Source organism: Oenanthe melanoleuca, chromosome 20, assembly GCF_029582105.1.
Source record: "Oenanthe melanoleuca isolate GR-GAL-2019-014 chromosome 20, OMel1.0, whole genome shotgun sequence".
NCBI lineage: Eukaryota > Metazoa > Chordata > Aves > Passeriformes > Muscicapidae > Oenanthe > Oenanthe melanoleuca.
The window spans coordinates 10,770,766-10,910,046 of NC_079353.1; the positions used below are offsets into that span (position 1 = coordinate 10,770,766).

Here is a 139,281-nt window from a genome sequence, read left to right on the forward strand (position 1 = left end):
TTGTTTGTGGTGGCAGACACCCTTTGGCAGAGCAGGTCTGTGCTGGTTGTCCTTCCCCAGGACAGGGAGCAGTGCTGACCTGCCCTGCCAAAGTCCTTCCCCAGCACTGGACCTGCAGCTCCACTGAGCCCAAGGGGTTGGAGCCTTTCCCTCCACACTGAGCTCTGGCCAGGGGCTGAGCCAAGGAAGGAATTGTATTCCTTTTCTCCTCAGTCCTTGGGAGGGAAGTGGAAGTGCTGATGTTTTCATCTCTGTGACATCTTGGCCGTCTGCACTTTGGTAGCTGGTGAAGTTGCAGGGGTAATGACCTAGGGGATAAAGCAGGAAAAGAGGAATGAACCCAGCAGAAAAAGAGGGTGTGGGTGTACCTCTGTGGGTGTAATTTTGTTTGTTTTTCAGAGTTTGGAATAGACACAGGTGCACACAAGTTCTCCTGCCCTCTCCTTGCTCATCCCAAACCTCCTAGAGGCTGTAGTAGAAACCTGCTTCAGAGATTCCCTATCCTGTGCAGGGTGAGGATGAAAGGTTGGTTTTTCCTTGCTTTCAGCTTTTGCCAGCATGTCCCTTCATGCTGGAAGGGTGAGGTGAGCCCTCAGTACTGAACATATTTCTTGTTTTTCCCTCTGTGGATGGAAGCTCCAAGCTGAGCACAGGCTGCTCGTGCCTTGTATTGAAACATAATCTTTTAAACTTTATCCAGAGTTTTAAAACTCCCAAGGAGTGTGGTTATCCATAACCCACAGGTGTTACCTCCCATCTCACCTTTCTGTATGTGCAGGAGCAAAGAACCATCCTTACCTGGCACCATGGCTCTGGTTAAACCTTCTCTGGACACAGGAACAGCCACAAAGTGCAATAATTGCCTTTTACTTATAACAAACCAGCAGAGCTGTCTCAGGGTTTCAAGAGAGACAATTAAAGATTTTACATTGTTTTCTTCAAAAGAAGAAATAGACCCCGGGGTTCCTTAATAGTCCTCCTGATTCTGCACCACCTTCTCAGAGCCTGCTGTTGTGGGTTGCATTTATTATGAGCCACTTATTATCCCTAATTATTGAGCAGGGGGTAGGGCTCTGGTAACAGGCGGAGTTGTGACTTGATGAACACTCAGCTGTCTCTATTTAAGATAAAATTACTGTAATTAGCAAATCGATCAACCCTACTTTCTCTTTGCCTGGCTGGGACAGAACAAATGGGCTAAATGAGACCTATTTAGCACAAAAGTAGAGAAAGGGGTTTTCAGACCTCAGGATACACAGGCTCAGAGCTTTTTTTGTCACACACTGCTTTTAATGGTAATGTCACATAATTGTCTCTTGTTAGGCAATTTTGCCTCCCAAAAGAAAGCACCCACGCTGCACTTTCTTCAGCTCAGCCCAGCCAGGCAGAGGCAGAGGGTGAGCAGCCAGGTGGGTTGCTTGGTTAAGACCTCCCTCTCAATCAGGGCTGGATTTCCTGGGTGCTGTGCTTGTGACTCTCACCAGGCTGTTTGCAGAATTTATGTCTTTGAGAATAAGGTTGATTCCTTAGGTTGGCTTTAGTCGAGCAGATATCACCTTCTCCAACTCCCCAGATGCTGCTCTTCACATTGCCCTGGTGTATCTGTGTGGTATTTGAGAGTATCTGTGCTTTTAGCTCCAGGAATCCTCCCAGCTCACTGGCTTGGGAAACACTTGCCCCCAGCTCTTCTTCCAGAGCCATTTGCTGTCTAAGAAGCATTTGGTGACAGGAATTTGTCCCTCTTGAAGCTTTTGTGGTGTGTCTGTGCACTCTGGTAAGCTGACACTGCATGTGCTGTCACCCATCCTTCCTGCCTGGCCACCCCAGGGTTGTGTCACATCCACCCACGTATTGAGGGTGATCCCAGTAAGGAGATGAGATGCTGGAGAGCCAAGGAAATGCTCTGTGTTCTGCCCTCCTGGGAAATGGGCTGGTAAAGGGTACATCTGCTACATGTGGAGAAGGGTCTGGAGCTCAATATGGGGAGCAGCTGAGGGATCTGGGGGTGTTCTGCCTGGAGAAAAGGTGGTTCAGGGGGGACCTTATCCCTCTTTACAGCTACTGGATAGGATATAGCCAGGTGGGGGCTGGGCTATTCTCCCATGTAACAAGTGACAAAATAAGAGGAAATGGCCTCAAGTTGTGTCGGAGGAAGTTTAAATTAGAGAACAGGAAAAATTTCTTCACTGAAAGAGTGGAACTGGCTGCCTAGGGAAGTGGTGGAATCACCATCCCTGGCAGTGCTCATGAGATGTGCAGTACAGAATGGTCTGTGCCAGCCTCAGGTCTTACAGGAGGGTGAAGCTGGTGCTCCTGCCAGCTGTGGTTGTTCTTGTTCTGCCAGCTCACCCAGGTTTGCCTACACATTCTGTGTGAGACCATCACAGCCACATCTATTTCAACAGATTGCTAAAAAAAAAAATCTGTAAGTGCTTCAAGGAACTGAACTGCTTAAGCCAGAGAGTTGTCTTCATTCTTCATTCATTCCCTTTTTGTACAGTTCATGCTCCCTGTCCCCACAGCTGCAGGCAGCAGTGAGCTGTGAGAGGGGTATTGGGGCAGGTGGATAAAGGGGAACCAGAGAGTGTCTGGCTGTAGTACTGAGGGATGCTCAGCATTTCACAGGTCCTGGTCATCACTGCCTGGCTCTGTGGCACTGTGCTCTCTGTTTTGGGGGCTGCTCTGCTCTTCCCCAGCGCCGTCCCTGGCTCTCCATCCCTGGGAGCAGCCCTGGCTGCAGGGGACAGCGAGTGGCTGCTGTCACTGTCACACAGGAGCAGGAAAACCCTCGCTGAGCCGTCAGAGGCAGAGCCAGGAGATCTGAAAGCTTCATTAGCTGGGCTTTGTTCCGAGGTGCAGCCAGGCAGGGAATGATGCTGGCAGCGTTATCAGCCGTGGGCAGCAGGCGGTTGCGTAGCAACCCCGACTGGGGACCCTGCTCCGCCGGAAAAGAAATCCTCATCTTCTCCAATTTACAGGCATTTCAAACAGGAATTCGCTGCTGATGGAGGATTCACTGAGGTTTAACGTCTCTTACATGCAGCTGGTGTCCTTGGTGTTAGCATCATGTCGGTGCACACTCACAAGGGGAATGAACCCAAGACAATCCAGGCTGTGTTTGGGTTTCCATGTGCTGCTCTCCATCCCTTTGTCCTGCTGGGGCTTGAAATGGGGTGAGGGCTGGAAATTTCAGTGCTTCTTTCAGGCCTGATGTAAAGCATCTCCAGGGAGCCCTTCTTGGTACCACATTGGTTGCTACAGGTGAGGAGGGTGACCGTGGTCCCTGTCCAGAGTAAAGTGCAGGAAGGACAGGGTTCTGCTGCTGCATCCCCTTGCCAGGCTGGACAATTGGTCAGACTTCAGAGAAACTACAAACCTGCAATACCTGCTGTTAAGGAGCACTGGATGTAAGGGAAGGAAAGAGATTCATCAATCTGCTTTTGTCTGGACCCTGAGATGTTGAGATTGAGGTGAGCAGAGGCTGCCCAGGCCTGTTTTGAGGTGCAGCATGACTATATGGTGCAAATAAGAAACAAATCCCAGCTCTGAGTGGGATTGCCAAGTGTGCAGGTCGGGCAGTGCATCCTGTGTTCTCCCTGTCCTGCTGCAGCTCTGGCTGTTTCACACAGAAGAGGCTCAAAGAGCTTTTTTAAACTTCAGCTCGGTGTGAGTTGTGCAGTAGGAGCAGTGAGGTCGAGTCAGTCTGCCCTGAAATACAAACTGAGATGCCCAGACATCACAGGAGTGTCCCTAATGGCTTTGTCTAGGATTTGGTAGAGGGGTTCACATGCTCCATTGCCATCTATCTGAATGGTTCCAAAACCTGTGTGGATCTGCACCCACCCTTGTACACTTCTCTCTGGTGCCTAGAGCAAACAGGGCATGTCTGAGTGCTCCCAGCTGGAAAGATTCATAGGAATTAACAACTAGAGGATATTCATTGTGCTTTTGTGGCTCCACACAGTAACATGGAAATGCCAGTTTTATTCTTTGTTCACCTGTTACTGTCTGTATTGCCAGGGTGGGCAGGTAACAGCAGGAGGGTGCTGGTGCTGGCTGTGGGATCCATGGAGCAGAAGAGGTTAAATGAAAATCCTCTGTGTGGCCTCACCTGCTGAGAATGTGGAGGCATTTTCTGTCACTGATCAGCTTGTGACAGCAAGTCCAAAGAATATTATTCATACATGGAAAAAACTCCTTTTTCTGCTCTGTCCTCTGACTTCAGCCTTTCAATATTGAACAATAATACATCTTCCCTTCTTATTAACAATTCAGTTTGAAGACTGATTCAGATTAACTTGGGCTCTCATTGCATTAAGCACTTTAAGGGAAAAAAGCCATAAGGGCTCAGGATGTTTATGAAAAGCAATTTCCTCAATGCCAGGCAGTTTAATAACTCCACAGCCATGGCATTCAGGCTCTCATTTATTTTAAATTGTGTTTCCAAACTGTGACGGGTCAATAATAAATAAGGCAGGGTGGCAGATTTTGTGTGGATGGGAGCTAAAAGGAAAAAGGCACATTCAGACAGGAGCACAGAGAATAGTGTGGCTCTTGGGTCTGACAAATTAAAGGCTCATTTGAAAAACAAATTCTTCTTATAATCAATATTTCCCCAAGAAACGATTGCGAGCAAGTGAAATTTTGGAGCTATATATGGCAAAAGGGAGAAAGTTCTGATCCTTTCTCATCCAAACTGTTTCCTTGTAACAGTAAAATTATTCTTCTACACATTGGTTGGGATTTTCACTTCAATCAAGTCCCTGGTGGAAGGAGACACGTAGCCCCAGGCAGGCTTTTGCACCTGAGACCTCCAATCTACTCAAACAATAAATACAAACATCACACAGTGTTTCAAAGGACTTGTTAAAATATTGGAAATCTGTACCTTGGAGGAAACAAAGTGAGTTAATAGTATTTGCTGAAAACACCTTTTACAAACCACGTGGGACACTGAGCAGGTCAAGTGGAATGTGTAGCAACATTCTCCTATCTCCTGCTTCCCTCTGTGGATATTCAGGCAGAGATTTTGGTGGGTTTAGGTTTTATTATCTCCCTTTGAAGCATGGAACAGGCAGAAGAACTGAGGATGAATTGCTCTGTGTTGTGTCCTGCTCTGCTTTGGGCTCTCCAGTTCAGGAAGGGCTTTTCTTCTGCACATCCCATGGGCAGCAGATTCAAAATGTAAATAAACTTCAAAAAGTTGGACTGCTCAGATTGTTGTTAGCATACAGGGTTGTAAAATTGATTTCTGTTGGTGACATTCCCTTTCAGATCACTCTTGGTACAAAGATACCCCCTCTCTATGTGAAGCATGGAGTGCTGTGGATTTTTCCTGGATTATCAAAATAGTGAGCTTGATTACAGTGATACTAACTCCACAGATATATCTGTGGGATAACTCCTGTGAGTAATTGAGCAGGGAGGTTATCTCTGCCATTCCCACCCAGCAGGAAGATGGGTTGTGGCTGGCCAGGGAGTTGAGCTGCTCCTGCTTTTATTTTGGTTAAACAGAATGTTTATAAATCAGGTGCTCAGTTTAAGTGTTTATTTAAAAGTCCTAACTTTTTCCCTAATGTTCCTAAGTGCTCACTTATTAGAAGCTCACACTGTGAGCCCCAGGAAGTCATGAGATGTTTTCTGTATCTGGGTACTTTAAATAAATCTCACAAGTGCAGCCTGCAGGGCCTGGGTAGTTGAACTGTTTGTGAACAGGCTTTTCACACTAGACTTCCCCTTCTCCAGCTTGGCAGGAAAAGCTGCACCAAAATCTTGGGTATTTTGCCTGTTGATGGACAGGTTGAGTGTCTTAAGTGGCAATGTAGGATGTAACCAGCAGTGTGTATTCTATCATCATTTGTTAAAATCAGGTGGGGCAATAATCTTTATCTTCCCACAGCCCATCCTCCCTCCAGGAAGATATCATCTGCTGCTGGCCCATTGAGTCCCAGGGCATGACTGATAAAATTCCATCATCCCACTGGGAGATGCTCCAGCCAGGGGAGCAGCCAAGCCTTTCCTACCCAGATAAAAACTGACATTTTGGACACCAAGACAACCTTCTTTCCACTGGATTCCAGAGGAAAGCCAGACCTTTCCACATCATCCCTGGAGCTTCAGAGGAAACTGCACCTTCTCCAGGAGCACTGCTCCAGCTGAACCACATCTGCCCCTGCAGGAGGATGCAGCCACCATTGAATGGGACTGTGCCAACACCCTGACTGACTGACGGGTGTCAGCTTGGATTCTGACTCTGGCAGTGGTTTTTTTGTTTGTTTTTTTTTTTTGTATTACTGCATTTTAATTTTAATTTTCCTAGTAAAGAGCTGTTATTCTTATTCCCATATCTTTGCCTGAGAGCCCCTTAATTTCAAATTTATAATAATTTGGAGGAAGGGGGTTTACATTCTCCATTCCAAGGGAGGCTCCTGCCTTCCTTAGCAGACACCTGTCCTTTCAAACCAAGACACTGTGGAATTTAATATCTAAAATAGAGGCTTCAGTGGTGGTCAGTATGACACTGGGGCTGCAGGTGACACTGTCCCCAGAGGTTGTGTGAATAATGGTGTGAGCTGGGGTGGGTTGAGCCTGGCTGGGTGCCAGATGTTCCCTCAAGTTGCTCCATCACTCTTCTCCTCCTGGACAGGGAGAGAAGATATAACAAAAGGCTCATGGGGTGAGAGCAGGGCAGGGAGATATCTCTCACCTTTACCACTTCAGGAAAAACAGACTTGAATCAGGGAAATTAGTTCAATTTGTTACCAATAAAATCAGAGTGGAGTAATGGAAAACACAAACAAATGCTAAAAATGCCTTCCTTCCACCTCCTCTTTCTCCTGGGCTCAGCTTCACTCCTGCAATATTTCCCTTCTGCCCATGGTGGTCAGATCATCACACTGACTCTGCTGCTCCTTCCTTCTCAGGGAAGGACTCCTCACAATCCTCCCCTGCTCCACCATGGGTCCCTCCCGTGGCAGACAGTTCTCCCAGAACTTCTCCAGGTTTGGGCTTTCCCACAGGCTGCAGTTGTCCATGAACTGCTCCAGGGTGGGTCTGGCACAGGGTGCAGCCCTTGAGGAACAGGCTGCTCCAGCCTGAACCCCCTCAGCATCACAGGTGCTGCCCCAGCATGGGCTCCCCTCTCCATGGGGCTACAGGAGCATGGAGCTCTCCCTTCTGTGAGGCTGGGTCTGAGACCACGACCTGGATCCTCACAGAAACAAACCCCAGCTCCTGAACGTCTAAGGAAGGTCAGGAATAAAGATATCTCCATCCCTGCCTTCTTCCTCCCTGCTGTCCTGAAGCCCTTGATCTCTCTCACAGAATCAGGACTCTGGGCAAGCATCCCTTCTATGGCAGTGCTGCAGCTGGCAGGGTAATGAGACAGAAATGTGATGGATCCTGAGTTCCCTTCCCTCCTGTGCTGCTGCTCAGTGCCCACACACTGCCTTGTCTGTGCCTGAGCACGTGTGAGCACCTGCAGCAGGATGCAGAGTCACACACAGGGACGCACTTCCCTTCTCTGCTGCTTCATTTTTTAAAGCTTTCATAAGAAATGTGCTTACACTGGCAAGGATTAAGTGGGAAGAATGTGTTATGGCTCATCCTCCTGCAGCCCTGTCCTCAAGGACGTCTCAGCTCTCAAAGCCATTTCTGAGTCATCTCCTGATGGTTTGGCCGCAGGGCTCTGACCAGGGGCTGCCAGGGTTCATCTCAGAGTGAGGAGGGATGCTTGCTACTACATCAGGTCACCAGAGCCTGCACTGCTGCCTGCTGCTTGGCTGCTTTTGCATTCCCTTCATTTAAAGCCATTCTGCAGCATCTAGGGATTCATTTTGCTTACATGTGCTATTTAACATTTGTTAGATTTGTAAAGAGCAAGAATTACCATCTTAATTCATAGCAGTATTTCCAGGCAAAGCCTTTGATTGTGGGTGCTTTTTTTTTTTGCTTTTTTTTTTTTTTTGCTCATGTTTTGGCTCACAGAGGATTTGCTTCCTATCAGGGTTTGGAGGGAGATGATTTCTTTGTTTGGTTTCCCTTCCCAAATATCCTGTCAGCTGCATACTGAAGGAAAACTTCTGCCTGAAAAATAAAGTTAGACCTTATTTTAGGTTTCCCTTTCCTAGTCTCTGGTCAGGTAGCTGGAATTGTATGTAAAAATGATGGAGACAGGAGATAATCTGCCAGTCTTGACAATCTTCAGCTCTGGTGGTGGCGTCCCAGCTGTTTCCAATCTTCACCTTGCTGGGAGAACCCATTTCCATGATGATAATCATTTGTCAGCTTCTAATCTCCCAGTGCAGATGTGACAAAATAGTTTCATAATCCTCTTGCGTGCACCAGGCTGCTCACTTCTATTTTGGGAGAGCAGGGCTGACTAATGTATAGCTCTGGCTGATGGTGTGTGACACTGCTGTGCCAAAGGCTGTCACAGTGCAGCAAATGCCTCCACAAAGGGGGTCAATGCAGGGATTTTTTTATATTATCAGTTGGAAACTCGAAGCAAAAACATCAAACAAACCCATGGAGAGAACCCAGGATTGTGACTCACAGGAGAAGTCTCTGCAGTCACTGGGTGCAGCAGGGAGTGACATCCCTCTGCTGTCCTTCTGCAGCCTGGCCCATTGCAGCAGGGTCATGGGAAACAGCCAAAACCAGGGAATGGTGACTCAGCCCTGCTTCCAGGGGGCAGAGCAGGCAACAGCTCTGTTCCCCCTGTCACAAGGGATACCAGTGACTCCCCAAATCCCCAGGGACATTCCTGAGTCATTTGTGGGATGAGAAAGTGGAGGGATAATGGGGAACAATTTGAGCATTGTGTCAGCTGAAGTGTGCTTTGCCTGTGGGAAGGGGGTAAAGCACTAAAATCTAACTTAGCAGCATTGGGTGTGAGGGAACACTGGATTACATGGATGAGGATTCCATCATAACTTGCACACATGGCCTTTTGACTGTGTGCTCATCTGATTTCTCGTTAAAGCTGAGAGAAAGGATGGTCAGACACTTGTCCTGAGTAAGAGTCTAGACATTCAATTGCTTCTAAATAACCAAGTGTGTTTAATTTAAAAAAAGACCTAAAATTTCAATAAGTCTCAATGTGCAGACAGTTTAATATGAAGATGAAACGTGGTTGAAACATAATCAATATCTTGATCAAGCAAGGAATTTCATTTTGGGAAATGGAAGTGACCTGTTTGGGGGGAAAATGGCAAAAGTCCTCATTGTCTTGAGAGTATATTTGATTAAACCCAAAAGTTGGTAGAAAGAAAATGCAACTTCCTATTGTGCCTCATGAACCCACTAACAAGCTTGTGAAATGTGTGCATGGAAGGTCCTGACAATGCTGTTTTCCTAATGGTAAAATGTACTTTACTTAAAAGCAAGTAAATATGGGAACTAGTCCAAAGCAGAGTCCAGGCATAAATCCCACCATTTATCATCTGTGTTCTTCTGGAAACAAGAAGTGACTGGCATACATGCTTAATTCAAACTAAATAGCCTATAAAACAAGTTCCCTAAGGCCAATAATAATAATAATATCAGGAGAAATGAATATAAGGATGATTGAATACAGGCCATGCTGAGGAGTGAATATGGGATATAGATACATATCATGCTCTGCTGTTTATGGTATTCTGGGAACTCCAATCCATCATCTGACCAGAGAATATAATGCAGTTAGAATCAAAAAAGATGCCTCTGTCTGAAGCAATGCATGGATGTTATAAACCAGTAAATGCAAATAATTAATCAAAAGCAGCGAGAGGGCCAAAGTAGAATATCATCAAGCAATAATTCAAATCACAGCTGTGATTATGAGAAATAACATTAAGTCTGCTATTTAATTAATATTAAGCTCCTGACACCCTCTAGGATGGGGCACAGAAGCCTTCTCAGGCTATTATGATAATAGCCAGAGAAAATATTATGTTCCATAGAAATTTCAGAAAGGGTATTGACATGGAAGGCTCTGAGATCTGTGTGTATAAACCATGTTCTCTGCACCCAAACTGCCCAGGTTTCCTGGGATCAAGCATCCCTTGAGAGAGACCCAGTTCATGTTCAGCATGTCCATCACATTTTGGGGTCTCTTTTGGTGTTAATCCATAATTGCTGTGTAGAATGATCCTTTTTGCCTCCCAGGAAAAGAGAGAGATCCCCTGTGAGACCTCCTGAGCAAGGCTGGCTGCAGCTTGGTGCCTTGTGAGGTTACCAACCTCCAGTGCTCTGGGCACCAACCTCTTCAGGTTATCTTAAATAAGCAAAGCAGCTAATAGTTGCTAAAAAGGTTATTTATTACAAAGCACATCTTATTACAAAGCACAACAGTCTCAAAAGGCAAGCAGAACAGCAATGGCAAAAGCAGAAAAGCAAAACTCCTGGCAAAAGCCAATGGCTAAAAGGCAATGGCAAAAAGCACCAAGTCTCCCCTGTACAAACTCTATAGAGGATTTTTCCAACAAGCTAAGGCACAAACTCAGACCACCACTCCTTAACCTATTAGAATTCTAGTTTCTTAGCAAACTAGGTTACATATTGATTATGCATACAATTTACCTTTTTCTATCTGAAAAATGTAAGCAGTATTTTTACTATTGCTCTATTATGTCTAATTACCATCTACAACCATGGTCCTGGAGCCTCTACTGAAAGCATCAGTATGTTTTTTAACCTTCACTAGAACTTGCACTTCCACTCTGGCATTTGAATCTTTCACTTACTAAAAGCACTTACTGACTCACTTATCCTCACTTATCCTAAAATTTAAAACTTACACTTATGTGTCAGTGGCTTAATATACTTCAATGCATTCACAGGCTTTAATTCAATGCCTGCACTCTGATTTCTCTCTGAAGAACTCAGAGACCCCTGACTCACTGACTCCAGCAGTGCCTGAGTGTGGGATGAGGGTGCCCAACCCAAGCACTGGGGTTCAGGAGAGATCCCAGAAAGGTTTGGGATGGAAGGGACCCTAACAGCCCATCTCTGTCCAGCCCCTGCCATGGCCAGGGACACTTTCCCCTGGAGCAGGTCCAAGCCCTGATGATGATCTGACACCTTCAGCAGCCCCAGGAACATGCAGGGAGGTGTCTTGCCCTTGCCCCCAGAGCCTGGGTGTTAGACACAAGCTGATCTATAGCACAGATTTTTCCAAGTGCAGATAGAAATATCTTTGTAGTAAGATTGCAGATTTGCTTCATTAATGGAGCGACTGACTCCTGTGCCTGGGAATCAAGCAGCTTCCTTCACCTTCCCCTCCTTTGTGAGAGAATGTGTGTGTGTGTGTGGTAAATGACCTTTGGAATGAAAATATTAACAGAAAAGGAAAACATGATTGTAATTTATGAAATGTTAGCCCAGCTTCCTCTGGGAGGGGAACAGACCTTTCAAGCTGATACATTGCTGGGTGCCTGCATTGACACAGGTGCATTTAAAGAGTCAATTAGGGGGAAGCTGTGTATTTACACAGCCTGGATTCATTTCATATTTTGGCAACTTTCTTTTTAAACAGTTGAGACTACCGATGCTGCTGGAAGATGTTGCTTGTTGAGAAAGGGCTGGAGGAGTTTCCAGAGCAAGGAGATGATCCCAGACCTCTGGTAACAAAGCATTTGGGTGGTCACTGCACCCTGAGAGCACCAGACTGAGCAGCCCCTGCCTGGGATGGAGCAACTCTTGCTGGTGGGATTTGGGGTCTTGAATGTAGGCAAATGGCTGCAAAAAATCGTGAAACTTCCAGGGATGTTTTCTGCAGGAGAAAATGGAATTGGGTGCTCTCTTGGCAGTTGCTTTGTGCAATTCAATTTTCTGGGTAAAATCCCTGGGTAAAATCATTACTGGCCAGGGGCTTCCACATAGGGCTATTAAAGCCTTAAAAGACTTTCTTTGAGGCAGATCAATGCAAAATGAAATGGGGGGAAATTGCTTATTGCTGAGGCAAATACAGTACTGTGAATAACAAGGAAGAAAATGCAGCTGAAGGCTCAAATTGAATGTCTATTATGCCTGTGATTAAAGATAATGTGCTAGAAAAGGGGACTAGGGGAGGGTTTCTGTGCTAGGTTGGATGGCTAAAAACATGGTGATTGTGGCTGCTGGGCTCTCATTGGCCTGGGTTTGATATCTAAATTATAGGGCCATTACCCAGAAATGAGTTTGATGCTCTGTCTGAAAGGCAGAGCCCCTCCACAGCCCAGCTGGCTGGGAGCACTCATCCTGCTTGAGGCTTGGAAATTCTGTTTTTCTATTTTCCTTGGCAACTAAGGGTCTGTAGTTCTTTGCATAACAGTTTTGGGGTTTTTAAAGAGGTTTAAGAAATTAAAGATTAATAGGTCCCTCCAGTTGCCTATATTCACATATAAACCTCCAGAGAGCTCATGAGGGACTGTTTTGTTTTCAAGCTGGATATTTTACTTGTTTATGTCAATGAAGTTGATGTCCTTTATGGATGACAGTGATATATGGAATGACAACACAAGATCTATGATGTTTTCCAGTAAAAACGTGCATGTTTGTAAGTTGTTGATGTTCTAAGTGATGGTTGAAGATTTGTATTTGGCAAACTTAATTATATTTGAAATTAATTTGGCTTGAACTTGGGAGCTACTGCTTTCTGTTTAAAACAAAACTGTTCTCTAGGATGAGAAAAAGATTTCAGTGACATGTTTGTACTGAGTAAGCTCAAGGCACTTTTCACAAACTTCAGAACCATTCAGCATCACAAGTTGTTTTCTCCAGGAAATCTTTCCTGCTCTGCATCCTCAGCCCCCACAAGCCTTCATTGGGAATTGCTGCTATCAGCTGCCTGCAGTGTTGTGCTCCTGGCTTATCTGCTCCTGGCACAGAAAGGACACTGACAGCAGCTAATCAACCTCGAGCACACAGATCTCCCTAAAACATCAGCAGCATCTGCACTGCTCCCTTTTCTCAATTCCCTTCTCATCTTATTGGAGGGGGAGCATCCTTTGCTGTCTGCAATCTCCTAAGCTTAAATATTGGTGCATAATTAATTATCCTTATTGAGTTGCTGCATCTGCGTTTAGTTGAACCTTAATTTTGAAGAACAGAGCAATTTGAATTTGGATTTTTATGTTACCCACCTAGTTTTTAACACAAAAGGTCTCCCTCTGGCACCAGTAACACCAGTTTGTACTGGGGTGCTGGGTGGTGTAGCCCTGCTCCCAACACCTCTGCTTTTGGGGACCTGCTGCAGTTCTTGTTTCCTTGGAGCTCCAGCCTGGTTGGTGGCTGGTTGGTGTCACCTCTGGGTCACTCTGTTAGTGCCAAGTGGTTTTTGGTGACCCACAGAACCCAGTCAGCACCACTGCAGGTGCCAAGGGGCTCGTGTGACAAACTGCAGCTTCCCAGCATGGGACAGGAGGGAAATGCTCTGGTGAGATCTACATCCTCTGCAGGAGGACAGGCAAAACTGGGATTTGGTCTGACACCCACACAGGTGTGTTGAACTGGAGTTGACCAGTTCTCTGACCTTGGTGTTTGATTATTTCATGAAAGAGCCCCACACAAACAAAACTCAGTTTTTCTTTCACTATTCCTGTCACCACTTCTATTTCTCCTGCTGCTCTGGCTGCCTGTACCTGAGACATTAATATCCCAGTGCACTAAAACATGGCAGGAATAGCAATGTTTCTGCAGGAGTGTGGAGACAGGAGAGAACTCAAGGTCCTGGGGGCTGGAGGCATCTAGGGAGGGTTTGGCCGACAAACTTACACATGTGTTTGGTGTTTCTGTGATTTTACTGAAAAATCACAGAATGTGTGCAAGGTAAACCTCCAGCTCTAGCTTCTGTGCAATATTTACTGTCCTTAAAGCAGGAAAAGGGATCTGAAGAGGAAGGTGCAGCTGGTGGTTCCAGGTGTAAAGGCTGCAGTCACTGATCCAGCACTGGTCCAGCGTGGCTTGGCTGATGTTCAGCTCTGTGGTGAGGACAAGGCAGTGACTCCTGCTTTGTTCTGTGGGTCTTGTCTGACTGGTTCATGGGCATTCCCCAACAGCTCTTTGTGGCTATTGGAAAAGCCAGTGAGTGTTTGTGGAGAGGTTCAGCCTGGCTGTGTCAGACCTTCCTGTGTCTGGTTATTTAATGTGAGAAAACAAGGTCAAAGATAAAATAACTCCCCCTCCCCCTTTCACAGTCCTCCTACTGTAATTTTTTAAGAGCCAGCCATGTGTGAGATCAGGCAAAGGTTAAATTGTCAGGCTCTCTTAGCCAAGGAGAGGTTTGACTCCTAGCCTGAGGCAGGGTTATCTAACCTGAGCTGTTACATTGCTTGTTAGATTCTGCTTTTCCATAGCCAAAACACATCAACAGCAGAGCCCCACTATCCCTGCTGGCTGTGAGGGGAGCTGGGTTTAGTCAGGCTGTCTAAACCTGGTCTAACACACCCTGCTAACCTGTTATCCACAGCTCATCCAGCTGCAGGCTGCTAAACTGGCTGGCATTGCACTTTTGTTGGCTTATGGCAGGAAGAAGTGTTTTGTCTGTCTGTATCCAGTGTCTGGTGAGTGAGGACTGGGGATTATTAGATGCATTTTCAGATTTATGCTGCTACAGATGAACAAGGCTTGTGTTTCATGTGCTTGTACACAGGGCACAGAGTTGACTCATGACATGGCTGGGAGTGCTGGCTGATTGCCTCTGCTTCGTCAGGGAATGGAGGAAATTTAACTTAAAGTAGTTCACCCTCATTGAAATTTATACAAATACAAGCTGGAGGTGTATTGTGCTTGGGACTGCTGAGGGGGAAACTGTAACTTGACAACCTCAGATTTTGCTGGCTCTGACAAGCCTTTATGTGTTTTTTCTTATACAGAAAATGAAGTTGCAGCACAGCAAACTGCATTGCAGCTGCAGTGGGGGCCTGTCCTGCCAGACCATCTGGCAGAGCCAACAATGGCTGAGCCTACAGGCTCAGGGTCCTGTGACACACAGAGGGAAGCCATGCATGAGCAAAAGCACTGCTCATTTCATCAGCAGGAACAGTGCTTAAATACAAGGAGGGTTTACAGTGACAGTCATTTCTGTGACATCTACTTGGTTAATTCTTCCTGGTGAGGAAGGCAGAGCTTGCCTCTACCACAGGCTGGATTGCTCTTGACCCAGCAGAGATGTTGCCAAGCTCCATTTTCAGGTGCCTCATCTCATGATGAATATAGTGGTTTCTTTAGCCCATCCTTCCAGATTTCCTGAATACAGAATAGAACCAAGCAGGAAAAATTTCAAGAAGTTCAGCAATGTTGCATCAGTCTCAAGTATTCAACAGACACTGGGTGGTTTTCTTTCTGCCTAGCTCTCCTAGGCATCCCTCTCTAACTAATACACTCATAAAAATCAATATTTTAGTAATCAGGTCCCAACTGATGTTACAGAATAGCTCCAAACTTCTTTAAAAGGCCAGCAGACCCATTTTTATGAGTGTTTTGAGTGGAAATGTGTTCTGAGTGTTGCAGTGGAAATGTGGACAGTGGTACAGCCACAGCAGGTCAGGGTGAAAGCCCATCCCTGTTCTGACTGAGAAACTGATAGGGACCTTCCAGGTGATTTGCTGCATTCTGGGCACCAAATTAAAATATCTGCTAGCCCAAAAGAGTCAGAATTTAAGGCATTAAAGCTGTCAGTGTCTAAAGTGGATTTTGGAAGAAAGTGTAGCTGGTTTATAACAGCTTTTAGGTTGGATGGCACTTTGAGAAAACTGTTCCAGTGAAAGTTGTCCCTGCCCATGTCAGGAGGGTTGGAGCTAGATGGTTTTTAAAGATCCTTCCCAACCCCAACCAGGCTGTGAGTCTCTGACCTTTCTTTCCCTGACATGGGCTGTTTATTTCTCCAGTGTCTCTGTGACACATGCATGCCCCTGCAGACAAAAAGCAATCTTTGCTTTCACGTGGGGACTGGGATAAACAAAGGCATCATCAGCAGCCCCCAGAGAGGCTGGGCTGTAATTGAGGTTATTAGCTTTGCTATTTTTCAGAGCACAGAGCAGGCTGGCAAGAAGCCAAGCCTTCCCTGAGCCAGCAGCATCTCTGCTGCTCCTGCAACCACTGTGTTCAACACCTCCCGATTCCCCCCTAGCCCCTGCTGCCTCTGCTCTCTCTTCCCCAGACTGCCAATCCCCTGCTCACCAGAGAGCTTTTTATATGCCAACGTGTCTGGCTAAAAATAAAATGAAATTTTAGTGACTGCAAAATGCCCCCTTTGCACCCAATTGCTCCCTGGAGGAAAGGGGGGGGCTGGGACGTTGGGGAATGCCCAAGAGTTGGTGCAGGGGTTGAAGCCTCTCACCTGCTTTACTGAGGTAGGGAGGAGTAAAGAAATAGAACAGATTCTTTAATTAACCATTTAAAAATTAATTTTATTACCTTATGGTGTTGTGGGTGAAGAAATTTGCTGGGAATCATTTGTTTGACTGGGAAGTGGCACACACAGGCTCATGGTTCTGTCCATATGTCTGTGATGTGAGTGATAGCTGAACAGAGAATGTGTCTGGGGCTCTGAGCAGCACCTCCCAACCTGCCCAAGCTTGGGCACTCTGTGAGAGCCAGACTGGCAGAAACTCCTGAGCACCCAGTCAGACCCTCGTGGTGGAGTCCCACTGGCATCCCTGGACCTTGTGACTGGTTTTGAGAGAGAGCCCAGAGCTGCAGCAGCCAGCAGGGTCTGCTCAATCTGGGCTGAATCTGTCACTTCCCTCCAGTTTATCCCATGGGAAAAGACAGCATTACAACACTTGGTGTTTGTGTTCGCTTATCCACATTCCTGAACACTGCATGGCTCCCTCCACCTCCCTGAGACCACTGTGATCCAACACCTCCATGTACTTTGTAACCTGTTTAAGGAATTATATGGAGACATTGGATTAATCTGCAAATCAGTAGTAAGGAAACATGTCTTACCAGGATGGGGCTGGGAGGGAAAACAACCACGAGTGCTGCAATCCTCACAGGGTTTCCTGCAGGAAGAAGCATTCCCTATGGCAGAGCATTACGATGACCTCCCTCATGTGAAATCCTCCTCTGGGGATTTGCAAACCCCAACACTTTCTGCTCAGAGCTGATAAAAGCCTTTCCCTGCCTGTACATCCTTGCTTGGAAGGGCAGAGGAAGCCTCAAATCTGGAGCATCAGAGCTGCTGCAGTCCCACAGCCAGGATGGGGCAGCCCAGGAGCTGGGTCAGTCACACAGCACCTCACTGTGCTGCCTGCTGGGAAATTCAGAGGGAATTCCAGGGCTCTCCAGCCTCCCTGGCTGCTCCTCTGCCAGGTACAGGCTGGCAAGGTCCCAGGGTGCAGCTCAGCACAAGCAGCAGCCCTGTGGGGGACAACAATCACATCACCCTGCTGGGATTCCCCTGAAAAAAAAACCCCATCATCACTTCAGCCTGTGTTTGCTCAATCAGGAAAGATAAAGGCACTCATCATTTTTATGTGCTCTGTGACTTTATAGATGAAGGTGACATTTCTGACAAGGAAAACAAGGTATTGGCATCTAAAAATTAGTGATGGGTGCTTTACAAATGTCTGGATGCCCAAAAATAGCTGCAGAAGACAGTGCTGCTAGTACATTTTAAGCACAAGAATGAGCAATGAAAGCGTTCCCAGAACTGCTCGAGGGAATAGCAGACTTTTCATTTAAGGCTGTATTATTTAATTGGATAATCTGATTAAATATATAGGTTATGTGAGGACCTGATGCTATCCCCTTTAGGAGCTGCTGCATATAGACAGAAATAAAATAACAACCAATTGAATGTGAGGGAGAGCTACAATAAATGCTACAATAAATGCTACAATAAATGCTACAATAAATGCTATTTTTGATGCAATTGCTCTGGAGGAATTGGTGGCAGATGCATCATGCTGCTATTTGGTTAAAAGGGCTGTTTTCTCCCAGATGAGTCAGTTTGTGAACTGTAGTGAATTGGGCTTTGCCAAAATAATTGATTAAGTCACAGCCATTGATCTGGGGTATTTTGCTGGAATTTCCATGTTTTATTTATCCCGTGCTTCATTTGCATATGTATGTATATAAATGTCAAATGTATGGGCTGTGCTGCATGAATGGGTCTCAGTGAGAGATGCTGGAGCTGCTCTTAGATCCCAGTGGTTTTGGGTTTGGTAGCAGTCACACCAGTCCTGTGAGTTGAGGAAGCTGAATATGTTTAATTCAGTATATTTAATTCAGCTTTTCCTGTGTCTGAGCAGGGGATTTGCCATTGCCTGTGGCTGGCTGTTTATTAGCATAACTTAATGGCTGGCTATAAATAGAAATGAAGGGAGGTGCAGACAGAGATTTGCCTTACTAACCTGTCTCTTGGGCCCTTGCCTGTGATCTTCCTTTTCTCCAGTTTTTTCCCCCCTTTTCCACAGTGATAAATAGTTAAAACGCAATTACAATGTTAATTTGTTGTGTTAATGTGCTGCAGCAGGAAGCCAAAGGGAGCTGCTCTGGCAAACTGGAGAGCCAGTCAGCTCCCATTAACCATCCAGGCTGCTGGGGGAGTGCTCTGCCACTGAAAAACCAGGAAACACAATCAGCATCTTATCAAGGCTGACACCAAAAGTGATGCAATCAGGTTCAAGTGTCCCAGAAGGACCAGGACACTGAATAAAGATAAAGCCACTCAGCCTTTCCTTGCTTCACTGGGGTCACTGGCAAGGGAAGGATGTCATTAACCAAGCAATAAATCTCATTCCTGAGGCTTCCAGTTTGGGTTTTCTCCCCTGCAGCTCCTCTGTTATGCAAGGAATGGGATGGCACCCAAACTCCTTTGTCCCTGAATAGAGGGGATGGCACCCAGGACCCTTTGTCCCTGTAAGGAATGGGATGGCACCCAGGACACCTTTGTCCCTACATGGAATGGGATGGCACCCAGGGCCCTTTGTCCCTGTAGGGAATGGGATGGCACCCAGGACACCTTTGTCCCTACATGGAGGGGATGGCACCCAGGGCCCTTTGTCCCTGTAAGGAATGGGATGGCACCTAGGGCCTCTTTGTCCCTACATGGAGGGGATGGCACCCAGGGCCCTTTGTCCCTGTAGGGAATGGGATGGCACCCAGGGCCCTTTGTCCCTGTAAGGAATGGGATGGCACCCAGGACGCCTGTCCCTGTAAGGAATGGGATGGCACCCAGGGCCCTTTGTCCCTGAATAGAAGGGGATGGCACCCAGGGCCCTTTGTCCCTACATGGAGGGGATGGCACCCAGGGCCCTTTGTCCCTACATGGAATGGGATGGCACCCAGGGCCCTTTGTCCCTAAATGGAGGGGGTGGCACCCAGGGCCCTCTGTCCCTGTAAGGAATGGGATGGCACCCAGGACCTCTTTGTCCCTGTAGGGAATGGGATGGCACCCAGGACCTCTTTGTCCCTAAATGGAGGGGGTGGCACCCAGGGCCCTTTGTCCCTACATGGAATGGGATGGCACCCAGGGCCCTTTGTCCCTGAATAGAGGGGATGGCACCCAGGACCTCTTTGCTCCTACATGGAGGGGGTGGCACCCAGGGCCCTTTGTCCCTACATGGAATGGGATGGCACCCAGGGCCCTTTGTCCCTAAATGGAGGGGGTGGCACCCAGGGCCCTTTGTCCCTGTAAAGAAGGGGGTGGCACCCAGGGCCCTCTGTCCCTGCACAGAGGGTTTTCCCCAGGCATGTCTCTCTGTCCAGAGGGAATCCTGGTGGGGGCAGTTCAGGGGTTCATGGGCTCCAGCACAGCTGTTGTCCTTCCCTCAAGTCCATCCCTCTTTTCTGCCTCTGCTGCTGTGTTTTCAAGGGCTTCAGCCCCCCTCTCACAGTGCTTTTATGGCTCTCCTCTGCCCCACCAGCAGCTGGAAGCTGCCCAGACCTCCAAACTGTACCCCAGCATGCCTTAACACTTTGTTTTTTGAGAGACAGCAGGTTTTTTCATCTCCTCCCCATTTATCTGACATTCCAGGTTCTCTCCCAGTGAGGATGGAAGAGACACAAGTGTTGTATTTTCTGTTCTTGTAACTGGAAGGATTTCTCCTGCCATGGGCAGACAGCCCTCAGGTGAAACCCCAAATTGTGAATTAAGATCTGAAATGTTATTTTTGTCTTGAGAGGGATCTGGCTGCTGCTGTTCTTATAGGGCCTAACCCACTCTGTGGGTGTTTTAGTGCTCTCAGCACATGGAAATGATGTATGCACCAGGGTGCTGGTAGGAGTGCTCAGATTGCTCCCTTTGGTTAATAAATCTATTCAATTCCACCTCTTCTTCTTTATGAATGCTTACAAAGTAAAATCTGCTTCAGCAGCACTCTTAGAATTTATTGGGAGACCAAACACAGCCTTAATCAAATACCTTTTTGGTCAGGTCTTACATAAATAAGTAAACCAGTCTCTGAAGCAGATGATTTGCTGGTAATAGAAAAATATCTTTTCATTGTAGTAGCTGGCTTTTCAAGGAATTAAAACTCATTAGCCTCTCCCATTTAGGAAAAAAAAGGCTTTTAAACATCAATTTAGAATCCATTTACAGTCTTTCTCAAGGCTCTGTGTTACCACTTGGATCCAGGGTTATGTCTCCTTAATAAAATACAAGAAAGTGTGGAAAAGCAGTTGGGGAACTGGAATTTCTGAAATATTTATTTTATAAAAAAAATTAAAATATACGCTGAGATGCTAAATTACCATTAAAAAAAACCTCAAAACAAAAAAACACCCCCAAAAACCAACCAAACAACAACAAAAAAGCAGAACAAACAAAAAAAAAAATCCCCAAAATAAACAAAATATCAACCCCACAAACTCTTGTAAACAGGAGAGAATTAGAAACTCACTGCCAAAATGTGCAAATGATGTAAAGTTCAAAGAGGCCAAGTGCCATTCTCCTGTTTATCATAGCCCTGGCCTGGCACAGTGCTCAGTGCTTGCAAAGAGGGTTAATGAAAGATATTGGCACTAAAATTAATGTTATCAAGTTAAAAAAAAATTACTTTTCAAAAACTGCTCACTACAGGAAAGGCAGATCTACATTAGCATTTCACAGCCTGATACTCTGAGACCTGATTTTTGAGTGGTCCAACTCCTCCAGTCTGCAATTAAAGCCAAGTGGTTTGGATTTTGAAGGTACCAGAGGTGGGAGGGTATTGAAGTCCTTTGGAAAACCAGGAGATGCTGTGTGTTTGCACAGCCAAGCACTCTGCTGCAAAGGTGAGATGGGACTGATGCTGCTGTGTCCTACTGAATCATTGGGCAGATGGATTTATTAGTGCTTGAAAAATCTGGTTGCTCTATTGGCCATGAAGAATGGCCTGTGGGGAAACGTGAACTCATCATTGAGAGCAGTGTCTACCTCTGTGCAATGAATGAAGCTTGTGGCCACAGAGTGAGCAGCAGAAATAGATGATGCTGCTGCTCTTCACTCCCTCCTGGAGCAGAGCCCTTTCCATGTGTGGTGTGAAGCAGGACTCATGTGCTGGCTGGGAACCTTGCCATGGGAGAACACAGGGCAAGGGGAAACTTCCCAGGACAGAGAGATAGAATGAAGTGAAAATCTAGACTGGATATTTAAATGCGGCAGGAAATATTTTAAAATAACAGTAAGGACCATCTGCCAATGCAGCATTTGCTCCTCCTAAAGTAGCCTGGAGAGAAGGGCACTGTAAATAAAGTCAGTATATTCCTGATTTATTCTTGATACAGCTCCATGTGTCTGCACTTTTCCCCCTATTATTGCACCTCATTGTGATGCCTCTACATTCATGAGCTTCTGCTGCTGCTGTAGGTTCTTTACAGTGTCCAAAGTCACCTCTCACACCAGAGCTGAAGACCAGGAGCTTACAACAACCCATCCCCTCAGTGAGCCTGACACAGTGTCGGTGTTTTCCCACAATCTGAGGAGTTCACAGCCTGAGCCACAGCCTGTTCCAGTGCTCTCCCTCCTCAGTGTAAAGTTCTTTCTCACGTTCAGGTGAAATTTCTTGTATTTTGACTATTTCTCCTCATCCTGTCACTGGGCACCATTAAAAAGTCTGGCATCCCTTGGAGAAGTTTATATGGATTGATGGGATCTCCTCTCCTTCTTCTCTTCTCCAGACTAAGCAGCCCCAGCTCCTGCAGTCTCTGCTCACAAGGGAGATGCTCCAGGCCCCAAATTAATTTTGTGACTGCACTGGGCCTCTCTAGTAGCTCTTTCCTGTTCTAAGGAGCCCACACCTGGACACAGCACTCCAGGTGTATCTTTTCATATTTCTCTTTGCTGTAAAATCCTGTTTAATGGCAGTAAATCAGCACTGACAATTATTTTTAAAGGGTATTTCTCATTTTATATAGATTTAAATACTTTGCCATATTTGCCAAGGGAGACAGATTGTTGAAGGCCAGAAAAACCCTCTCCCTCTCTTGGCACTCTGCAGGGCCACACAACCCAAGTGAATTTTAATATTATTGTCTCCAATTTAAATAAAAAATTAAGCCAATTTTAGGAAAATAAATAAGCAGTCAGGATTTTCCAATAAGCCTAACTCATGCCTGCCCTTTAAAATGTTATAAATAGAAAAACATCATCAGCAAACTCCTTCACTGTGCAAGAGCCTAATTTCTTCCTCTCTGCTGGGATCTGGTGTGTTTTTCAGAGTCTGTCATTAATTGTGCTGTATTGTGAGCATTTTCTGCTTCACTAGTTAGTCAGATAGGCAGCAAATGGAGTCAGCTCTAGGTCAGAGAACACAAAAAGCCAACTCCTGCTGCCTCCCAATCAGGTAGGGATATTGAATCGGGCTCCACATAATTGAAAACATTAGCAGGCTGGACAATAAGCCAATTCTTAAACACATGAGCATGAGACACGACAAAGAGACAAGGTCTGAAATTCCCAATGAGCCTGATCCATCTGCCCATGGAAGCAATAGAATTTCCTCCACCTCTGGCAATAGGATCAGAGTAGAGTGCCTGGAAAGAAATACTAAGAGCCCAGTGATCTAAAGGCAGAGATCAAAATATTTAACTTCCCCAAAAGCTGTGAACAAAAGTAGGCTTAGCACTGCCAGTTTTTGAACAGGCATGCTGAGACATAGAAAAAGATGTGGGGTATTTCACCATGTTTTCAAAAGTGGATGAATAAAACCTTTTCTGTCTATGAATAGATAGGCACATCTTACTTGTCCAGAGCATCTCCTTCCTTAATTTCTTGTCTAGAAGTTTCTTTTAGGCTCTTTCCAACCCAGAGGGGAGTTCTGAAAGGCAGAAAATACCCCTCTGTTCTGTAGTGTGCATTTTCCCAGACATCAGCTTTTGTTTACATGAGATCTGGACCTCCAGCTCTCTGAATATTGTGTTGTTTTCACCTTGGCTAAAAGCACTGAAACTGAGGGATATCACCTGGTCCTGCAGACATGGTACACACAATGTTTTCTGACTGGGGCTTCAGCCTGTAAAGAGCCACACTTGGGAATCTGAATGGGTGATGGACATTTCTTAGCCAGCCTCCCTTTTTGCAGAGGAGATACCACAGGCTGCCCCCTCTTCCCCTGGACACTCTATAGGTAAATGCTGAACAGGGACTCTGCAGCAGGGAATTGCAGAGCCCAGCCCACATCTCTGCTGGGTACAGGCACAATTACAGAGCTGGGTGTCCCTGCATGGGCACAGCAGGTCTCCTGTGCCAGGGACCATTTGACAGGTAATACCCCTGGGTTAGCACACAAATATTCCCATGCAGGAGGTGTAGAGGACAAACTTTCCACATGGCTGTAGTTAGGACCTCCCTTTTCTTAGCTTGCTTTTTTGGGTTTCATTGTTTGAGTCAGTGGCAATGGAGATCACCCTGGCCATGGGAATGGGCAGGAGGAGAGGTTACAGCACCTAAAAATGCTCTGCTGTTTGTTTACAGCATAATGCAACCAGAGGAGGAAAGCAGAGGCTGCAGCTCACAGGGGATGTGCAGGGAAATGGTGCCCTTGGGGATGGGCTGCTCTCTATGGAGTCTTTCAAGTTCCCACTGAGGCTCACCTCTGCTGCTAAATGTGGGGAAGGGAGAGACAGAGAGGTGAGTGTTTACCACATCTTATGAAAACAATTTTTTTTTCTGGGGCAATCATCATATTGCTTCCCATCAAATATCAATTTGCATGTTATGCTGTAGTATCAGGCCTCCAGGCCTGGTCCCCACTGTGGATGTGTGACAGCAGCAGCCCACACATGCATTTTAATCAGAGCTCATTGCATGTGCTGTCTTCCATGTGTCTTCTTGTATAAGAAATGCAGAGTCACAGTCGTGGCTATGCAAAAATATATAAGGAAAGGATCTGTACAAGCACATGTGATTGAGCTTCCCTTATCAGGTGAGCAGCACTGGCAGCCACATCCTCTGGGGCCTGTGAGATGCGAGATGACGTGCACTGAGCAGAGGAGATAAGCAAGGAATAATCCCCTGTTGCCTCACACTGTTTCAGGCCTCCTATCTACACAATCACAGCGTTTGGCACTCTGTCCAACAATACCCACCCAGCATATCAGCAGCACAACAAAGTGTTCCAAACTCAGAGCTCTGAATCGGCCCCTCTCCACCTCTATGAAAGGTGTGAGTCAGTGCTGGCTGCTCCTCTGCATTGGCCCCCAAAGAGCAAAGGGATTTCCTGAGCAAAGGGGCAACTGGAACGGAGGATGGAGGGAGGGAGGGATGGAGGGATGGATGGATGGATGGATGGATGATGGATGGATGGATGGATGGATGATGGATGGATGGATGGATGATGGATGGATGGATGGATGGATGGATGGATGGATGGATGGATGATGGATGGATGGATGGATGGATGGATGGATGATGGATGGATGGATTGATGGATGATGGATGGATGCAGGGAGGGATGGATGAATGCAGGGATGGATGGATGGATGGATGGATGATGGATGGATGGATGGATGGATGATGGATGGATGGATGGATGGATGGATGGATGATGGATGGATGGATGGATGGATGCAGGGAGGGATGGATGCAGGGGATGAATGCAGGGATGGATGCAGGGATGGATGCAGGGATGGATGCAGGGATGGATGGATGATGGTGGATGATGGATGGATGGATGGATGGATGGATGGATGGATGGATGGATGGATGGATGGATGGATGCAGGGATGGATGCAGGGATGGATGCAGGGATGGATGGGTGTTGATGGGTGGCTGTACCTCCAGTATCTGCCTAGGAAACTGCCCTAGAGAGAATCTGAGAGCATAAAACCTGAACCAAACCGCACTCAGCTGTAACTCCATGGGGAAAAAAAAATATCTCCTGTGGCCATTGTAATCTGTATACTATAGCTGAATCCATGTCAGGACCAAGTCTGCCAGGGCTCAGTGAGTGCTTGGATACTGCTCTCAGACACAGGCTGGGATTCTTGGGGGTGCCCTGTGCAGGGACAGATTCAATCCAAGCCCCTTCCAGCTCAGGAAATTCTTGATTCTGCATACAAGGCATATGTGTACATTTCTCCACCTCCAAGTTTGAAGACAATAATTTTATTACATTTCAGGAAATAAGCTTGCTTTCTTCCTAAGGCAGTACTCTGCTGAGGGGGCTGTGCCCACTCAGAAATTCTTCTTTACAACCTGAGGCATTGTTTTTTTGCTGATGCACATCCCACACCAGGGGTGTGGTGCAGCAGCTCTTCAGCCTCACCGTGGGCACAGGGAGGTGCCCCAGCTGTTCAAAGCACAGCTCACAGCGTGCCTGAGCAGGCACAGGGAAAGCACAGGGGCTGTAAACGCCAAGTTGCCAAAATCTGTGTGAGGTGTTAAAGGTTCAGACAGTAAAACACATTTTAGCTCTTTATTTTCTTCTGATTCACTCTGGGAAGCACCTCGGAGGTGTGTCCCAGCTCCTGAGAGCAGAGGGCTGGGGAGGAGGAGGGGAAGGCATGGCTCTTATGCAGGTAAGGGCTGGAATGCATCAGTGACAGCAGCAGAAATCCCTGGGATGCAGCGATGGAGAGGAAAAGGGGATGGGAACCTCTGGAATCAGCTCCTTGGGATGCTGCTGTGCCCCTGCTCCTACAGCCCCAGGGGTGGTGAGGATCACAGAAAACCAGCTGTTTGCATCAGCACAGAAACACAGGTCACCTCACGAGTGTCAGAGCACACACCTCGCAGGGATGGAGGAGGCAGCTCACAACGCTCAAAGAGCAGTGAAAGAAAATGACTTTCAGGCTTTGCAACAGTTCCAGAAAGGTGAAAATGAATCTGTGGCTCTGCCCAGCGCTGTGCTATAAATGACACCTCTAACAATGTGCTTTTCCTCCTGGTGTGCTGCAGCTGAGGCCCCTGCACAGCTCCCTGTGTGTGATGTCTGTGCTCAGGTCCATGTGGGACAGCAAAGAGACACAGCTCTGCTGGATTGCTGGCAGGAAGCCTTGTGATTTTACAGGGGCTGAAAATTTGATGCTGGCCCTGGCCAGAAGTGAGCAGAGGATCCCTGCCTTGTTTGCAGTGACAGGTTTCACTTGGTGGGTGAGCAATAACCCTCCTCCCACCTCAGCACATTCCAGAGGAGCCCCTGTGTGCTCCTCATGCAGTGCCTGGAGTCTGACCAAGACCAAACCCTCAGTGCCCAGGTGGGTCTGTCCTGGGACATGAGTGAGTGGAAAAGGCTGAACTTCCACTCTGAGTGGAGGACAAGCAGAAAAATCCTTTTTGTTTTCACAGATGTGTTTAGTGTGGCCCCAGTCAGGGCATTCCTGCAGAGCCCCCATCCCTGAAAGTGTCCAAGGGCAGGTTGGACAGGGCTTGGAGCAACCTGGAATAGTGGAAAGTGTCCCTGCCCATAGCAGGGAGTTAGAATGAAATGGTTTTCAGGCTCCTTCACACCCAAACCATTCTGTGATTCTATGGAAGCAATAATTTCTGTAATATCACTAAGACTTGAATCCTGGCAAGGTTCTGTGTTTGTGAGCTGGCAAAATGGCATTGGTACTACCTGAAAAATCAAAGGAAACAATCCCAGTGTGACAAGAAACCTGGGAAAAAACAGAGAGAGAGATACAGAGTTTGATCATAAAATAAAACTTTAATTTCTATAAAGCCCTAAATGAGACACAGGAAGAGCAAATATTTGTTCTGCTGCTGACCTTCTCAGGCAAATAGCACATCAGGCCCTGTGGGGCTGGAGGCTGTGCTGCTGGGAGTGAGAAATCACCAAAAGCCAGGGTGAGCTGTAGAGAACCAGCTGATTACTCAGGAGAGTCAAATTCCAGTGCAGTGAGAAGCCTTTACCTGGATGAATGTGCCCTAATATCAGATATATTTTTGCCATTACTTTTTGCTGCTGAAGAAAGAGGAATTAATTTCCAGTGTATGTCAGGAGTAGAAATTCAAAAATATTTTCAGCATAGGTATCATTTTCTGCATGTAATAATTGGTCCTGCTATCTCAGCTAGAGAATAGATTTTAGCATTTTGAAGTGAAAAATTATCTTCTAAAAATTTTTGGTAGAATTTTCTATTCCATCACACTAAGAAGCTGATTTTGGTGATGTCTGGAGAAAAGGAGACTCAGAGGTGACCTGATCACTGTCCACAACTCCTGAAAGGTGGCTGTGCTCGGATGGGGTTGGTCTCTTTCTCCAGGCACCACTGACAGAGCCAAAGGACACAGACTCAAGCTGTGCCAAGGGAAATTTAGGTTGGATATTAGGAAAAAGGTTTTCATGGAAAGAGTGATGAAGTACTGGAATGGTCTGCCCAGGGAGGTGGTGGAGTCACCATCCCTGGATGTGTTTAAACAGACTGGATGTGGCACTGGGTGCCATGGTCTAGTTGAGGTGTTAGGGCATGGGTTGGACTTGATGATCTTAAAGGTCTTTTCCAACCCAGTCATTCTGTGAATTCTGTGAATTCTGTGTCCATGCCTTCAAGGGCACAGCAGGGAAAGGTGTTCACCTGAGCTGGGCACATGACACAGTCACAAAATGACAGAGTGGTTTGACTTGGGGAAGGACCTTGGAGACCATCTAATTTCACCCCTTTGCCATGGGCAAGGACACCTTCCACTGGACCAGGTCACTCCAGCCCCATCCTGGACACTGCCAGGGACAGGATATCCAGCCAGCCACTTGTCAGCTCCAAAAAGCGATTTTTTTGCTCCTACCTGCAGTCTGTGCCAGCAAAGCAGTGGTGGCTCTGCTCTCTCCCTGGAGGTTAGGGCAGGTTTAAGACAGAAAGGAAAAGACTGCCCAGGAGATGAGCTACAAAATGAACCCCTGGCTGATGGGCTAACAGGGAGTGGGGTGGGTGTGCTACTCCTGGCTTCAGGTCTCTTCCTCACAGCCCGAGAACACCCCTTCCCTGAGCCAGAGCCTTTGCTGGGGCAGCTGATCACCTCATAATGATGCCGTTTGTGACTAATCTTCCAGGATTTAAAATGAACTGGAGCTGCTGCGGCTTCCACCTTTGCCGCATAGCAACGAGAGCAGAAAGTCAATTAATTACCTTCCCGCTGGAATCCAGAGCCCTTCCCTCCCGGCTCAGCCGAGTGTGTAATGGAAAAGGGATGGAGGCAGGCTGCGGCTGGCCGGCTGGGAATGGCATGACAAAGTGAAAGATGAGCTCTGGGAGAAAGAGGAGAGGGAGGGTGCTGGGGGAAACCCTCATCCCACAGGTTCATTTTAAAAGAGTAAGATGCTACTGATTACTCAATTATTGGCTTGTTTCTCTGCTTTCAGCCCTGATGACAGCTCTGCAGACACCCTGTCTTGTTGCAGGGTACCACCTGAGCTCCTGGAGATGTGGGACCATCTGCTCTGACCCCTCCCTGCTTCAGAACTGGGCTTTCAAGAAGTTTATTTGGGTAATAGTCCCCTTTTGGCTGCTGTTTCTTTGGGTAGTGGTCCCTTTTGGGCTGTTGTAGCATCTCACATTGCCATGAGAGTTTCCAGCCAGCAGCTGTTTGGTTGCTGTGAGAGCTGGTTCTGGATGTGGCTGATTCACATTCTGGTGGCTTTCTGTGATGAAGGCTAATGGGAGAATCATTCCAAAGATTGAATTTCCTTGGAAAGATTTGACTGATGGGTACACACAAACTGAGAAGTCACGGGTGGTGATGTGAACAGATACTGGGTTTGACTCAGCAGGAGGACACGCTGCTTTTAGCAGCTTCTCTGGAGACAGGGGCTTGTAAGGACACCCTCAGTCCTCCCAGACAGGACTCTGTGACCAGTGCTCTGTTCTGAGGGAAGCTGGAAAAGTGAAGGAAGATAAGGACTATTTTAATGTCCCTTTATCCGATCTGACAGCTTCAGAGCCCTCAGTAATTATCTGTTAATGAGAGCAAATAATGTTACCTCTGGCCCCTGTAATTCAGCTGTGTCACTCAGGTCACCTGGCAGAGGCTGGGACATCAGGACTGACACTTCTGGGGCAGGAAAGAAGGGACAGTGGGAGGGAGGAGCATGAGGTGGGGTGTGCAGGAGCCTCCAGCACGGCTGAGGTGTGGATTGAGCCATGGGGTGAGGAGGGGTCCCTGGGCAGGGCTCTGCTGCAGTGACAGCCAGCCAGGTGATAGAGGGAATGTCAGGGAGAAATCTGACATCAGGTGCCAGAAAGGAATCCTGGTTTGTAGAAAGTCCAGAGAAAGAAATCCTGGTTTATAGAAAGAGCTGGTTTATAGAGAGACCAAGGAATGTGAGACTCTCTAGTTTAATTTTCTCTCTGGGTACTTCTGCCCTATTATCAGTTGTGAGCTGAACCAGGCTCCAGTGATTTATCTACAGTGACAGAGTGACTGAAATGGAACAAGGAAGTTTAATCTCTGCTTTCCTGCACAAGTTGGAAATTTGGAATCCCAGGCTGCCCTTTGTCCATAAGGGGTTTGTGTTGTTCATAGAAGCTTTTGGCAGAACCAAGTGTCCAGCTTTAACAGCCAAAGACCTTTGATGTGGCAGGAAGGATGTCAGCTCCTCCTGGAAAAGCTGGGAGGCTGCTGTGCCCAGTTTGGTGACTTCAATGACATTTGCAAGCCTTAGGATACAAATCTTGAGGATCTTCTACCTGCAACCACCAAATGTTTATTTAATAGCTAGTCCTGAGGTGAGGGGTTTCACTATGGGCATCACAGTCCTGCTGTGGGACAGCACAGCCCTCTCCTTTCCCAGCCTTGCAGTCTCCTCTCACTCAGCTTTCTAACATGAAGAAATAGTAACTTTAAGTCTCATTATTAATTTACCTCATCTGCAGTTTACATGTGCAGGAGGAGGTAATCACAGAGCTGCCTTTCCTGCTGTTCTCTTCCTGAGGTTTTATACTCTCCAAATTTCTTTTTGTCATAAGTCAAATTAACTAAATTGCTTAAGAAGTACTTCTATTAAAAGCAAATAATGTTGTGATGCCAAAAGTTTATTATGAGAACTGTGTTTTTAATAGTAATACTTTGGGATTGCAGGCTGCTAAGTTCAGAGTTTCAAAGTTTAAAGACTGATTATGTCCCTTGTGAAATAAATATTCTGGTATGCATTTACAGAGGCCTACAACATGGTACAAATGGATGAAAAGGTATAAATGTGGTTAAAATACTAGTTATTTTATTGGCTGAAGATCTTTGATCCCCACACCAAGCTGTGGAGGTGCCTGAAGTCTTGGTGGTCCTGAATGGGTTTGGGAAGCTCCTGAGCCACAAAGAGTGAGCCCAGCTGGTGCATTCATGGACTCTTTCATGGGATGCACTGATGCACTTCATCAACAGCTTGTCCCCTTTCCTAGGAGCTGTCCCAGGAGGAAAATGATGTGGGAGAACAGCAAACCAGCACAGCAAGGCTCCCCAGTGTTTGAGTTTCCTTCCTGGAAAAGCAGCAGCAGGAGAGGGTAAAGCCCCTGGCCCATAAACTACTTACTTGCAAACTACTTACTCATTTTCCTTCCTCTCTTAATTCAAAGGCTTAAGCTAAATTCATGGAAATCTGTCCCTGCAACACCCATGAAGCAGAGACCCTCGGGCTCCTGGCAGCTGCAGAGCAGACCCTGGTGAGAACCACCCTGCCTGCACCTTGCCTAGTGCTGGGCCCATTTCTGCCTCTTTCTGCAGAGCACCCCACCAGGAAATGACCAAAATCCCCACTGGAGGCTTTCTGCAGTGGTAACAGGTGAAATTTCTATTTTGCTGAAATATTTGCTGTGTGTCAGTGTGAGCTGCATCACCAAAAATACATCCTCTGCTGCAGCTGTGATTTCCAGCTGTTTCCCCCTTATTGTCTCCTGGCAAGGGATAATTCTGTCCTGCCCTAGTACCTGTTCTCTTTCTGTATTTTATCCTAGCTGAAAGAAGAAAGACCCCATTACAACCATTACAAAGGTCTGGTCTTCTGCCTGTGGGTTGATGCTGAGACCTCCAGGGCTGGCTGGATTCCCCTGGTGCCTCTGGACAAAAAAACTCACTGCTTTGCTAATCTGAAGTGCTGATAAGAAAGATTTCAGGCCAGAGTATTTGAGGAACTCTATAGACATGATACATTTAGGCTGTAATTACTGAGTGCTGTCCCTGTGACACACTGGCTGCTGTTTGAGGTATGGAGGGTTATTATGGACACCCCTGCAACAGCAGATCAGGACACTGATGAGCTGGTCTCTCTGAGCCATGTAAGATATGAGCAGGTTCTCTATTTCTTGTGTTGGGCACAGGGAACTGCATTTCCTTGCACCCTGTTAGTGCAGGACCATGAGAGCTGGTTCTGCTCCATGCCAAGTCCCCTCTGGCTGCAGGGAGCACTCACACCCTCCCTGTGCTACAGTGAGTTTTCCCAGCATTGAGCACTGCACTGCTCACACAGGCATTGTGGGATTAAAGGGAATGATGTGTGTGGGGCCTTCCTGCAAAAAGAGTTTTTTTCTCTTTCTTTTTTTTTTTTTTTTTTTTTTTTTTTTTTTTTTTTTTTTTTGGTATCCGCACACACAGGCTGCACATCCAAATCCTGCTGCTAGAAACAGCACCCTCCATTTTTGAGGCTCCACAAATTCTTGTGGGAATCAGGTTCAGAGACCCAGCTGGAATTTTGCCAGGAGCTCCAGTCCCTGGCTTAGGTGAACCTGGTTTCTGTCACTCCAAAACACTGAGAGAGGTCCTGTCAAAGGAAATACACAAACCTGTGCTTGCTTGTCTTGTTAGCTTTGGCTGAGCTGTTGGGAATATCTCAAAGCAGGATTTGGGGTTTCCCAAATTGCTCCTCCTGGCTTTTGGACAGAGTGGGAAGATGTTTGCAGGAGATGTGAGTGACTGTGTGTTGCTGACCTGCTTTTATCAGAAATGGACACAAAAAGGAGAAGGCAAATGGGCAGATGGGGGATGGAGCAGGCTGAGATTGAGCCCTCCTGACAAGAAACACCCCAAGGCAAGCTGGCTGCTGGCTGGCCTCTGCCTGAGAGCCTTCCCACAGCACACACTGATTAAACACAATTAAGAAAAAACAGCATTGAAAGAATAAGAAAAAATATAGATTATATAAAAATTCTCCAGTACTGGGGCATCATCTGACCACAAGGAGAAATTTCCTGTACAGACCAGTCACTGTCTGTTACAGCCTCTACAGCTGCAGCAGAAGAGCTTGTTATTTGGAAGTTGATATTTGAAAGCTTGGCACCTATGAAGTGTGCACCTTCCTTTCCCAGTCCATTGTCATTTCCTGTGAAATACAAGAGCATGTACATATATGAATATTTAATTTGACAGTGATGAAGCTTTGTATATTAAGTCAATGAAAATGCTTTTAGGCTCATGGGAACAATAGTACAGAGTAGTGAGTTGGGAATTTGGTATCCAATGGCTATTGCTTAATTTTGATGTGAAGCATAAAGACAAACAATGAGTTAAATTTAATTCCAGCCTACTGAAAGTGTTTTGGGGAATGTGCTATGCTCAAATCGCAAATTAATTTTTACTTTATAGGTGATAATGGTTTATCAAGCCTCTTCCCTCTGGGAAATGGAAATCATAGCAATTCATCTACAAATTTTACCTCAAATTACAGATCAGAAGTTATTTATTTTGCAAATAGTGAGGTAAAGTCAAGAAACCTTTTTTTTTTTTTACATATGGCAAATTTTTCATATCATAATACACATTAATCTAAAATCTTGGCATTCCCAAACCTTAATATGTGTGATTTTTTTAATGAGTCTGTAATTTAGGCAGCCATTTTGTGTTCAGTATAAAAAACTAAATAAAGAGGGGACATCCAGTGTGAGCTTTCTCCTGAGGACTCTGCCTTGGGATTTCACTCTATATGACCATATATATATATATATATATAACCATATACATATGGTTATTTTACTGCAGAGTATCTGTCAGTGTGGCTGCTGCTGTCTTTGTCTTGAGCACCAGACTCTGGATTCAGCCACAACACCAGAGCACAAGCCCAGCAGTACTTGTGTGATTCTACATCGAGTTTTCACTTTGTTCCTTTTGCTGCTGGTGAGCTCTAAACACCCTCAAGAGGGAAGCCCCAAGGCTTGGGGCACTCCAGCAGCCTGTGCTGCAGCCCACAGACCCCCCCTCCCCTCCAAATCCCACTCACCGTGCACCACGTCCTGACACCAATGCCTTTTCCTTCCCTACCCTCCCGAAATTCCCAGAGCTATTAACTGGGTCACAGGAGCTGGTCCCACTCCAGCAGTTTATCTAATTGCCTTTTTATAGTATATCGTGCAACTCTTCATTATCCTGTCAGAGCTGCCTGGCTGGTGCTGGAGGGGGATGAGGAGGCAGAGCTGGGATGAAGGGCACTGCTGGTGCTTGTGCATTGCTGCTGCAGGGCTGCCATCAGCCTGGCCACAAACCCAGGAGCTGCTTTTAGCAGGAAGATGGAACAAGTCCCATGTCCTGGGATCACCTCCCTAGGTGCACATGTACCTGTCCAGAGGGGTGGCTGCTGCTCCAAGGATGCCTGGGCTGACCTGTGTGGGTTCTGCTCTTCAGGCAGAGTGACTGTGGAATTTTCTTGGCTGTTTGGGCAGAAGGTGCCCCTCCACCTTCCTGTCTCTGCAGCTGGCAGCAGTGCTGGAGGTGCCCTGCAGCAGGTTAGAGGGGTGTGGGGAAATGTCCTGGCACAGGGGGTTGCACACCTGCATTTGGACACCCACTCTTTTCCTGAGTGTTACAGGGGAGCATGAAGGTGAACATTGAGGATTTGCACACCCCCTCTTTCATATGGTCACTGTTTGCAGTCTAGTGTGTTTGTAGCAGCTCACAGCCCCCCAATGCCCATGAGAATCAAATCCTTTGTGACTGAGCAGTGAACTAGGAGTGATGCCCACCCTGCTCCCAAATATCTGCAACTGGCACCACTCTGTGCTGCCCAGCAGCCCGGAGGGGGCTGGTGGTGAGGGATTCAGAAAGACAACACACCCAGGCCTTCCTGGCTTGCTTTAAATGATTTTTTGAGCACAAATAGCTCTTTTCCCTCAGTTTAATAACCTCGCAAGCCTGGTGTGCAGAGATAAGGCAGAATTGCTGCTCCGGCTCGGATGTGCCTGGGGAGGATGGCGGGGTCTGGATGAGCTGCTCCCCGCAGGAGCAGGGCTGCACACCCCTAGGGCTGCTCGGGGGGGTACAGGAGACCCCAGCCCGCCCCGGGGAGCGCTGTAGATAGCGCAGATAGTGCCGGAGCCTCCCGGCTCCAGCGCTGGCACAGGAGCGGCTGCGGCTCGTTCGCGGGCTCGCTCTCGTCTTTTCGCTTCGGCTGAAACGATTTGCAGCTCAAACGCCCCCCTGAGAGCCGCTAACCTTTGGATAAGGTTTGGCACAATTATCCTGCTTGGGTTAATTTGGAGTTAGGGAGAGCCCAGGAGTGACTCGGCTGCCTCCATCCATCCGTCCGTCCGTCCGTCCGTCCGCCCCTCCAGCTCTCCCCGGCGCGCTGCCGGCAGCGATGGGGAGGGAAGCAGAGGTAAATGCTCCAACCCTCCTCTCCATTCTTCGCGTATTCCTCTCTTCCTCCCCCTCTTTCTGTGTCCCGTAGCCCTTCCTCGCCGTCCCCGCTCCTATTCGATTTCAGCCGCCGGTAGTAGTTCAGGAGGAGAAAAGAGAAAGTAATTTTATTTTTTCCAGCCGCTGCTGCAGAAAATCTTTTTCTCCCTCTGCTGGAATCGGGGCAGGAGCGAGCTGGCGTCCCGGCAGAGGCAGGGGGACCCCGGGTGGGTGTTCCCAGCCGGGCAGGGGGTGCCGGGGGCGGTTCCGAGGTGCAGCGGGGAGAGGGGAGGCGGCTGCGGGCTCAGCTCCCGGCGTTAAAACCGGGGGGCACAGGGGCAGCCCCGCTCCTGCGTCCCTCTGAACCCCAGACCCTGACCTCCTCAGCATCCCCAGCATCCCCCACAGTTTCTCATCACCTCGGGGTCCGACGAGGCTCAGCAGTCCCCGGCGCTCTGCGGGCTCTCAGCTTGAGGGGTCCCCCGGGCAAGGAGGGGGCAAAGCCCCCGCACCCCATGCAGCAGGGAAAAAGAAAAAAATACCTCCGACCCCAGGGCATCCCCTGCCGGAGGAGCGCCCGAGCCGCCGAGGGGACGGAGGGTCCCACGGCCCTCCCGAGGCAGCCCTGCCCCGGGGCATTCCCGCCGCAGCGGCCCCGAGATCCTGGAATTATTTTCAAGCTCCCTGTGGCCTTTTTTTTTTTTTTTTTTTTTTTATAGTTTTTTAATTTTTTTTTTTTTTTTTTTTAATTTCCTCTTTTCCTGTCCTTGGCGGAATTTTTTCGCTTTATTGGTTGTTTTGGGGTGGATTTTGCTTGGTTTCCGTTTTTTGGTTTTGTCTTGGGTTTGTTTGTTTTTGTTTTTGTTTTTGTTTTTGTTTTTGTTTTTGTTTTTGTTTTTTTGTTTTTGTTTTTGTTTTTTTTTGTGGGTTTTTTTTTGTGAGTTTTTTTTGTGGGTTTTTTTTGTTTGCCTTCGTTTTTGTTTTGCTTGGTTGGTTGGTTTTCTGTCGGTTTGAGGTTTTTTGTTCCGTTTTTGTTCGTCGTTTGTGGGTTTTTAAAACATTATTATTTATTTTGGTGAGGGATTTTTTTTCTCTCTAAGAGATGTCTCGCGAGCCTGACACATCCGTGACATTCTGGATGCTCAACGAAGAGCCAAAATCCCATTTCCTCCACCCTTGGCTCGGGTTGGAAGAGACCTTAAAGATCAGCTGGGTGCTTCCAGTGGAGCCCCCTGCACTCCCTGGCATCGAGGGAAAAATTAGAGAAGACTAATGGGCCGGGGATGCAGCTGGGACCATTTTTGGTCTCCCAGCCGTTCTGGGTGCAGGGGCAGGGATGCGTCAGGACTATTTAAGGAAATAATCACGCACCAGACAGAGATTTGGATGCATTTTCGTTCCTTCTCCCCTGATGCCCCCTGCAGCTTCAAAAAACAGAGCTCCTTCTTTCATAACGAACGCGTCTCAGGATGAATAAAAAAATAACGTTAATAAAAAGAAAAATAAATCGTTGGATTAATCCCTCACGGTGTCCGCCGTAGCGCTGGTTTTCCCGGGCTGTGAAGAGGCGAAACGGCGGCTGCGGCAGCCGGGGGCAGCGGTGGCGGCCCGAGATTTTCAATTTCGCCCCTTAAATCCCAGCCCGTCAAGACACTGCTAAACCCGGGGCGAAGCCGTGCCCCGCTCGGCTTTCTCGACCTATCTGTGCACTCACATGTAATAATTCCCACGCAAAGCCAAGGATGCGCCACGCTCAGTCGCCCTCCTCCTCCGCTGCCATCAAAAAACCCATTTTTGGGGGGCCGGATGTAGAAGCATCCCCAGAGCAGCGGCCGAGAGACCCCTTAGGGGTACAGCCCTCACCGGGGATATTTTAGATTGTTTTTGTTTTTGTTTTTTTCAGCCTCTCTTTGCACGCAATTTGTTTTTGGATTGTAGCTGGGGGGAAAAAAAAAAAAAAAAGGTATTTGAAAGGGTTATTTAAGAGGCTCTTCTCCTAGGAATTGGGGTTTTTTCCCCATCTCTGCTCTGTACCACATCCCACCTGTACCCGAGGTCTGGGCGCTTCCTCCCTGCTCCCTCAACAAGGATGCTAGGAAATAATTTAGTGGTCGCTTTTCCTCCCATTTGTAGTAAAATAATGTTCTTTTTTTGCCTTCCAAAACAGCGAAGGAAACAGAAATTCCTCCCTCCCCCAACTTTCAAAGAACATATATATATATGTATGTGTATATATATATATATATATAAATATGCACACACATATACATATATGTGTGTGTGTATATATGTGTGTATGTATATATATATATACATATATATTCTATGTATATATAGGTATGTATATATGCGCGTGTATATATATATATATATATATATAATTTTTTAAACAACGATTCAAAGGCTCTCCCGCCGCAGAGGGGACGTGCTTTCCCACACACCGCCCCCGAATGCCATCGCTCCCCCTGTCACTCTCCACTTGTCTGTGCCAGAGCACAGGACCGGGATTTCCCGTTGCCGTTGTCGGCTCTGCTGGCCGCTCACCTCGGAAATATTTAAAATAAATCAAAAAATCGTAAGGCTTATAACACACAAACGAACATAAGCGCGTGGGAACAAACCGAAAATGTCGGTATTTTGTTTAAGGAAAGGAGAACCTCAGTTTTGGCTGGTGGGGACCGAGAGCTGTGCCCGGAGCATCCCCCGGTGCCGGTGCCCCCCGCGGCCGGGCGGTGCCGGTGCGGTGCCGGTGCGGTGCCACCCGGCTGCGGGCCCCAAACGACATCTGCGCCCCTTGTCCCGCCGGCTTGGGAGCCCACTGATGCCAGGAATCGTTACAGAGAGCTGAGCCCTCGCTGCCGTGCGCGGGTGGCCTCGCACACCTGTGTTGCCCGGGCAGGGGCAGCTGCCCAGGCCGCCCCCGCTTCCAAAGGAGCCGGGAGATTTGGGGGTCAGAGAAAAGAAAAAGAAGGGAGTCCGAGGAGGAAAATCCAGTTAAGAACCTGTCGAAGGCCGCCTGTCCGCCTCTTCGGCGGGACTCTTTTGTTTCTCCGTGGGGAAGGGGCTGGGGCCGGGGGCCCGCGGGCGGGCGCGGGGCAGGTGCGGGGCAGAGCGGGCAGCGCCAGGGATGCGGACCGGGCGGGGGGTGGTCCCGGGCTGCGGCGCTGCTGGCGGGACCCGGCGGGCGTGGGTGGGGCGGGGGGGGAGTGCGGGGGGCTGGGCTTGGCCGGGGAGGCTGGTACCTCCCCCAGAAATGCAGCAATTCTCTCCCCTCTCCTCTTCTCTCGGCGAGGTGGGCGCACTGCGATGGAGACGCGGCGCGCTCTGCCAGGGGCTCGCTCTGCCCGTCTGGTGACACCCGCCGGCTGCTGACAGCCCCATCCCGCCCGACTCGCCCCCGATCCCGCCGCGGGGCTCGGCGGAGCGGCGCGGAGCAGCGCGGAGCGGGCGGGGGGCGTGCGGGCCCGCTCCCCCCGCAGCGGTGTCATGCCCCTGGGCATCCCGGCCGGGAGCCGCCCGCACTGCGCCGGGACGAGGAGCTAGCGGCTCGCAGCAGCTCCCCGCAGCCGCCCCTCGCCGGGCGACCGAGCCCCGTCCAGCGCCCCGCCGCCCGCCCGCCCCGTCGGGTCTCCGCATCCCGAGGCTCCGCGAGCAGCGGAGTCACCAGAGCCGCCGCCATGGCCACCCTCCTCCGCAGCAAGCTGTCCAACGTGGCCACCACCGTGTCGCACAAATCCCAGGCGAAGATGAGCGGCATGTTCGCCAGGATGGGCTTCCAGGCGGCCACCGACGAGGAGGCGGTGGGCTTCGCCCACTGCGACGACCTGGACATGGAGCATCGGCAAGGGCTGCAGATGGACATCCTCAAGTCCGAGGGCAGCGAGGAGGGCGGGGAGCCGCCCCTGGAGGGGGACATCCACTACCAGCGGGACGGCACAGGGCCCCTGCCGCCTTCCGCCTCCAAGGAGGCCTGCTCCGAGCTCTCCGGGCAGGGCAAGCCCAAGATCACGGCATGGGAGGCGGGATGGAACGTCACCAACGCCATCCAGGTACGGCCGCCACCGCCGCGGGCACCGGGCAGCTGTCCCCCATCCCGCTCCTGTTACGTGCTCTGTATCTCGGCCAGCAGCCGTGGGCTGATTGCAAACCAGCTTCGGGGGAAAGGGGGAAAAGGAAATAGAAGGGAGGAAAAAAAAAAAAAAAAAAAAAAAAAAAAAAAAAAAAAAAGGTGAAAGAGGAGAATAATAGGGTGGAATAAAGGAAAGAAAAGGAAAAACAAATTTTAAAAAAGGAAACTAAAACCCCCTAACCCGGCTTTCTGCATTGCCCTTCTCCCACCCCAAACAGGGCAGAGTGCCAGGGAGGGGCCCAGGCCCCAGCCCTGTCATGCTGCAGCTCCTGAGCCCATCGGGCTGCCCCAGCAGGGGTGACAGGCGAGGAGGGACAGGGGGTGACTGTGCTGGTTTTGGGGCCGCACTGCAGCGGGCCCAGTCTGTCCCCTTTGGACACCCCCAGCTGTGCAGGTCTTGGTGCACTGAGAGGGGCTGGGGACAGGCAGGTAGAGATGGGGCAGAGCCAAAGCCCGGCTCGCCTGCTGTGGGTGCTCGGGGGCGCGATGACGCGGGCGTGACAGCGCGGGTGTGACCGTGGGGGTGGCGCGTCACAGGGACAGGGGTGCGTCACCGCGGCTGCGTGGGCGGCTGTGTGACTGCCTGCATGGCCCTGATGGTGCGTGGGCACACAGGGAGCACGCACGTGACGGCTGCTGTGCGCTGGGCCCCTCGGAGACCCGGCAACACGGTTTCCATTTTGTCTCTTTCTAGGGGATGTTTGTTCTGGGCCTGCCCTATGCCATCCTTCATGGTGGATACCTAGGACTCTTTTTAATAATTTTCGCTGCGGTGGTTTGCTGCTACACTGGGAAAATCCTTATTGCCTGTCTTTACGAAGAGAATGAGGATGGGGAGATAGTCAGGGTGAGAGACTCCTACGTGGACATCGCCAACGCGTGCTGCGCGCCCCGCTTCCCCACCCTGGGGGGCAGAATTGTCAACGTGGCCCAGATCATTGAACTGGTCATGACCTGCATCCTCTACGTGGTGGTCAGTGGGAACCTGATGTACAACAGCTTCCCCAACCTGCCCGTCTCCCAGAAGTCGTGGTCCATCATTGCCACGGCAGTGCTCCTGCCTTGCGCGTTCTTGAAGAACCTGAAGGCAGTGTCCAAGTTCAGCCTGCTCTGCACCTTAGCCCACTTTGTCATCAACATCCTGGTGATTGCCTACTGCCTCTCCAGGGCGCGCGACTGGGCCTGGGACAAAGTCAAGTTTTACATTGATGTCAAGAAGTTTCCCATCTCCATTGGCATCATCGTCTTCAGCTACACCTCCCAGATCTTTCTGCCTTCCTTGGAGGGGAACATGCAGAACCCCAAGGAGTTTCACTGCATGATGAACTGGACTCACATAGCAGCTTGCATCCTTAAGGGACTCTTTGCCTTGGTCGCCTACCTGACCTGGGCTGATGAGACCAAGGAGGTCATTACAGACAACTTGCCATCCACCATTAGGGCAGTAGTCAACATTTTCTTGGTGGCCAAAGCCTTGCTCTCGTACCCCTTGCCGTTCTTTGCAGCTGTAGAAGTCCTGGAGAGGTCCCTTTTCCAAGATGGAAACAGGGCTTTCTTCCCCAACTGCTATGGGGGTGATGGGCGGCTCAAATCCTGGGGACTCACCCTCAGATGTGCCCTGGTAGTTTTCACCTTGCTCATGGCTATTTATGTCCCCCATTTTGCCCTCTTGATGGGTCTTACTGGGAGCCTCACAGGCGCAGGGCTCTGTTTCCTGCTCCCCAGTCTCTTCCACCTCAAACTCTTGTGGAGGAAGCTCTTGTGGCATCACGTCTTCTTTGATGTTGCCATTTTCGTTATAGGTGGTATCTGCAGTGTCTCTGGGTTCATCCACTCTTTAGAAGGCCTCATAGAGGCTTTCAGAACCAATGCTGAAGACTAAGGAGGGGCCAGAGTCGGGTGCAGGAAGAGAATCACATCGAACACCCGCATAGCCAAATAATTCTGCATCCCTTAATGGAAAGAGTCATTATTTTCGTTACGTGCATCCAACAAATTCTATGTCATAGAATCTGCAAACTAAGAAAAATAAGAGATCAAAGTGCTCGCCCTGATGTCTCTTAAAATAAGCTCAGATTTAAATCTATTTTTTTGTTATTTAGATTTTTTGGAAGGAAATTATCCAGTGCCCCACCCCTATCTCCTCACTCGTTGCCTGAAGCTTGTCCCCTCACAAATGGCCTGTTGGGAAACAGTGGCAGTTTTCACCACTCCTCACAGATATGCAATTCAGTGTTTCAGAAGCTGAAACACAGGCCCTGATCCCATGGGATTGGGTCGCTGCGCTCACTGACGGAAGCAAACCCGCCGTGGGTGCTGGGAGCAGGGACCTTGGTTTTAACCCTTGGAGAGATGGATGTAGATGAGACCCAGATTGTACGAGCAGCCCAGCAAGCCCAAGCAGCGTCTGACGACTGGTGATGCCGCTTAGCTGCAATGTTTACACCGTAGTCTCTTAGATGTCAGGACTGCTTGATTCTTCCATCCCAACCCACACCGAGGAGCGGCGCTTCCCATTGAGCACAAACGTGTTGCCTCTGGCTGAAATCACAGCCCTGGAGTCCACTTCCCGGTGACTTATGTTTCGTTTCGTTTTAACAATTGTTATTTCTAAATTATGAAAAGCTAAAAAAAAAAAAAAATATAATAATAATAATATATGGTTGGATTTGATGTCGTTCAGGATTACAGGAACAAAACTACGACACAATTCATTCTGTGCAATCTACCAGATCCGTGGAGCTGTTTCCAATGTACGTGTGGTGTCATTGTGGTAAATAAGATGAAAAATGTATATCAGAAAAAAAAAATCTATCTTTAACATATAATGTGGTACATAAATATATGGAACAATAAAGAGAAAACATAGATGATGAGGCTGGCCTGGTTCATGGGGGGCTTGGAGGAGCAGGGCAGGGGAAGAGGGAGAGTCATTCTCCCCCGAGTCGGGGCTACAAGAAAGGCAGCACCGGGTATCCAAAGAAGGCGGCATTCAGCTGTTTGCAAGCGGTAGGACACTGCTTTTTGTTTTTTGGGACAAGGTCGTCCTACAGCTGGGGGTGGTGGGGCTGCTTGCACCCCCTGCTCGCAGTTTTGTTTCCCCCCCGTAGACTGAAGTTTGCAGACGCACCCTGAGGTTTTTGTTTTTGTGAAAGAGGGGGGAAAAATCCTCTTACAAACAAAGAAATAAATAAACGAAATAAAGAGAGAAATAAACGAAATGAAGGGCTGGGTGTACCCCCGGCTTTATCCTAGCTCACCAAACCCTGCCCACGGGTGTGGAGCGTCGGGCTGATCCCCTCTGCGAGCAAAGCCGCCACCGCGGGGGAGGTCAGCCCTATACTCCAATCCTGTGCCCGAACACACCTCGATTTACACCATTTTAAAAGCCACGACAACTAATTGCCCATCCGCTGCCACTATACAGCGAAGATGAGGATGGGGGGTCCCACCGGCAGCGCTCCCGCAGCACAAAGGTCCCCATGGGGCTCCAATTATTGCCTCAAAACATGCCGAGCCCCGATCGGGCTGGGACGTCCCCCCATCTGCCCCGGCCGGCCCGGCCCGGTGTCAGCGGGCAGCTCCGCAATGCGGTACCGGGGGCGGGAGGGGAGTGCTGGCACAGGCTGGGAAAGGGGCTGCGGGCGAGTGCGGGGGATGTCCCTGCCTGGGGAAAAAAGCACTTCGGGCGATTTTCTGGGCAGCCTCCGAAAGAAAAGAACCTGGGAGCCGTGGGGTCTATGCCGTGTGGGGACAGGCTGCCGGGGTGCGCATCGTGGCGGGGCGCCTGCCCCCGGATTGGGCACAATTCCCTCCATCCATCCCGGCTCCCTTGCCTGGGGATGTCCAGCAGCGTCCTACCCCATCCTCAAGCTCATCCCCATCATCCTCGTGCTCTCCCCTACCTCCATCCTCACCACTTTCATCCTCATCACCCCTGCTCCCACCCCGATGCAGGTGACCCGTGATTGCCTCCCTGCCGCAGGCACCGACAGCCCGATCCGCCCCGTGCGCTCCCCGCCCGCAGCCGGCCCGGGGCTGCCACGGCGGCCTAGCGCCCTCGCCCGACGGCGCTCCCGGCCCGGAGCCACCGTATCCATCCATCCATCCATCCATCCATCCATCCATCCATCCATCCATCCATCCATCCATCCATCCATCCATCCATCCATCCATCCATCCATCCATCCATTGACAGCTGGAAGATGGGATGTGTTTCGCCATGAGGGGAGCCAGCCAGCACAGGGGGCTTCTCTTCAGGTGTGCTCGCTGCTCTTGCTTCTGCTCCGAACTCTGTTCCAGCTCTGCTTTCTCCCCAGGGCGATGATAAGGGGCCAGCGTGGGAGGAGAGCCAGCCCGATTCCTGCCCTGAGCAGGGCTGAGATAACCCCTCGGATCCTGGGAATTAGTGGAGAGCTGAGGCTGCCTGGTTAATACACTGCTCTGCACAGCTTTGGTTTGCATCGGCTTAGCACATGGTACTTTCAGGGTGTTTCTGTCTCCCTTTTCCCCTCGAGAGAAGCAAAGGGATCCATGCCTTGCCGTGGAATGCCGCAGCAGCACGGCAGCTGCCTCTCCTCTCCTCTCCTCTCCTCTCCTCTCCTCTCCTCTCCTCTCCTCTCCTCTCCTCTCCTCTCCTCTCCTCTCCTCTCCTCTCCTCTCCTCTCCTCTCCTCTCCTCTCCTCTCCTCTCCTCTCCTCTCCTCTCCTCTCCTCTCCTCTCCTCTCCTCTCCTCTCCTCTCCTCTCCTGCTTGAATCTGAACACAGGATGCTCACAGACTAACATGTCCTGGTCTTTGCACTTTATAGGGGCCAAAAGTTCTCTGATTCAGGGTACACGATGATGGAAACCGTTTTATGGAGCTTTAATTTTGCAGAGATTTTAAACCTAATTCAGCACTTTTCCCCAGCTTCTTGCGAGCAGAAGTGGCCCCTGCTGTAAGAAGATTTGTGCCTTTTTTTTTGTGGCAGTGAGGGAAAGGTCAGGGATCCTCACTCCTATGCCTCAGGGTGAAGAATAGGGTAGTTTAACCGGAGAGAGCCCTCATCCCCTGCAAGGGCACCTCAAAGCCCCGCGCTCCCAAGCTGCGGCTGGCAGGGCAGCAGCCCGGGCTGCAGGAGCTGCGCTCGGGGCTGGCTCAGCAGCGGAGCGGCTCCCGGGGGTGACAGGGACCTCCGCGCCTGCCTGGCTGCAGTTTCCAGCTGTGGCGGAGCCAGCGATTTCCCAGCGATTTCCCAGCGATTCCCCAGCGATTCCCCAGCGATTTCCCAGCGATTCCCCAGCGATTCCCCACGGGCTGTGTGTCGCTGTCAGCTCTGCTCGGGCTCCCCTCCGCGCTCGGCTCGCTTCAGGCTGACGGGCGGGCGGCTTGCGAAACGAGCCGCTCTGCCAGGAGAGCGATAAGCACGGGCTTTGTCCTCTGAACTTGTCCGTGGCTGTCGGTGCAACACTCGTGCCCCGGGCCAGGAGCACGGGCAGCCCTGCAGCCGGTCGCAGCAGACATTTTGATGCTGTGCTGGGGAAAGCCTCCGAGCACCCGGTGCTGGGGGACGTGCAGTGCTGACAGCAAGGGATGCAGCGGAGTGAGGAAAATAACCCCCAAAATAGCAGCAGATTTAACTTGAACAAAGCAGGAATCTGAAAAGCCGGAGTCTGATCCGTGCTCCAAATGGCTTTTGTCTGTTCTTCGTGGCTTCTGCTCATGTGCTGCAACAATCCTCTAAACCTTCTCACTCTGAAAACCAAACAAAGGCCCCTCTGCACTACCAGGGAACAGATTTATTTCCCTCTGTGTTTTTACAGTTCCTCAGACACAATAGGGACCTCTGTTTGGGCTCATTTCCTGCAACATGAGGGTAATACCAAATCTCTGTTGCCCTCGTGAATGCACACAGTTGTGCCACCCAATGGGACCGGGGGTGGGAGCTGGAGTGAGGTGAGGGCTGAGCCCACTCCTCCCTGTGTGCAGAGGGCAGGGATGGCTCTGCCTCCTCCTCACACATGGAGCCACAGACCTTGCCTGGATATCTTGGCCTCACGAAGTTTGGATACTCCATATCACACATTCCAGGCTATTTCAGAAAATGCTTCTTTTGACGGCGGCACCAATGTTCTTCATCAACTTTTTGTACATCTTTAGAGTTTGTGTTTCAGGTGAGGAGCTGGGGGCTCCACCAGTGGCTCCATCAAGACACTAATCTGTCCGACTCTTGTTTGGGGCCCCACACAGGGATCTGTGACCACTGGTGCTGGGTTCCTGCAGAGGGGAAGGGAGAGGAACGGAGCAAATTGGGGAGGGCATGGAGGGCAGTAGATTTTGGCTCTAAGAATACTCCTCTGGGCTCAGTTCTGATGTGCCCATGGGTCTGGTCCCTCCTTGGATCCTCAGGTGGTTCTTCCTCAGTGTGAGTGGCCCAGGATCCACAGAGCAGGGGACATGCAGGAGGCAGAAGGAGGCTGTGGGACTGTCACACCTTCACAGATCAAGGATGTAAATGTCCCTGGATTTCTTGTCCCTCAGTGCTGCCAGAGGGCAGGGCTCCCTCTCACCCAGCTCCTTCCTGTCTGGCAAGGTCTGTGGGCTGCTGGGGGACTGGCAGCAGGTCATGTCCACAGCCAGGAGGTCTCGCTGGAGTTTGGGAGGTGACCCACGCCTCATTACCTCTGCTGGGAGCCGGCATGTGACCCGGCCCAGCCTCCGGCAAACAGAGCACTTTGTTCTGCCCCTTCGCGCTGCCCTGCCAGCCAGCCGCCCTCTAATCCCCCCAAGGAGGGATTTTCCTCTTCCCGCCCAGCTCCCGGTGCCTTGGTCCCCTGGGAGAGCGGGCCGGGGTAATAATTTACTGCCGGCCACAGGCCACTCCTTCGGACTTTTCTTCGACCTTCAGACTGCATTGCCAAAATAAAAACAACGGGAGGGAGAGCAGGACAAGCTGCTTCCCACAGTGAGAGTGTGGCAGTGCCTGCCTGCCCTGCTGCCAGATCCAGGAGCCCTGTACAGGTAATGCCCCTTTGCTTTCTCTGGGATGACTGTGACTTTCCCTCCTTTTAATGAGCTCCTGAAGCCCTTTGGGAGCAGCAGAGGGTTTTGTGAACTGTCCCTTGCTGTCTGGCTGGCCTGTGGAAGAGCTGCTCCCAGGGCCAGCAGCTGGAAGGGGGCTGAGTTCCAGCAGTGGGGTTATTTCTCAGCTGTGGAGAAGTCCAGGGAGGAGATGAGCAGCCTCCTTGCTGCCCCTGCAAACTATTTGAGAACATTTCTGGCATTAATTCTGCTTCCCCCAGGAAACTTCCATCAAAGGAACTTCCATCACCCTCCTTGTCCCTGCAGCCCCACCTGGGTGAGCCCCTGTGGGGAGCACCCATGAGTGCTCCTGATCTGGGTCATTTCAGGAGCTGGCAGATCAGCAGAGACCTGCTGTGAGTCACCATTTTCCCGGGCCACCTGTACATGGAAAGGAGCCTTGGGCTCCACCTGGATTTGCAGCCAGCACCAGAAGGGTGAATTTTACACCAGAAATTTCAGGCTGTGAGAGTCTCTGAGGCTGGGCCTGGTGAAGCTCAGGGGTGTCCAGCAGCCTCCTACCAGAGCATTCCCAAACCCCTCTCTGGCAGGACAGGGAGGGCTGCTCACTGGATCCAGTCTGTAAAATGCTGCTGGAGACAATCTCTGGCTGTGCCAGCACCAGTTGCTTCCCAGGACTTGCAGGTGGATAAAAAGGGTGGAGACATGGATCCCATAGAGTGGGGCTGGAGCTGGCAGCTCTCAGGGATGGAGCAGGCAGAGGGGAGGCATTCCCAGGGACACTGCACCCACAGCTCCTCCTGTGCCAGCAGCAGGGCCTGGGTTTGGGCAGTGCAGCTCTCAGAGCCACTCCTGAGCTGCTAAGCCCTGCTCTATCCTGCCTCTGCCCTGTCCCCACCAACCTGAGCACATCTGGGGTTTGAGCTAGGGTGGTGGCCCTGTGTCACACTGACCTGTGCTACTGGGGAAGAGGTATTCACCCCTAAAAACAGGTTTGGGGGTTTGTGTTTTTTGGGTTTGTGGTTGCTTTTTTTTTTTTTTTTTTTTTTTTTTTTTTATGAATGCCATCAAGCACAGGCTGTAATGTGTCCTAGAGTGCTGCTGGGAAGGAGAAGAGGGGACAGCAAGCAGGACAGTTGAACCTTCCACAAGGAAAGGCTAGCCAGGAAGGGTCCCTTACAGTCAGGCTGCTTCCAACACTGTGTTATTTATTCACTGAGACTGTGCCTACACTTGAAAAGCACTTGGGAGCAAAAAAAAAAAAGTCCCAGCCACTTAATTTAATGGCAATAATAAGCTCAGGAACTTGTTCCACAGAAGATATAAAGGCTTTACAAGAGATCAGTAATATTCTGCCACATTCATATTTACAGAAATGAGGAACAAAAGGTGGCAAGAGTTGCTCAAACTGACCTTAGCTGTCCTTTGGAATAAAAACCTGATCCCCAGTGGTCTCCTCTTGTCTCCTTTTTCCAAAACATGTGGAAATATCCCAGAACTTACATGGGATTCCTTGGCAAAAATCAAAGGCAAAGCCTCAGGCAGAGCCCTGGTTTTTGAAGCTGAAAGAAAAAATATATAGAGAGGAAAAAAAAAAAAAAAGAAATATTTTAAAGAGCTGCAATGGTCACCAATGATCTATTTAGTCTTTCCTGAAGCCTCCTAAAAGGAACAAATAGCCTCTGAGCTTTTAAAGACATCACATCACATCCTATCCTATCCTATCCTATCCTATCCTATCCTATCCTATCCTATCCTATCCTATCCTATCCTATCCTATCCTATCCTATCCTATCCTATCCCCTATATCCTATATCCTATATCCTATATCCTATATCCTATATCCTATATCCTATCCCTTACCCAGCAGAGATAACTGAGTAGTCAAATATTTTGGGTCACCTTTCACTGCAGATCCATGGACTCTTTGTGCTCTCTAGAGAAGTGTTTGTTTTAGCTTTAACTGAACCTTCCCTGCAATTCCAGTTCCTCAGAACTGTGTGGTTCCACTTCAGTGATACTTTTATGATTATGGTAATGGATATTGCTAGACAGGGAGATAAGGATTACCTTTCCCTGTAAAATAACATATATAATATTGTAAAAGAGAGAGAGAAGGTACTTCTCTGTGTGTAGAGAAAAAGAGCTGGAGCTGTTGTCCCCACTGGATGTGTCCTGTCCTGGTGAAGCTGCAAATGTGGCTTTACTGGGATGGTCTTTCCTGGAGAGATCCAACTCAGTCATGGAAGGACCATGCAGCCTTTGACTCCTTATAGGGATTGGGAAGAGAAAGGAGATTCCCTCCCTTGGGGAGAAAGAAGATGTTCCCAAGTATAGGAAATGTCTGAGGCTCTGAGCTGTGCCAGTCCAGCTGAAAAAAAATCCCTCTCTTTGGCCAGAACTTGTTCCCCCCATGGCCTGGCCAGGTCCAGGCAGGAGGTGTGCACAGAAGGGGTTAAATTGCAGGACAGCTGCTCCTCACCTTTGAACTCAGGTCCAGCCAGAGGTTTTCCTGGCACAGATGTGTTCTCTGGAGGGCAGGGAAACAGCAGCCAGGCACAGGAGAGCAGCAGTGCTGGTAAAACCCAGCTGACATCAGCAGCTCTCCAGCTTCACCAGAGTTGTTTAATTTAGCTTAGGGGTGTGTGAGTTCTGGGCAGGGGAATGGGCCAAGATCAGAGCTGGTGTAAGGGGCACCTGCAGGGACACGTGCCCATGTGATGGGTGTGCCCACATCCAGAACTGCCTTCAGCCTGGCACCAAGGTGTCCTGCCATGGGCAATGAGGGGAGGGGGACAAGAGCTGCTGCAGGGGTGACTGCTGTGGGCACACAGGACAGGCTGAGGACAAATGGGCACCTCTTACTCATGGGGAGGAGGCTAGCCCTGCTCACACCTACCTGTCCCACTCCTGCTCACCCTGGTCACCTCTAGGGACAGTCACAGGGCAAAGCCCTTTGCAGCTGCCCCAGGCATCTGCTGGTGTCTGATGTTGCATTTCCAATGAGGACCTGCCCTCCTCTGGGGATTTACTGGTGGGCCTGTACTTCCAAGGAATGTTTTCTGTACCAGGGAGCCAGGTGTCAGGGCAGTCACCCTGGGTACAGGTAGGGTGAACTGGGTTTCAGCTCCTCAAAAGCATCTAAACACCAAACCCTTTCCCAACAACAGAAATAGATTCATTTAACAGGTTTGGGGTAAATTTTTTCTGTTACAGGAGTCAAACCTCTCAGCTCTCTTCCATTCCCTTGTGTGCCAGTCCCAAGCCTGGTAATTCAGCAGACTGAATGCTGGGGGGGTGCTGCCCAGACAAGGAGCTGTCCCCAGGGAGTGTCCCAGAGCTGTGCCTGGCAGGCAGTGCTGCACCCAAGGACTTGTTTCTGCTCTTACTCCTGTGCCCTTCACCTTTGCAGACAGAAGAACACCTGTGTGCTCTGCTCCCCGAGGACACCTGGAGCCAGCAGCTGAGTTCCTGCCCCAGCTGCAAGGAGAGAGATTCTTCTGCTTGGCTTATGTTTGTGGCCTGGATGGAGCCCTCCTCCACTGCCCTGGGCAAGACAAAGGGTAATGCTGCTGGCTGGAACCGTGTCACTGAGCCTGGGGATGCTCAGGGCATGGAAAAGGCTTCCCTGTGAGGGGCTCCCATTAATGCTGGGCTGCAGAGCTTTCCTAGGGAGCTCCAGCAGGGCTCAGCCTGCCCAGCAAGGGCTGCAGGGAGCCTGGTTCCCATAGGACACAGGAATTCGTGTGTGACAGGAGGTGGCACCTGGCCCTGAGTGACACCCAGCCCTGGAGGGTCAGTGATCCTCACAGAGGGGAAAGAACAGACAAAACCCACCCAGCATCACTTTGTCCATCACTGTCTGATATCAGATTAGGTGTTTCATGCATTTTAGCTGTTAAAATGTTCCCTGAAGGATCCTCCTTCTTTCTCTTCTTTAGATAGAAAGTGGGTTTTTAACTAAAAAATGCCTTTTTCCATGGAAATTAAAATCAAGTGGGTTTTGTTGATAACACTGAGATTTCCATTAAAGAAACAAAAGCAGAAGGCACTGACTAGAAAATGTAAGTTAACTGATTAAATTATTCTGAAATTTGACCAATTCAATGCAAGTGGAGGTAAAGCTGGAGAAAAGAAAAACAAGGGATATTCTTAAAAGATGACAGTGCTGATAGCTTGAGAATATTGGCTGAGGAAAAAAATCAGGATTTGACCTGAAAAAAAGGCAATATTTCAAGTAAAATGCTGCTCCCCCTCCCTTGTTACACATGGCACCAAGCACATCAGATGTTCCTGTGATCTCCCCCTGGTAGCTGAGGGACCTATCCCACAGTGGCAGCCCTTCTGCTTCCCACAGACAATGCTGCCCACAGCCTGGTTTTACCTCCTTGCACCCACCACTGAAATGGCTCTAGAAGCTGCTTTCCTGCTGCTGCAGCTGCACCCTGGGAGATTTCATAGGAAACTACAATGGAAGAAAAAAGTGACTTCTTTGTTTTTAATGAAAGGACAGAAAACATCAGTCCTTCTCTCAGGTCTCCTTTTGCTCAGAGCTCTGGTGTCTCAAATCACCAGGCTCCCCATGTATTTCTGCTTGCAGTTAATAGTGCTGCAAAGCACCAGCCTGGCTGCCCTGGCTGCAGCACTCCAGGGTCCCTGAGGACACTGTGAAAAGCAGCTTTTTCAGGGTTTGACCTGAACCAAACACCAGTTTTGACCTTCCCCTAAACCACTGAACAGGAGACAAATTTCCAGCTGACTTGTAAAAAAATTATTCAGAACACCTGAGCTGCCTGCCAGGCTGTAATTTGCTCCTATCCACCACCTGCATCTCTTCCTCCCTACCCAAAACTACCCCTCCCACCTGAATTCTCACTCCTTGGGTATAGCTAGCAGGTGTTTCTTCATCTTTTACAGCTGGTCAGCTTTTCCTGCTCTCTTTAAAATGCTGCAGTGAGGCACCAGGGGTGGTGTGGTCACTTTGAGGAGTTGGGGGTGGTTTTGTTTAGGGGCTAAATGAACTGCTGCAGGGGTCAAAGCTCTTCCCCTCTGGGTTTTAGGGAAGAGCTTTGGGCTCCTGGCCCAACAGGGTGGGCTGGTGTGAGGATGGGAAGAGTGGGGAATGAGAGGTCTCTGTGCTCAGTGATTGTGGACTGCTTCCCCTGCTGCAGGACTCAGCCTCTGGGAGATGTGCTCCCAGGTATGTTTGGTGAATTGTTTTTTTGCAAAATGCTTCAAGCTTTAGCCACCTGCTGTTTTCTTTAAGTTCTGCATGTAGCTTTTTTTTCCTAGAATTTTGAGGATTGGTTGTCTCCAGCTTGCCCTGAGCAAGGGCTGCTTGGCTGGGTTCCTGCTCTGTTTTGCAGTGTCCCTGGGGTGTAGGGAACAGGATCTGCAGGAGAAAATTTGACAAGCCAGGTGCTCTCCAGAGAGTGGCTAAGAAAGCTTCCTGAAATGCAGAAGTGCTTTAAAGTCTTTCCTAACCTCTTTCTGGACTTGCTGTAATGTCTCAATGGGAATGAAAGTGGAGTTCAGTACTAGCTTGCAGCTATCTCTTAGATCAGTAGCAGGGAAAAACTTGAGCCTTTTTTCCTCTCCCCACGTGTCTGCAGGAATCCTCCTTCCCACCTCCCTCCCTGCACTTCTCTGAGCTGAAACTGGGGCATCTCCCCCTTGGGCTGTGAGCAGCCCCTGTGCTGGGTGGGAGCTGTGGGCTGCCTTTGGTGCCCCTCCAGAGCATCACCTGCAGTGCCAGTGGCAGCCCTGGCAGCCCTTCCCCGAGCTGGAGGGGTTTGCAATGTAGGTTAGGCAGGGAAGGCTGCTGAGAGCAGTGACATCAGGGAGGAGGGTGGGAGCAGCCCGTGGATGACGAGTCTGTGAGGTTGTGTCTCCGTGCAAGGTACGCCTTGCATTAGCAACGTGTTTGTAGCAAATACCGCGGGGCTGGCGTGGGAATGTGGGTCAGCCCTGCCAGAACAGTGTGAGGAACAGGGAGCTGCTCCTGCTCTGCTGGCAAGCAAACGTGTCACTGAGGGATGTGTGGTGGGAGATTAACTGCAGTCACTGCTCCAACTTGTAAGTAGCAGCTCCCTGTTGTGTGAGCGGGTTCTGCCTGCCTGGGGGTGCCGGGAGCTGGGCTGAAATGGCTTTAGAGGAGGGTGCAGGGGTTTGTGTTCCTGATGTGTGACAGTCCCATTAGATTGGGGAGCTCCTAGACTTGCTTGCTGAGCTCCCTGTGGCCCTGGCCAGCAGGCACAAGGAGGGGTGCAGCCGGGCATGGATAACCAAGGATTCCACCGTGTCTCCGTGACCTATTTCTGGGTCTGTTGTTCAGCGTGTGTGCTCGGGAAGTCTTTGTGCTTTAGGGGGAGAAGGGCTTGTTAGTGATAAGGAAAAACCTACTTAACTGCTTGGGAGATTTAAACCACAAACTAACCTGGTTCTGGAGGTGGACTTGGGCTGGGGATGGTGGCTCTGAACCTGAAAAGAAAGGATGTGGGATGGGGGTATACACATAAAAATGGGTATGGTACTTCAGTACCAGAGACTTTAACCTCAGAGCAAGTCCCTTTAAGGAAAAAAGCTGTGTTGGAAAGGCTGCCCTTGGTCAGCAGGGACTTGTTGAGTGGCTTTACTTCCAGCAAAGAGGCAGTGGAGCAGAACAGGGCTGCTGAAGGGGCTGTAAGGCTGGAAAGGGCTCCTGCCGAGCTGCAGGTTGCTAAAACAGGCTTGTCCAAGCCCCTTGGAGTGAGTCAGGAACTTGTCCTGCATCCTGTGCTGCTAGTAAATACCTCCAAGGCACTTGGATGTGTTTCAATGGCTTGCCCATGTTCTCTTCAAGATGCCCAAACTGTAATTCCTCCATCTGTGTCTGAATCATTATTTCCCCCGAGTCTGGGATCAGAACAGTGGCAGCAAGCTGGCCCTGAGGCTAAACCCAAGTTTATGGGGCTTCAGATTTGGAGGAGGGGCTGTATCATCTGATGGAGCCACAGGCAGTGAGCAGGAGTGAGGTGTTAGGTTGGGTTGTTCTGGCAAGAGGCTCCTGAGCAGGAGTGGGAGCCTTCACTCCTCTACCTACTGCTGCCCTGTGCAGTTTGGGACTTGTCCACACACACCTGTGTGCCCTGTGCCAACCTCCTTCAGGCCCAGATCCTTCAGTGAGTGTTGTTTGCTCAGACAGCAGCAGTGATCCTTCTGCTGTGGCCATGATGCCTGCCCAGCAGCCTCAGAGGCAGGTGTTGGGTGACCTTCAGTGGACCTCAGCAAGCCAGGGAGAGCCAGGCTGTCAGGAGAGGACTATGCCCAGGGGGAGGAGATGGGGCTTGATCAGTCTGGGAGCTGCCTGCACGCTGTCCCTGCTGGTGGGTGCCAGCTGGGACAGGATCTTGGACTTGTTGCAGGGCAAAATATGGACAAGGTCAGGGCCCCAGACCAGCCTGATGTTGTAAGTTCTCTGCATGGTTTGTTGGTTTTGCTTTAAATGCCTGCTCTGCCTTTCTTATCCATTCAAAACTTTAAACCTCCAGCTTAGTTTTTTGGCTTCTCATCAGAGCTGCCCCCAAATCCCAGATCTGCTGGTGGGGCCAGTTGAGGGTCTCTCAGGAGCTCACAGGACCCTCTGTCTAGCAGATCCAAGGATCCATGCAGGAAGGGCTCTGTTATGGGCTTGCTTGCCTTAAAAACTCATTGTCCTACAAAATCCTTGCTCTGGCAGTTGGTGCTGTCCACTCCTTGGTCTGTAGAAGAGCTATTTCAGGATGACAGCTTGCTGGTGTCTACAAAACCCCTTCTTTTTAGATGGAGAGGGAATCACATTTCTGTGAATGTTTTGATTCTTGCTTTCCTTTCAGTGGCAGAACTGAGAAGTAAAACTGAGCCTTGAAATAATTTTGCTATCTACTCCTAAGCAAAACAAGGAACTCCTCTGTACAGGCTGCCTCCTTGGGCTTCCCTCTGGCTCAGCCTGTGCAGCAGGGAGCAGGCTCAGGACTTCCTCTCTGTGAAGGGAGAGGTGATGATGATGATGAGTGGTGGCAACTGCCTGCACAGCTGAGCAGCAGGGACGCTCCATGGTGGGAATCCCAGCTTCTGGCATTGGCTATGTGTCCTTGGGCTAGTCACTGCTGTGATGTGTGTGTGCTGGCTTACCTCCTGCAGGGCCTGAAAGGTTTCATTCACGTCCCTAATTACTCACAGAGTCCTCAATGGAAGGGGCAGTGGATGTGCCAAGTGTGTGACGTATCCCAGTACAACCTTGTCCTTATAAGCACTCTCCTTGTCCACCCTGGGGACCCAGGGGTGGCTGAGGAAGGCCTGACAGAGGTGCTTTAGCCTGAGCCCCCTTGGCCACCAGAGAGGGTGTCTGTTTTGTGGCACTCATCCCTGTCCTGTGAGCTATTGAGGGCTCCTGGTGAGGCTGGGAGGGAAGATGTCCTGGTTCCTATAATTTCCTGGTTATTTTGGTATGTGAGTGGAAGGGGGAGGAGGGTGGCTGTGGAGAGAAGAGCAAGGTCAGTGAAGAACAAATGTGCCTCTGTGCACTTGTGATCACGCTGCCAGCTAATCGGCTTCGGTGCTCCAACTTTCCTCCCAGAACTCATCAGGCACGGCCGGGAGAGGATAGAACAAACCATCAAGGCCTCTGGCTCCAGGCTCTGCTCCTAGTGAGTACCAAACCCTCCCTGGGATGGGAGCCCTTTAACAGCCCAGCCCATAGCCCTGTGCTGGCTGGTGGATGGAGCTGGCTGGCACCGGGCAGATGGGGGCAGTCCCTGACACAGCTGCCTGGCAGCTGCTGCTGTGCTCAGCCTGGCTGGGCAGGAGGGGCTCCTTGGGCATGGCTGGGGGGCTGTGCCTGGTGGTGTGTGGGGGCAGAGAGTGGCAGCACCCCCAGGTGAGATGTTTGGAGGCTGGTGGGGTTTTTGGGCCCCCTTTTTGGAGGGGTAGGGCAGAGGGTGGCTGTGGGGATGAGAGCCTTTGGAGCCCTGATGCAATGTATGAGTGTGGTGGGGCTGAGGAGGAGTCTAAGCTCTCTGGGACAGGGGAGAAGGGAGCAGAGCTGTTTTGCTCATGTTATCTTCCTAATTCTGGCTTTTGCAAAGAGCATAGGGCACCCTAAAAACCAAAGGGAGGAATCCCTGAGGGAAGGCTTACCCATCCCCTGTGATGCTCAGGCTGGATGGATCTGAACCAACAAGTGTTGAAGTCTGGCTTCTCCAGCCCCAGCAAAAGCTGCACCATGCAGAGAAGAGATTTTTAATGCCTCTGCTCACCGAGCCTGTGGTGTGGTGGCACCATCCCTGTTCCCTGCAGTGTCAACAGCCCCAAGCTGCCCTGGTCTGACTTGGCCTGGGGAGTGGCCTCTGGCTGCTGCCAGCCCCATGGACCGTGGTGGCTGGACCTAGCTGGACTCTGCTGGCTGCCCTGTGGGGATGCTCACTGGGCTGCAGCACCCCTGTGCAGTGGGGAGGGGGCTGCACCTGCCTTGAGGGGCATCTGGCCATGGCCAGGAGACCTGTAACTTCAGCTGGCCTGTGCTGTATTGCTGCTGCTTCTCATGTGAGGGTGCAGTTTTTGCTATTGCAAGTCAAGGGCTAATATTGGGTTTTCACTCAGGAAACCTGTTTCCCCAATCTCCTGTCAGCACACGCTGCTCCCTGCCTCCCTCAGAGTGTGGGCACCCTGTTTTTTGGGGATGGCAGTGCTGGGGAGCTCAGCTGAGCCCTCCTATGATGGAAGGGGTGCACACTCTGGGGTTTCAACTACTCCCTGGCAAGTTCATGGAGTGAAGCTGTTTCTCTCTCAGATTTTGTATTCCACACTAACTTCATCTTCTTTTCGCCAGTGCTGAGCGAGTTGTTTTTTTAATGGATCGTTCCCGGAGCCCAGACAAAAGCACCCAGGTGAGATCATGGCTCTGAACAAGCAAATCCTCAGCTTTGGGACAAAGGGGGCTGGTGCCTTTAGATGAAAAGCAAGGAGAGAGTCTGTGTTAGCCTGCTGGGAGCCTTACTGCTGCCCTATCCTGTGATGGTGCTGGGGAGAGAAAAACAGCAGAGAGGTCTTTTGGACAAGGTGTGATGTTGCCAGAGGCTGGGGAGGGTAAGATTGCTAGGGAACAGGAAGGGGAGGAAGAGCATGTGTGTGTGTGTATCCTCTGGTGTTTGGGAATAGTGAGACTGCAGCTCTCTAGTGCTGGGTGTGCATGAAGCCATCTAAAGAGATCTTAAATTTCTCTTGCAGCTGGGTGTGATCAATGGCTCTGTGTGAGGGATGCTGTGTTGAGGAAGGGAAAACCCAACTTGCAGCCTAGCCCTTGTGACTAAAATTCTTGTTATCTTCTCTAGCCCTCAACACCAACTGACAACATCAACCTCGGACCTTCTGCTAACCCCAAGTAAGCTCCCTGCAAAGCCAGGTAGGGTGTGGAGCATGAAGAGATCTGCAGGGGATGCAGATGGTCCCTGTGTGTCACAGTGCTGTCTGCAGGAGTCTGGACAATTACATTTCTTGGCCTTTAACACCACATGTGTCAGCAATGCTTCCTAGACTGAGCTGTAGCTGGTACTTGTAATAATCATTCTCTCCTGGCCACATCTGCAGCCCCTTCTCCCTTTTCTTTTGAGAGGTAGTAAGGGATGTTCCTCCTCATCACTGCTGGCTTCCTGACTATCTCTCTCTAGAAGCAGGGATAAGCTGTGCCCCTGTAAAGGCATCACTTTGCCCTACAGCTGCTGCCATGCTACCTTCAGCCCCTGGTTGCTGAGGGGCTGCTCAGAGTGCCCTGAATCCTGGGATTCCTGAATCCAGAGTGAATCCTGGGAGCGAGGGTCACCCACCAGCGCCCTTTAATCCCTTTCACAAACACTCGTTTTTTTAAGCAGGAACTCTGCTTTGATGGTGGCGTTACTGTTGAATGTTTCTCTCCCAGAAACATTAACTTGTTTCATTCTTGCCCAACAGTGCCAAGCCAACAGACTTTGACTTCCTGAAGGTTATTGGCAAAGGAAGCTTTGGAAAAGTAAGTGGGTTTGTGCAGGTGGGCTGTAGCTGCTGGGAGGCAGCTTGGAAGGAAAATGTGCTGCTGAAGGAGTTTCTGGCTGTGTCCTTTGCTTGCACCCCTACTAAGGTGTTTGGATTGAGATTGAATAAGACCTGATATACTGTTATTAACAGTCCATTCTAACTTCAAGGTCCTTCAACTTCTCCAAGGACTGAAGAGTGAGATTTTTGTACTCAGGGTGGTGATGGTAAAGAGCAGTGCTTGATTCAAAATAAGTTTCAAATTTGTTCAGCAAAAGATCGCCAGAGAAACCTTGGAGACAGTCAGGATTCACATTAAGTGGGATTAGCCCCAGATGCTCAAAAAATATTTTCTGTTGGGTGTCTAGGGGATATATGTAGAGAGAGTGCTTTTCTTCTGGCAATGAAAAAGTGCTGGGAATTGAAAGGGCTGGAGTTTGATATTTAAAACCCTGTACCTGGCCCTCTGAAGTAGTTTTCTGTGTATAATCACTCACAAGAGTGTTGAGCTAATGAGGAAACACTGACCCAGGTGAGACAAATAGCTGTGACCAGGACCTTCTGTTACAGGTTCTCCTGGCCAAACGCAAGTGTGATGGGACTTTTTATGCAGTGAAAGTCTTGCATAAGAAAACCATCCTCAAGAAAAAAGAGGTATGTCTGCTCTCCTGGGCTGTGCTGGAAATTGTGGTCGGTATATGGGCTCTCTGGGTAATGCAGTTGGGGTACCTGGTATTTAGGTAGGCAGCTCACATGTTAAACATGGATTTGCCTGTGCCATGAGAATAAAAGAACAGACATTAATTAGGTCAGATAGGAGGGAGCAGTTCTCTGTTTTGGGGTGGAAATGAGCCTTGTGGGCTCCCAGCTTCCACCTGTTTTGAAAACAGCAGTGAGCCCTTAGAGCAGGCTGGGCTGGGTCCTTGCCTGAAACCTTGATGCCTTGTCTGCTTTCTGCTAGCAAAATCACATCATGGCAGAACGCAACGTGCTCCTGAAAAATGTCAAGCACCCCTTCCTTGTGGGACTCCACTACTCCTTCCAGACCTCAGAGAAGCTTTACTTTGTGCTTGACTATGTAAATGGAGGAGAGGTGAGTGCACTTACAGGCTTTGTTTGAATACTTTTTAGTCCTTCTCAAGCATGCAGCTTTATTTGAAACTATTTATTGTCAGAAGATAATGATATTGAGAGATAATGTTGTTTTGACTGCTGGCAAGGAGCAGTCAGGAATAGCTGGCAGGATATCACCTGTGAATAGAGTCAAGATCTTGCTGGCTATGGCCTGAGTCAGATGATTCCTAAAGTAAAAATTCTGAGAAAAGCAGTAGTGGGGCATTTGAAAATCCTATGGAGAATATGGGAAATACTGGTGAGCTTTAGGGAAACCCCCTCATGGGCCAGCTCTGGATCCATGTCTAGCACTTAGGGGTGATAAAACTTCAAATTTCTAGACTTTTTATGTCCTGTAGAAGCTTACATTTCTCAACTGTCTCTGTGCTATCTGAAACTGGCTGGAAGATATTGTTAATGTGGATATCTTGCACAAATTCATGTTGGGAACCTTTGCATGTTCAGCTCTCTGCATATATCACTTCTCATGGCCATACTACCACTGTAATCAGCCTGTGGATTGTAGTAAGCTAGGAGCTTAACCAGGTCAGCAGATGATGGGGAGTTTGAGAATTAGTTATTAATTTTTGTGAATGATGAGGAGGAGGATAAATGAAACAATTCCTATAAAGGTGTTTGGATTGTTTAAATTCACTTGGCTTGGGTTTATTTCATGCTGAAAATCACTTTTCACTTATGTAGCTGGCTTTCAGCCTTGCTCCAGATTAGCCTTCATTTATTTAGAGACATGTTCAACCCTCTCACCTTCCCACAGCTCTTCTTCCACTTGCAAAGGGAGCGCTGTTTCCGTGAGCCCAGGGCTCGGTTCTACGCTGCAGAGGTGGCCAGTGCCATTGGGTACCTGCACTCCCTAAACATCATCTACAGGTAAGGCAGGGGCACCAAGCCTGCCCAGGCACGGGCTGTGGTGCTGGGAGGGAAGGGGATTCACTGGGGAAGTGAAGTGCAGGATGGGAACAGCTGAAGAATGCCCTGCCCCTACCAGACAAGACTTTACCCTGCAAGAGGGTCTGCACAGGACCTGATGGACAATAAACCATTCTTTCCCCTTTCCAGTATCAGTCTGAGAGTATTAAATTTAAAGCCATAAAATAAACCTGGCTCAGTAAGTAATAAATTATCTCTCAGTAACAACTTATGCATGGAAATGCAGGCTGACACCTGACCCTGTGTGAACACAGCCTGCTTATGTTTGCATGTATGTATAGTGATGGGAGTCTGTAATTTGGGAAGGTCTTGGTGATCTGGATTGGGAGGCTTTGTTAGCTCCTGTTAGCTGATGCTGTTTCAGATCCATGTTTCTCTAAATATCTGTCCAAATCTGCTCAAACAGCATTTTGTCTTGCAGGGACTTAAAGCCTGAGAACATCCTCCTGGATTGCCAGGTATATTCATAGCTTGGGCTTTCTTCCTGCTGGCTTTAAAAAACATCAGAACCACAAGCAGAGGGCTGTGATTCTGCAGTGATGGCATGGATTTTGTCTGTCTGCCCCACCACGCTTGTGTGGATGAGTGGGCTTGCCCTCTGAAGAACTGCTTGGTTTTGGGACCCTTGGCTCATTTCCAGAAGCTGGGACCTGACCTGTGGGCAGGGATCAGGGGGGTGAAGAGCAGGACACTGCTGCAGCTCCAGTGGTGACTGTTACATAAATTGGCTCTGGGATAAAGAAGCAGAAAATCACAATACTGGATCTCTTCATGGCTATCTAGCTGTAGACAAATAAAAAATAAGAAATCTAGACTTAGGTTTTTTTAGGGGAGGCAGATGAGCAGTGGGGAACTAAAACCCATGTGATAATTAATGTTCAGGCAAGTCTTTGGAGATCCTGTCTCCTCTCCAGAAAGAGTGGGACAATCTAGAATGCCTCTTTTCTTTAGGGACACATAGTATTGACAGACTTTGGACTCTGCAAAGAAGGAATGGAGCAAGAGGAGACAACTTCTACCTTTTGTGGCACTCCTGAGGTACTGCATGTGCTGGGGCTTTGCTGTGACCTGGGGGCTGGAAACCTTCAGACACTTGGCACTCTGGGTCTTGGGCTTATGTGACATCTCAAAAAATTATGGGAGCTCTGAGGCTGTCAGCCTGAAGCTGGAGTTCAGATAAGGCCTTCCCTATCCAGCAGAGACAGCTCTTCCTGTAACACAGCAATTTTAGAGTATTTATGAGCAATTGGGGCAGGGGTTCCTGCACTTGGAAATGGCCAGGCTTGTGAAAATAGCTGTGGAGGTGGAGAGCTTGTCCCTGGGAGCAGGATGTGTACCTGCTCTGAGACCCCAGCAGTGCAGAACAAGGAGCCTGCTGGTGCTGGCATGCACATGACCTTGCTGTGTGTCCTTGTGCACTCAGGAGCTGCAGAATGCCCTGTGCAGAGGGACCAGGCTCCCCCCAGAATGCAAATGCTGCTCAGAGGGGAGGAAATGCCTTTCCTCTAGTGCACTCCAACTGGGTTTTGTAAAACCTGTTTCCAGTATGGCTTCTTGGAGGCTCTTTTGCCTGTTTTTCACTGAGCCTGGGGATTTTGGTAGCACTTCAGCCTAGGTAATATACCTGTCCTGCTGCTTTCTTCAGGCAGCCTGACAAAGGCTCTGTAAACATGACACCTTTCAGTGTTCAAGCTCAGCAGCAGGACTGGGCAGGAATTTCCCTCCTTTTTCAGTGAAGTGTCACTTGCACAACATGAGCCAAGCAGGAATGTTTGACCTTTGTTTTCTAGTTTTGGTGTATGTTGGTGTTTTCCTGTTCTAGACAGAGCCTGATAGTACACAGAGGTAATTCTGTGAGAAACTGTTCTGCAGACTGCTCAAATTCTTGCCTGTAGCTCCTCCATGGTGGCTCTTGGTAGTTTTGCTGCTTTGGACAGACTTACTAGGGCTGAAAACTGAAAGCTTTTTAGAGGTGTGATGTGTGCAGTGGGACAGGATTGCTGGCTGAATTGTCAGGTGGCAAATGCTTGTAGAAGTCCTTCCTAGAAAAAGAATCTCCTGTAGCCTGCAAGGACACCGAGGGCTTTAGTAGGTGTCTCTCAACCCCATTGCTCCAAAGCTACTGGAGACTTTATTCAGTAATCCTAGGAAGAGCATCTGTGTAATTCTTAATGCATTTGCTCAACTTGAGCTTCAGCAGGTTTGGGACTAAGAAGGGCAAATCCCTTCCTTTATAATTTGACTCCAATATTTCTTTCTGACTTCCCAGTACCTGGCTCCTGAGGTGCTAAAGAAGCAGCCCTATGACAGGACAGTAGATTGGTGGTGCCTAGGAGCTGTCCTCTATGAAATGCTCTTTGGACTGGTAAGTTTGGAAATGGGCTGGTTTATTTTACATAGTGGAAAATTTATTTGTAAAAGCTGTGGTGTGAGGTTGGTCTGCTGTTTACAAGGTTCTTGTAGATGACTAAATCCTGAATTAATGATCTGGTTCAATCCTACCACTGCCCTTCTGAGCAGAGGTGTGGCAGGTCTCCCTCATCTGCTCACTGCAGGACTCACTTTGAGCTGCAATGTGTGGCTCCTTCTAGTAGCTCATGTTTTACCTGGCTGCTTCTCCTCTCTTTCAAATTAGCCTCCTTTTTACAGCCGGGATGTGTCTCAGATGTATGACAACATTCTGCACAAGCCACTACAGATCCAAGGAACCAAGACTGTGGCAGCTTGTGACATCATCCAGGGACTTCTCCACAAGGACCAGAAGAGGAGGCTGGGAGCCAAAACAGACTTTGTAGGTGGCCTTCACTATGAGCAGGGAGGAGGATGGATGGGAAAATTTCTATTTTGATCGTTTCTTTCATAACAGCACTGCCTTGGAAAAACCTTCCCACACAGTCTGTCCCTTCAGCCTCCTACAAGGGACACATGGGGTTGACTTGAATTTGCAAAGGGAGAGGGGTGTGGCCAGCCAAGGACACCAGTGTGTGACAGGTCACTTCCCTTCAGGGGATTCTTGGCCCAGGACCCTCAGGGATTAAGGATTTGTGGATATGGGTATATGGTAACTTGAAGCCTTTCTTCAACTGCTTAAAGCTGTGAGATCAGGTGCTGGAAAAGGAGGGTTGGCAGAAGACTGACTTTTCCTTCCTGCTTTCTGTACAGCTTGAGATAAAGAACCACGTATTCTTCAGCCCAATAAACTGGGATGATTTATATCACAAGAGGATTACTCCCCCATTCAACCCCAACGTGGTAAGTGGGTAATCCTGTTTTACAGAAGGGATCCTCTCCAGGTGTCTCATGCACACACTGAGGGCTCTGAGGTGTGGGTTGGGACCTGCAGATGCAGTGCTGATCACTCTTTTGGAAGAGCAGCTGTGTTGGACTGTCTGAACAAAAGGGTGTGGTTTGGGTCTCTCATTTGATGACTGTCTCTGTTCCTTGGCTTAGGCTGGCCCAGCTGATCTGCGGCACTTTGACCCCGAGTTCACCCAGGAAGCCATCTCTGCCTCCATCACCCGCACACCTGAGCTAGCAGCCAGCAGCTCCAGTGCCTCAGATGCATTCTTAGGGTTTTCATATGCACCAACTGAGGAGGACATTTAACTTTTACAAAGGCTTTGTGAAGCCATATTTTAAATGAATGGATTTTATGTTCGTTTTCTTCTTTTCTTTTTCCCCTTATGAGAGGATTTGTACTGTCCTTTGCTCATGGTTTGAGGAAATTGGCACTAATACACTAACTGGCTGGGATGGAACAGAGCTCTTAATTTTTGCTGTTTGGTGGATTTTCTCCCTAAATGAATATTTCCCTGACAGGGAAAGTAGAGCACTGACTATGCTTTTCCCTGGGTGTCTTGTGCTACTTGGCAGAATTGTATTCACTCTGGTTGTATTCATGGTTGAGGTATGTGCCATCATTTATATTAACAGCCATGTCCCTGTAACTGGACACAGTTTTGGTTTTTTTTGGTTTTTTTTTTTTTTTTTTTTTTTTTTTTTGTTTTTTTTTGGTTTTTTTTTTTTTTTCGTTTTTGTGGAGGTATGCTCAGCTATGTCCAATGTCTTTCCCCAAGTCCTCAACAGAAAAGAAAACTCTTCACATCACTGTGAACAGTGGCTTCCTTCCTCTTAGTGAGCTCTGTCACTCAAGCTGCTCATCCTGGGCTGAGTGAAAAACTGTTCATCAGTTATTGCTCCAAAGGCAGCTGCAGGTCTGTAAATCCTGAACTGCACTGTGCCTTTTCATGCCAGTCTGATCCTCCTCAATGTGAGTGGATCAGTGGTCCAGGACTGGCATGCTACTTAAGCAACAATGAGGCTGTGATGGAGGAGCCCGTGTGTAGCAGGAAAATCCCAGATCTCAGGGGGGTGGGGAAAGAGGGATGCTTGGAAAAATAAAAATAACTTTACAGAACTCTGGGTGGGGGTGCTTTCACAGCATGTGCTTGACTTGCACTAGGCACACCAACACTACTGAGCTGAGCACAGGGCAGTGAACAGCGAGTGGCGGCCAAGTTCCAGGCTCCAGCACTCCCTGAAAATGCCCATCACTGATGTGGAACAGTTATTTATTCTGCCTTAATTTAAATGCTGGTGTATTAATTGAATGTCCCTTCCCACTTTCTTTTTTTTTTTTTTTTTTTTTTAAGCTGTTCTGTTGCTGTGGGGAGGAGAGGGGGATAAGCAAGGGGCTTTCTAAAGTTGTCATGCTCATGCTGTGGGGAACCTTGTGCTGGTGCAACTGTATTTTTTTTGTTTTTTTGTTTTTTTCTTTTTGTGAATGCTGAAGTCATTGGAAACATGACATGGTTTATAATAAAGTTGCAAACACAGCTGGGCTTCTCTGCTTGTCCTGGATCAGAGGGGAAAGAGAGCGTTGGCTTTGTGCTGGGGCTGCATGCAGAAAATCACTAACTCTGCTGGGTTTAAATTAAAGATGAATTCCCTAATTTAAGGTGATCATAGAATCATGGAAGGGTTGAGCATCTTAAAGGCTATGGGTAAGGATAGCTGCTGCCCTAAGCCCTGTCCAGACTGGCCTTGGACTTCCAGGGACGGAGTAGCCACAGCTTCTCAGGGTCCCCTGTGCCAGGCCTCCCCACCCTCACAGGGAAGAACCTGCAGATTTAGACACAAGCAAAATTAAAGCCCCAGAAACGTGCAGAGCCCCCTGGACTGCACCGGGCCCATCCGGGCGCGGACTGAGGCCGAGAGCCCGCGCTGAGGGAGGGCGGCAGCGCGCACCCCTGTCCCCGCCCCATCACCCCCCCCCCCCCCGCCTTCCACAGTGGTATCGCCCCGCCCCTTTCCTCGGCGGAGAGTGGAGCGAACCACTGCGGCGACCTCTGCCCTCGGAGGGGGGGAGTGGGGAACACCAGGCGCGCATGCGTCCTGCGGGAGCGTTGCTAGGGCGCGCGTGGTGACGGCGGCACGGCGGGGCCGCGCTGGGGAGCCGCGGGCGGCCGGAGCGCTGGCGCTGACCCGGCGCTCCCCACAGCCCTCCGGGGGCGCCTATGGAGAGCGGCCCGCGCAATGCCATAGTGTTCAACGCCTCCAAGGGAGAGAGCTTCACCCCGGCCGGCGGCTACAAGGCCCTGCGGAAGCGGCTGCGCGGCAGCTGGAAGGTGCAGAGGTGAGGGGCGGCTGTGGGCGCGGGGAGGCCCCGGCGGGGCCGTGTGCTCCGCGCTGGTACCCGGGTGCCTTTGGGGATGGATCCGCTCTCTCGCCTTGATTGCGCCCTGTTCATCTGCTGTGGGCTGCTGTGCGTGGTTCTTCGGAGCTACAGCTCGCCTGTGGGGGAGATGGAGTGTAAGTGGTAAGGGTGAAGCTCCTCATACAGATTTGTGAGTCTGTCGCGATTTGGAGTTTGGGACAAAAAGAAAACAGGGTTTTTGTAGGTGGTGCTGTTTATCTGAGCGCTGTAAAATGGCACGGCATGGGAGAGGAGATCAGGGAAAGGTTCTCCCCAGAGGTGCTGGCAGTGCCCAGGCTCCCCAGGGAACAGCCCGAGGCTGCCAGAGCTCCAGGAGCTCCAGGACAGCACTCAGGGATGCTCAGGGTGGGATTTGGGGTGTCTGTGCAGGGACAGGAGCTGGGCTCCATCATCCCAGGGGGTCCCTTCCAGCTCATCCCAATCTGTGAAATGTGGCCAGGCCAAAAAGAAGAAAAAGAAAGATAATAGGAAGCTCCTCAGGTGCAAAGTTTAATAGCAGCTGTGACAGCGTGCAGCAGTTCTGGATCTGCCACAGCGCCTTGTCAGAGGAGCATTGCTATTTAATACTTGACATTTGTAAGGATTATTTTTGCTCAAGTTGTCAGCTTTAAACCCAGATAAAAGGATGCGAAGTGACTGAAGTGTTTTGCTTTGTGTTCATTGCAAGTCCTTTATAAAAAAAAAATAAAAATGGAAAAGTTGTGGTTCAGGACTATAGCCAGGAATAATGCATGTCTTTGTTAATCGATTCATAGCTTAAAAGATGAGATCACATCTGAGAGACTGTTCGGGGTGAAATTGTGGATTACAGCAGGACCAAGAGAAAAGTTCAGTGCTGATGAGGTAAGAAGTCAATAATTGTTTTCAAGTTAATTATGTTTTAAAATTTACTTAAGTAGAAAAGAACAAGACAAGAGACTTTGCTGTAATGCTGCTTTAAATGAATTAATATAAATTGGAATTTGAATGTTTTTCTTAAGGGATCGAATTAAATGCAAGCACTCAAAATAATTTCTCTCCCTTCATCTCAGTATAACTTCCTGAAGTTTTGTGTGTAGCTTCTCACATATGTTTTGTTTCCTGGATCTTTGTTGATTTCTAGTTCTGTGTTCTGAAGAAATTCCTGGAGGATGGTGGAGCCATCCTGGTGATGCTGAGAGAAGGTGGAGAGTCCCGGAATGGCACAAATATTAACTTTTTGTTAGAAGAATATGGGATCATTTTCAATAATGGTAAAGGGGCTCACTGCTATCTTTAGTCATCAGTTTGCAGCAAAATTGAAAGAGCAGGTTCAGCCTTTGTGGATACAAGCCAAGAAGATGTTTCTCACAAAATATCTTTTGATCTAAAGATATTTTTTCTTTAAATCTGCATGCACATGGCAAGGTAATACTGGAGCACAGCAAAGGCTTTCCATGGATAGAGTACATGGACAACTTTGCCATTTCCATTCCTTTGCTGTAGTTGATAGTTTTAATTTACTAAAAAAATAATTCTAGGGAAATTTCTTGATTAAAAAGCCATTAATTTAAAACATTCACCACACTTTTTAAAGAATTGAATGGCTTAATGCTCACCTTGAATAAGAAGTGGCACATTTCTTTAGCAGACCAATAAAATGTTATTCATTAGTTTTGTGCTGCCAATGTGGGAAAAAACCCCAACAACCCAAGGCAAGTGTGTCTAAGTGTACATAAAATATTTGGGGTCTTTAGTGGCTTTTCTAAACTATGCCCTTTTTTGCACCAATAGGATTCAATGAATCAAATATTTGAGAGATGTATAAAAAATAGGGTTGTAAAAGTTGATACAGGCTGTTTTAGCTGGATCATCTTTTTGTCTCTTTTGCTTTGCAGAAGATTGTGATGTGCTTAACTTTTTGTATTTTTATTTGAAGTTGGAAACCTATTCCTATCCTAAATCTATTCTGTCCAAGAGGAAACAGTAGAGAAGGCTGATTTCAATTTTTTTGGTAGCTAAATGCCAGCTTTGTGGTGTTAGAAGCAAACACCCAGGAAATCCTAGAACTAAACTAATTTTTCTTTGCTAAATCTAACACACTAACCAGCTAAGATGTAAATTTCTATATTTTTTTCTTTTTTTCAAGATGCTGTAGTAAGAAATGTGTATTACAAGTACCACCACCCAAAAGAAGCACTAATCTCAGATGGAGTTTTGAACAGGTAAATATTTAGGATATGTGACTCTTCACAGTAAACTCTTGTAATCTGGATTGTTTTCAGTAAAGTTTGTTTTTCAATATCTCATAGGGGAATCAGTGAAGCTGCAAAGAAAACAGTGCTTGAGACAACAGATGAAGATGGGAGGGGCCATGACTCACAGTAAGTGTTTTCTCTGAGGAAACTGATGTGAAAATATGTAGAACAGCTCAGAACTGGCAGGTTTGTGATTAGCAGCACTGTGCTTATAGTGAGGTTTTCTAATGAATTTCCTATGTTCTTATGCTTCTTAGGATATATCTGGAAAGGAGAATCTGTTTAGTAGGGCTTGGTAACCTCTGAGGGAGCAGGAGGGATAGGTTTGGAAAGGAATTGCTGTTTCCATGACCAGATCTTTTTTGTGTCTAGTCTATGGATTTCAGTTTGAGTTCTGTGAATTCTGTGAATCTGTCCCACCTGCTTGGTGCATGCAGGTGCTTATGGAATTTCTGTATTTCCTGCAGAGCTCTCACCTTTGTTTATCCTTTTGGAGCCACACTGAATGTGATGAAGCCAGCAGTGGCAATTCTATCCACAGGGTCTGTCTGCTTCCCACTCAACAGGCCTATCCTGGCTTTCTATCAGCATGAGGTAAGAGCTGCCTGGGGCACTCTCTGCATTCCCCCTGCCCCACACAAAAATTGTGAGTGGATCTTTTGGGGTGATTTACAAACCCACCTCAGTTTTTGATGCATCTGCAAACTCCAGATGAACCCAGTGACTCCTGACTTTATGGTAAATTTCTTTGCATGGGGTTCAGAGGAGATTTGGTTGACTGCTGAATGTCTTTAGTTCTTTAAAGTTTTGTGGGTTTTTCCACTGTTTTAGTAATAATTTATTAAATAAATTATCCTTAGCTTTGTAAGTACAGCATATTGAATTAAACACGAGGCCTCTCACCTTGGAACCAGTAGATTTTTCATATGTTGTATTACTCATCCAGCCCTGTTAATTTATAAAATAAATTCAGAAATTTAGTAGTAAAAGAGTTACAAGCACAGGATTGATATTGTTGATGAAAGTGAACAAGTTAACACAGTTTTTTACTATGTGGACAAGTAATGCAATGCAATTGCCTCTAAAACTGTGATTTGAAGGAATTTTTGCTATATTGTATTCTTTGTTGATAGAGTAAAGGGGGAAAGATGGCAGCACTGGGATCTTCCCACATGTTCAATGACCAGTATTTAGATAAAGAAGAAAATGGTAAGATCATGGTAAGTTGAAGGGTTTTGGGAGTTGTTTTGTTTTTTTTTTTTTTTCCTTTAAAAACACATTGTTGGATCTTCACAACATTTGCAATGCACTCCAGGCTTAGCTTCATTTTAGAGCAAGACAGCTATGAAATGGATTCAGTATGGGAATTCTAAGCCAATGCTAACTGATATTCTTTGATTTGTTGTATTATTTTTAATCTTTTTCATGGTATGTTTTTTAATAGATTTAATATGAATATTTAAGAATAGTATGAGATTACTTGGATCTTCCTGACAGTAATTGAGTTTTGCCCTTCCCTAGGATGTGCTTTTCCAGTGGCTCACAACATCAGATATCCACTTAAACCAGATGGATATGGAGGACCCTGAGGTAAGAGAGATCCATCACAAGGAGGTAAAGAGCAGTGGGATCTGGCAGCACTGGTCTTGGCACAGCTTGTGTTCAGCACACAGTGGTTACCAGCAAGATGTGTGCTGCTGTTGTTGCAGAACTTTTATTCATGGTCTAGAGTTGAGTAGACAGGTGTAAAAATTAATGGTACCACTCAGCCTTAGATTGCTGTTCATTATCAGATATAATTTGTGAAAGTCTCTTTCCAATTTGCCCATGTTTATGAGGTGGACTGCTCCAGTGTAATGAGTTTGCACTTCACTCTGAGCCCTCAGACAAGAGGAATGTGCAGGAAGGAAAGGCAGATTTTCTGTATGTCAGTTTTAGTTGTATACAAATGCTATTTTTATTGGAAATATCTTTATGTGATAAAGTTGTATACTCTGTGTACATGAAAGAACAACAGTTTTGAACAGTTGATTAGTAAACTGGCTGTTTTAGTTTTAAAGAATTAACAGAAATCCAAATAAAACATCCATGTGTTGTGTTGCTTTGCACTGAGAGAAGAGTTGGCACAGTTACTGATCTAGTGAGCTACACTGCAAAGGGCCATACCTGGCAAAGAGTGAAAGAATTATTTCTAAGTGACATTTTAGGTGAGATAAAGGTAGGAAGAGACCATGGGATGGGTTGGCTGTTGAATTGACAGGGCTGTGTGTCTGTGCCCAGATTTCAGACTACACCGTGCTGCCAGACACGGCCGCGCTCTCCGAGCAGCTGCGAGTCTGCCTGCAGGAAGGAGATGAGAACCCCAGAGACTTCACAAAGCTCTTTGATACATCCCTTTATCAGCTGGACACAACTGCCCTCCCTTCAGTTATCAAGTCAGCAGCTGTAATTTTCTTACTATTTATTTATTTATTCCATTTGGTGTTCTGCATTTTCTGTTTGTGCTTAAGTCTGTCTCTGTAAGAGCAGGAAGGACTGAGCTGTAGGCAGCATTTTGAATATAGATACCAGAAGATAGATTTGTACAGTGTGGTAATGATGTTTTCTCTTGCTTCTTGTCTTAGCTGTAGTTTTTGGCCTTTTCTCCTTTTTTTTTTTTGTTCTGACTCCATGAGATTCGTTGATCTGATATTTTGAGAACTATCTGCAGTGAAGTTGGGCTCTTTCTGGAGTGGTAACTGAGAGCTGCTCATTTTCCACTTTTTAATTACTTGGCATTTACTTAAAGCTGCATTTCAATCACCTTTGCATTTCCCAATAGTTGTATTTTGAGATTTATCATCTGCTCAGTTTTACCAGTTTGTGTCACTGTCAGCTTTGTCCATCATAACTCCCCTGTTACTCAGATCATGTCTGAGCACACTGAGTAGTGGCAGCTTAACACAGATTCCATGAAACTCCACTCTGCTGGGGACTCTTCTTACTCTGTATTTCTTGTACTTTCACTAGTTGTGAATGCATGAGAGGATCTCCCTTGTGACCCCATAACAAATATTTTTTTTAAAAATAACTTGATTATTGACTTCCTTACAACCCTTTTTGAAATCCCAGTTCTGTTTGTTTTATGCTGGATCACTTTTTCTTCATCCATGTTTGTCCTGCTAAAAGTCAATTGTACAACTGAACTGTGATTTTTTTTAATCATCTTATATATCCACCTATCATTGTCTTCCTCTGTCACAACTTTAATTTTCTCACTGTAGAAGTTATTTATTAGTGATCTGTAGTTCTCTGAGGTCCTTATAAAATGGACATTCTGGGGTTTTTTTTGGTGCTGTTACAATGCAAAACTTTGATGCTGGTGTGTTCACAAAAATCCATCTCTGTAGTTTGCTAGTGGAAATAGATGTGGTATCATTTTCTCCTCATACTCTGAATTTTTCTGTGCTGCAGAGCTTATGAAGAACTGAATGTGAAACATGAACCCCTCCAACTCATTCAGCCTGAATTTGAGACTCCACTACCTGTCCTCCAGCCAGCTGTGAGTAATTTTCTTGCTTGTGCAGTACAGGGAGGACCCTTCTCCATGAAGGTTGGGCTTGATAATTTTGGATGTCTGTTCCAACCTTAATGAGTCTCTATGTCATTTGTTTCCTGCAAAACCTCTGTGTATCATTTCCATAGTTTTGTAAAAGAAGTGCTGTAGTAATAATTAATCATTTAGGAGTTGACTACATTGCAGGGACCATCTTTTAGGAAACACTTCTATTTTATTAATAGAGCTTCAAAATCTAGTGTGTGGTACTAGAAGAGAATCCTTGTGTGATAAGCCTTTGATTGAGTAGCTGCTCCCAATCCTGTGAGGTGCTGGCCCAGCCTTCCCTGTGAAAATAGAATGTGGTTTTTCAGAAAGTGTGTAAGTACTGAAGTGCTCTGCCAGGGAGGAGCCAGTCTGTCCTGCTCTGCCTCCATCTCCCACATCCTCAGGGGAAGCAGAAAGTGGAGCACTGGTCTTTTACAGCAGGAGCTGATCAAACTTTTACCAGCAGTGTTTGGGCTGACAGCAGCAACACGAGCTATGGGGGTGTCAAACTCACTTCAGAAGGCAGAAATCTCTGAGTATTTGAATTTTGTCATCATTGTTCCATCCTTCTTTACCCTGGCCACTGAGAAATCGTTACTGGGATCCTTTAGAGCTGCAGGAGTGTAACTGAAAGTGGTATGTCATTCACTACTTTTTAAAAACCCAAGTCAAATTTAAAACATAAATGCTGCCTGCATGAAACCTAACATACTCTGACCAGAATTTGTGTCAATATGTTCTCAGGGTGAGCTGTTAGGGCCAATTTACTTCCTCAGCTCTCAGCCATCACCTGGGTCTCATGGAGCAGAACTGAAACTGAAAATAAGAATGTCTAGTTGTGATGCTGGGTGATAATTCTGGCATACATGTGACTAAGCTCTTTTCAAATATTCAGTTATTTTTACAACATAAAAATGGAATTTTCAAATGATGCCCCTTTGTATGGTGGCTTTGGAGTTGCTTTTGACTTTTTAAAGGGTTTCTTCAAGTCTAATATAAGTTCAAAACTGTTGTTTTAGAGGTGTGTAAAGAGTAAGAAAAATATGTGTCAATCAACCATGCTGCTTTTTCTTTTCAAGGTTTTTCCACCTGCTTTCAAAGAATTACCTCCTCCTGCTCTGGAACTGTTTGACTTGGATGAAACTTTTTCCTCTGAGAAAGCACGTCTTGCAGAGATCACAAACAAATGTAAGTGGAGCAGATTGTTTGCACATTTAAAACAAAAGTCCAGTTTTTTAGAGAAAAATTGTTATATTTAATTTTAAAGCTGGACCTCATTTGGGAAAATCTACTGCTCTTATCCTGATCAAAGAAATTGAAAGGCTTTGGAAATTAATAGCATGACTTTATGTACCATGACATTATATTTTGTCTGTTATGTGACATTTTATTATTTTATCATGCTGTTTCCTATATTGTGCATAAATTGCTTTGTGCACTCTTGCTGATAAATTTCACATCCTTTTTATTCTTTGAAGTTAAAATGTTAAGATAATTCTAAACACCTAAAGGAGCTGAGCAGATACTCACTGCAGGAATACATCATGGCTAGTTCACTGAGCTTGGTTATGGGGCTGAACCTCCCAGGATGCCAGCAGCAAATGGAGATTCAGAGCAGTTTTTGGCCAGCTGTTCCAGATGTGTGATACTCACCTGCCTTCATCCCTGGGTGCTCCTTTAGGCACTGATGATGACCTGGAGTTCTACGTGCGGAAATGCGGCGATATCCTGGGAGTGACCAGCGAGCTCCCAAAGGACAAACAAGATGCCAAATATATCCTGGAGCACGTTTTCTTCCAAGTGGTCGAGTTTAAGAAACTGAATCAGGTATTTTTAATAACAATTGCAAGTGAGTAGTTGGTAGTAGCAGCAGTGAGGGTGGTGTGTCATTGTAGCAGCGACACTTGTCACAGGCACGAGGTGATGTAAGACATTAGCTGTGCTATAAATGAGACAGTGAAGTGTGATCCAGACTACTTATGACTGTTAATCTCCATAAAACATGTAGTGCTCAATTTATTAAGTCTCTCATTTATTTTAATTGGGGGATTAGTACATGCAAGTTTATAATTGCAGCTAAATCCAGTTCATAACAGGTGCCTGAGTGAGAGCAGGGAGTCCTCAGGAGTGGTCACAGCTCTGGCCAGTGCTGCAGTGCAGAGGTGACAGCAGCATTGTTCCTCAGGAGCTGCACTGAAATACAGCTGTGCTGAAAGAATTCTGCATAGCAGATTCAATGCTTCAAAGTGTGTTTGGAGCATATTGGCAGAGCAGCAGTTTGTGCTAACAGGAATTGCCTATTTCACATGTTATCTAGTTAAGCCAAAAATCTTACAGTTCTACACTGTTGTTAAAACTCTTTTTTCTTTTTTTTTTTTTTCCCTCCTCTTCCTTCACTTAAGGAACACGATACTGACCCAAGTGAAGCTGGATTCCAGAATGGTACCTGAGATCTGGCTTTCCCAGTTTGAGATAGACCTTTTAGGGAAAGTATATTTTTACATTTTGAAAGCCTCTCTTTTCAGTGTATTGATTGGGACTGTCTCAGTAGTTCACTGGATGCTTGGATCATTTATGTGCAGTAGTTCGGATAATTAATGCCTTTTGGGGAACTGCTTGTATTTCACAAGCACCTTCCAAAGAATTTCTTATTTTTCTACTTCTTTATTGAAACTGTAATTTTTTAATATATTAAAAAATAATATACCAAGAAAATGTGTATTGTGTCCTTTCTGGGCCCAGCATTTATTTTCTTGTAGTTGTCTTACTGTTGGTTCTCCTGGTGTATATGAAATCCTTAATTGCACTGTGAGAAGGGTTGTTATTTTGGTTTGTGAACTGAGGACAAAAAAACAGTCAGAATTTTAACAGGAGCTGCTGAAAATACATTTATCAGCCTGAGGCAGCCTCCTTTTGTCTCTCTGCCAAAGTGAACTGAGGAGAGGTGAGTTTGCTACTGTAGAAAGAAAATGTTTCTTCCAAGGGAGGGGAGGATTTGAAATAAGCAATAATGACATTGTTGCAGATCACTTCCTCATATCAGACTGGAACTACAGAATCTTAGAGGACAGCACATGGATGAAAACATTAAGATTTAATGGATCATTATTAAGAAACTGACACTGCACAGAAACTCAGGCATATTTCTACTTCCAGTTATTTGATATCTAGCCCACTCCTTGAGGTAGTGAGTTCAGTAATGCACAGGAGTGGAAATTCAGGTTAAATTCAGTGACTGTGAAATATTGAAACTCAATGCAGAGCAAAAATAGAACCAAGGAGATCAGTGGTGAGAAAAGATTTGTCAACATCATCAATACCACACCTCTATTGCAAGGACTTTTTTTTATATTAACGTGGTGAAATTGCATTGTAAAGCCTTTTTTGGCTGTCAGTCTGACACTCAAATTGTTAAATTCTTATGCCACTCAGGCCTTCCACGACTTCTGTGCATTACCTTCCTCTGCTTGGTTTTTAAAATCAGAGCTGCTTTTTGCAAAAAAATCTGTTCATCTTTTTATCCCCCCAAAATATCTTTTTTTATTTTACATTTCTTCATGCTTCACATAGCATCTTGGCACAGGTTTTTCTAAAGGAAGTGCCCCAAAGCCCCTGCCAAGCTCCTGCCCAGTTGAGATGTGCTAATACAACATTAGAAGAAGTGCTTGTATCTCTTCCTCCACTGCAGCCATTCTCTTTTCACAACAGCATGTTGGAAATTTTTCATTTCTTCTGTTCTTTAAGGCTGTGGTTGTGTTTGTCACCCAGAGCACTTTGTACATTCCAGCTCCAGATTTACACAACAAGCTTAGTCTCTTCTCCTGTGCAGTATCAATGCTGATCAGTCAGCCAGCACAGATTGCAGCTGAACCAACCCCCTGAGTGCTCCTCTTGCTAATTATAGCTCTGGTTTGAACTCATCTGGGGATTTATACTCCAAACTGTAAATAACTTTCTGTTTCCCAGCCCTGTTTTGGGGTTGTTTTGTCACCTGTTCCTGGTGTTATAAAAAGCCATGTGAGCAGACAGGGGATACAAGCAGCTCCCTGTTTTCTGGGTGTCTCTGAGGCCTCTGACAGCCAAAGAACACTTTTTTCACAGAATGGATGTTATTTTACTAGTGTGAAATACATGTAGCTCACTTCTCTTTCAAAGCTGTCCCTTTGGCCCTCTGGAAGTATTTAAATTTTGTAACCAGAAACACTTTAGTCTTGTGAGTGTGAGACATGTAAAATTTATGGCTGGCTAGTGGAATTTCAAAGGAGTACAAGTAGGTGAGTGCTTTCCAGAGGTGAGGCAAGGCCAGGTTAGGCATGGAGCTAGCAAGGGAGTTTATAATATTAACAAAATTACTGCTATGATTCACACAAGTTGGTTACAAGCAGCTCTTGCTGCTTTCCCTTTTTTCTCTGTCCTCTCAGCAACATGATTTGTTACTTGTTAATCTGCCCCTAAAAGAAGAAAGGGACAGTACATTGATTTTTCAGCAAACCATAAATGTCCTGATAAGTGGTTTTCACAAGTCCTCCTCCTATTCTTTGCTGTAAAGAGAGGCAGGAGAGGAAAATCAGGATTGTGGGAATGGGGTGAGATCTAAAAGTAGTGTGATATCTCCAGCGGGTGGGTGTGGTGGTCCGGGCTCCTTTCCTTCCCTCGGGACAGGGATTGAAGGTGGCAGAGGAAATCTCCCCTGCGCGGTGGCAGGTGCTGGAGCCCCGCGGCCAGTACGAGCAGTGACACCCTGCAGCAGGCCGGGGGTGCCCTGGCCTGGCCGCTGCCAGGCTGTGCTTTCCCGCTGCGCCAGGAGAGGGACCCGCGGCCCCGGGCGCTCCCGCAGCCATGGCCCCGGGGCTGCGGCCGCGTTCCGTGTCCCGGCTCCGCCGCCAGGTAACGGGGGCGGGCACAGCCGCCTCGGAGGGTCCCGAGCCCCCTGAGGCTGTACCGAAGGCCGGCCCTGGGTGTTCAGGGGGGTCAGCAAGAGTCAGAGACCACCACAGAGAGACGTTTATATCTTTATTGTGCCAATGCAAAAGAGAGGGATCGGGGGAGGAGGAGGAGCCATCACCAGCCCAAACATCCCCCACCAGCGGTGGCACTCGGTCACCGCAGGTGGTCAGATTTAGCTTGTCGCAGCTGCTGGCTCCGTTTTCTGTGCTGCAGCGTGGGTCCCTGCTCCTCCCAGGAAGCAGCAAGCACTCAGCAGCTCCAGCTGCAGCCAGGGCAGCAGCAGCATCACAGAGCCTGGTGCACAAACACAGCGACAGCATCAGGGTCGCTCAGCTGGCTCTCCTGGGGGGCAGACCTGTGCATCAGCACGGGGTGCTTCTTGAAGGCACTAGGCCAAGCCAGAGGAGTCGCCACAGGGGTCTCCAGGGATGATGTGTCTGGTTTGGAGCATCCCAGTACCCATAACTCCTCAGTGCTCACATCGAGGGATGTGCTGGCATCCATAACAGATTTGATTGCTGAGATGTCCCACCCTGCTGCTGGCACTTTCCCAAGGGCTGAGATGTCTCCGGCCAGCTCAGAGCTCTTGAAGAGCAGGTTCTCCAGGGGTTTGGAGTGCTTGTCTTTCTTGCAAGGTGTCGAGGTGTTCTGTGACACCACGTTCATCAGGCAGCTGTCTCTGCTGGGGTGCTCGCAGGGCAAAGCAGACAGCTCGAAGGTGGCCTGGCTGTGGTGAGCCTTGCAGAGGCAGACAAGGCTGAGGTCAGAGATGCCCTGGGTCAGGCTGTGCAGCTCAGCCTTCACACCGCTGCTCAGAGACTCCACCTGCTTGACAACACACAGAGAGCTGCCACTTGCTGTGTTGTCCAAGTCCATGGGAAGCTCCCAGGTGTCAGGTTTGGAAGCACTGCTAGAGTCCATGTAATAACTCACAACAGGTGAAGAACAGCTATGGCTGGAGGACCTGGCCAAGAACGCATTTTCCGGGATTTCCTTTCTGGTCAGAATGCCAGTACTGTGCCTCTGGGTAGACATCATGGTGCAGAATCCAACAGCTGTCTGGCTTACAGAGAGATCAGGATGACCCTGTCAGGATAAATGAGTTACTGTTCACAAATAGATTACAGAGTTACAGTAGCAGGACTACTCTTAGCAAAATCCTGTTTCAGAATTTCAAGGAGCTGGAAAGGATCCAGGATACATAGGAGGCCATCCAGCCTGTGACTGTCTTTTAGAGTAAGAACAGTTCCACCATAGCCTGTTAGTTGCTCAGAGGTCATTGTGGAATCTTCCTGAAGTTATATTTATTTGACCTCAGCCTGTATATTACTACTCTTAGCTTTGTACAGGGGATAGAGCCATTTTATCCTTGCTCCTAAAGGCAGAGAGCCACTAACCCTAATTAGAATTGGGTCCCCTTATTAAGAAAGTACCAAAACCAGGCTCTGGCTAGGATGGGAAAGATTGTGGGGCAGCTCTCACCTTACTTTTAATCCCATACACAATAACCTTCACGCCCAGCTCAGCCAGGAGCTGACTTCAGCTCCTTCCTGAGGACTAGGGTAGGCCAGAAAAGGGGATGTCTGTTTGGGCTCCAAACCCATCTTTGTTCTGAATGCATGTTAAACAGTTCCTACACTTATTGTAAAGGGGCTCTATAATCAGCCTAGAAAGAAAGTCTTCTTTAAGAGACTAAAAGCCTCTTTTCTCAGAATACAAGAAATAAAGGAAAGACTAAGAAAATGAAAATACAATAAATAGCACCACTTACCTTCAACTCCTACAAAGACCCTCTAATGTTCTTGACCCTTTTATACCAGCATTACTTACAGCAGTTTTATAGTTCTGGTAATCAATTAACAGGCTGATTTCCTAATTAAGCTAGTTTGGAAGTGGGAGGGGCTTCTGTTTGCAGCTTTTGGAGCACAGGTGCAAGTGAGGGGTGGCCATGGGCTTATTGATGGGGGTGCTGTAAGGGCTGGGTTGTGTTTGTCCTGTCAGTAGGTCCTTAGTAAGGTGACCCTTTAAGCCTTGCATTGTTTATTTGTGAGCTGTTGGTTAGGAATATCCATGTGTACAGACCTTGCATTGATGATATAGACATTTTATGTTGTAATATTTGGGCAATGCTCTCAGGCACAGGGTTGGATTATTGTGGCTGTCCTGGGCAGGGTCAGGAGTTGGACTTTGATGATCTTTGGGGGCCCCTTCCAGCCTGGAATATTCTGTGATTCCATGACATGTGTGATGTTCCTGCCCTGTGCCCAGGGCTGCTGCAGCTGGGGGGGCTCAGGTCAGTGCAGGGCTGGATGTAGGGGGTCCTGTGGGTGGAAAGGGGGGATCCTTGGTTGGGGAGAGGTGAATGGAGGGCATCCTGGGTTGGTGTGGGGGGGTTCCAGTGGTTTCAGGTGGATGTGGGGGTCCTCGGAGTCCAAGGTCCATGTGGAGGTGGATGAAGAGGATGGAAGTGAGTAGTTACAGGTCAGTGCAGGTGTGGGTGAGGGAGTGCTGGTCAGTGTGGGGGATCCCAGTGGTTTGGGGTTGGTACAGGATGTGGGGGGATCCCTGGGGTCAGTGTGGGACTGTCTGGGGAGGTGCTGGGGATCCCATGTCGGTGTGGGGGTGGATGAGGAGGCTCCCGGTGGGGGCTCGGATCCATGCAGGGCTGGATGCGGTGAGTCTCGATCAGAAGTGTGGGGGTGGATGTGCGGGGTCCCGGATAGGGTGTGTGGTTGGGTGTGGGGAGTCACGGCAGCGCCGGGTCGGTGCAGGGCTGGATGCAGGGACCCTGCAAGATGTACTGGGGTCGGTGTGGGGTTGGAAGCGGGGTGTCCCCGTTGGATGCGGGGTGTCCCGGGTCTGTCCCGGTTGGATGCGGGCTGTCCCGGGTCTATCCCGGGTCTGTCCCGGTTGGATGCGGGTGTCCCGGGTCTGTCCCGGCTCTGTCCCGGTTGGATGCGGGTGTCCCGGGTCTGTCCCGGTTGGATGCGGGCTGTCCCGGGTCTGTCCCGGGTCTGTCCCGGTTGGATGCGGGCTGTCCCGGCTCTGTCCCGGTTGGATGCGGATGTCCCGGCTCTGTCCCGGGTCTGTCCCGGTTGGATGCGGGCTGTCCCGGCTCTGTCCCGGTTGGATGCGGGGTGTCCCGGCTCTGTCCCGGTTGGATGCGGGTGTCCCGGCTCTGTCCCGGCTCTGTCCCGGTTGGATGCGGCTCTCCCGGCTCTATCCCGGTTGGATGCAGGTGTCCCGGCTCTGTCCCGGTTGGATGCGGGTGTCCCGGCTCTATCCCGGTTGGATGCGGGTGTCCCGGCTCTGTCCCGGTTGGATGCGGGCTGTCCCGGCTCTGTCCCGGGTCTGTCCCGGTTGGATGCGGGTGTCCCGGGTCTGTCCCGGCTGGATGCGGGTGTCCCGGGTCTGTCCCGGCTCTCTCCCGGGTCTGTCCCGGTTGGATCCGGGGTGTCCCGGGTCTGTCCCGGTTGGATGCGGGTGTCCCGGGTCTGTCCCGGTTGGATGCGGGTGTCCCGGGTCTGTCCCGGCTCTATCCCGGTTGGATGCGGGTGTCCCGGGTCTGTCCCGGTTGGATGCGGGTGTCCCGGGTCTGTCCCGGCTCTATCCCGGTTGGATGCGGGTGTCCCGGGTCTGTCCCGGCTGGATGCGGCTGTCCCGGGTCTGTCCCGGCTGGATGCGGCTGTCCCGGGTCTGTCCCGGCTGGATGCGGGTGTCCCGGGTCTGTCCCGGCTCTCTCCCGGGTCTGTCCCGGTTGGATGCGGGGTGTCCCGGCTCTGTCCCGGTTGGATGCGGGCTGTCCCGGGTCTGTCCCGGCTCTATCCCGGTTGGATGCGGGCTGTCCCGGGTCTGTCCCGGTTGGATGCGGATGTCCCGGCTCTGTCCCGGGTCTGTCCCGGTTGGATGCGGGCTGTCCCGGCTCTGTCCCGGTTGGATGCGGGGTGTCCCGGGTCTGTCCCGGTTGGATGCGGGTGTCCCGGCTCTGTCCCGGCTCTGTCCCGGTTGGATGCGGCTCTCCCGGCTCTATCCCGGTTGGATGCAGGTGTCCCGGCTCTGTCCCGGTTGGATGCGGGTGTCCCGGCTCTATCCCGGTTGGATGCGGGTGTCCCGGCTCTGTCCCGGTTGGATGCGGGTGTCCCGGCTCTGTCCCGGTTGGATGCGGGTGTCCCGGCTCTATCCCGGTTGGATGCGGCTGTCCCGGCTCTGTCCCGGGTCTGTCCCGGCTGGATGCGGGTGTCCCGGGTCTGTCCCGGCTGGATGCGGGTGTCCCGGGTCTGTCCCGGGTCTGTCCCGGCTCTATCCCGGTTGGATGCGGGTGTCCCGGCTCTGTCCCGGTTGGATGCGGGTGTCCCGGCTCTGTCCCGGGTCTGTCCCGGCTGGATGCGGGTGTCCCGGGTCTGTCCCGGCTCTCTCCCGGGTCTGTCCCGGTTGGATGCGGGTGTCCCGGCTCTATCCCGGGTCTGTCCCGGTTGGATGCGGGTGTCCCGGGTCTGTCCCGGGTCTGTCCCGGGTCTGTCCCGGTTGGATGCGGGTGTCCCGGGGGCGGGGCCGCCAGCCGCCCTCCCGCGCGCGCCTCTTTGTGCGGGCGGGAGGCGCGTTGCGCATGCGCGGCCCGGCCCCGCGCGGGGGGGCGCCGTTGGCGCGAGATAGGAAAGTGCCGCCAGCGCCGCCGCTCCGGCCCGGCCCGGCCCTCAGCGCTCAGCCCTCAGCGAGCCCGGCCCGCCATGGCCCGCCGCGCCCGCGGGTGAGTGCCGGCCCCGTGCCCGCTCAGCCGCGGGCGGCTCCTCCCGCAGCCCGTTCCCGCTCTTCGGGGCACAGCGCGGTGCGGGATGCGGGGCGGCGGCCCCGCGGTACCCGCGCTGGGCATCGCCCGGCCCGGCTCGGCTCGGCCCGCTCGGCAGCGGGGCTGAGCGCGAACCCTGCGGCCCCTTTCCCCCGCGATCCGCTGAGCTGTACCGGGGAAATGCTGCCGGTGCCCAGATGCAAAGTCCACCCCGAGGGACAGAAGTGGGAAGAAGCGCTCTTTCCCCTGCTCTGGGCACAATAATACTTGCTAGCAGGCGCTGGAGCCTGAAGTTGAGGATCGCCTTTCAGTCTGGGGTGTGTGGGTGGCTGTCGATGAGGTGGGGGCTCGGTGCTGGAAGGGAGAGATCGGGAGCTTTGCTCTGTATGGTGGAGGTTACTCCCTCTCCTGCATTTTTATTAGGTAGAAACGATAATCTTCCTTTATTCACGCCTAGTGAGGAGCAGGATGAGCTGCATTACCAGGACACCGATCTGGATGTGCCAGAGCAGCGGGATGGCAGGTGCAAAGTCAAGTGGACACCAGAAGAGGTGAGTGAGAGCCTAAAATTTGCTGAGAGGGGCTTTGGGGTGGTGCCTCTGACATGGCACCCTGGGCTTGGGTGACTCCACCCCAGTCCTCACCTGCTGGCCAGGAGCTCACCTCCTCCTGTCCTGCCACTGGACTGGACCATGTGTCCTGTACTGAGCTCAGGCCTGAAGGAGGCTCAGAGGTTCAGGGGAGTTTGAAGTGTAGCCTGAAGAGCAAGAGTTCAAACATTTTTACCTTAAAATGTTTGTGAGTAGTGAGCAAAACAGCACTGCCTGCAGCACTCCTGTGAGCACAGAGGGGTCCAGGTGATGGCTGAGGCCTCCAATGAGCTGGAATGTGCAGTGGAAATGTACTCCTTTTTCTGGAGCAAAAGCAGGGAGTATTGACACTTGGGATCATGGTTTAGTCATCCTGGCTCAGAGCCTGAAATTTTCTGGGATATTCTCTTCCTTCCTCCCAGTTTCACTGTCAGTTTTGTGCTGTGTGAAATCTACAGCTGGAGTCAGAACACCAAGTAAGGTGGGCTTTGTGGAGGGATCAAAGCCTTGGGCTCCTGCTGGGCAAGGAATAATTTCATTATTGAACTATCCAGAGCTCAAAATTGAGGATGTCTCTAGCAGGCTTTCTGTGAGCTGTAGGAGTTGGCACACCCAAGTTATAGCAGGGATCACAAAAGAGATACTGTAGATCCCTGTAACACTGAAAGACAGAAGAGCACCAGGCAGGTGGTGATACACTTCAGTCAGTCAGCTTTCCTGGCCAGACAAAACCAGTGGCTGAGCTCGAGATGGCCTGTCTAATCAGGAGTGTTCTGGAGCTGGATAAGCATGTCCTTGGCCACAGGGTTTGAATCAGACTGCAGAAGAACAGAGCTGAGCTCTTGTTTTGTACTTAATGTATGAGCTTGTCCTAGTACAGAGCTCAGAACCAGTCTGTTCTAGTTGAGCTCCATGTACTGGAGGGTTGCTAAACACTGGTGTGAGCTGCCTTCCTCCCCTGAACACACAATACCAACAAAACCTTGACAGTTCAAAATATCTAACTTGTTCTTTTAATGTCATCATCCCTGTGATGTGTTGCCTCAGTGTATCTGAAAGTGGATGTTTTTGTCCTTTGCAGGATGAGCAGCTGAAGATGTTAGTGAGCCATTATGGGCAGAATGACTGGAAGTTCCTGGCCAGCCACTTTCCTGTAAGTGACCCCATGCCCAGCTGGGAATCCCAGTGTTTGCCTGTTGCTGTTCCTCCTTGAGCTGGTTCCCTGTGTCTGTGCAGTGGGGCTCTGTTCTGACTTCATAGCTCCAAACTGTGAAATGGAGCTGCTTTTGAGCAGGGAGACCTTCTTGCACAGAGGGATTTCCAGAGTGAGTCTGTTGGAGTTGGGGTGAGAAATTGAGATTCCTGTCCCTGCATCCACTGCCCTGGGTCCAGGACCTCCATATGTGTTCTCTATGTGCTTCTGCAGGTGTTTTGTGGGGCAGCCTGTGTGTATGGGGATTGCTGTCACTTTTGGAGCTTTTTGGGCCTCTGGAGCCTCTGGTCTAACACAAGGCTGTTCCCATTCCTGTTCCCAGAACCGCAGTGACCAGCAGTGCCAGTACCGCTGGCTGAGAGTCTTGAATCCAGAACTGGTTAAGGGTCCATGGACCAGAGAGGAGGATCAAAAGGTGAGTCAGGGCTGAGAGGATGAGAGAGGCTGGGGATGTCAGAGCCATCCTCAGGTGTTGTAAACTGTAGTGGATACCTGTGAGAGCAGCTCTGTCTGCCCTCCCCTTAGCAGCCATGGTCAGGATGTGATGTGATCTAGGCCTCTCCAGGTAAACACCTTCTCCCTTTCACACACTGCTGCTACAGTAGGCTGCCAAGGGAGAGAGCTGAAAAGGGAATTAATTCATCTGCCTGCTGGCAGGTCTCCACCTGGCCTGGCCAGGTTGGATCGAAGAGAAAATAAAACTGGCATTTCCTGTGCCACAGTAGGCAGGCTGGAGTGCATGTCTGAGGCTGGCTGGGTGAATCATGACTTGTGAGCCTGTGTCTCTGCTGATTCCAGAGTCAGCTGAGAGGGGCTGTCTCAGACAGACTCATCATCTTGATGTACTTATGAAAAGTTGGAGTGAAATCCAAATTTTGCCAAGGTTTTCTGGTACAGAACATCCAAGTTTGGCAGATTGTCTGTAATACTCCTGTTCCCTGGATTCTTTCCTTTTGGTCCCATTATGTTCTGTCAAGCCACTAAGGAAGCTTCTCCTGATGTTCCCTGTTCTTAGAGCAGAGAAGTTCCCCTTCCCTTTTCATTGTCCTGACTGCCAGCCTACCCATCCTGGCCAGGCTAGGCTCCAGCTCTCTCATTGCTTTGAGGCCTTGGCCTCAGTTTGGTCCATTTTTCTGTGCTTGAAAGGTAAGAGTCTGCAGCAGAGCCATTTGTTGCATGAGCATCACTTCTACCTGCACCTTTCAGCTCAGCTGGCCAGGGTAGGAATGTTCTTTGAGAACGCTTCAGCCAGGATTCTGGTGGGCTGAACATTGCAGGAAGTAAATTGTTTCATCCTGACTGTGCCCTGGACATTGTAGGAGCCCAGAAGGATTTCAGTACCCAGAAGCTTTTGTGTTGGGGCTCTGGCAAAAGTGACAAAGGTCTGGGTGGAGGGTAAGAGGCAGAGTGGATGGTTCTGAAGTGAATTTGGATCTCTCCCTGTGTGTCCTGGTGCTGTCAGGGCATGGAGCTGCAGCCCTGTCTGTCCTGGGTACCACACTGTTAAAGGGAGCAGCAGGCAGTGTACAGCTGATGGGAACAGTTGTCACACAGCCATGTCCTTGGAAATGGGGAGGGCAGAGGAGCCTTGAAGCAGGTTGGACTTGACCCTTGCTCCAAAACAGGAATGTGTTTCTGCATCTGGGCACCTGCCAGTCTCTACTCCATCTTCTGTGAGGGGTCATCTGCATTCACATGTGCCCTGTGGCAAAATGTCTGCATGGAAGCAGCCTCTTACAGAAATTTGAGTCCCTGCTCTCATGAGGGTTGGAACACCTGGTAGCTCTGCTGGGTCCCTCCAGCTTTTCCTCCAAAGGGCCTTCCTTCATCTGCCCTTACCTGGTCCCAGGAGAGACGAAGAACAAAGCCTGAAGATTACTGTATTGACCTTCCCCTCCTTTATTCCATTTCCTTATTTCCCTCCCACTCTCTCCAAAGGTAATTGAACTGGTTAAAAAATATGGCACCAAGCAGTGGACCCTGATAGCCAAGCACCTGAAGGGGCGGTTAGGGAAGCAGTGCCGGGAGCGCTGGCACAACCACCTGAACCCTGAAGTGAAGAAATCCTCGTGGACAGAGGAGGAGGATCGCATCATATTTGAGGCCCACAAGGTCCTGGGGAATCGTTGGGCAGAGATTGCCAAGCTGCTGCCTGGCAGGTAGGACCCCTCTGCTCGCTGCTGCCTTCCCTGCTGGGTGGCCCGTGGAGATCTGTGTGTTAGGCTCTTGGGATGGGGCTGGGGAGGGTGTTGGAGCTGCCAGCTGTGCTTATAGCTGCTGTAAGTGATGGTTTGTTCCCTTCTGCTTCCTCTGCAGAACCGACAACGCTGTGAAGAATCACTGGAACTCCACCATCAAGCGGAAAGTGGACACGGGAGGTTTCCTCAATGAAACCAAGGAGTCCAAGCCTCTGTTCTTCCTTGTAGAGGTGGATAACAAGGAGAAGCAAAGTCAGACGACAGCTGAGAGCCAGGTACTGCCCTTGCAGCAGGCAGCTGGGTCAGTCCCCTGCCCTGCTAATGCATTCTGGAGCTCTTCATCCAGCCTTCTGCTGCCTCTCGCTGCCTTTTCCACAGCCTGGTGTCTGCATATACAGCCTGTGCTTTCCCCAGCCTCCCAGATGTCTCCCTCCAGGAGCTAGAGGTGTTATGGGAGCCTGTGTTATCCAGGTAGAGGACAGCAGTCTGCTAGAGCTGTTAGCTTGCCAATCCCAGCATCAAGTCTGTCTTGGACACCCAATATTCTTTTGGCTTCATTGTGCTGTTGCTGGTGGCAGAAGGAGGCTGCTCCAGACAGTGTGTGTGGGAGCAGGGTAAAGAGATACTGTATTCATCTCTCTAAAACGGAAGGAGGGCAGTACAACCAGTGACTGTTTCCATGAAGAAAGCATGTAGTTTTTGAAGGCTGGCTCCTGGTAAGTAGGAAACATAGAACTGGTGCTACATGCTCAGCCTAAGAACAACTTTCTCCTGGGACACTGTTAAGCGAAATCTTGAATTAAGCAGTTCTGTGCTCATTATGTTGCATGGACTCCTTAGGTAGTATGGGACAGAGCAGTGAGGGAGAATGGGGATGTGAAACAAACCCAGTAGCAGGTAGGAGAGTGGGCAAAGCTGAAGGCTTCCAGATGCTCTCTGTCCCCAGGACTTGACACTGTTCCCTTGCTTTCTGCTGATATCTGGACTTTCTTTGTTGTATGTGCCAAGAACGTCCTGCCCAACTGGCCCGTGGATGTCTCTGAAATAAAGGAAGAAGATGTCAGTGATGAGGAAGTGACTGGTGTGCAGGAGTTGCCCTTGGAGCTGCCAGCTGCAGGAGTGGCAGAGCAGAATGTGGAGGAGACCCCAGTTGATGCAGTGCCCGAGGATGGCACTTTATTGGTCGAGTCACCATACAAATGGGTCGTTGAAACTGCCAACTCTATGTACCCAGCTTGTGCCCCGGCCCTGAGTGAAGCTCTGGACATGATTGAATCTGTAAGTAACAGACCCTTGTTCCTCCAGTTACTGTTAGGGGGCTGATCCTCACCCTTTTTGAGTGAACTTACTGGATCCCCTGATCATCACCCTTAAGAGGATTGGGTCTGTCATTGCCTTGCAGCTTCCCCCTGTCTCTCTTTCAGGGCTGGATTAGACCTTTCCAGCTCTGCTGTGCTCCACAGTATTGCTGTGGGCTGGTGGGTTTTCCTAGCTGGCTGTCCTTGTGCATGGGCTCTGCCTGTGTGGGAGGCTGTAAGTGCTGGCAAACTTGATTTCAAGCCCTTCTTTTTCAGCCACTGTTCCCAGCTCTCCTTTTCTTTAATGGTTCGGCCCGTTGTCACTGGCTGTCCTTTCAGTCCTGTCGGGGTGGGATAAGACAGAACAGACTGGGAATAAGCCAAGCCCACAGTGCTATGCAGGACAGACCCCTTCATGCTAGCATAATTGCCACCATTTGCTTTCAGTGGAGGCAGCTTCACTGAAATTAGTTATTTGCAGCCAGTCAAGCAGTGCTGAGGTCCCTTGGGTGACAAAGGCACACCAGGCTGAGAGACTGCCTAAAATCAACAGGGCACTTTGCTACCATCAGAGGGAAGTTGCCTCTGCAGCCCCCAGCCTGCCCTAGGCATTTAGGATCTGTGAAGTAGTCACTTTGCTTCCCTATAGGAAGACAGTGTGCCTGAGGCTGATCAGCACATCTGTGGGCCCTTGGGGCCTGCTTGTGTGGTGCTGGGTGTTGGTGGGGTGGAGGTGTGAGGCAGCTCTTTTCTGAATTGGTCTGGTTAGTTTTAATCTGCTTTCAGCTGAGCAGGTTACACCAGAGCCCCATGCCCAGCTTTAGGTGTGCCCAAGACTGTGGGTTGTTCTTGGGTGACACCTGCTTCGTTCAGACCCTGTCCCCAACCCTCTGCCCAGCTGTTTTTTTTGTCCCCCTCTCTGAGGGGGTGCAGCTGTTTGTGCAGCTGTGCTGTGAACCAAACAGGGAAACCAGCCTTGCATAAATAGAAAAACCTGCCCCATGCACAGGCAGGAGCTTTCAGCTGGGTCAGATCCTGCTCTGGTCCCAGCTGTTCCTGCGGCAGAGGAGAGCAGGGCTTGGTGCAGTCTCACAGCCCCGCTTGTTTCACCTCCCAGTTCAGCAGTGTGACTGCCCCCCTGGGCTGCTGCTGATGCTTTCCCTCGTGTGCAGGACCCCGATGGCTGGTGTGACCTGAGCCAGTTTGACCTGCCCGAGGAGCCGTCGGCGGGCGGCAGCAGCGGCGGCAGCAGCCCGGCCCGAGCCGCGCCCGCCCAGGGGCTGGCCCTGCCCAGCGTCACCGAGTACCGCCTGGACGGCCACACCATCTCTGACCTCAGCAGGAGCAGCAGGGGAGAGCTCATCCCCATCTCCCCGCACGCCGAGGGCAGCTTTGGCACCCCGCCCTCCGTGCTGAAGAGGCACAAGAAGAGGAAGAGCTCCCTCTCTCCTGTCACTGAGAGCGTCGCCAGCACCAGCATGTCCTTCCTGGACTCCTGCAACAGCATGACGCCCAAGGGCACCCCTGTAAAGACACTGCCCTTCTCTCCATCTCAGGTATCCTCTTGCCCTAATGTCAGGTACTCCCATCAGCTTTGTGCTCCTCCTGCCTTGAATGAGGTCATGTCATTGTGCAGAGTGTGCTCCTGCACTAAAAGAAGGCTCAGAGCCGGTTTCTGGCACTGCTTCTCTTCAGTGCTGCCCTTCCTGTGGGAGCAGAAGCCTGTGTCTGCAGTTTTAATAAAGCCCAGCTTCCCTGTGTGAGGGGCAGGGCAGTGCCCAGTGTGAGGAAGGAATCCCATGTGCATACCAGGGTGTGATGGAGAGCACACTGCTGCTGTCCCCAGGGCTTTGCTGCCCCAGCTGTGTGCAGCAGAGTGGCACCAGTGAAAACTTGTTTTCCCTCTCTGTTTGCAGTTCAGTCACACAGTCAGGCTGGGCAGCAAACACCTTGTGCAGATCTGTTTTGCTGTGCCTATGAAAATGTTCCTGGCCTTATCTTTGTTGCAAAAGGGACTCAGGATATTTCAGCCTTTGCTGTGACTCCCACAGTGTCCACACACGTGGTCTTCAACACATGTCACCTGGGAGCAGTGTGGTGGTGAGACCCACAAGTGTCTCATGTGGAAGTGGTGCAGCTGTGTCTATAAATCTGAATAAAGATTCTCCAGCACAGCTCACACTGCAGCTCTGTTGTCCAGACCCTTCCCAATTGTGCCTTCCAGGCCTTCATTTCTGCTGTTTCTGCAGCAGAAAACATGGGAGAGACACCACAGGAGAGTCCAAAATGCAGGTTCAGGTGGACCTTGAATGAAATGCCAGAACGAAGAAGAAATCAGAGTGGGACCTATAATGTACAGCTCCAGAGAGTGTAAAAGGCAGGAATGTCTGGAGTGAGCCTGAGAAGGCAAAGCCCTGCCTCAGGCTGGGCTTCCACCCTCAGTGAATGTCACAAACACCATTTTTCTCTTCCAAGAGGCTCTTGGGTACAAACACTGTTCATTATGGGAGCAGAGCTGTCACTTACTGGCTGTTGGGAAGTGAAACCATAGAAGAGTTAACACAGCTTGTTGTTTTGTTATAGTTTAAGCTGAAGACAACTCAGTGCCAGACCTGTTAACTTGTACACTTTGTTACATGGACTTTCCTCCTGTTTGCCAGCCTGAGGTTGGAATAGACTGGGTGAGCTGGGATTACCAGTGCAAGGAGAGACTTCTCTTCCACTCTGTAGTTGGTAGCTGTGATAGTTGTACCAGCTCATCCCTCATGGGAAGTGAATAATCTATAGGTGTGAGGCACCTACTGGCAACTTTCATGTGTGTGTCTGTGTACAGAACTGTGACCCACTCTGGATTGGAAGGGTTGTTTCTATTTCAGGCTTTCCCTCATATTTAGGAGGAAGTAATGGCTTGTGATGCAAGGCTGGGCTGCTTGAGACTGAGTGTCTTCAATTTTTCTTTCCTGTGCTGTGCAGTTCTTGAACTTTTGGACCAAACAGGATACACTAGAACTGGAGAACCCTTCCCTGACCTCCACACCTGTGTGCAGCCAGAAGGTGATTGTCACCACCCCACTGCACAGGGACAAGACCCCTCTGCTCCAGAAGAACTTGGCGTAAGTCCTTTCCTCCTCCCTGAGCAGTGTCCTTTTCCACACAGGAGTCTGGTCCAATTCAGACACAGCTCTCAGCACTTGTCATGGTATTACTGAGAGAGGGGCAGGGCAGGCTGGGGATTTCCTTACATCAGTGTTTTCCCTCCAAAAACAGCTCTTCTCTGGGCTGCAGGGAGTGAGTGTCCAGGCTGACTGGGGGCACACCAAGTGACTCTGCTGTGCTCAGCTGCTGGGTGGATTGTGGCCTTGTGTGGGTTACAACCTGTCTGATCCCTTGTTTTTGCCACTCTGCTTCCAGGTTTGTCACACCAGATCAGACATACGTGGTGGACAACACACCTCACACTCCCACGCCTTTCAAAAATGCCCTGGAGAAATATGGACCAATTAGACCCCTGGTAATTATTGTGGAGGGCTGTGGCTTGTGGTGCTGATGGATGTAAATGAGACACAGGGTGGGGGGAGCTGGTGCAGGGCTGTGAGAAAACTTACCTGCCAGAACAAAGGGCAGTAGTGCCAGGCTGAGAGGGGAGTGGTGAAGGGGGCAGTGTCATAGTGATAATTTCATTGTAAGCAACTGCAGGACTTTTAGCTTCTCTGTAAACCAGCTAAAAATGCCAAAAGCTGCCCTTGAATCAGGCTGCAGTGCTTGGTTACTGATGACCTTGAGGAGCAGGGAAATTATCTGCATAAACCCTGAGGAGCTGGATCTCCCAGGTATTGTGTACACACTGGTCTCCTGATGGCACTCTGGGATTCAGCTGATAAGTCTCTAACGTCTGTGAGGGACTGTAAACCCATCAGGCTAGCAGAAAACTTGTCATGTCTTTCTCAGCTGGGAAGCAAACAGGTTTTTGTGTTTGTCCTCCCACTGTGGGCTCTTCTGACCCCATTGTCCCTTGAGGGAAATGCTTGTGAGCCTGCCCAGCAAAGAGATTTTGAATGCCTTGTGCTCTCTCTGCCTTTTCACCCCAGCCCCAGACACCTCACCTGGAAGAAGACTTGAAGGAGGTGCTCAGAAGTGAAGCTGGCATTGAACTCATCATAGAGGATGATGTGAAGCCTGAGAAACAGAAGAGGAAACAAGGGGTGAGCTGGCTGTGCATCCAGTACCAGCTGCTAAGTTGCCCTGTGCTCTTAAGGAGTGTTTTGGTTGGTTTTATTCATCCTGCTATTGGTGCCCAAATGTTTTTAGCCCTGTGGCTACTCTCTTTTAATCAGCAAGAGGTGCCTGAGGTTAAAGCCTGCTTAAAATACTGCAGGAGTGTCCTGGTTTATGCTGAGCTCAGGGCTTGTTGGCACACTTGGAGCACTGGGGCAAGTTGGGCTCCTGGAAGGCTGTGGGGTTTTCCTGAGGTGCTGGTGCCATACTGGGTGTGACTTGGCCTTGGTGTGCTCCTGGGCCCTCAGGATGGCACTTTCCTGGCTGAATTCAGGATGGCACTTTCCTGGCTGAATCCATGCTGACACTGGTGTTCCTACATTCCCCAGCTGCGCAGGAGTCCCATCAAGAAGGTCAGGAAGTCTCTGGCCCTGGATATTGTGGATGAAGATATGACACAAAACCTGCCTGCCCTCCCCAAGACTGTGTGTTTCAAAAGAGCCCAGGTGAGGGGTTGTGTGCTCAGAGCAGGGGCAGAGCTGGCTCTGCTTTGAAAAAATACTGTGTAAAGCAGCAGTGGCAGCCTGGAGCTGCCTTTGAACAGCCCATGTAAATGTGGAAGGGCTGGATTTCTTCTTTCCTTATGCTTTTTCTCCTGGTGCAGCCTATGAATTTCCTGTCAAGGTCCCTGAATCTCTCCTCCTCAAGCAGGAAGAATGACAGTGGTTTGCTCAACAGGGCTTTTGTGCAAGTGCAGCCAGAGAAAATGTCCTACAGGAAAATGCCAAGCCATTTCAGACCACCAGCACCGGTAAGCCCTGCAGCAGCCCCTGCTCTCCCAGGCAGGAGTTAATCTGGCAGTGCAGCCCTTGTTCCTTGAGGAGTGAGGGATGGGGCTCTGAACTGCTGCACAGGCATCCCTGCACTGTCAGGGCTGTCTTTACAGCAAGGCTGGAAGGTGCTGAGCCAGAGGTGTCATTTTATGTTCCTCAAAACCACATATGGCCTGTTCAGCAGGTTTGGCCCTGAATTTCCTCGTGGGAATTCTCACCCATCACAGAATTTGGATGACTGCTCTGGCAGTCAAGCAAACCTTCCTTTTTCCAGTGGGCACTTCTTGAGCAGACCAGCTGCAGGCTCATCTCTTTTGCTTTTCAGGGCAGAGCAATTCTGAAGTGCTGTATAAAGGTTAAACAGGAGGATGTTTACCACTCCTGTGTTTTTAGGGTTTTTTTGGGTTGTGGGGAAGGCTGTGTGCCTTAGGCAGCACAGGCTGGCTTTATCCTGCTTCATCCTGACCCTGTGGCAGTACAGAGCTCCAGCTGGCAGTGTGGCACCTTGTGCTGAGGTTGGTGCTGTTAGAGCAGCTCTGTTCCTCAGCTCTGCACAGTTGGAACTGGGTTGTGCTGGAGTCACAGCTGCATACAAGTGCCCTCTGGGGCATAAACAGATCTCTCTACAATCTTCACCACTGGCAGGCAGGATGCATTCATGGAGGGGAATCCCTTATTTCCTGGGCAGTGTAGCTTAGACATGGGGATTTGGACCATAATTTTGTAGATGTTTGCTTGGGTTGAGTCACTTGAGATCTTTGGTAGCTTCAGTGGGGATAGAAACATGTACTGTCCCTTTTTGGGGGGGGTTAAACTGCAGCTGGGGGTTCCTGTGATGGTGCAGTGTTGTCCTCAGGAAACTGCAGTGAGGGGTGATCTGTCTCTGCATTAGAGCTGTCTTGTGAAACCTCTTTCTTCTGACAAATAAGTACCCCTCAGCCAGAGTAATTCCTTCCCCTTCCCAAAACAAACCCTTCCTAAACACTTCCATTTCTCCTCCTGTCCTCCCCAGGATTGTATTGCTCTGAGAGCTAATAGCTCTGTATAAATAAACTTTGGGAGTGACTGGGGGGTGACAGGGAGGCAGCTGCTGTGGTGACAGAGTACAGGTTTGCAGTGAAATCCCATTGCCCACAGCCACAGGGCTGTCTGTGCTGCTGCTGGGCTCTGGGGATTTATTGTGCTGCTCTGGTGCTGCTGGCAGGTGATTCTTTATTAAGGAATCTCATCCAGCCTCAGTGAGCCCAAAGCCACTCTGGCTGTGTGGGATGTTCCTGCTGTGGCCAGCCCTGGTTCCCTGCAGTGCATGTGAACAGTATTTCCAGGGCACTGCCTGTCTCCCGGCTGCATTCACCAGAGGAGTCTCAGGGGCTTTCCTGGAGTGCAGAAACACCTCATGGGTGCCCTTTCTGCATGCAGAGACTGAAGCACACCCAGGTTTTGGCTCCTTTGTGCTGTGGGACCCTGTTGAAACTGAAGGCACCATATTGCTGTTAAGGATGGCATTTCATGAAAATAGACCTGGGGCCCAGCAGCTCCTGTAGGAATTGAACTGGTTGGCAATAAACTCCAAAGCTGTGCTTGAATTCCTTCTATTCTGGAATCTCTTCAGGGTACTGAGTTTTAATGGGTTTGTGCTTTGGGGTTTTTGTCTTGAGGCAAGGAAGGGAAAGCCCTGAAAGAATATGTGAATTGTCTTGAAATGGAGCACTCAGCTGGGAAACTGCTGAACCTAAACCCCAGAAATTCCCACCTCAGCTGTGAGGAGAACTGGTGGTGGGCAAGTTCCTCCTGGTTGTTTTATTTTCCTTGTTGGTTTTGTTTCTTTCTGCAGTCTTTTAGAACAGGATGTCACAAGATGTTTGTCCTTGCCCTTGTCTGTGTTGTACACACACTTTCTTTTCCTTCTGCAGATGACCAGGGCTTGGAAAGCAGTGGCCTGTGGTGGAACCCGAGACCAGCTCTTCATGCAGGAGAAAGCTCGACAGTTTTTGGGCACACTGAAACAGAGTCACACATCAAGGACCTTAATCTTATCATGAAGGATTCTTCTGCTTTCTAATTTTATTTTTTAAACTTTTTTAATGAGTGGAGTGGGAACAACAGGAAAAATATCTTCTGCCAGGCCTTAGTATATGGGAGTGGATTTTTTTTCCCCCTTCAGTTCCCAGGTAGATCTACATTGTAATAAATTGGGCTAACTGCTGGCTAGTGTGTGGAATGCAAGTTTTGGGATCATTATGGAAAGGCAAACAAGAGAGGCTTGGAGAACTGACAGCAAGACCTCTCTGCAAGACCTGAGTTCTGGAAAAGTGGAAGCAGAGCTGTGTTCCACCTTGGAGCAGCACGTGCAGCAGCTGCTGGAGACCAGCCTCAAAGCATCCCTGGATTCCTGCTGCTGCTCTGGTACCTCAGGAATGGCTTTGTCAAAGTTCCTGCATGCCTTGAGTCTGCCTCCTGGCTTTCCCAGGGGATGGGGTGTCTCCCTGGGCTGGAGGAGGAGGAGGGAGGCTGTGGTGCTGTGGGGTGACCTGTTCCTGGAGCCCCTTGCTCCCTGTGGGGCTGCTTTGTCCTGCCATGGCTCCAGTGGGGGCCTCTCCCCACAACTGTGCTCCCTCTTCCAATAAATGATGGTGCTCACATCCCTTGGACTCTGCCTCTGCCTCACAGCAGCAAAGTGCTGGTTTTGTGTGGGCTCTTTGCTCTCCTGGCAACTTGTTGAATTCCTCTTGGCTCCTCAGCATGGAGGAGAAGGGATGTTCCCCACACACACTCTTAGGAGTTTCATCAGCTGTTCAGAAGTTTTGACTGCTTTTTGGGCATGGTGTGTTTGAGTGGGGGTGGTTGGAGGCTGGAGGAAGAGCAGCAGGTGTGGATGTAGCAGAGCCTTTTTCTTGCCCTTCATTTGGAGGCTATAGTTGCACCCTTGTAGCCATCCCAGTGTGGGAACAGTAGCACCACCCTGGTTTGAGGTAGCCAAGGATGGGATGTGGTGATCCTAGCAACATATTAACTTTGCAACTGGAAAGGTGTTGGAAAAACTGAAGAGCAGCTGAGCAGAACAGGAAGAGGTTTTTGGGTGAGCTGTGATGTGCTTTCCTTGGCTAAAGCCATCCTGGCAGATCTGCCTCTGCCTGGGGGTGTGCACACAGCAAAGATCTGTTCACCCCTGGGTGGAAAACCAGAGCTGGGCTGTACAGATCTCATTCCAGGTTGTGGCTTACACTGGAAATAGAGTAAAAATTCCTTACTGACAAACTTGTTAATAAAACCTTGGATCCTGGGAAATGAGGGAGGTTTAGAAACCCAGCTCGTTTTTCATTTTTACAAGCTCAGGGCCAGAGCAAATCCATGAAGTAATTTTTATTTCTGTTTCTTGGTGTTGCAGTGTTTGCTTTGGGAAGACAGCTGGGACCACTTGTCTGAAAGCCAGGCTTTAGCTGCTCCCATTCTGGTGTTATTTTAAGAGAAATTGTCATAAACCCATCCCTCTCTGCTTGGGCTTTGGTGGGCTTGGATGTTCCTGCTCTGGGGGACTGTACAAACCTAAGCCTGGAATTGCAATTCCTTCCTGGAGCTCTGAGCTGGGAGCTCTGAGCAGGCAGGATCTGCTGGAGGATAAATCAGGGTCTGAGCCTGGCACCTCTGTTTGAGAGCTGCCCCAAATTAGAGGATGAGCCAGAATATGAACTGCTTCTCTGAGGCTGTAAATCCAGGCAGTGCAGGCTGTCCTGCATTGCAGAACGTTTATGGAGAAAGATCAAGGGGCAGAAAAATACCAAGATCTAGCATAGCTGATGAGTAAAAAAGAGAATTAGCTTTTAATTGAAAAAAGGAGCTTCTAGTGTGGAGGTTGCCAGCCTGGCTTGATTGTCCTGGGGCCCAGGAATAGATGTTGCTCTACAGGTGAGGTAAAAAAGGTTGCACTTGCTTTGTTTTTCCTGTGAGTTTGGATGCTTTGCTTTCTTTGCAGTAAAAATCTCATAGAGGTTGAACTTCATGCTGGCTGTGGAGTTACTGGGCTGGAGCTGGAGACCCCTGTCAGGCTGAGGCTCCATGGCCCTGGCTGATGTCCCTTTGAGGTCTCTGCAGTAACACAGAGCAGCATAACCTTCATTCAGAGGGAAATCTGGATGTTGAATTTAGCTTTAAGTGAAAGACCAGGATGAAAGTGTTCCAGGAGCATTGGCTGTGTGTGGGAGGAATCCCCTCCCATGGCCCAGCTTGTTGCACAAACCCCCTGTTGCTGCTTGATTTTCAAGTTTGTCTTTTGTAGCTTGCATTCCACAACAGATCAGATGACTCCTGGTTGAGTCTAGACATGGAAAAAGGATTGATATTTACCAGGAGTGAGAAGGGAATATCATAGCTGGAGCTCCTGGGTTGTGGCAGTGTCCTGACTGCTAACAGGATGTTGCTTCCAGCTGGGACAAGTCTTCAAGAAGCTGGGAAGAGTAAAAGTAATGGAGTAAGATTAAAACAGGCCATCCCTGTTTTATTTATTGGCAATCTTACTTTGGATGGAGCCTGGTGGGGCTGAGGAGCACTGAGCTCACACAGCTCCATGGTCAGCAGTGTGGGAACTGCTGTTCCCTCCAAGGGCTCTCAGCTGCTTGGAGGGATTTCACAGCCTTTTTATCTTGTTTTCACAGCTAATTCTGCTAAAGCCTGTGCAAACAGCAGGTTGCTCACAGGGGATTCTCTGGTTCCACACCCATGGGGAGAGACAGCTAATAGTGGAGGAATGCAAGTGGTGAACAGAGAAATTCCTCATATTTTGGGAATATTTTGCATGTGAAGGAAGGAAATAGAAGAAAAAGACAAATGTTGAGGCTCAGCTAGGGAACAGGGCATAACACTAGGCCTGGCAAAGCAAGGGCTTTGTGGGCACAGGATCCATGGTTTGTGTGCCAGGGCTGTGGAGTTCCCCAGGTGTTGGCAGGAGATGCTGCTGACCTGGCTGCAATTCCTGCTGCACCCCAGCCTTGCCCTGCTGGCCTCTGATAGTTCCTTAGTAACAGGTGTGATGGCACAGAGGAGAGGAAATTCTCCATTACAGGATCATCAGTAGCTCAGTATTACTTGGTTTCACCTCAGTGATGTTCCATGGGTAATCCACATTATCACTGCTCAGAGCAGGAAAGGACCCTGGGATGAGTGCAGGGGGATGCTGAGGTTGGGGTGGGAAGCCCAGGGTTTCTGCTTTGCCAAAAAGTGCTTTGATCCTGGGGATTAGTGGCAGCAGCAAAGTGCTTCCTCTCCTGCCTTTGCTTATGGTTTTTATTGAGCAGTTGCTCAGCAATAACCTTGTAAAATTTCCCATGTGCTTTTTTTGATGCTCTAACCTGTGGGTTTAGAGGTTTGGGAAATTAAAAGGATGATTTTAGCTAGGCAGCCACATGCTGAGGATTAGCTGAGCAGCTCCTGGGTTTTGCAAGAGATGGAGACCACTTGTGCTAAGAGCTGGCTGCAGCTGGATGGCAAAATAATTGTGCTTTGGAAACTTAAAATCCTGCCTGCCCCTGTTTCTGGAGTGAGAAAAATGCAGTTCTCCATTTCTACCTGAATAGAATAATCAACTATTAAAATATGGTACTAGGTCAGGGGAAAACATTTTGCTGTGGAAGCCAAAGGGTCCAGGGTGAGGAAATAAATGTTTCCACTGGGAAGGTGTTAGGAATCAGAAATTTCAGGGAGTTAAAACCCCTGCTGTGAAAAAACTCAGCAAAACTACCCAGGGGACAAGCACAGGCTCACCTCCCCTGGCCATGGGCAGCCTCTGGCCTGTTCAGGTGTGGCTGGCAGTGGCCAGAATCATCACCTCTGTGTGTGTGACCTGGTCACCTAACAGCTTGTGAAAGGCAAATCTAATACTTTATAGCAGGTTTGTGTTTGCAAATGCATTATGTTTGGTTTTGTCTTCTCAAGATAGTAAACAGATGTAGGAAAATAAATAGATGTTGCATTCCTAATCCCCCTTAGAGTTTTTTGAAACTTGTTCAGTTTTGGAAAGCTCATTCAAAGCTTTGACTTTGAGCAAGGCCAGGGAATGGGATGCCTTGTAAAACAATGATGTCTTTAAAGATGGGATTTGGGGGTTTTTTGGGGTTTTTGGTGCCACTGTGCTGTGCAGAGGCACTGGGCTGCTGAAAGTGCTTAATTCAGTCCATTGGGGAAGGGAGAGCCCAGTGCCTGCCTGTGAAAATAAGGTGAGTTATCTGTAATTGTACAGGAGGTAACAGGTGCCAAAATTGCTGTCAGATCTGCAGAAAAGGACCAGATAAGAGGAAAAAAATATAATAACTTTAGATTCAATTCTGCTGATGTACTGGTCTATTCCTAGGGTCAGTGTAAATTGAGGTTTGAATTAAGCCAAAACAGCCCAGTTAATGTCTAAATCTGCCATTTCTCAGGCCCTGCAGAAGCAGACAAACACAAAATCAATATTTGCTCTAACTGTTGCTAAGTTTTCTTTACAGATTAATCTCTGCCTAACAATCCCTGCAGCTGCAGCTCTCTGGAGCCCTGTCCTGCCTGGTGGCTCCTTCCCAGCCCATCATCCTGAAGGGGTGTGTGAGGAGGACACTGTCTGACCCCCTCCTGAAAAACCCACCCTTCAGGGGCACACCCAGCATCCTTCCACTGCAGGGAGGGAAATCTTTTCCCCCTCTCTGGATATCAGGCATCTTTTTTTCCATGCCATGGAAATGCAGCTGGATGAACACCCAGCTCTACACCGTGTTGGTTTAGCCCCTTATTTAGGGTTATTTCTGGTTTGAAGGGTTATTCTCCACTCCTGCCACTAAGGGGGAGTGTTGCCACGCCGTGGAGCAGCTCATCCTTCCCCTCTCTGCTGCCTTTCCCTGCTGGGGAGGTGGGAAAGGCAGGAGTGAAGCAGGATCGCTGCAGCATCACCCAGGGGAGGGCACACACCCTCCTGTTCGTGCCAAAGTGAAGCTCAGACTCCTCCTGGACAATAAGTGCAAACATCATCCTTTGGGCCACACGGCTCTGAGCTGGGCTGAGCACTCCATGAGGCCCCAGGAGGATGGAAATGAAGGGTGGGGAGGGCATGGTGAGGATGCAGGTGGGTGAAATGAGCTTTCCTGCTACAAGAAGGAATAGGTCAAGAAGAGGAGAAATGCCCCAAAACTGCCTGTGGAAAGGTTCCTCCCTGCATGGAGAAGAGTTAAAAATGGGGCTTAGAGACTCACTGGGGTAGCAGTTCAGGATCTCTGCTTCTGGCAGCTTTCATGTGCTCTGATGCTTGTGTCATCACTGATGTGCTCAAGCTGACCTCAAGGTCATTCCCCTGCCCTGTGAGACAAAAATGTATGTGCAGTTCAGACTTTATCCTCAGAACCCCAGCCCCTCTGCCTATGAACTGCAGATAACCCCCCCTTCATCTCTTTTACCTCTCTGCACAGGGTTTTGGGATCTGCAGTTGCCAAACACGCTTGTTTATGGCTTGCTGGAGTTAGAATTGTGAGTTTTCTTTTAAAATATATTCTCTTTTCAGTTTCTTACTTCACTTCAAATGTCATCCTTTTTCTCTTCTTCTTTCAGGGCCACCCAGGGATTTTATTCACAGAATTGGAATGAGCTGCAGAAGGAATAAAGATCATTCATGGAAACCTTGAAAGAATCATCTGAGCTCTATGAAACAAAGATTAAAAATAAAACAGGGAGGTGAGGCACAGGCTCCAACACAAGCTTCTTATAAATACTTGTCCATGAAATCAAGAGCTCTTCCCATGGTGCTGGATGACCTGCACAGGTGGGAGCTCTGTATCCACCTCAGGAGTGGGTAAATAGGAGCACAGCCCAAAGGCAGGGAAACAGCAGGCTGGAAAACCTGCCAGCTCTTGGGGAAAAGTGTTTGTGCTGCTTCCTCCCTGGGTAAAGGGACAGGTGAGCTCTGCTGGGTGTGGTTTCAGAGCTGTGGCACTGGCAGGAAACTCCAGCTCCTGGGGAATGATAGAAAAGGAAAGGGGAGGAGGAGGAGCTGTAATCCCTCACTGCCTCCAGGCACAGCTTGTGCTGTTTGCTGCTGTGTACAAGGAAAGGCTCTCTGCTGCCTCCCCCCTCCCAGTACCTGGGGCCCTCCTGGCCAAAGACCTGATCACTGCCAGCCCTCAGACCTGCTATCCTCCCATCACACCAACAATATTCTTGCAAAGCACTTTCCTCCAGACTGCCATTATGGATATTTCCCAGGTCACACCCAGCCAGACCCCACACCTGTTCACCCAAAGCTGTGAAATTCTGAGGAGAAAGGCCTGATGTGGTGCTGTGCTGGCTCCCTGTGCCCAGGCACAGCCTGACCCGAGCTGCAAAAGCCTGGGAGATGCTCTCTGGGTGCCCTCTGTCAGCTGTCCCATGCAGCTTGCCCTGGCTGTGGGTCAGGCAGGGGCTTCAACGTGGGATTTATGTTGGAAAAGCCACCCTGAGCCACAACATGTTTGTGTAGCTCCTCCTGTTGCCTTCTCTGGGTCAGTGACCTTGAGAGGTGTCTTTTAAGATAAAATGAAGGGAGGTGAGCATTTTTTCAGTTTGATAAAAGGCCATGCTGTGTCTGTTGTGGGTGTTTTGAGTATTCTCTGGCTGGCTGGAGACCTGCTGAGTTTCCTCTGTTATCAGGACAAACCACATTGAAAGGCAAAACCTTCCCCATCTCCCTCATATTTTTTTTTAAGATTCCAGTTGAGGGTTTCACTGGTGCCCAACTGACTCTGGCCTGGCTGTTCTCTCCTGCCCCTGTGAACACAGCCCTGGAGCAGGGATGATTCCAGGACATCAGATGGACTTTGGGAGATGAAGGAGGAGCCAGGTCAGGGTGGGAAGCTGGTGAGAGCACAGTGGGATGATGGAGTAAGGACAAAGGGATTCAGCTCTCCCTTGGACAGGAAGGCAAAGCTGCTGTTCCTAAGGATAAGTTGTCTTCCTAGGAAAAAAAGAAAAAGAAAAAAAATAAAAGCCATTTAAGGTATTGCTGATAAGGAATCAGTTAAATTCCTCCTTTCTGGGTCCCCATCTCTGCAAGAGATCACTCAGCTATTCAGCTAAGGCTTAGCACATGGGGCTTTTGAAAACATCTTGCTGCAAGTGCTTGGAAAATGCTATCATTTAAATCCATAATAGCTCTGGTAGGAAACATGCCCCAGGCATTCACATCGGCTCTGGTGGTGCAGTGTGTGTGTCTGCTACAGCTTCCCACTGCCCAAGCCATAAATAATGTGAATCCAGCACAGCAGCCTGCCTGTGAGCAGCCCAGGCCATGGGCCAGAAGTGGCCCAGAGTGCCCAGGTGGGCTCCAGCCAGGCTGGGGCTGTGTGACAGAGCCTGTGTCCCCAGAGGAGCTGAGTGTCCTCCCTCTGCTGCCACTGCTCAGCCTGTGCCCCACTGGGCTGTCTCTGCTGGGTGCTGGGAGAGGCAAAGCAAAGCGGGAAGGCAGCACTGGGCCCTTTTCTCAGGAAAAAAGTGAATTTCTGGAAGGAACCTGGGAGCAAACTGCTGGGTGCCATCAGCTCTGTGACACCCAGACACGTTCATGGCAGGAGGTGTCAGATGATGCTGAGCTTTTGGTGACAGGGCTGAGGTTAAAGAGGGAGCTCTGCCAGACCCTCTGCTGCTGCCTCCTGCTCTTCTCATAAAATATGGATCTGGGAGATCTGGAAATCTCTGCTGCAGTTACTGAAATGCTTTTACATCATGTATTGCTTGCTGCTGCCCACACTCTCTTCTGAATAATCATAAGTTTCTTCTATAATTATGTTTATTGCACGCTTGCTATGGTGACACACTATCCTGCACTGAGGAGTTCCAAGCTGGAATTCTGCACTGGGGGCACAGCCAGTTCCTGGTGGGGGTATGGGAAGGAAATCCTTCCACAGCCCTTCTGTCAAACTCCCCCTGCCCAAGATGGCATCACAGCAGGTAGCACAGAAATTAATAACAAGATCATCTTTCTTGTGTGCTTTGGTAAGCCAGCTAATTAATAATGATGGGTCAACAGTTTTTAGGATTTTGGGATTAGCACCAGGTTTAGAGGAGGATCATGTGCATGTCTGAGCTGCAGTGTGCAGATGTAGGCAGCTGTGTGGCAGTAAATGGTGTATGACCCACATATTAAAGTAGTTCTTTTGTCTTTAAAAAAAAAAGTTTATGGACTTAATCCTCTACCTCCACCACCTGCCCTAGTTTATTCAATCCCTCTTATTTAGGATAAAAATAAGACTTTAGTGTTACCAGGTAGCTGATGGCTTTGGGGTGAGGTGGCCCAGCTCCCAAAGCCCCACGGTATTTTTTGAATTGTCTGCATTATGTGCTGCAGGGGTGAAGTACAGCTGAGGAGCTGGGGACATCCCACATCTCAACAGACTGACAGAGGGTCTTCCCTGCTTCTCCCACCTCAGTTTTCCTCCTTCCCCGAGGAAACAGCCCCAGGGCAATGAGTGATGCATGATGAGGGGTGCATTTAGCAGCATCCTGTGAGGAGTGACAGGCAGGGAGTGTGCGCTCTCCGGTGCCCTCCTGGAGCCCCCCTGCCTGCTGGGCTCCCCCCCTGCCCTCCTGGAGCCCATCCTGCCCTCCTGGAGCCCCCCCTGCCCTCCTGGAGCCCCCCTGCCCTCCTGGAGCCCATCCTGCCCTCCTGGAGCCCCCCTGTCCTCCTGGAGCCCCCCTGCCCTCCTGGAGCCCCCCCTGCCCTCCTGGAGCCCATCCTACCCTCATGGAGCCCCCTACCCTCATGGAGCCCATCCTGCCCTCCTGGAGCCCCCCTGCCCTCCTGGAGCCCATCCTGCCCTCCTGGAGCCCCCCTGCCCTCCTGGAGCACATCCTGCCCTCCTGGAGCCCATCCTGCCCTCCTGGAGCCCCCCCTGCCCTCCTGGAGCCCATCCTACCCTCATGGAGCCCATCCTGCCCTCCTGGAGCCCATCCTGCCCTCCTGGAGACCCCTGCCCTCCTGGAGCCCATCCTGCCCTCCTGGAGACCCCTGCCCTCCTGGAGACCCCTGCCCTCCTGGAGCCCATCCTGCCCTCCTGGAGCACATCCTGCCCTCCTGGAGCCCATCCTGCCCTCCTGGAGCCCCCCTGCCCTCCTGGAGCCCATCCTGCCCTCCTGGAGCCCATCCTGCCCTCATGGTGCCCATCCTGCCCTCCTGGAGCCCATCCTGCCCTCCTGGAGCCCCCCCTGCCCTCCTGGAGCCCCCCTGCCCTCCTGGAGCCCATCCTGCCCTCCTGGAGCCCATCCTGCCCTCATGGTGCCCATCCTGCCCTCCTGGAGCCCATCCTGCCCTCCTGGAGCCCCCCTACCCTCCTGGAGCCCATTCTGCCCTCCTGGAGCCCATCCTGCCCTCATGGTGCCCATCCTGCCCTCCTGGAGCCCATCCTGCCCTCCTGGAGCCCCCCTGCCCTCCTGGAGCCCCCCTGCCCTCCTGGAGCCCATCCTGCCCTCCTGGAGCCCATCCTGCCCTCCTGGAGCCCCCCTGCCCTCCTGGAGCCCATCCTGCCCTCCCGGAGCCCCCCCTGCCCTCCTGGAGCCCCCTGCCTGCTGGGAGCCCTGCTTGCTCTGCACACAGTGCACTGGATAACAACAGGGTAATCAGCCCATAAGCTGCTAATTAGAATATAAGTGTACTGCAGTGAGAAGGGGCTGTGTGATGGACCTTGAAAGGCTCTGTTTGCACAGCTGATGAGACACTCAATGCCCTGCAGCTACTGCCTAAGGCCCCCCACTTCTGCAGACTCCCCAGCCCTGGGTGTCCTGTTCTCCCTGGGCTCATTCCCCTGGCTGCAGCAGAGTGGGGGCAAGGTCCTGCTTTAGCTCATACTGAAATGGTGTCTAAAGGTGAGTATTGTATGTTTGGGATGCTTTTCTTTGAAATGGAGAATGTAACCCCCTTCCTCCAAATTATTATTCTAACTTTGAAATTAAATGAGTCTCAGGCAACGATATGGGAATTAGGAATAACAGTTCTTTACTAGGAAAATTAAAATAGAAATGCAGTATTACAAAGAACAATCCCAACCCTGCCAGAGTCAGAATCCAAGCTGACACCCGTCAGTCAGTCAGGGTGTTGGCACAGTCCCATTCAATGGTGGCTGCATCCTCCTGCAGGGGCAGATGTGGTTCAGCTGGAGCAGTGCTCCTGGAGAAGGTGCAGTTTCCTCTGAAGCTCCAGGGATGATGTGCAAAGGTCTGGCTTTCCTCTGGAATCCAGTGGAAAGAAGGTTCCTTGGTGTCCAAAATCTCAGTTTTTATCTGGGTAGGAAAGGCTTGGCTGCTCCCCTGGCTGGAGCATCTCCCAGTGGGATGATGGAATTTTATCAGTCATGCCCTGGGACTCAATGGGCCAGCAGCAGATGATATCTTCCTGGAGGGAGGATGGGCTGTGGGAAAGATAAAGATGATTGCCCAGCTGGTTTAAAGATGGCCCATTAGCAGATAATATGTGCCAGGAGATCAGGGTCATGCCCCACCTGGCTGCAGCAGATGGGGATAGAATAAACATCAACCACATCAACCCACCACATGGGGTGTGACCTGGAGGGGACAAGGGGGTGGCCAGGGAGCTGCAGCCAGCCCCTGGTGCCCCTTGGGGACTCCTCCCTGCTGTGATCTGAGGATTTGCTCAGCCCCACCTGCACGTGGAGGTGTGGGGGGCTTTGGGTTAACCCCTCTTTGCCAAAGGGCTCTGAGATCATCAGGAGAAATGCAGTCTCAGGTGATTTGTGTGTGATGGGCCAGACCCTGACAGACCCTGCTCTCCCTCCTGCCTGTCCATGGGCCTGAGCAGGTCCAGCATTTACTCAGGAGGCCAAGTCAAACATGCTCAGTACCTGCCACATGCTGCACACAAATTAGGGCTGAGCTACAACAGCCAATTCCTCTTAAAATGGGCATGGAAAGTCAAACAGAGAGGACAGGAATGAGGTGGCTTTATTTTACAGAGACTATTCCTAGGGAAGCTTCTCACCACCTTTTCTGGGCAGAGGCTGCCCTGCAGACCATGGCTGCTGCTTTGACTCCAGGTTTTTAAAAGTCCAGCCTTTTTCTCCTAATTTTTCCCATCTCCAGATAGTTGCATCTGCTCTGAATGTCTCTTTCCCTCAAGCTTTGATCCTGAAATAAAGTCTGAGTTGTAGAAGTTGTTGGTGCTGAGATGGATGTGGTGACAGGAGCCTGCTGGAGCTTGGTGTGAGATTTGGGTCAGGGTCTGGAGCTGAGCTGGTCCCCAGTGCTGGTGCAGGGCTGTTTAGTGTGATACTTAGTTCTCACAACAGCCCTACAGGGCAGAGAAAAAATGTGATATGGGGGGAAATGAGTCTGGGGGATGCTGGACCCCCCTCTTGAGCTCTAAGGGAGCAACACATCTGTTCCTCTGTAACTGGACAGAAATTAAGGTAGGGAAACCCCTGGGGAGGCAAACTTGCTCTCCTGGGAAACATCATCTCCACACCCAGGCACTGGGATGCACAGTGTTCCTGGGCTTGAAGGGGACAGACAGCAATTGCCTTTCTTACCCTTGTTTTCTGAGACAAGCAGCACTGGCATGTGGAAAGAGGTGCCCCAGCTTTGTTTTTATTTGCTGAGGAAAGGGATCTTCCAGCAGCTGCATGCTTAATGGCTTTCCAGGGCCATTCATTAACCTGACAAGTCGACCAGCAAACCCAGAGCAATGATTCTACCTGCTTGCCATGACATCTCTCTTTACCCCAATAAACCTTCCCTCTCCTTCCAGCTCAGCTGATCAATCTGCCCTGAGATGCAGGGAAGGGTATCTCCAGAACAATGAATCCACGTCCAAAGATTTGTGAGCAGCCAGCCAAACAATTCCAGACAGAGAGACATGAGAAAGAACATCATTCCCGAAAGCACTGCATTATTGATTAAGCATTTGTGATCCATAAAACATAGTAAAACCATGAGGCTGGCTGCAGAATGAATTCTACCAAAAGAAAAAAAAAAACAAGGTTGTCTTTTACTGTCTCTGGTCCTCAAGGACGAGGGTAAAGTAAGTTTAGTACCAAGCAGGAATTCATTTGTATAATAATGGTTTTTGATGACTTGCAAAGGTTATTTTATGATTAGCCATCTAATTATAAAATGGCCAACAATTTCATCGTATCCAAATCTGCATCAGCTAAATTATGAAATGCCCTTGTTTTATGCAAATTCTGGAAATATTGCTTCCTTAACCTCCCAACCCTGCTGTCTGTCACTGCTTGTGTGGAGCATAAATCTCAGGGCAGTGCCAGAGCTGGACTCAGTGGCAGAGAGAAGAGGGTGGATGGAGTCCATGGGAGCACATGGCAGTGTGAGCAGGGGTGGAGGTGCAGAACAGGGCAGATGTGAGCAGATGTGGGTCTGTAACCCCATGGCAGCTGGGCTGCCCTGCCTGGGCACTGCTGTAGCTGTTTTAATTTTAATTTTATTTTATTTATTTTATTTTTAATTTTAATTTTATTTTAATTTCAAATTTAATTTCAATTTCAAATTCAATTTCAATTTCAAATTCAATTTCAATTTCAAATTCAATTTTAATTTTTATTGTTATTTTTATTTTATTTTATTTTACTTCTAATCCCAGGGGGGTCAGGGCTCCATCCAGCCTGACCCTGAACATCTGCAGGGATGGGGCAGCCACATCTTCTTTGCTGAGAACACCTCCTGGTTCCCCTCTGCTTTAACTTCTCTTGGTCACTTGGGGTCAAGGATATTTTCCTCTTGGGTCTGAGCAGCATTGCTGGAAGCTGCTACAGTAATGGGACATGAAGTACTGATTGCTCCTGCTCTTGTTCTCTCACAGCACTGCAGGGAGTGAGGCCAGGGGAAACTGAGGCACAGGTCTGCTGTCCTTCAGGGTGGGCACATCTGAGACTTAGATGTAGATGGGCAGGGGACTGATCAGAGCTGCTCTAGAAACTGTGTTTGTGTATTTTGTGCCTTCTTTGCCTGGAAGAGATGCTGACTCCTCATGCCTGTAATTTGTGGAGAAGGGATGATAGGAAAACCTTTTATATATATTTTTTTTTTTTCAATTTCAGAAATGATGAAGCAAAGGAATTTGTTATTTCAGACAATTACAATTCTTCTCAAAACCAGAATATTTTGGCCATTCCTGCAGAGGACTCTTCTTCCAAAGAGTGCAACTTTTACCACAGCACCAGAGAAGGCAACACTGAAATAAAACAGTCTGAGGCTGGTGGTTGTTGCAGAGGAGGACAGAAACTCTCCACGTGTTTTCCATTCCCCAAATCAGGTGTTTGGGGTTTTTTTTTGGCCACTATTCACCTTCCTGTTAAAACAAGCTTTTTATGATGGGCTTGTGCCTGTGTCCCTGGGACAAGGCAGGCCTGGGTGAGCTCCTAAGGAGGAGATGGTGAGAGCAGAGGGACTGCAGCAGGAATTAAGAGCTTGTCTGGGAAACTCTGGAGAGTTTTTGAAAGACTTTGGTATGATCCTTGTGAGATCAGCTCATGATCCTGGCAGGGCTCTTGAAAAATGTGGGGATCTGCTGTGGCAAGGATGGAGGATCCCCGTGCTGGAGGCAGGCAGAGCAGCAAGGGAGGAGGAAAAACACCAGGAGAGGGGGAGGAAAGGAGGATTGTGAAGATTAGGTCCAATTAGTTGCGTGCATTTTAAACATCAGATCCTATTAAACACTCCTGGTTTAAAACCAGGCCCTATTATATGGTTGCAGCTCCCAGACAAAGTCCCGTTAAGTGGAGCTGCTTTGAAATCCAGGGCCTCAGACACAGCCATTATGGAGATCAGGCCCATTAAATACATTCAGTTTGAAGATTAGCTCTGGTTATACACAGGCAGTTCAAAGCTGGCCTCTAATTAAGCAGAGGAGGTTGGGGAAGCAGAGCTTGAGGGGAGGGGGGGACCTGTGGAGCAGCTCCCTGTGCTTCCCTGGTGGGAAGGAGCCTCTGGCCAGCATGGCCAGCATCCTCCTGGTCCTGCCTGCCCATGCTGGGTTACCCCAAAGGCATTTTCCAGCAGCAAGGCAGTGAGGGTGCTCTCCAGGCTGGTGGAGATGGAGGCTCGAGGCTTTGGAGGTGAACATCAGGGGGCTGAGGGAATATTGCTGGCTGGATTGGGAGCTTGAGAAATCAGGGGAATAAAAAGGTGCCCTGTGCTCCTGATGTAAAGAGGCTGCCTGGAACAGAGGCTAGGCAGAGCTAGAGGAGTAAAGCAGGGATTCCTTAAAAGGCCTTCAAAGGATTCACCTTGGGCAGTACGAGAGCCCAGCCATGGCTGAACCCCTCCCATGGTGAAGGGTTTTATACCTGAGGTTGTTACAATACAGTAATAGGTATGGGACAAATGGGGGATTTGGGGTATTGTCTCTTTTCTGTCTTCTTCTTCTTCATGACCCAAAATGGTCACAAGTTTTCACACTTTTATAAGTTTTGGTCCATTTCCATATTGGGGTTAATTGTCCAATTCCAGCTCCAGGTCCTGCAGCCCCATCCTCCCAGATTCTCTCCTCAATTCTCTGCTGTTTGCACTTTCTGGGCCTGAAGCTGCAGTGGTGTCCTTGGTTCTCAGGCTGGAAAAGGATTGTTTTGTCAAACTAGACTGTGGGGAGAACTTGCAAACACTTTATATGTAGTTCAGAGTTACACACTAATGCAGTACAGCATCTGAAAAATATGAAAGCTAAAACTTAAGGCATCAGTTTTCTCTGATTTTGAGATGTGTCAGCCTGCAACACCTGAACTCTTGTGCCTGCAGAGGACCAAGGGCTGTGCTGCAGGTGCTTCTGGGCATGGAGAGGTAAACCCTGGATAGCCCCAAAGGGTTTGGGTGTTCTAAAAGCCATGGATTGCACAGAGATGTGGGCACTCACCTGTGCTGGGACCAGAAGAGCTGTGCCTGGCTTGGCTGCTCTGTGCTCTCAGCACAAGCCTCCCTTTCCTGTGGCAGCCTGGGGACTCAGGGCTGGTTTTCCTGCAGGGTTCCTCTGATTCCCTGTGTGGGTAGGAATGGTTCAGAGACATCTCAGCTGTGAGCTGATGGGGGCTGGGATGGATCCAGCCCACCCCCACTGCCCCAGTGCTCCCTTCCCAGGGTTCTGACCCATCAGTGCCAGCCCAGTGCTGCTGGGCATTAACTCATCCTCACAGCTGATGTTCTTCCTGCCAAATACCACCCACCATCCCTCCTCATCCCACTTCTCCATGTTTGCTGCTCCTGCTCTGCTTTCACAGTGTGTGAGAGCAACAGGGCTCATTTTCCTCCTGGTCCCCACACCAGTGCAGGGCAGTGAGGAGCCCCTGAGATACTCTTACAAATATTACTGACATCATTGCAATTTATTTCCACTGGATTTATTTGGTGCTGCTCTCAGTCCTGAGCCTCAGTACCATCAGATCACTTTTAATTAGTGCTGGGTGCTTTTATCTTTGAAAAAGGAATTTGCCATTTGGACTTTGGAATATGAAGTATTAACTTAAATATATATATTTAATTTTTGTATTAAATATTACGTAGCAGCACAGTATTAATATTAAAACTTTAATACAATGTAAATGTCAGAATTGTAGTGATAAATCTTAAATGACATATATTTATAATATATTTATCTCTCTGTTTCACTTGCAATAGCAAAAGATTTTTAACTCAAAACCAGATTTTTTTTCTCTTTGTTCCTGTGGTTCCTAGGAAGGAGATCTGTGTTCCTGGCCCTGGCTGATGCTCCTGTGGCACAGCTGGGTGTTGGATCCCAGAGATCTGGGGGGTTTGAGCTTTCTGTGCTTTCTGGCACTGACCCCCAGGAGAACACTGCTTTTGACCTGGGGCCCTGGACAAGGCTTCCAAATTTGAGTGATGGAGGTAAAATCATGGGTGTGTAAAGATGGTAACTGCACCACTTAATTAGTGCTTGTCTTCATTTTCTTCTGTCTTCACTCAGAGTCAGGAATAAAAACACAAGGAGACAAATTTTCTTGTGTTCAGGCCTGGTTGTTTATTAAATCTTATCTAAAGTACAGAGAGTTCTGCAACACTTCCAGCTAAAAGTGAGCACAATGGAGGTGAACCTAGCTAGCTACAAGGTCTCTTAAAGCTAAACAGTCCAATAGAGAACTAACACCTATATTATTTATACTTTTGACCAAAAACCAAACTCCTGTGACCCTCAGTGCAGCACCAACTGTCCAGCCAGAAACTACTGCCTGGAACCATGAAGAAGGAGGAAGACAGAAAGAAAGAACACCCAAAAATCCTCCATCTTGTCCCATACTTATTACTATATTATAAATCCCTCAAATATAAAACCCTTCACCATGTGAAATCACACACTTCTATTTAACACCCATGATTTTAACTCCATCACTCAAATTTGGGAGCCTTCTCCAAGGCCTCAGGTCAAAAGCAGTGTTCTCCATGGGGTCAGTGCCAGAAAGCACAGAAAGCTCAAAAATCCCAGGTTTGTGGGATCCAACACCCACCTGTGCCACAGCAAAGCCACCAGGACAGGCTGGAGCTGTGACCTGGCAGCACAGGGAGCAGAGTAGGAGAATCTCCAGGAGCAATTCGTACGTGCACAAGGATCCCTTCTCCTCTCACCCTTTTATCTCCACCCTTTTTTGAAGAAGCAGCAGATGAAAGAGCCCACCACTCACATCAAACCCCCATCAAGTGCATTAATGGAAATGCTTTTGGCTTTATGGCTTGCTTTGAAGGAACCAGTGGCAAAATGAGATGGGAAGGCATGAAAGGCACCCCAGCTGGGTTAGCTGCATTTCCAGCATCAGAAGTTTGTCCTCTGAAGTAATTAAGATGCAGGTATTTGAAAGGATGCACAAGGGCACATCATTAAGGTGAACTTTAGCTCTGCTTCTCAGCTGCTGCTGCACCCCAGGGATAGCTGCAAACTGTCCCAAATTGCCTCTTCCACTCAAAACGAGTTCCAGTCTTTTGGGAACAAAGGCAGGGATGCAGAAAGGTTCCAAAACTCTGGATAAACCTGCTTTAAATTCCTTCTCCTGGTTGAATGTAATAAATCAGATGTGAAGGCTTCCTATATGGGGAATGAGACCCTGTCCCAGACAGGTGAGAGCAGCAGGTGAGCTCTGCAGGGTGGGACTGCAGGAGTGCAGGGTTAGCTGGGCTCTCCCACCTGCTAGGAAATTGCTTCCCCTGTATCAGTGGATTTGGGACCATCATTTAATAACAGGGCAGATGGCACACTGTGATTGCCAATATCTTAAACAGGGAGATGTGGCAATTTCATATTTTCCTCTGTGTGAGCTGCAAAGCACAGGCCTCGGGTCTAGATGTGTGAAGGTTAATAAAACCGAATAAAAAATTAATTCCCTCCAGCAGAGATGGCAGCTGATGATGTGCCAGTGATGTCCCCAGAGCAGAGCTGTGCTGCTCAGGCTCCCTGGAGTCCCTGATCTCGTGGCCATGATGTGAATTCACAGGTGCAGCAAACACCAGCTTCTGTCCAGCTGCCAGGAAGGAACCAGTGCTTTTTGGAGCTCCACAGCTGCTCCTGTTGGTCCCTTCCAGTGGGCACATGTGCAGTCCCTCAGCAGAGAGAATAAGCTGGCAGGTTTAGGATGGAGCAGTGGAAGGGCCCTTTGCTGCAGGGTCATTGTGCCAGCTTCCCCACCCTGCTGAGGGAAATTGGAGGTGTGTGTGCATTCTTTGTGTAAATCCTGGAGTGATTTTACATCCAATGAACAGCCTTTCCACATGTTATGTGCTCAATTCTCCAAGCTGAAAGCTTGTCCATGGAAGAGGGGCTGGGTGGTCATGCACCCAGAGTGCTTTGAAGCACCTATTGCTGGTTATTTCTGATCTTCCCAACTGTTTCTCCCTCAATCTCAAATCCTGTGTGTCTCTTTGGCAGCTCCTGATGCAGGGACAGGCAGTGGAAAGGACACTGCAGGGACAGGGAAGAGCAGGGCTATGGCACCTGGACAGGAGCAGGACAGAAGCACCCAGCACTTTGTTCCTACAGCATCTCTCTCCTGTAAAAGCAGAGAGTAGCAAGTGCAAGACTGAAATGTGTTGCTGTGTATGAGGAGATTTTGTTTATTGCTGTGGCTCCCTGTAGGGTAGAAGAAAATATTCCTTGTGGGCAGAGGAATGCTGGTGTGGCACTCACAGCTGTGGGGACTGGCTCACAGTGATGCATTTCATTGTTTCTGAAATACAGAGGAATAAAAGAATCCAAGGGATAGCTGGAGCCTGATTTTTACAGGTGGAAAGGGAACATTGTACTTTTTACCACTAGCCACAGAGGGGCTGAAAGTAAATTGAACCCAGAAGCTTCATCTGGTTTTAACAAGCTGGAAGAAGTGGCAATGGGAGTGGTTGGTGGGATGGGATAGGATGGGATGGGATGGGATGGGATGGGATGGGATGGGATGGGATGGGATGGGATGGGATGGGATGGGATGGGATGGGATGGGATGGGATGGGATGGGGGTGGCCCCAGGAGTTGGAAAGCTGTCTCTAGGAGAAGGGACTGACCCCAGCTGACCTTCCACACACACAGGGGTTTGTGTGCCAGCCCCAGAGCTAATCCACCTCCCTGGGGTGCTGTGCCACTCAGTGGTCTTTGATCCAGCTCTGATGAGCTGGGGGCTGGGGGCTGGGCAGCCTCCTGCTCTGGGACAACACAGCCTGGCTGGCACACCCAGCTAGCAAAACTGCTAATTCCTCTATGGATACTCCATTTTTTCTTCCCTGGAGCTGCTGCAGGTGGTGTCTAGATGTCCCTGTGTGCTGTGGGAGAAGGGAGGGCTGAGCACTGAAACACAGATGGGCAGGAACATCAGGCTGTCTCCAGCTCTGTATCAGGTATTTTCAGGGACCCTGACACTCCATCTCTGTGGCTGCAGCTGCTATTTGTCCCCCAGCCCAGGCAGGCAGAGGCCATTCAGAGCAGGTCTGTGCCTGAGGAGTGCTGGTTTGCTGAGCTGGTGAGAGCTCTGCAGTGGAGCTGGAGGTTTGTAAGCCTGGCTGCCTGGATTTGTAGGGAATCGCTGTTGAGCTGCTGTGCTGTTGATGTACACATCACCTGGGCTTTGCAGGCTCACTCCTCTTCCTTCCCATTTGCTTCAGGGCCCTGCTGGCACTATGGCAGAGCTGATCCCTCCTTGCCTGGCATGGGGAGTTGGGCTGTGGCTGCAGATGATCCCCCAGGTGAGGCTCAGACCTCCAGGACAAAGGTCCTCTAGGATCTGGGCAGCACAGCACTGTCCCAGCAAGGAAATTTATTTTCCTCCTCTCAGGCTCAATTTTCTTTTGTGCTGGTCCATGGGAGAGAGGGTACAGCCTCTGAAACCTCTCTGAAGTATCACCTCAAAGCTGAACACAGCCACAGCATCTTTAAAAGAAACTTCCAAGCTTCACCTTTTTGCTGGGTGGTGGCATGTCTCAGGACATCACTGAGAGGAGGTGTCATGAATGCTGATGACCCAAAAGAAACTACCAGAAAGAAATTCCTTCCTCCAGATGCTGTTTCAGCATCTCTTTGCAGGCAGCATTCCCTCCAGTCCTCACCCCTGGCCCTGCAGGAGGAGCTAGCAAAGCTGCTGAGCAGCTCAGGGCACTCAGCTGAATGGACAGAGCTAATTGTGCTGTCTGGAGAGCTCCCAGAGCTGGGACACAGTGTGATTGCTGCTGCAGCAAGGCCCCAGCGCTGTCACTCCCTGTCCCCAGCCCTGGGGTGGGTGTTTATCCAGTGCCACAGCTCCTGGGGTGCCCCAGCCCCTCAGATGTGTCCTGTGCCTCCACCAACAAGGTCAGACTCTGCTGGCAGCAGTTTAACAATGGATGCTGGCTGTAAAATCCCCTCCTGTTTTTCTGACTGTGTTTGCCATCCCCTTGGGTTGGGTGTGGTGCCACAGGGCTCAGATTGCTGTTCTCTTCCCACTCAGCTTTGAGGCTCCTGTGGCACCCTCAGAGAGCCCACCTGGGGCTTGTTCAGGTGGAAAAGGAACATTTGGAGCACAGGGTGAAAAAACTGATTTTTCACTTTTGTGAGGAAAAAAGTAAATGCTCACTGCTTGTGTGAAATGGCATAGAAAAGGAGTTGCCTGGATTACAGGGAGAGAAATAGCAATTATATTAAAATGGGAGGAAAATCAGGAAGGCTTTATCAGGACTATTCACTGACAAAACTTGCAGCTACAGGCTGTGTATGGAAAGCCTCAGATTTGAATCCACAGAAATATTCTGGCTATAATAATCCTGTGGTATTCAGGCACAACTCCTGTGGGGTTCGGTGGGAGCCTTGCTTGGGGCCTAGAGGATCTGCCTTATCAGTCTTTTGAAAGTGTTAAAGAATTTAAAACCCCTGAAAGAAATTCCAGTGATGCTGGGTGCCCCAGCAGAGCCAGTGCTGTGTCCCCACAGAGGTGCTGGGCTGTTCCAGCCACCAAAGTGTCCCCCTGGGACTGTGCTGTGCCTGCACTGTGAGCACCTGCCCCCCCAGCTCTTTGCTGGGGATTTTAAACACATTAATGCTGCAAGATGTATCCCTAGTGACAGCACCCAGTGTCACTCTGTGTGTCCCAGGCCAGTGGGAGACAGTTTTCTTTGTGCTGCTCCATGCCAGAGCTGTTTGTCCCTCACAGCTGTGGTGTGGGAGGTACTCCAGGCACCACTAAGGACAGAGACTTAAAAAAATTATTAATGACCTCTATCTGTTTTCTGGCAGCTGCAGTTATTTTTGGGCCCCATCTCTTTCCTACATGAGCTGAGTTTTACCATTGAGGCAACTGGATTGATAAAAACCCCTCTGCAAGGTTGTTTAAAGCCAGAATTAAGAGGAATGAGAAGTGTTGGGAAGCAGCAGTCATTGATTTTCAGCATCTCCACTTTCCAATCCATGCTGGAGAAAGGAGCTGGCCCTGGTGTGCTGTGACCTGCAGTGCATGGGCTGTGCTGGTGTGGGTGCAGCTCCTCACCAAAGCACGTTCCTGCTTGGAAAACAAACCTTCTGGGAAGCTGCAGAGCAAAGGGTGTCAGGTAAGGAGCCTCTGGGGACCTGATGGAAAATCAGAGATGAGAAGTACGTGCCAGGCTGCTCAAAGCACTGGGACAGGAGCAGCTGCTGCAGAGGATGCTCCAGCTGCTTCAAGAAAAGGAGGGGAAAAAGGATGAGAGAAGGGAAATTCTGTGTGTGCTCAGACAACCCTCAGACTGTGTCCTGAAGGATAAAGCCCTGTAACCCACAGGGCATTTCTTCTCTTGTTCTTCAGGTGGCCATGGCTCCTCTCACCATCCATCTGAGCCTCTGTCAGCCTGAGCCCTGCACCACTGAGACCTCAGAGATAATTTGAGGCAGATTCTTCTGGAGATTAATGACATATTGTGGGAAATGGTCAGTTTTAAATCCACTGCTCTCTGACTGTACTTTACATCCCCTTGGCTTTGTGTTGCTGTGAAAACCAGCCCCCAATTGCTCACTGTAACAGTGTCTGGCTTTCTCCTCATTATTAACTTCTTTTTTTTTTTCTATTTTGGGGTTCTTTTCCCTTCCTAGTAATTGATGCTGGGTTGCTGGGGGGGACCATCTGCGTGACTGGGGAGATTTAGAATCAGTAACAGAAGGGATGTTATCAGAGTCTGGTACTTTAGGAGACTATGGTAATCCAAAGCTGATTACAGCTGGGCTGGTGCAGCAGGAAATTCAGCACATATTGGGCACTGTCACCTCCCAGCAGCATCAAGGAGTGTAGGGCTGCCTGTGTGTGCTGGGAGGGATGCAGAGGGGGCAAACAGTGACCCTTTCCCCCTGAGATGGTGGCTGGGGAGAAAGGAGGTGAGAATGAGCAAAGGGAGGTGGCAATCAGGGAAGCACTGCTGTCTCTGACACACGGCTGTGAGGCTGGGCACCTCCACAGCCAGCTCACCTTCCCCTGCTGTGACAAAACCCCCATGCAGGGCTGCTCCCTGTGGGCATGGGTCAGTCCCAACCACCACTCCCAAGGCAGTAAATCATGTCCTCAGCCTTGGCCATGCTGCTGGGCTGCCCTGCTGAGTGCTGCACACACATCACTGCTCCCTCGGGCTGGGATCTATCCCTGCCAGGGTGTGTCTCATCCTGCTGTGCTCTATTGACAAATACCCAGGGTCTGATCACCTCCAGCCCCACAAACACACAACAAGGGGAGCTGCACTGGTGCTGTGCACGGCACAGGGGTTTGGGTGAGCCCTGAGGTCACTGGGGATGTGGGATGCTCTGTGCTGGTGGGGCAGGGAGGGCACAAACCCCTGTGCCCAGCCCCAGCCCACAGCCTGGCCACAAAGGGTGCTGCCCTCCAGTTTGGCATGGCACACAGGGCAGGAGATGCAGAGCTTTGCCTTGGCTGCTCAGGAGCCTTTCCAAGTGCTCCTGCTGGCTCCTGCATCTGCCCAGAGGGGAAGTGCAGCATGGGGGCTCTCTCAGGAGATCAGGGACTCCCAGTGAGGCTCTTTCTCTCTCTGCTGGGAGGGACAGCCCCGTGCTGAAGAGGGCTGCAACAGCTAGTGGGGACAGCTGGTGCTTTTGGGAGCAGAAAGAGGGCAATAAAGGAGGCATGTGTTGGGTTGATGTGGCCAGGAATGTGAAATCTATCACCATCTTTATAACCAGGTGTGGCAGTGACCCTGATCTCCTGGCACATATTATCTGCTAATGGGCCATCTTTAAACCAGCTGGGCAATCATCTTTATCTTTCCCACAGCCCATCCTCCCTCCAGGAAGATATCATCTGCTGCTGGCCCATTGAGTCCCAGGGCATGACTGATAAAATTCCATCATCCCACTGGGAGATGCTCCAGCCAGGGGAGCAGCCAAGCCTTTCCTACCCAGATAAAAACTGACATTTTGGACACCAAGACAACCTTCTTTCCACTGGATTCCAGAGGAAAGCCAGACCTTTGCACATCATCCCTGGAGCTTCAGAGGAAACTGCACCTTCTCCAGGAGCACTGCTCCAGCTGAACCTAGCTCTTTATTCGGGGGTTTATTTTATTAATTCCCTCTTGGCTCCTCCTCAAGCACTGTCTGGGGTGTCTCCCCTTGCTGCTGGCTGTGGGGTCTGCACGAGGCCATGCCCAGGCTGCCCTGGATCAAACCATCCTATCGATTACCACTTTGATTCCTGCTGCTTTATTTACTTGCTCAGTAATAATTTGCTTAATAAAATCCTGCTATAGTGATTAGAGAGCTCCCAACCCTTTTGATTTCCAATTGCTTGCCCAGCCCCAAAGACACTGGTGTTCCTACACTTCCCTGAGAGCCTGGATAATGCATAATTTGGGGTTGCATGGGCTGACCCATAGATACCAGTAGGTAGGTACCATCTTGGGATGTTTGGGTGATCTAGGGAGATTCTGTCACAGGAAACCTTTACTGCAAAGCTCAGGGGAGAAAAGAACAGCAATTCCTGATACCCCAACAGGGAGCATGGGAATGAAAACACAGCTAAACCTATGATGCCCTCATGATGGGTCTTAACAGCCCATTTCTCATGTGAGCACCACTTGATTTATGCAGCAATGTTCCATGGTGAGGAAAGCATCATCCCTCTCATTAGTGCAGCACCCAGCATGGCAGGGCCCTGGCTGTGGGCAACCCAGCAGCAGAAATATGAAATAATATCAATAAAAGGGAGCAAAAGTGGAGTTTGCCAGATGCAGCCACGCTGGGGGTTGTCAGGAAATGACAACACTGTGTGCAGGCTTCATGTGAGATCAGAAAGTGTTTGGAAACTCTCCCCCTGAGTCTTTGGCCAGGAATGGGCAGTATGCAAATACAGAGAGTTAATCATTGCAAAATAGGACAGCTTTTCCAGGGACAGGAGGCAATTCTATTCTTTCATTATGCAGGCTCCTTGCTCTTAAATATGTTGAGGAGAAATTTTTATTTTTTCAGGGAAAAAAAAGAGAAGTGAACAGAAGTGAATGGAAGTGTTTGTACATGTAGGGGAGATGCTTTTGGAGCTCTTTGCTGCTGCTGGGGGAAAGGGAGCAGGGACCACCTGGGTTGTGCCAAAGGCTTCTTTGGGCTGGGTGATGGCAAGGATTTATCCCCAGTTAGGGAGCTGGTACAAGCTTTATCCTGGACTTTTCTGCAGACCAGCTAAAGCCCGGGGGTGTCTGCAGGCATTTTTGGGGATGCCAGGCTGGGGGGCCCAGCTGGGTGCTGTGGGCAGGTTTGTCCCACTGAAATAAGGTGTGAGCACGAGGCAGGGCAGCACAGGCAGACACACCCCCAGCCTGCATCCCACCGACAGCACTGATGTGCCAACTTGCTCATCCCTCATTTTCTCATTTGGTATTTTTTTCCTGAACTTTCCATCAGTGAAATGAAAAAGAAAAAAAAAGTTCCTGTTTGGCTGTTCCCGTCTAATTTGGGATGAAAACGAAGCACTGCACTGTTCCTGTGGCCCGCGGCAGTGTTTAGCAGCTCTATTAATACAGCTCCACGCATATTAATAGCGGCTGCCTGCGGGCGGAGAGCGCTGGGCTGTGCCTCTGTCCCGGGGGCATGCGGCCGTCCCGGTGACATTCCGGGGTGTGGGGTGTCCTGCTGGGATGTGGGATATGGGATGTGGGATGCAGTGCTGGGATGTGGTGCTGTGATGTGGGGTGTCCTGCTGGGATGTGGTGCTGGGATGTGAGATGCAGTGCTGGGATATGGGATGTGGGATGCTGTGCTGGGATGCGGGGCAGGGATGTGAGATGTGGTATTGTGATGTGAGATGTCCTGCTGGGATGTGGGATGCAGCGCTGGGGTGTGGGATGTCCTGCTGGGATGTGGGATATGGGATGTGGGATGCAGTGCTGGGATGTGGGATGTCCTGCTGGGATGTGGGATGCAGTGCTGGGATGTGGGATGCCGTGCTGGGATGTGGGATGTCCTGCTGGGATGTGGGATGTGGGGCTGGGATGTGGGATGTGGGGCTGGGATGTGGGATGTGGGATGCAGTGCTGGGATGTGGGATGCCGTGCTGGGATGTGGGATGTCCTGCTGGGATGTGGGATGTGAGATGTGGGATGTGGGGCTGGGATGTGGGATGCAGTGCTGTGATGTGGGATGTGGGATGCAGTGCTGGGATGTGGGATGCCGTGCTGGGATGTGGGATGCAGTGCTGGGATGTGGGATATGGGATGGTGTGCTGGGATGTGGGATGCAGTGCTGTGATGTGGGATGCAGCGCTGCTCGTTCTCCAGGGATGCCTGGCTGCCGTGTGGCTCCCAGCTCGGTGCCGAGGGGACAGCAGCCAGGACCTGAGGCTCTGTATCACCGGGAGGGCACAGAGCATCCCCTGCGAGCTCCCTTCCCAACATTCCTGGGCCCCAAGGCCTCCAACCACCGGGAGAACCCCGGGATGTGGCTGTTTCGGGGCCTTTTGGGCTGGTTTGCTGCCTCTAGATGGCACTGACCCAACGCGCACGGTTCAGGAGCGGCGTCTGAATTACATCGTTTTCCCTCCCTTGGGTTATTTTTGTTTCAGAATCCTGTAATAATGGATGTTCAGTTTCGGCAACGAGGTGCTGATTACAGAAATAATCGATGCCATTGAGAGACAAGAGCCTGTCCGTGCCAGGTCCTTGCTGCTCCCCCCGGCAGGAGCGGGGCTCGGCTCCCTGTCGCCCCGGGGAGAGCCGAAGGGACATTGGGGCAGAAGGGGCGCTCAGTCCCTGGGCAGGGGGAATGTCCTTCCTTCCCTGAATGCTCATCACACGGGTGTGGGAAGGAGCAGGGTCTCCGGCTCCGGCAGACATCCCCTGCTGTGCTCACACCCATCCCCAGTAACAGCTTTGCTCTCTAAATCCCATTTTATGCCGATTTCCAAATCCCTTGAGTCAGGAAGCGAGAATCTGCCTTAAACCCTGGACCAACAAGAGATCTGTGGAGCTCTAGGATGCTCCGTGGACCAAAGGCATGACAAGAGGAGAGGGCAAATTCCCAGACCTGTTCGGCTTATTGTGGAGGATAAGAAGCTCCAGTTTGGGAGGGAATGGGGTGAGAACCGTATTTGGTCCCTGAGCAGCCTCAACTTGTCTCCTGGGACATCCGTGTGCCCAGCACCCTCCTCCTCTGCAGGGATGGGAGTGAGCATTACCCACCACGGGGTTAAACACTGGGGATGATTTTAAAAAGAGACCCGGATTAGGGGATGCTCCAGGGACCTTTAGCAGCTGGTGGCTACCAGGAAGGAGGGTCATGGCTGCAAGGACCACAGCCTGGTGGCAATGGTCGGGTCTGTCCATGGAGCAGGAGGGTCTCAGCCCCTTTCTGCCTCCCTTCCCTGTGGGACTGACCACGGCTCCAGCCAGGATTGATTTGTTATCTGATGAAAATAAAGCTCCCAGCATCACCCATGCTGAAAGACTCCTCTTTGCTCCCAGGAAATGATCACAGCATTTTCCATCCTGCTTTGCCTGACCCCTTGGGTAATAATGAGAGATGGAGAGCAGGGATGGGGCTGCTCTCCAAAGTGTCTGTCAGGGATCCTGTGGGGATAAGGAAGGGTTAATAGCCTGACCCCAATATTCATCTGTAGATATTTGAAAATTGGTGTGTTTTCCTGCTGTACTTGCTGGGCAGCTTGAAAGAGGGTATTGTGTATTTATTTCTCTGTATTTTAATGTATATTTGTATTTCTTAATATATCTGACATAAGCTGCCTAAAGGACAGTATGGCATTATTTAAGCTTTATTTAAAGGACAAGTCAGAGGAGATTTCTGGAAAATTTGGGCTATTCCCCACGCAGCGAGGGAGGGGAATACTGAATTCCCTCCTTTCCAGCACAAATTAGCAAATGCATATTGCCTGAGCAGGAGGGAATACAATGTGTTCAGGAAACTTGTCTAAGGCAGGAGGCAGAACTCTTCTCCCAGGGAGTGCAGCACTCACTGCCCTGATTTCTCAGAGATGTCTGTGCCACTGTGCCTGGTCCTGGCTGGGATGTGTCCTTGCAGCAGCTTTCCCAACACACCTGGCAAAAAGCAAATTCAAACTTTTTGCCATGCTCACCATGGTTGGTGTTGTGTGGGGAGGACTCCCCAGTGAGAAGCAGTGCTGGCTGCTTAAATATCAGTAAAGGAGGGTTAAAAACTACTCATGGCTTGAGAGATGTCTTTGCCCTTTCCTGTAGGAGGTGATGATGGGGACCAGCACATTCCCGTCTCTCTGGTGGGTATCTGCAGCCAGAATTGCCCTGGAAAGGAAATCCTCCTTTGGGAATAGGCTGCTGCCAATCCTGTGGTGTCCTGAAGTGAAAGATCTGTGCAAGTTACATGAATGCCTCCTGATTTTTAACCACATCTCATGCACTTTAAGAAGGTCGGATTTTTTTTTTTTTTTTTTTTTTTCATTTTAAAGCTCTTAGAACTGGAATTATTGCTTCCAGCAAGGCAGAATCACTGAAATGGACATTTTCAAGGAGATTTTGGAAAGGGCCATAATGCCTTTGAAAGAAAGATGGATGTTTAGTTTGGATGAAGGCTCATAAATTGTCTGGGGGAAGGGTGCATCTACTGGGAAATATGAATGTGGGTAAAACATTTGCACAATCTTCTGTTTGCAGAGTTATCAAAGCTTCTAGAAATGTTGCTTTTAGGACTTGCAGTGTGTATTTAACTCTTCCTCCAGCAAATCTTTTTGGCTTTTATTTTTATTTGCTAAGTAGTTTGCTTGTTTGGGAAGCTCAGAGGAAAGGGGTGGGCTTGATGCATCTTCTGTTGCAAGGAATCTGGAATTCAAATCTCTCTTCTGATCCTGGTAAGATCCTGTTTGCTCTCCTGAATTCCAGCTCTGATTTTTCGCCTCCCTGACGGACACAATGAGCAAAACCCTCATATTTTCTTTTTTTCTTCCCCTCAGACTGTGCAGGTTTTGGGACAGGATGGCAATGGGGATTCCTACACATCTCAGGGAAGGAGGGAGTGAGGTCCAGTGCCCTGACTCACACAGAGGAAACAAATCCTTGAGCCACAGAGAGATCAGGATGAGGCAAATCAGTGTGGAGCATTCATAATGAATAGTAAATAAACTAATGGGGGCTGGCTGTGCACAGGTGTAGAGCTTCATCAGGAGGCAACAGTGACATCCTGATAATGGCCTGCATTTAATAACAGGATTTAACATCCCTGCAAAGGGAGCAGGCAGGCAGCTCCTGTCAGGACCACGAGACACAGCTCCCTTGCGTTACACTTTCACAAATTGCTCGTGAAATTGGGGCAGGCAGTGGCAGAAGGAGGTGTTATCTCTTCCCTCCTCCTGGCCAGAGCAGGAACCAGTGCCACGGGTGGGTGGAGGGCAAGAGGTGACTGTGGAGGGCTTTGGGGGACCCAGTCCCTGTGGGGATTGTCCTGACCCCTGTCAACCCCGTGGGGCTGGGGCTGCCCAGGAGGCAGAACCTCGCTGGCTCTGGGTTGTGCATCCTCCATGGGGATGCTCTCCTGGGCACTCTCTTGGAGCCATTCCCAAGCTGTAGAACTGAAACCCCCCGTGCAGCCAAAGCCAGAGCTCTGTGCTTTGCTTTGCTGTAATTCCAGACGATGCCACCCCATTCCAGCCCACCTGTGCCCCAGGATGCTATCACAGCCCTGCTTCCCTGGAAACCTGGCACGCTCTGGATGTGCAGACATCCTCAGGGAGCCTGGAGGCAGGCAGGCTGTGTGTGTGGGGGTGTCATCTTCCCAAATCCCCGCTCAGCATCCGCCAGGCTCCCGGGAGCTGCGCTCCGAGCAGGAACATGCAGCAAGGCCGTTCATGGCTCTGTCAAAGGGGGCTTTGAGAGCTTGGTAACCACAGGGATGAAACTTGATTAGCTGGGGTTGTGATCAATAATTAATGCTGGTTATTTATTATTTGTTAAGTGCCAACACTGTGCTCGCTTCCAAGTCTCCCCAGTGGATCTCCAGCCTTGCATGGCATCCCCGGGTTGCATTTTTATGCTGCTCAAGGGTCACAAAAGATTTCAAAGGCAGAATATTTTAAAAAATGTAATCCTTTGTGCGGAGAGAACAGAAGCATCCAGCCATTGTAGAATTTTCTGTAACTAGGGAGAAAAATTTATCTTCTTTTTCCTCATGGTTTGATTTCAGGGCAGCTCTCAGGCAGCTCAGGATGGAATACTCTGCAGGTCAGAAGTCGGCGTGGGGGTAGTGCAGGTTCATCGGTGCAGGTTCATCGCTGCAGCTCCTCTGCTTCACGTGAAGCTGGAGCTTTGCCAAGTGCACCAGAGCAAAGAGAAGAGAGAGGCAACACAGCCAGATTTGAAAAGATTTGAATTACTCAGTTGGCTGGGTTTTCGGCAGAACACGCCACTTGTGGCATCTCTGGAGCCTGAGAGCTGCCATTCACCCCAGGGCAGAGGGTGGGGAGGCTCCTCGGCTTTCCTGGAGCTGCGTGGTTCTCCTGCCGGCTGCAGGCAGTGTGGGCAGGGGGAGTGTCACACTGGAGCAGGGCCGTGCCCTCACAGCCCGAGCTCATCGCTGCGGGTTTGAATTTCCCGCTCTCTCACACCATTGGTCGGAGCCTTAGCCCCGCCCAGCTCACTGGCCAATGGGAGCGCTGCTGGCACAAAGGGATTGGCTGGGCTGCCCTGTCTGGGTTTGAATTGACCAATCACGTTCAGAGCTGGGGATTGCTCGCTCCTTGTTCTCTGAGGCGCCAGGGCTGGTCCTGCTGGGTCCCTCACGGCCGAATTGTCTGTGCAGCTGGAGAGCAGCTGTGGCTGTCACAGGGAAAGGTGGTTTTATCTCTCAGGAGAGAGGAGGATGTGACTTTGTAAAAGAGCAAGGAATTAAACAAGAAGAATGAAACATGATGGGATGGAGAGAGAGATGGTGGGGCAGCAGGACAACTGTCTTGGTTGGAAGAGCAGGTGTCTGCCAATACAGGCAGAAGCTTCTCTTGGAAATGGAGAATGTAAACCCACTCCCTCCAAATTATTATAATTTTAAATTAAGGGGCTCTCAAGCACAGATATTAGGAATAACAATTCTTTACAATGAAAATTAAAATAGAAATACAGTATTACAAAGAACAATCCCAACACTGCCAGAGTCAGAATCCAAGCTGACACCCGTCAGTCAGTCAGGGTGTTGGCACAGTCCCATTCAATGGTGGCTGCATCCTCCTGCAGGGGCAGATGTGGTTCAGCTGGAGCAGTGCTCCTGGAGAAGGTGCAGTTTCCTCTGAAGCTCCAGGGATGATGTGGAAAGGTCTGGCTTTCCTCTGGAATCCAGTGGAAAGAAGGTTCCTTGGTGTCCAAAATGTCAGTTTTTATCTGGGTAGGAAAGGCTTGTCTGCTCCTCCCCTGGCTGGAGCATCTCCCAGTGGGATGATGGAATTTTATCAGTCATGCCCTGGGACTGAATGGGCCAGCAGCAGATGATATCTTCCTGGAGGGAGGATGGGCTGTGGGAAAGATAAAGATGATTGCCCAGCTGGTTTAAAGATGGCCCATTAGCAGATAATATGTGCCAGGAGATCAGGGTCACTGCCCCACCCGGTTATAAAGATGGTGATAGATTTCACATTTCTGGCCACATCAACCCAACACAGAGAGAGAGGTGGTGGGGCAGCAGGACAACACAGGTTCAGGAGTTGCAGGGTATGGAATAATTTGGACCCTCTGAAAGCAGATGTGGGTGGGCAGGGAGGAGCTGCACTCCCCTACCCACCTGTGCTGCTCCCTGCACCCCTCACAGGGCCAGCTCCCTGTGCTGGGCACCATCAGCTTCCTCAGCCAGCAGGGGAACAGCACTGCGCTGTTTGCAGGGGAAACAGAGAAACAGCTGGGATTTGAGAAAAACACCACAAGTAGTTTTTTAGGAGTTTATAGACCACTTTCTAGAGGTTCCTTTATGGATCTAGGGGGCTTAGGATTGTGGAACATGTTTATAGACCCCTGCCACAGATCTTTCAGTGCCCTCGAGGTGACAATCTGTTTTGGGTGAGAGAGACAAGGAAATGCCTGTGGGAGTGTGGGCTGGTGGATCCTGTCTGTCCTATTTGAAGCTAGTGGCTTGTGTTTTACTTTAATGAACTTACCAGCCTTTTAAAGCTAATTATATTTCTTGCTCTAGTGCTCCAAGAGATTAGAGAACCTCTTCTAATTTCTGACCTAGGTGTGACTCCAGATGAATCCCCCAGGCAATGCAAGGCTGGAGCCCCATGGAACCCCACAGAGCCCCCCAGCTCTCACTTAGGGGGTCTATAGGGGTTATGTGGGTCAAGGCTGTGCTCCCTGGAGCCTCCATCCCTCTGCTGTGGCCTGGCTGCTCCATACCTGCCTCAAAAATCCCTCCCTGTCCCAATGTCCCACAAATTCAGCCATGAATTCACCCTGGGCTCCTCTGTGCTGAGTTAAACTGGTGAGTGGATGAGCACGGAGTGGTGTGATGGATGTGACCACACGGCTCAGAACAAATGCACATCAGTCCCCACTGTTATTTGTTGCTGTCTGATGGCAGCAAATCAAAATTTTTAAGCAAACTCCAGGTACTCAATGGCCCTGTTGTTATCTTGTTGGTCCCAGTGACTTGGACAAATCACTTAAGCTTTGTGCTTTGGTTTATTATTAATTTGTTTTTCCAGGAATCTTTGTTAGCATCCTGTCCCAGCCTTGTGTCACATGCAGCACAGTGTGATTATTGTTCTCTTGCTATAGACAGAGAATTTGGGATGTACAGAGCTTTATGGAAACACTCTCTAGTTAATCCTGTTTTGATGCAATAAGGAAGGGAATGAAGGGTTAATGAACTCTCCCAAGAGAGATTAGTCTAGAATATTTAAGGCTTCTTTAGTCTCAACATTTATTAAAGGCTTTTTCTTTTGTTGTTGTTTTATTGTTGTAATGCTCCATTCAAAGGAATCCCTCATGGAGAATTCTTTCAATTTGGTCTCCAGCACAGAAATAAACTGGTTTATCTTAGATCTTTTAATATCGTACTCAAGGCTCTTAATAAATGTGAGTTTCATCAGTGCCTTTTTTTTAAATTTTTTTTTTTAACTGGTGAGATAATTTAATATTAACACATCACACCTTATCACCCAATAACACTTAGTCCCTGTAATCTTATGACAGGCTAATTTCTGTAGCAACATCCCCTGTGTCAAATCTGCTCTGTTCCATTACTACCCTGGCTGCTCGTGGAGCCCAGGTTGGTAATGAATATTCTGGCTTCTAAGCTTTTATCTAAGGATTATGAAATGAATTTGGAGTTTAGCTTGAGGGAGTTACAGCTTCATTTTGCCTAGTGGAAGCTCCTTCATATCGTTGGAATAAATCATAGAGGTTTCTATACTAAGAATGTAAGACAGAGGATCAAAAAATACATATATGCTCAAAATCCCCTGGATGGGCTGGGGTGTTTTGTGTGGGATTTGAGAAAAAGGGTTAATTGAAAAGAGAGCTGGGGAGATGGGAGAAGCAATCCCTGGCTCTGGGGAAGGGGAGAGGTGTTTGTGTCTGTGCCAGGGTTGTGCTGGGAGCTGGAGGAGGCACAGGGGTGACCCTGGCTCGTCCAGGTGGATCCTCTGCTCACCTGTGAGCCCCATCCCACTGCACAGCAGGGCTCTGCTGCCTCTCCCCTCCTGCCTTCCTCGTCTGTGACACTTACAGCTTTCACTTAATTTAATCTGTGCAGCTCACAAGGCTGAAGATGAGGTGAGCTCATTTGGCATAATTATCGGATGTGTCAGGAATGTGAAATCCCAGGCAGTGCAACTGTCCTGGAGCCATCACACCTCTGACAGCCTGTCTGAAGCTGTGAGGATGGCAAATGCACCTGCTTCCTCAAGCAGAAAATAGACTGTTAAAAAAAAAAAAAATAAAACTGGTGAAGGCGAAACTGCTATGGTTGTTTTTTTTATGTTTAGCATATGCTCCGCATCCCTGCTCTGTGCCCCCTCCTGTGATTTTCTGCTTGTCTCTGGTGTGCTGGATGATCAGTGGCACCCCTGCAGGCCGTGGTGGTGGCAGGCTGGGCAATGGGGACTTGGGGCCAAGGGTCTGTTCTGAGCTGCTGTGTGTCCCTCTGATCACAGCTCTGATCACACACTCGTGGCAGATGCGTGGGTGCTTTTCCTCATGCCCAAAACTCTTCCTGGGATGGAGGGAGGGTGGAATAATGTGCTGCATGTGGGCTGTGCGCTCAGGTTGGGGACTGGGGCACCCCTGCCTGTCCTGAGCAGCCCAGAGCCTGTCTGTGGGAAACTGCAGCCACCTCTCCACATTCACTGTGCAGAGCAGGATGGGGCAAAACCCACGGAATGGGGTGATAGAACGCAGCTGCTGTGAGCAGAGGTGTGTGCCTGTTCATTTTTTCTCTGATTTCTGCCTGGATCATCCCATTACTCATTTGCAAATCCCTTTTTTTTCCCAGTAATCCCCTATCCCAGCTTTCCTGGCACATCTCTAGAGCACTGGAACAAACCCGAGTGGAGCTCCGGTGACTGGAGAGGTGCTGCTCACAGCTTTGGGGCAGACCAGACTTTCCCAGCCTCTCTGCCAGAGGTGCCACCAGCACTGACATCCCATCACCCTGGGGTGGCTGGGCCAGCCTGGAGCAGGTTTCAGGGATGTGCCCTATGGATACAGGAGGTGGAACACACCCAACTCAGCCCTGCCCACCCACTGCCACCTCTCCCTTCCTGAATGACCGCCGAGAATTAAATTGGACAAAAAATAATTAACTTGCCATAAATTGGGTGTTAGCATATGAAGTAGATTTTAACATATGAAAGGGCTTTTGATGCTGCATTAAATTAACACAGAAAATGACCGTAACAGAGTAACAAATGGCACTTTAGGAGCTGGCTCCTCTGAGTCTGGCTGACAATGCGATGGTGACACAGAGGTGCTGGGGAGGGGGAAAGGCTGCCAGTGGGCACTGGCTCTGACCCTCCCCTTTCTGGTACAGCCCCAAGCCTCAGGGATGCCTCTGCCCTGTTATGCTGGAACTCAGGAAATTCGTGCAGAAAATGAATTTGTGTTCTGCCCTTTCCTTCTTGTTTATTTGGGCAAGTGATGGTATATTGTTTGTTATTTTACTAGTGGTTAACCTGGGTGGTTTTTTCCATTTGAGTTTTAAATATTCTGACCAGGTTGGCTCTCAGCTGTTTTGTTAATATATCCAGGACAGGGATGATGAAGCATGCTGTGATATTGTTAAAAATGATCTAAAAGAAGTTACTATTCACAAGCAAAAAAAGTTTTATAAGACAGAGTTCAGCTGGTAAAGACTGGCCTTTTATTTCATGTGGAGGAAAAAGAAAACCAAGCTTTAATTAGAGTATGGGGAGATTGAACACAGTTAGCTGTAGTTTGGGGAAGAGCATCTCCATGAGCTGTCAGTGGTGGTGTTGAGCTGCCATGGCCTCTGTGTATGCTACTGGATCAACCCAACTGCAACCCAAGGTCTTGGCTTAAATTGCCTTTAGGTGTAAAGTCAAAGCATTTCACCTTTTATTTGGAGCAAGTGAACTCAGCTGATGAAGAGTGGCTCACTGAAATGCCATAATGTGTTTCCATGCCTTCAGGCATCACCCAGTGCGGGAGGTCCAGAAAATATGAGTTGGAAAGATTGAAGATTTGACAAAGAATAGGCTTAGATGAGATGTTAGGAAAAAATTATTCCCTGTGAGGGTGCTGAGGCCCTGGCACAGGGTGCCCAGAGCAGCTGTGGCTGCCCCTGGATCCCTGGCAGTGCCCAAGGCCAGGCTGGACAGGGCTTGGAGCAGCCTGGGATAGTGGAAGGTGTCCCTGCCATGGCAGGGGATTGAAACAAAGTGGTCTTTAAAGTCCCTTCCAACCCATGCTATTTTATGAGATTTTTTCTATCTTCAGGGAAACTCTTGCATTTCATAACCCCTGGAAGGTCCTGTGCCACGTTCTGCTCCCTTGCAGAGCACTGTGGATGGCACTGCCCCTGAAATCCCAGCACTGCCTGCCTGGCTGTGTGATGTTCAGAGCCTTCCATGCTGGCCTGGCTCTGGTCCAGGTCGTGAGAAGTCACAGAATTACAGAATGGTTTGGGTTCAAAGAGCTTAAATTCTGAAAAACAATCTCATTCCAGCCCCTTGCTGTGGGCAGGGACACCTTCCACCAGACCAAGGTGCTCAGGGCCTGGCCTTGAACACTCCCAGGGATGAGGAGTCCACAGCCTCTCTGGACAGCCTGTTCCATGGCTTCATGGCTGACCCTTTTCTTTGGTTTTGGGGTTTTTTGGCCTTTTTATTCTGTGAGCAGAATCCCTGCAGGCTGTGCATGTGCCTCAGACAGTAACATAACATAATTACACCTTCCCAGCTGCTGCCTGTAAATGCTCTTGCCATGAGTGCCAATTAAAATAAATGCAGATTATTGGGAAGTTAGAGGATAAACAAATCTCTTTTTGTCTAAATATCAGCCTGGGTTCTGGGGTCATTAGGGTGTTTTGCATTCATTCTGGAATGGAAAGAACCCCAGCCTTGTCACTGGAGCAGGAAGCTGTGAGGACCCAGGGTTTTTTTGGGATGGGTTCTGCATCCAAGGGGAGTGAGGGAGCACGTTGCTGCTCTGAGCAGTGAGCTTTTTTTGGATGGAGGAGCAGAGGGCTGCCTGCTCTGATGGGTCAGCAAACAACCAGGAATCTGAAGAGCTTGCTCTGAATTCACAGCGAGCCAAACAGAGACTTGCAGCTCTGCCCCGAGGGTTAACTACCTGCTGCTGAAATACTAATTGCAGGGAATTGTGTCCATCAATTATGGCAAACAGGGTTTGCTCCTGGGAGGGTGACAGGAGAGGGTGAGGGAGGGAGAAGCCCTGATCCTCTAAACGAGCTTTTTGCTCATCATCTCAGATGGGAGGGCTCAGGGAATGGTAATGAGTGGGACATGAGCTTACCTCACCAGGCTGTAGCTAGCAGGTCCTCAGGAGTCCAGAGCACCCCTTTGCTCATGCTGTTTCATATTTATGGTCCCTGGCTGGCCCTGAAGGCTCCAGGTGTCCATGGCCATCACAAGCTGCTTTTCCTGGGTTTGCTGTGCCCACCCTGGCTACCTGTAATCACTGTGGAAATCCCACCACTTGTGCTCCTCCATGGTCTGCATCAGCAGTGGAGCCATGTCCTGCCAGTGCTGAGGTGGGATCATCCAACAGGCTGGGTTAAAGCTTTCCTTTCCTTCCTCCAGGCAACGATTTTAATTGCAGTACTATGATAGTACTAATAAAAAGAGGGATTTCACACTCTCTCCGGCTTTAGAAATCTATTGTTCAGCCTGTTTACCTCCCTTTTTGTTCTGAGAAATGCTTAATTGTCTCCTTGGACAAGGCTGTCCTTTAAATTATACTAAATTGGTGGCAATTTATGCAGCTTTTTTTTTTTTCTTTTTTTTTTTTTTTTTTTTTTTTTGCTTCACACAATAGCAATTTGCTCTTTACAGACATTGCTTTTGGGGATGCTGTGCCTCAGCAGTCCTGGAGGGACCAGGGTAACCCCAGAGTCACAGCTCTGTGCCCCGAGGTGGCTCTGGGGACCTGACCTCCCTGTCCCTTTGCTGCTCCCTAGTGCCTTTAGACCCTGGGAGAACTTCTGCCATCTCCAGTTTACTTGCAAGGAAGAAGGAGCAGGAATCTCTCTTTTGTCACCTGCTTGTTCTGTTTTTCTAAGCTCACAAGTTGCCCACGATGGAGTTACCAAAGCACAGCATGAGGGGTTTTGTCTCTGAGATCATCCTGGTGCCACTCGGTTTAAATGCTCAGCAATGATTTCTTTCCGGCTTCCAAACCATTCCTCTGGTTGACTTATTTCATGGGTGTGCTGGGTGAAAGGTAGAAAAGGTTAAAGACAACTAAAATTCTGTTCAGTGAAATGTAACAGAGCTGGGGAAGGCTCTAGAGCACTTGTCATATGAGGAGTGACTGAGGGAATTGGTGTGTTCAGCCTGGAGAAAAGGAGGCTCAGGGAAACCTCACTGCTCTCTTCAATTCCCTGCCAGGAGCGTGGAGCCAGAGCAGGGACAGTCTCTCCTCTCAGGTAACAAGCAGTAGGAGGAGAGGAAACTGCCTCAAGCTGTGCCAGGTGTGATTTAGACTGGAGATTAGTTAAAATCCCTTCACAGAAAGGGTTGTCAGGAACAGGCTGCCCAGGGGAGGGGTGGAGTGACCATCCCTGGAGGGACTGAAAAGCTGTGTACATGTGGCACTCTGCATGTGCTGCAGGCACCAGCTCATCTTGCACCAGATGTTATGGTGCACAGGGGGTCCACTCCCCTGCTTTTCCTTTCCCCTTTCCCCCTTTCCCTTTCCCTTTCCCTTTCCCTTTTTTTCCTTTCCTTTCCTCCTTTTCCCTTTCCCCTTCCCTTTTCCCTTTCCCTCCCCTGTCACTGGAGGCAATTAGAGCAGTGTCATGAGCCTTGTGGCTCTGTCACTTCCAGGTGTGCTGCCCACAGTGTCATTTCTCTCCAGCCTGGCTCTCCCACCGCTGTGTGGACCCCTCCCTCCTGCACCTGCTGTTCATGTCCCACCATAACATATGGACAAAACCTCACTGGGAATGAGTGCAAAACTCCTTCCTGCTGGGACAGGATTGCTTTTTTGGTGCCTGGTGCCCTGGGTGGCCAGCGGGGAGTGTGGCAGGGAAAGGAGGACAGGATCCCAGCACTGCCCGCAGCAGCATTGCTCAGCCCCTGACCTTTTGTGCAGCTCATTAACAGCACACTGAAGAGAAGGAGGGCAGAGCCATTACAGAGCAATTTATATGTAAATGCCCAAAGTACCAAAAAAGAGCAACCCCACCGGCATTCATTAGGAAGGAAAAAATATTGAATTTTCTTTTGTATGTATCTGGGTTTGTTGGGAATTTTTTGCTTCTCATTTTGGCTAGACAGAGTACACTGTCAAACCTCCCGTTTGCCCTCTTGATTCTCCAGTTGCATCCTTGGTGCATCCAGGCACAGGTCAGGGCTGCGTTTTCCTCTGTCTGGGGAATGAGACAGGTGGCCTTGGTCTCTGGGATCCCAAATAACCTTTGGAGACTGTCATTCCCTCTGGGATCCCAATAACCTTTGGAGACTGTCATTCCCTGGATCCCAAATAAACTTTGGAGCCTGTCATTCCCTGGAATTCCCAATAACCTTTCGAGACCGTCATTCCCTCTGGGATCCTAATAACCTTTGGAGACTGTCATTCCCTGGATCCCAAATAACCTTTGGAGACTGTCATTCCCTGGAATCCTGTCATTCCCTGGGATCCCCAATAACCTTTGGACACTGTCATTCCATCTCTGCTGCCCACTTGGGACACCCAGACAAGCCCCCAGAGAGTGGCTTTGTTGTCCCCACAGGAATGCAGGAGACAAAGGTGTTCCCACATCCTACACCAAGTGCTTCCCTTCCTCTTGGAAATCCAGGAGCTTTGTCCCAGAGGCATTTCCAAGAAAAGTGAGTTTACTTTAGCTAATCCCTGCATTCTCTCTGCTGTGAGGTTTTAGCTCTCAGCTGAGGGCTGCTGCTGCCAGCAGCAATAGAGACAAGGTAAAACACATGTATAAATTCTTAATCAAACCATTATGTGGAATGGCCCCGAGTAGTTCAGCTGGTGCTGCTGGAAAGCGTGTGCTGCTGTCTTTGTGCATCTGAAGGATGAGCTCATGTTCCCCTCCTGGGGCTGTGCTGGCTCTTGTCAAGCTGAGACCATCCACAGGTGAGTTTGGGGAGTCCCTGGATCCAGGTGAAGGGCTGGGAAAGGCTTTGCTTGTGCTGTGAGCCTGGATGGAGTTTGATTTGAGGCAGAAAAGACTCAGCAACGACTATTTCTGGGCTTGAATGCAAAGTGAAGACCTGCCTGCAGTGAAAGTGCCATTAGTGATTGTGTCAGAATTCCAGACCCTTCTCCCACATCCCTCCATCCTGGCTCCTTCACAGAGCTGCCTGAGTCTGTGAAAACCCTCCCTGCCTCAGCTCTGCACCCTCAGCAGCCACCAGAGAGGGTTTCATGATGTGTGACCCTGCAGGGGAGGTGTTTTGGCCTTGCTCATGCCCCTCCAGCCCATCCCCAGTGCCATACCTGCATTTTGGGGCCTTCCAGCTGGCTGCTGCTGTTTGTGGGGTGACCACAACACTACCCCATGCTCATAAATACAAGAGCCACCCCACTGACATAATGCTGGTGTTGGTGGCTTTGCTGGCTGTGAGCTCAAACACATTTCTGTCCTGCCTACTTCCAAGGCACAAAAAATTTCCAGGGTTTCTTTCTGCAGCTGTGCAAGGGAAAGCTACTGAGATGGGAGAGAGGGAAAAATGGAGAATAAGCACTGTTACAGCATCACTATCAAATATGTAGGAGCCCATGTCCTGGCAGAGATGTGTTCATTACCTCACAAACCATAACCAGTGGATCAAACACAAGAGCTCACTCTGGGGTGCTTGTGCCCATGGCCAGACACCCAAAGCAGGTGCAGTGAGAAAATCTATCCTTGGCTTTACCCCTTCCTCTCCTCCAAATGCCAATTTGCATTTTTTTTACATCAGTATTAGGATTAATCCTCAGCCTTGCAGTGGGGCTGAGAAATTTAATCCCTTTCTCCTGTGCATCCACAAGGGGCTGAGCTGTTGGAGCTGCTGCAGGGGATGGGTTTGCATGAGGATGTCTCACCACTCTGGGGTTTGTTTGCTGCAGCTGCCTGGGCCAAGCTTTTGGCTGTGTGTGCTGATGTGGTGTTATGGTCACAGCCAGCATCACTGCCACAGCACACCTTCACCATGGCTGGTTTGGAGCTCCTTCTCTGACCCAAGTGTTCTAAGAACTACAGCAAAGTAGAACCACTGGCAGGAGCTTCAATTTGCAACTCCATCTGCTGGGAAAAGTGATGATGGGCAAGTTAAAAAAGGTTCAAAATTGCTGTCCAGGTGTGCAGAGATGGGTGGTCTCACTGGAACAGGGGCTGCCACAGCCCCAGTGTGAGCAGTGCCCAGGTCTGGTGTGCTAATGAGTGCTTTAATGAGGAACCACATTAGCTGGCAGCTGTTGGCTTCCTGAAGGGACAGAAAACCTCACCCTGGTGCTTGCATCATGCATTTTGTGTGCCTGTGTTTACCCTCAGAAACTGGCTGAAAAAAATTTCACCAGTGCTCAAAGAATCCATGCCAGCAAGGATACTCATGGTAAAAAACTAAAATAAGGGTAAAAGACTAAAACAATGTTATTTAATCATGTCATTCAATAAGCTGATAAAGGACAACGTAACAGAGATCTGATGTGGTGAATTCATATCTGAATGTCAGACTCCACTTTTCTTATATCCCTAATATATCTCCATTGAAGCAACATAAATATGATTATAAAATTTCATCTTAATCTTGAGGACATAAAAATAATGGCTGTAGGCACAATGGTGCTCTTGCTGTTTCTCCTGGCTCTTAGTCCATGGGAAGCACTGCCTCATCACTGCTTCCTGTCCCTGTAACTTCCACTGCACCCAGGCAAAGCTCAATTCAGCCCAGCTGCATGGAGCATTCATTTAATCCAAGTTCCTGCTCCTGTTGGCTCTGGAGGTGTGTGGTGACCTCCTGCAGCACTGTCCCCTCCTTCATCCCTGTGGTGAGAGGGCTGAGCAGGATCCCAGGGCCCACCCAGTCCTAGAAGGGAGAGGAGAAGCCCCCAGGATGAACTTTTACCTGCTCATTTGCTGAGAATGTAAAGCAGGACATGTCCCCTGCATGGTACCTCCTGGGGTACCACAATTAATCAGGCTGTTATCTACCTGGGAATTAGCTCATTTCCTGAGGATTAACCTAATTGTCTAATAATTCATTATATTGTCTCTCCTCCAGCTCCTCATTCATTGTTTGGTTGGTTTATTTGTAAAATATCATTAGCTTCTTATTTGGAGGCATTCAAGGGGTTTACTTTGTGGCTTTGTTTTTTTAATGTATTTATTTTCTGAAAATAAGTCCTTCCTGATCCAAACCTTTCCTGAGAGAAAGAACTGGGAGGTTTGGCACTTCTGGTGGGTCATCTCCCCATACATCTCCTCTGTGTGAAAGACCTCTAATCCAATTTTGTCCCTGTGCTCACCTTGCCTGACTTCTGAGACAATGTCACACCACAGAAAGGATGTGACTCTAGAGAAGCTGCTCTATGAGAGAATTCCTTGAGAGGAGTTTTAGGATTTGGGCAAAAGTGTGATTTTCTCCATCAGTGGGTATTTAGCTGATTGAGTTTGTCCTTGCCTCTAGAAAACCACCTGCTCCTGACTTTGGGAAGTGGCTGTGTCAACATCTTGGTCTTTGTTCACAGGGCACACATTTGTCACCCCCAAAAAGGACTAAATCAAAAAGAAATCATCCCTAGAGCAGTCTTTTGTGGCTTTTTGTGAAGTTTTCAAATGCAGAAATGGATTCTCCTTCCCCTTTTCCATCTGTCTTTGCAGAAGGCCTTAGATAATCTTTTAAAGGAGGGGACAAATTGCTGAGTCTTCTGCTGAGGCATCTCAGCTGGTGTAAGCTTCACCCAGCCACCTCCAGTTAGATTTTCCAGCTGGTGCAAACTCCATTTGGTTCTTCCATCCTGCAGAGATGTGCAGGGAACTGGTCTAAAGTTTGGACTGAGGCTGAAACACCCTTGGATGTATCCAAAGTAAAAATAAGTTAAAATATGCCTTCCTTGGTGAAAAAAGGAGTGCTTGCTCCTTCCTTTCCACTTTGGTACTGGAGCAGGAGCCAGTGTCAGGGGATAGTCTGGCAAAGCTCTGCTGTCACTCAGGCAGAAAGCAGCTGAATCCCTGCAGATAATAATCCTCTATTGATTTTTTGCCTTGTTTTTACAATCATTAGAGAATTTTCACCAAGCAGAATGAGAAAATCTTCAGATTCCCCAGAGGGTTCTCATGCTCCCTGGAGGAAATAACAACAAATGAACAAAAAAACAAAGCAGAAAAATTAAACCCATGAGTAAACCATAAATAATGTGGTAGAGCTGGCTGAGAGCACTTTGATGTTCAAATGCATCAGTTACATGGCTTGGTTCTTTCCCTCAGAATTTTCCTGTACTCTCCTAACTTTTCATAAGCAGATTTTCAATACCAGGCACTGCTCCTCCACAGTCCCTCAGCATTTCCAGCCCTGCACAGAGGAGCATGAGCTGGGGTGGGCACAGGTGGGTTTGTGGCTTGGCTGGGTGTTGTGTCAGAGCCTCCTGGGGATCATTCCTCTGGGAAAAGTCTGTCTGATGAGGTCTCAACTGTGTTTTGAGGAATTCCCAAAATGCATGGGTGTGTCTGTGAGTTGGCTCACTGTGTGTGTCTGTGCCTGCCTTGGGTGTTTGGGTTGGTGGAAGCTGAGTTTGTGCCCATGTTGTGGTTGTCTCTGAGGCTTTTTGTGGCCTGGAGGTGACTCTGAAGAGCTCTCTGTGTCACAGAGAAGGGCTGTGTGTGTACATAGAATCAGAGAATGGTTTGGGTTGTGTCTTGGGTTGCAATCCAGGATGTGGCCAGAAATGTGAATTCTGTCCCCATCTGTTGAACCAGGTGGGGCAGTGACCCTGATCTCCTGGCACACATTATTTGCTAATGGGCCATCTTTAAACCAGCTGGGCAATCATCTTTATCTTTCCCACAGCCCATCCTCCCTCCAGGAAGATATCATCTGCTGCTGGCCCATTGAGTCCCAGGGCATGACTGATAAAATTCCATCATCCCACTGGGAGATGCTCCAGCCAGGGGAGCAGCCAAGCCTTTCCTACCCAGATAAAAACTGACATTTTGGACACCAAGGAACCTTCTTTCCACTGGATTCCAGAGGAAAGCCAGACCTTTCCACATCATCCCTGGAGCTTCAGAGGAAACTGCACCTTCTCCAGGAGCACTGCTCCAGCTGAACCACATCTGCCCCTGCAGGAGGATGCAGCCACCATTGAATGGGACTGTGCCAACACCCTGACTGACTGACGGGTGTCAGCTTGGATTCTGACTCTGGCAGGGCTGGGATTGTTCTGTGTAATACTGCATTTCTATTTTAATTTTCCTAGTAAAGAACTGTTATTCCTAATTCCCATATCTTTGCCCCTTAATTTCAAAATTATAATAATTTGGAGGGAGAGGGTTTACATTCTCCATTTCAAAGAGAAGCTTCTGCCTTTATTGGCAGACACCTGTCCTTCAAACCAGGACAGGTTGGAAGGGACTTCAAAATTCATCTCATTCTACCTCCTGCCATAAGCAGGGATGCCACCACTACCCCAGGGTGCTCCAAGCTTTGTCCACCCTGGCCTCGAGCATTTCCAGGGATGGGGCATCCACAGCTTCTCTGGGCACCCTGTGCCAGGGTCTCAGAGCTCTCTACATGTGTGTGCACACACGTGTGACAGGGATGGGGCTCTGCACACCTCACCCCAGCACAGCTTTGGAATCCGTGCCAATTCCAAGAGCTGCCAGCGCTGCTCTGCTGCTCAGAGGTGCCTGCTGGCTCACACAACTGAAAAGATTATGACATTCAAAAGAAATAATTTATAAACAGCAGATGTTTCATAAACTGTGATTAAAAAACCCAACAACACAACAGCCATAACACCAGCCCAGCCCTTGAGTGCCTTGACTTGGAAACAGGAATGTGGACAGAGCAGCTGCTGGAAATGCCAAGGGAGGTCAGCTCCAGGGCAGACCTGAGGCACCCACGATGCTGAATGCCTGATAGGAAATGCTGAAGTGATAAAAGGGCATCTGAGGGAAATCAGACTCTTGTATTTTTTTATAAGAAACAGGGAAAAAATGATAGAATATGACGTGAAATGGTATGATTGATATGGTATGATGTGGGGAGATATAAGTTGGGGAAGGAAGAGGGGAAAACAGAAATGAAGATGCAGCAGAGCTGAGTCACCATGTGAAGAGTTTTGACAGAGCTCTGAGCAAAGCTGGAGCCCTTTGCAGCAGCAGCAGCAGCAGCACTGTGACCCTGTCCCTGCCCCCTGAGCTGGGCAGGATGAGAGCAGCACTGACCAGGGAAGGGCCAGCAGAGCCTGACACTGCCATGCAGCCCTTTCCCAAGAGCCTTGTTGTTACAACTGTAAAAAATCCATTTCAACATCAAAGTCTGTTTTAATTTGAGCTTTCAGTCTCTTTGATTTCATTTCTTCTGCATCTGCTAAATAAGGACAAGAGCACTTTCAGAAAATGCCCTCCAGTGCACTCTAATTTGTTTTTGGACTGTAATCAGCCCTTCTCCTCTTCCTCTTCAAGACCTTTGGTCTCTGCAGCCCTGCCCAGGCAGGAGGAGAGAGTGAGCATCTCCTTGTGCTCCAGCAGATGCAGGCAGCTGGGGCAGAGCTGCTGAGTGAGGGCCTCCATCCAGCTGTGGCTCCTGGGACACATCTGCCACGGGCTGCAGGGACCTGCTGCAGCTCAGCATCTCCCCCAGAGCCATTAATCCACCAGACATTGCCAGGGGCAGCTCCTTCCTTGCAGCCTTCCCTCCATCATCCCACAGATCTCTCTCATCTGTCCCTCTTGTGTAAGGGAGTTGACAAATTTAGCAGCTGCCAGCCAGAACTCTTAACTCTCCATCTCTCACTGGTTGAAGGTGGAGTTTCCACAGCTCCCACTTTGGTGTTTTTAATGCCCTCAACACTGCACTGACTGCCAGAGAAGGCTCACAGCACACTGTGTACCAGCACAGTAACTCCAGGAAACACAACCTCTGCAGCCCTGAGTTATTTGTTAAAGGCTGCTGGTAGTCATTACTTCTAGTTTGTGTCTCCTTTTAGGTTTTCTTTGTCCCTGCCTGGGAACTGGGGGACTGGGGACTCAGGGAGCTAGTTCCCTTCTGTGGTGTTACCCACATCCGTGCAGCACCACAAAACCAGCTGGGCATCCTGAAAGAAGGGGGCCCCACTCTGGTTTAATCATAACTTGGACTCCATGAGATCATCACATGCTTCAGAAAAGGCTCATCAAGGACCCTGGAAATCCTCTTACTTTCCATCTTGGCATACCCCAGGTCCCAGGTAGTGCAGGCTGTGCATTTGCAAGTGGTTCCTTCTTTTCTGGAAAAACAGAGGATTCATCCAGACCTCATCCTGTCTCATTCCCTGGGTCAGGGCTGAGGGCTCATGTTCACATTCATCATTTCATTTGCTCCCATTTCCACGAATGAACTGCTTTTTGGGGAGGTGCTGTGCCTTAGAGAAGGCTCAGACAGGATTAGTGCTGTCACCCAGAGCTCCCAGCTCACCCCACTGCCATGGTGCTGTGTCCTTGTGGATGTGAATTTCTTTGGGGTCAAGGAGGAGGCCCAGTGTGAAGGTTTCTGTCCCAGCTGTGTCTGTGTCATGGCACACTTGGTGCCCACGTGAGGCTGTGCTTTGCTGCACCAGCCACCCCAAAAGTGACCTTCCCTGACAAGTCTCACTCTCCACAGAAGCTGCCTTGTGGCCAAATGAAAACTTGAATATTTTCTGTATAGAGTGATGGCTCTAAAAGGTTGGCTTTGCCATCAACAAAGCTTAATTTGGGGACAGTGATTACCTGTCAGAGCAAAGGTCTGTCTGCCCCAGCACCTTCATCTCCAGAAGCAGCCAAGGGAATGGGGAGAATTCAGGGAAAACAGCAGCTGCACCTCCCCAGCCCACAGCAGCTCTCCCTGCCTGCAGCTCAGGCACTTTCTTGAGGGGCTGTGGTTAATAATGTTGATAGACTTTTTTCCCCATGAATTTGTCTAATTGCTTTTTGCATTTCTGCATATCCATTAGCTGGTCTCAGCCAAAGAAAGGTTAATGAATTACAGCCCTTAAAAGCACCCAAAGGGTTTTAGCTGAAACAATTCTCCAAGCACAAATCCTCACATTCTCACACTGTCCTTCAGAGCTGCAGAATCACTGTGAGGGTGGTTGGTGTAAACATGGGAACTCCAGCCCTATCCCCCTTCTGACACATTTCCCAGCCCTGAGAAACTGGGGAGGTTTATCTGGCTCTGTCTGGAACCTGCCATTCCCATTCCTGTTTTGTTCTGGGAGGATTTTATTTTTATTTTTTAATTTTTTTTTATTTTATTTTATTTATTGATTTTCTGTTAGAGGAGGAGTTCGAATCATTTTTGTTGCAAATGCACAGCCTGAAAAACAACTGCTGCTTATTATGGATTAGTTTCATGGGACCCAGAATGTGAAGGAGAGAAGAAATATAAAGGAAAGAGATTTGGTACAAGTGGAAATGATCAGCATGGGGACAAACCTGCTGGAGGAGATGGCACCAGAGCAGAAAGGTTTCAGCAATGTGTGGTTTCAGTTGAAAGAGAGGTTTCAATCAGGATTTATGGCCATGGTGAAAGGTGGATGGGGGTCTTCATTCTGCTCCCCCCATGCTGGACCAGCAGCACTGGTCACACTGGGACACACTGGTGGCTCTGGGCTGACAGCAGTGGCTGAGGAGCACAGAGTTATGTCCTCCTATCCAGGCAGGATTTTGGGGACACTCATTCGGAATGCACTGGTAATTAGTCTGGGGTTTTGTGGTGTAATTAGTGGGAGTAGGGTGCAATTAACCACAAGGATCAAGCACAGGACATC

General features: G+C 49.4%; 5 protein-coding genes across 7 annotated transcripts; 4 read left to right on the forward strand and 1 right to left on the reverse strand.

Annotated features, from left to right (window-relative positions):
• Nucleotides 1–38,236: 38,236 nt before the first annotated feature.
• SLC32A1 (solute carrier family 32 member 1) lies at nucleotides 38,237–41,898 on the forward strand. The gene is made up of 2 exons (XM_056507431.1): nucleotides 38,237–38,970; nucleotides 39,745–41,898. Exons 1-2 carry the CDS (start codon nucleotides 38,599–38,601, stop codon nucleotides 40,930–40,932), a joined length of 1,560 nt encoding a protein of 519 aa, XP_056363406.1. The 5' UTR covers nucleotides 38,237–38,598; the 3' UTR covers nucleotides 40,933–41,898.
• A 4,083-nt stretch (nucleotides 41,899–45,981) lies between these two features.
• SGK2 (serum/glucocorticoid regulated kinase 2) lies at nucleotides 45,982–63,988 on the forward strand. 2 transcript variants are annotated; one of them, XM_056507642.1, is made up of 15 exons: nucleotides 45,982–46,051; nucleotides 49,485–49,635; nucleotides 54,669–54,738; nucleotides 55,920–55,977; nucleotides 56,422–56,471; nucleotides 57,038–57,095; nucleotides 57,668–57,751; nucleotides 58,059–58,190; nucleotides 58,986–59,098; nucleotides 59,580–59,616; nucleotides 60,110–60,196; nucleotides 61,428–61,523; nucleotides 61,794–61,949; nucleotides 62,321–62,410; nucleotides 62,609–63,984. In XM_056507642.1, exons 2-15 carry the CDS (start codon nucleotides 49,584–49,586, stop codon nucleotides 62,762–62,764), a joined length of 1,239 nt encoding a protein of 412 aa, XP_056363617.1. In that variant the 5' UTR covers nucleotides 45,982–46,051; nucleotides 49,485–49,583; the 3' UTR covers nucleotides 62,765–63,984. The 2 variants fall into 2 exon arrangements, with proteins under 2 accessions (XP_056363617.1, XP_056363618.1); XM_056507643.1 differs by lacking the exons at nucleotides 45,982–46,051; nucleotides 49,485–49,635 and adding an exon at nucleotides 51,074–51,272 and having other exon boundaries at nucleotides 62,609–63,988.
• A 515-nt stretch (nucleotides 63,989–64,503) lies between these two features.
• On the forward strand, nucleotides 64,504–73,388 carry IFT52 (intraflagellar transport 52). The gene is made up of 13 exons (XM_056507669.1): nucleotides 64,504–64,793; nucleotides 65,630–65,717; nucleotides 65,977–66,106; nucleotides 66,982–67,057; nucleotides 67,145–67,216; nucleotides 67,558–67,684; nucleotides 68,224–68,310; nucleotides 68,612–68,680; nucleotides 69,371–69,525; nucleotides 70,544–70,631; nucleotides 71,753–71,861; nucleotides 72,355–72,500; nucleotides 73,076–73,388. Exons 1-13 carry the CDS (start codon nucleotides 64,675–64,677, stop codon nucleotides 73,121–73,123), a joined length of 1,314 nt encoding a protein of 437 aa, XP_056363644.1. The 5' UTR covers nucleotides 64,504–64,674; the 3' UTR covers nucleotides 73,124–73,388.
• A 2,517-nt stretch (nucleotides 73,389–75,905) lies between these two features.
• On the reverse strand, nucleotides 75,906–76,658 carry LOC130261523 (uncharacterized). The gene has a single exon (XM_056507831.1). The coding sequence runs from the start codon at nucleotides 76,656–76,658 to the stop codon at nucleotides 75,906–75,908; it is 753 nt and encodes a 250-aa protein (XP_056363806.1).
• A 3,583-nt stretch (nucleotides 76,659–80,241) lies between these two features.
• On the forward strand, nucleotides 80,242–93,395 carry MYBL2 (MYB proto-oncogene like 2). Of its 2 annotated transcripts, none has more exons than XM_056507354.1 (14): nucleotides 80,242–80,367; nucleotides 80,864–80,957; nucleotides 82,078–82,149; nucleotides 82,532–82,624; nucleotides 84,148–84,368; nucleotides 84,526–84,682; nucleotides 85,416–85,685; nucleotides 86,878–87,261; nucleotides 88,679–88,818; nucleotides 89,117–89,216; nucleotides 89,794–89,907; nucleotides 90,310–90,426; nucleotides 90,659–90,731; nucleotides 92,667–93,395. In XM_056507354.1, the coding sequence occupies exons 1-14, from the start codon at nucleotides 80,348–80,350 to the stop codon at nucleotides 92,813–92,815; spliced, it is 2,004 nt and encodes a 667-aa protein (XP_056363329.1). In that variant the 5' UTR covers nucleotides 80,242–80,347; the 3' UTR covers nucleotides 92,816–93,395. The 2 variants fall into 2 exon arrangements, with proteins under 2 accessions (XP_056363329.1, XP_056363328.1); XM_056507353.1 differs by having other exon boundaries at nucleotides 80,243–80,367; nucleotides 90,585–90,731.
• The last annotated feature ends 45,886 nt before the right edge of the window (nucleotides 93,396–139,281 follow it).

What these genes read in the sequence shown, in the direction of transcription:
- SLC32A1 (XM_056507431.1), top strand. Translation starts at nt 38,599, where the DNA reads ATGGCCACCCTCCTCCGCAGCAAGCTGTCCAACGTGGCCACCACCGTG. An exon ending in ACGTCACCAACGCCATCCAG is followed by an intron (nt 38,971 to 39,744) that starts GTACGGCCGCCA and finishes GTCTCTTTCTAG; the next exon opens with GGGATGTTTGTTCTGGGCCT.
- SGK2 (XM_056507643.1), top strand. Translation starts at nt 51,089, where the DNA reads ATGAACTGCTGCAGGGGTCAAAGCTCTTCCCCTCTGGGTTTTAGGGAA. An exon ending in TCCCTAAACATCATCTACAG is followed by an intron (nt 59,099 to 59,579) that starts GTAAGGCAGGGG and finishes TTTGTCTTGCAG; the next exon opens with GGACTTAAAGCCTGAGAACA. An exon ending in ATGAAATGCTCTTTGGACTG is followed by an intron (nt 61,524 to 61,793) that starts GTAAGTTTGGAA and finishes CTTTCAAATTAG; the next exon opens with CCTCCTTTTTACAGCCGGGA.
- IFT52 (XM_056507669.1), top strand. Translation starts at nt 64,675, where the DNA reads ATGGAGAGCGGCCCGCGCAATGCCATAGTGTTCAACGCCTCCAAGGGA. An exon ending in TGGCTTTCTATCAGCATGAG is followed by an intron (nt 67,685 to 68,223) that starts GTAAGAGCTGCC and finishes CTTTGTTGATAG; the next exon opens with AGTAAAGGGGGAAAGATGGC. An exon ending in TACCTGTCCTCCAGCCAGCT is followed by an intron (nt 70,632 to 71,752) that starts GTGAGTAATTTT and finishes TTTCTTTTCAAG; the next exon opens with GTTTTTCCACCTGCTTTCAA.
- LOC130261523 (XM_056507831.1), bottom strand. Translation starts at nt 76,658, where the DNA reads ATGATGTCTACCCAGAGGCACAGTACTGGCATTCTGACCAGAAAGGAA.
- MYBL2 (XM_056507353.1), top strand. Translation starts at nt 80,348, where the DNA reads ATGGCCCGCCGCGCCCGCGG. An exon ending in TCCTGGCCAGCCACTTTCCT is followed by an intron (nt 82,150 to 82,531) that starts GTAAGTGACCCC and finishes TCCTGTTCCCAG; the next exon opens with AACCGCAGTGACCAGCAGTG. An exon ending in ATTTCAGACCACCAGCACCG is followed by an intron (nt 90,732 to 92,666) that starts GTAAGCCCTGCA and finishes TTCCTTCTGCAG; the next exon opens with ATGACCAGGGCTTGGAAAGC.